The 144,179-nt window shown below is 35.9% G+C and overlaps 1 protein-coding gene across 2 annotated transcripts; it reads right to left on the reverse strand.

Moving 5' to 3' along the window:
- Positions 1-9,175: 9,175 nt before the first annotated feature.
- Positions 9,176-55,810, reverse strand: Calcr (calcitonin receptor). Of its 2 annotated transcripts, XM_027919889.2 has the most exons (13): positions 55,742-55,810; positions 47,924-48,077; positions 45,161-45,271; positions 41,484-41,596; positions 39,374-39,466; positions 30,255-30,304; positions 29,124-29,250; positions 21,439-21,592; positions 19,814-19,874; positions 19,665-19,731; positions 17,632-17,850; positions 16,360-16,401; positions 9,176-9,418 (listed from the first exon to the last, which is right to left on the reverse strand). In XM_027919889.2, the coding sequence occupies exons 1-13, from the start codon at positions 55,790-55,792 to the stop codon at positions 9,176-9,178; spliced, it is 1,485 nt and encodes a 494-aa protein (XP_027775690.1). In that variant the 5' UTR covers positions 55,793-55,810. The 2 variants fall into 2 exon arrangements, with proteins under 2 accessions (XP_027775690.1, XP_027775688.1); XM_027919887.2 differs by lacking the exon at positions 30,255-30,304 and having other exon boundaries at positions 39,375-39,466.
- Between the last annotated feature and the right edge of the window lie 88,369 nt (positions 55,811-144,179).

Below are 144,179 nucleotides of genomic sequence, written 5' to 3' on the forward strand. Positions count from 1 at the left end.
TTTCCCTGTAAATTCTATGATTTTGTCATTTTTTAATGCAGAGTAATACTCCATTGTGTATAAATGCCACATTTTTTTTATCCATTCATCCATTGAAGGGCATCTAGGTTGGTTCCACAGTCTAGCTATTGTGAATTGTGCTGCTATGAACATCGATGTCGCAGTGTCCCTGTAGCATGCTCTTTTTAGGTCTTTAGGGAATAGACCGAGAAGGGGAATAGCTGGGTCAAATGGTGGCTCCATTCCCAGCTTTCCAAGAAATCTCCATACTGCTTTCCAAATTGGCTGCACCAATTTGCAGTCCCACCAGCAATGTACAAGTGTACCCTTTTCCCCACATCCTCGCCAGCACTTGTTGTTGTTTGACTTCATAATGGCTGCCAATCTAACTGGAGTGAGATGGTATCTTAGGGTGGTTTTGATTTGCATTTCTCTGACTGCTAGAGATGGTGAGCATTTTTTCATGTACTTGTTGATTGATTGTATGTCCTCCTCTGAGAAGTGTCTGTTCAGGTCCTTGGCCCATTTGTTGATTGGGTTGTTTGTTCTCTTATTGTCTAATTTTTTGAGTTCTTTGTATACTCTGGATATTAGGGCTCTATCTGAAGTGTGAGGAGTAAAGATTTGTTCCCAGGATGTAGGCTCTCTATTTACCTCTCTTATTGTATCTTTTGCTGAGAAAAAACTTTTTAGTTTGAGTAAGTCCCATTTGTTGATTCTTGTTATTAACTCTTATGCTATGGGTGTCCTATTGAGGAATTTGGAGCCCGACCCCACAGTGTGTAGATCATAGCCAACTTTTTCTTCTATCAGACGGCGTGTCTCTGATTTGATATCAAGCTCCTTGATCCATTTTGAATTCACTTTTGTGCATGGCGAGAGAAAGGGATTCAGTTTCATTTTGTTGCATATGGATTTCCAGTATTCCCAGCACCATTTGTTGAAGATGCTATCCTTCCTCCATTGCATGCTTTTAGCCCCTTTATCAAATATAAGATAGTTGTAGTTTTGTGGATTGGTTTCTGTGTCCTCTATTCTGTACCATTGGTCCACCCGCCTGTTTTGGTACCAGTACCATGCTGTTTTTGTTACTATTGCTCTGTAGTATAGTTTGAAGTCTGGTATCGCTATACCGCCTGATTCACACTTCCTGCTTAGCATTGTTTTTGCTATTCTGGGTCTTTTATTTTTCCATATGAATTTCATGATTGCTTTCTCTATTTCTACAAGAAATGCCGTTGGGATTTTGATTGGCATCGCATTAAACCTATAGAGAACTTTTGGTAATATCGCCATTTTGATGATGTTAGTTCTGCCTATCCATGAACAGGGTATATTTTTCCATCTTCTAAGATCTTCTTCTATTTCTCTCTTTAGGGTTCTGTAGTTTTCATTGTATAAGTCTTTCACCTCTTTTGTTAGGTTGATTCCCAAGTATTTTATTTTTTTTGAAGATATTGTGAATGGAGTGGTTGTCCTCATTTCCATTTCAGAGGATTTGTCGCTGATATACAGGAATGCCTTTGATTTATGCGTGTTGATTTTATATCCTGCCACTTTGCTGAATTCATTTATTAGCTCTAATAGTTTCTTTGTAGACCCTTTTGGGTCTGCTAGGTATAGAATCATGTCATCTGCAAATAGTGATAATTTAAGTTCTTCTTTTCCTATTTTGATGCCTTTAATTTCTTTCGTCTGTCTAATTGCTCTGGCCAGTGTTCGAGAACTATGTTGAACAGAAGTGGTGAGAGAGGGCATCCCTGTCTTGTTCCAGATTTTAGAGGGAATGCCTTCAGTTTTTCTCCATTCAGAATGATGCTAGCCTGAGGCTTAGCATAGATTGTTTTTACAATATTGAGGTATGTTCCTGTTATCCCTAGTTTTTCTAGAGTTTTGAACATAAAGGGATGCTGTACTTTGTCGAATGCTTTTTCTGCATCTATCGAGATGATCATATGGTTCTTATTTTTAAGTCTATTGATGTGGTGAATAACATTTATTGATTTCCGTATATTGAACCAGCCTTGCATCCCAGGGATGAATCCTACTTGATCATGGTGCACAATTTTTTTGATATGTTTTTGTATCTGATTCACCAGAATTTTATTGAGGATTTTTGCATCTAGGTTCATTAGAGATATTGGTCTGTAGTTTTCTTTCTTTGAAGTATCTTTGTCTGGTTTAGGTATCAGGGTGATGTTGGCCTCGTAGAATGAATTTGGAAGTTCTCCCTCTTTTTCTATTTCCCGAAGTAGCTTGAAAAGTATTGGTATTAGTTCCTCTTTAAATGTTTTGTAAAACTCTGCTGTATACCCAACGGTCCTGGGCTTTTCTTAGTTGGTAGTCTTTTGATGGTTTCTTCTATTTCCTCAATTGATATTGGTCTGTTTAGGTTGTCTATATCCTCCTGACTCAATCTGGGCAGATCATATGACTTAAGAAATTTATCTATGCCTTCACTATCTTCTAATTTATTGGAGTATAAGGATTCAAAATAATTTTTGATTATCTTCTGTATTTCTGAAGTGTCTGTTGTGATATTGCCTCTTTCATCCCGTATGTTAGTGATTTGAGTTCTCTCTCTTCTTCTCTTCGCTAGCATGGCTAAGGGTCTGTCGATTTTGTTTATTTTTTCAAAGAACCAACTTTTAGTTTTGTCAATTTTTTCAATTGTTTCTTTTGTTTCGATTTCATTAATTTCAGCTCTGATTTTAATTATTTCTTGCCTTCTACTTCTTTTGCTGTTGTTTTGCTCTTCTTTTTCTAGGATTTTGAGATGAAGTATGAGATCATTTATTTGTTGGTTTTTTCTTTTTTTAAGGAATGAACTCCAAGCAATGAATTTTCCTCTTAGAACTGCTTTCAATGTGTCCCATAGATTCCGATATGTTGTGTCTGTGTTTTCATTAATCTCTAAGAATTTTTTAATTTCCTCCTTGATGTCTTCTATAACCCATTGATCATTCAGTAACCTATTGTTCATTCTCCAAGTGATGTATTCTTTTTCCTTCCTTCTTTTATCGTTGATTTTCAGTTCCATTCCATTATGATCAGATAGGATGCATGGTATTATCTCTACTCCTTTATATTGTCTAAGAGTTTCCCTGTGACATAATATATGATCTATTTTTGAGAAGGATCCATGTGCTGCTGAGAAAAAAGTGTAACTGCTTGATGTTGGGTGGTATATTCTATATATGTCAATTAAGTCTAGGTTATTAATTGTGTTATTGAGTTCTATAGTTTCCTTATTCAACTTTTGTTTGGAAGATCTCTCCAGTGGTGATAGAGGTGTGTTGAAGTCTCCCATGATTATTGTATGGTGGTCTATTAGACTCTTGAACTTGAGAAGAGTTTGTTTGATGAACATAGCTGCACCATTGTTTGGGGCATATATATTTATGATTGTTATGTCTTGTTGGTGTATGGTTCCCTTGAGCAGTATGTAGTGTCCCTCTTTATCCCTTTTGATTAACTTTGGCTTGTTATAGCAGCCTTAATGGCCTAATACATTGTCATTTAAGACTTTTTTATTTTTTATTATTTTTTTTTGTCTAAAGTCATATTTAGTCAGATATTAAGGCAAGGCCCATCTACTTTGGGTCATATTTCTCTAGCATAACTCTTCCCATACCTTTTTTTTTGTCTTATGTTTTCTTTTTGTCTTATGTTTGTCTCTTGTTGCTTTGGGGACTTTGATTTTTTTCCCCCCAAAATCTGTTTTTAATTGGTGGCCATGACTACCTTATTATAATTGATGTCATGTTAAGACTAATATTACATAAATTAAGATTTATACTCATTTATTCACCCTTGTAACTCCCTTAATTGTATAGATATCTATTTTTCCACTAAAAGAGAAAATGTTTAACCTGCTTTCATGTGATTTTGACCTCTTCTTAGTCTAATCTTTTCAATGTTAATAGGATTTTTTGGTGCATTTACTTGGAAATCTTTGAGTTATTCCTATTTTAGGTCTCTTTTGTGTTTAATTATGGAGAGTTTTAAATGTATTTCTGAAAATATGTCCCTTCTTCATTTTTATTTTTGTGTGTGTCCCTATTGTTCTGACACAGGTAGTTCTATCTTTGTTATCTTTTAGGGTTTTTGGTTGTTGTTGTTTTGTTTTTGTTTTCTGGTACTGGGGATTGAACCCAGGGGTGCTTTATCACTCAGCTACATTACCAACGCTTTTTTTATTTTCAGCCAGTGTCTGGCATTGATTGACAACCCTCCTGCCTCAGTTTACCAAGTCACTGGAATCACAATGTGCTACCACACCTAGCATCTTTTAGTTTTTATTTTATGCTTTCTAGCTTTTTATCCTTTCCTCTGAAAGAGCTTATTAGTCTGTTTTTTTTTCTTTTTACCTCCTTAATTCATTTCAAATGTGGGTCTATATTATTAAGTAAATGTTATTTATTTCAACTATTAAGTATAGTGTTATTTTAGCTATTGCATTTCAAGAACCCACTGGGTTCTTGGGTAGGATTTTTTGTTTTTTTCTATGTTTTTAACATCTCCACTTAAGTCCTCCAACATGCATTTCAATCTTTATTTAGATTCTTCATTGGTGTTTCCCGATCACTCTGTAAGTTAGTGTGCTTGGTTGTATTGGCTAGTCCTCTTTTAAATAGTTGTGTCCCTCAGATGTCTAGTTATCTTGTCCTGTGACCTCTCATTCCTGGAGTAATTGGTCTCTAATGTTTTTTAGGAAATGACCTAAGGCCAGGCCTTGACTTTGTGGGGTTCTGGTGGATATAAAGAGAATAAAGGGAGTGAGACCCAGGGTAAAAAACTAGTTACCATAAAAGAATCCTTGATCTTTCCTTTTTTGTTTTCACTATTTTTATAGGAAAACAATATTTAACACTTTTAATCCCTTCAGAGTAAAATCATTAAGATGAGGAAACTTCCCTAGGTCATAACTCATCAGTCCTATGGGAGTACAGCAGAGGAAAACAGAGGATCAAGTGCCCGAGGTGTCTGCTTTCTGCAGAGTTGATGGTTCTTATGAACTCCCCAGTCCTTTAGGACTGTTGGGCTGCCCTGAGAGTATACCAGGAACACAGGGACCAGCAATCAGGCCTGTTGCTACAGCCAGTGTCTCCAAGCGATGGAAACAGAGGTACAAAACAGAGTAAAGCTCTTTCCTTGATTCTGTTCTTTACTGCCTGTGGCCTCTGCCTCTTCTCTGAATCTTTTTCTGGTCCATTAAAATGTGCATTGATTCATGAAGCTTAGAGTTTTCTCTGTGTATTTCTTTTTTCCCTTTTGTTTTCTCTTTTTTTCCATTAATTGCTAATTATTGAAACGCTGTGTCCTCTTTGATTCTGTAGTTTCTGAAGTGGGGCATCTGGGGTGGGAATCGGTGTGCTCTCTACTTGACCATCTCAGCTGGCCCTGCAGCTACTTTTCTTCACTACCTGGTGCATAATTGGGTGGGCAAGTGGATAGTCAAGGTCTTCCCCATCTTATCCATTCATTAGCCAGTACTCTGATTTTATTTAGAGACAGTTTCTCTGAATTAAAATAAGGCAGTCTCTCAAACAAAAGAGACTGTAGTGACAGAAGGTGGCAATGCTGGTTAAATAAAGAAGAGGGACAGCAGAGTTTGAGTCCCAGTGGAAGGATTTCTGAGAAAGTTAGAAAGTATCAAATTTCTGTAAGTACAAAATGGATTTTGATGGGTGACAGAAGAGACTGGCTGGACAATGTTTAGGATAACGGAAATCGTTCAGAGGTACCTGCTAATGTAAATGGAGAAAGGTAAAATATTAGAAAATTAGATGTCAGTGGTTGTGTTTTCTCCAATGCTTCATGTAATTCAGAGATATTAAAAAGATATGAAAGGCCAGAAGAATAAAATTCACTGGAAATATGGTTAGTTCTTAACATTCAAATGTAGCTTCTCTAGCTTCCTCCACCCTCACATGCACACATGATCATTCTTTATGTTTTCAGTTAGTGTTTTCCAACTCCCTTGTTCCATACCAGTTTTGCATGAACTTGAGATAGGAGGAGAAAGTCGCCTTTTTTCTTTTTCAAAATAACAAATGAATATTCCTTCTGAGTTTATCTCATTGCTTTTCTAAATATTGTTTCTGATGTTCATTTTTCATGAATAATCTCATTTTAAACTCGGAAGTGTTAACTCCTATGCTAGGCATTGGACTGTAATGTATTCAATAGAAGAACCACTGTTTTTGATTTTGTTATCGAGAAAATGATAACACTCTTATGAGAGAATGATAACACTCTTACGAGCAGAATTCTTCTGCTCCGGGCTAATGAAGAGGGGAACTCACACGCAGCCACCACCGCCAACCACATGTGCCATTTTGTTTCTCTGCCCCAAAGGTATCAGTGGTTGTGCTTTTCACGTTATAGATTTCCATTTTTACCACTGGCATAGAAAAGAAGCACCCACCACTGCAAAGAAACTTTGCCATGATAACCGTGTTAATGAACCTCAGTTTTATGCAGGATGGAAGGTGCATGGTTGAATCAATGAGTTATGAATGAAGGAAGAAATGAGAAGGGTTGTAGCTCCACAATAATAAGCATATTTCTCAGGACTTCCAACATCTTTCCTTCTCTTCAGGAACCATGATATCCATTTGCACCCAAAGACTTATTTGGGATCCCTTTGTAGGAGGGAATCAAAGCAGGTGGGCAGCCAACCTTTTGAGTGTAAGTAACTCTTTTGAAGAATCAGACTTTATGGCATGATGGAAGATTACTTTCATTCTTGAAGATCACAAGGATAATAATATCTACTTGAATCACTCTCTGGAACATACAGGGAAAGATGTACCGCTTATGTATCCCGCCTAAAAAAGTTCCCCAGATCTATGAAGCAACAATTTTGAATGCTACACATAATGTGAAGTTCCCACAAATTACTCCTGTTCCCATTATTAAGTTCATCACAGTTCCATTTAATCCTCTTTTTTTTTCTATTTCATGCTATCCAGATATATACAGATATAAAAATTTGATTCCTTCCTACAAAGGGATCCCAAATAAGTCTTCCTAAAAATAGATCTGGATAGACTGTCATGTGTGGTTTTTGCATTATCAAGGGCATGAGAACTGCATCATTGAGTCAAACTGGAGACTGAAGGTGTTTACACTAATAAAGATAAAGATCTTGACATCTTTTGCACACTACTTCTAACCAATACTTTTGGATTATTCTTCCCCTTCCTGCAGTACAAACTAGATGAGATATCAGCAGGCCATCTTTGAAATGAAGAAGAAAGCATGGAATGAACAGGAGACAAGATGAATGGATGAAAAAATGAATAATGTATTTTTTAGAAAAATACACAAATATATATCTTTTGCTTTTATTGACTCTATATTAATTTATACATGTACATAGTGCATGCATTTCACACAATTTTGACACTAAATGCAATACTAATAAACTATTTTGATTTCTTCAGTTCCTACTATATTACCATATTACTATATTACTTACTATATTACTACTATATTAGCACAATAACATCTAAAATATTTTAGCAATATATTATCACATTTGTACTAGAGCTGCCAGAAATACTCTGTTTTCCACGTTTGTAAACAAAAATAACACATCACGTAACACTATGATTGGAAAAATACCTTCTTTTCAATTCTTCCCTTACATTCAGTAAAGGAGACTTAATCTACTTCAGTATCCAAAATACATTTTCGTTGGACAAATATAATTTTCTCTGGTTGCACTAAATATGTAACCAGAACAAATCAATTTCTTGTCTTTTCACAACTAAATCACTTCTGAAAGGCAGTGGCATAAGATGACACAGATGAGATTTGAGATTTGGAGGATTTCAGTGTATCTCACTTAGCATACAAATTACACAATGATTACTCTGATTACTATTACAAATTCACCAGTTAACGACACAAGCTTATTCAGAAATTTTTAAAGATCTTATACACAGAAGTGAAGAGAGATGTGGAAATCTACACTACTAGATTTTAATGAGAAACTCTACTTTTATTTTAACATGAATTAATATGCAGTTAAACTTGTAGTATTTACGTTTTTTTTCTTCTTGTTTTGCTAATAGCGGCACACAAGAGGTCAACTATACACTGATTTCTAATTAGCTCTACTGAAAGTTCCTGGAAAAGACTGCGATCTTGTTAAGCTTTGAAGCTGGATGGAAGGCAGCTAATGGACTTACATGGAGTCTTTTAATTACCAGTCCTTAAACACATCTATCTTTTACTGCTAGATAGCACCCAAGGGCAAGAGGTAATCTGCTTTATAAACCTCAGAATGATTTGCTTTATAAATCCTGGAGTTTAGGAAAGTGGAAAACTCTTTAAAGAGTATTCTCTTCCACTAAGAATTATATTTTTGGCAGTTTGTGAAAAATTTAGTGATGGATTTTTTGTGACCTCCCAATTTATAAATGTCAGCCACCAAAGCACAGTCAACATTAAGACCAATTCCTTACAGCACTTAGGGTCTACCCAAGGGACAGAGTTATCCAAAACCAAGCTGGGCGTGTAATAGTTCCAGCAAACTGACTCAAGATTTCTTTTTCATTCAAAGCATTATGTTTTCCTGCCAAATGCAGGTCTTGTCTTCCATATCCTTAGTCATCTTTATATGTGAAACCCATTTTTTCTTGCAGAGGTCATGTAATTTGTGCAGTTTACATTGTATGGATGGTAAAATATGTAACCTCAGGATTGATTGAAATAAAAAAATTAAAAATCAGATCCATAGCCAAATACAGAAATATTCTAATTCAAAATCTAGAGTTAAAAAGAAATATCTTGATAGTGATCTTAATTTTTCAAAGGTAGAAATGGCTCAAGATTAACAAGGAGCACCCTGTATCTGAACTAGGTCAATTTAATTGCCTTTCTCTTGGATACTTCCCTCGCATTACTAAGACATGCTGCATCTCAGTCCTGGATGAATGATGGAGTTCACAAGTTGCAGTGGGAGACTCCATTCCTAGACTGTCTCCCAAAGCAATAGTACCAAGAATCACTTTCTTCAAATTCACTATGGACAAATTCACTTAATAATTCTTCACAAATGATATGCTCAGCTCCTGGGAGGATGGGGATCGTTAAATGCATGATCTATCTTTCTCCCAGGAAATGAAGGCTCAGTGATCACGATGCTGTGTGTGCTTCACATTCAAGCGGATGACTCTTGCTCGATGACATTCATGGGGATGATCTCAGCACCCTCCTCGCCTTGGTTGTTGGCAGGCTCATTCCTAGGCTCCTGGTGGCAGATGTACACCGGGAGGTCGCCCTCCTCAGCAGCGGCTGCGGCGGCGGCAGCGCGAGCGGCAGAGCGGCGGTTGGGGCGCCTTCCCCAGCGCTGGTTCCATTGGATTTTGAACTGCATCCATTGGCGCTTCACGGTGGTTTGGACCTGGAAGACAAGAGGGAGCCTTGTTTTCATATGGTGGTCAGAAAGGACCCAAGCAAAGCTTATGCACGTGACTCTTGGAGTTTATCAGATTTTACAAGACAGCGAATGGTAATTATGATCTAAGAGGCTGAGTTGTATGTTATTCGGTGGTGGAAGAAGTCATCTTAGAAGAACGTGCAAACTGGAGGACTGAGTTACATGCCAACACTGGCTATTTTTGAGCAAAAGTTTCTTCTTTAGCTCTTCAGTGAACGAAACTTGATTTGGTTTCATAATGTGTGCATGTCATATTAAGGAAGAAAGGTTTAGGAAACTTTTAATCTGCTACCATCCATGATAAGGAAAGATTTCATCGAAATCCACACACTGTTGATCGTGAAATACATATGGAATTCATCACACAGTTCTAGCTTTTATGATAATGACCCCATATTGTGAATTTACCCTCATCCAACGTAGCTTGAGATGAGGTCTGCCAGATAAAATTCCTGCTAATGCAGTGACACACTTTTAATAATAAGAAATAATAAGATTTCAATCTCTTTCTATTGAAGACTTCTAACATGTAAATAAACCAAACTTGTTTTATAAATATGACAAACTATATACTGAACACAAGAGGTGGAGAAAATGCTAAAATCAGGGAACTCTAAATATGAAAACTACAAAAACCACAACTGAAAACCACAGTAATTTTGCTTGTTTAGCTCTACTTTTTACAGAACTGAATTCATTTTAGTAGTTAACTTCATCCTTCATGTTGTCTCTGAACTTCTTGATTTTTCTCTATCACTGAACAAAACTTAAAAGAGATTACTGCAACACTATCTATTCCATATTTTAAGCATTTCTATTGCTTAGTACATAAGTCAAGCTTACATACAAAATATTTGCCTTAATTTATTAATAGATCCCTAGTTCTTTCTGTTGCCAAACTTGAATATGGCAGCTACCCACATGCAAGAGAATCTGGGAAAAATACAACATGAGATTAATCATGTATCTAGTCAATCACAGGATGCTATTTTGCCTATTTTACATTGGTATGAATCTGAAAGAAGATGAAAATAACAGCAAAACCAATTGATATTATAAAACATGTATAATGTAAGGCTAAATGTATCTATGGCAAATGCATGCACATTTTTTCTTTATATAATAGAGTAACAATCTCTCCTTATAATTATTAGCTTTGTTATATAATTTTATAGATTTTACTCAGGAGAAGGCAAATTCAAATAATTCATTGAAAAGCCAGTCAAGCAGCCATGAAACTTATAGTGGGAGAGGTTCATCATCACTCAATGGAGCAACCAGAAGGCTCAAGGTGACAAAGAGCTATGAGAATTATTTGGCAATCTGAGATTTAGAATATTAGACTTTTCAAATCACTGAGGTGACCAGCCCTGGTAATAAGTACTTGGTTACAAAGTACTTTATGTCTAATTATGTTCAAAAGAGACAAACAAGACAAGTACTGCAAGTGCTCAGGAGTGAGGTGTGCCTCACAGCTGGACTTTGCATGGATAAAAGCCACATAGGGGGAGAAAGGATGGCATAAAGAATTTTGGCTACTGTTTACTGGGTGCTTTCCCTGTGCAACATCATAAGCACTGGGTTGGTTAGCTTGTTCAACAGGAGGGAACCACTATTAGCCTCATTTTATAGATGGGAGGGCTGTGAATATGCCATATGTCCACAGTAAGAGACCTGGAATGTGGCAGAGCCACAGTCCCAAGTGAAGTGTGGCTGTAGGTCCTTAAATGCCAGCTTTAGAATCTAAAACCCACCACATGTTTTATTGAGAAACTGATAAAGATACAGGCTCAGTGTATTTTCTTTTGAGGATCAAAGTCCACAGAGAATTGATAATTTTTGATGGATTTAGCATCTCTTAAATACCAAGACCGTCCTTCCAGCTAAGCTTACACAGATATTTACAGGTATCTGAGGTAGACTTTTAGCAAGTTTGCAAGTGTCCAGCAGGAAAACAATTCTTTATTTCTGCCTCATCTGTTCTTTTAAAGTAATCCCCATCAGAGTATCCATGTGTATTCATGTGTACCTAGCCCAGGAGAGACAAGGGTTGGGGTCTGTTTTAAGGTTATTATTATAGGAAGCTTACAGCATTCGCTAATTGCATTCCAAAATTATAACTCATCCTTTTGTGTGGAGATGTCAATCTGCTTCAATTTGTAAACCACACATATGAGAACAAGCCCTGAGCAGCACATAAAAGACACTTTAATAATTATAGTTTAATAAGGGCAATATCGCCTGCACTAATATGGGTTGAATCTGATGCGGCTTTGATGACAAGAATAAGGGCATAAAATATGTACCCCTAAAAATAAAAAACAAAAACAAAAAGAAAACAACCACATTAGGAGACTTTTGTTGCTTCTGAAAAATAACCGGAATGTTAGGAGATGTCAATGGGTCACTAAAACACAAAGTTGTGAATTACATAAATGTATCTATCACTCATTTAAAAAGCAATGAACACAAATCACTTTACTTTTTTTCTGATTATATCAATTTAACTTGTTGCTACCTTTGAAAATTAGAGCGTTGTCCTGATGGTTTGGAGACATGGTTATTACACTTGGCTTTATTATTAAGCTATGCAATATTCGTATATTTGGGCCTTAGTTCTTGCATCTATGAAAAAAAGTCAAGGTGGGATCTCTATAGTTGGGTTTGAGTAGTTTTGATTTTCACTTTTCTTTTCCAGTTAAATTAATCCTAAGTGCCTATAGTTATGTAGTGTTGAATGGAAGGTGGGGGTTTTCCTTCAATGAATGAAAAGGTTTTGAGTCCTGGTCCTTCATGTCCTTACTTTCTGTCACCACAATCCAACAGACCTGCTACAATCTTAATCTAAGACTAAAAAAAAATCATGATTTTAAAAAGCACTTTACATTTCTTGGAAATTAAAAAGCAATTGCACACTCTAAATGGTTTTATGTAAGTTTTAGAAACTGGATCCCTGTTGAAGCCCATTAATTAGATGTTTTGGAACACTTCCAAGTTGTTACTGATATTTTTTTCATTCGTTTGGAGTACATATCAGAAACATCTCTAGTGATCTTTGGTTTCATTTACGGAATTTAAATGTTCTGTAATTTGAGGCAATTGGGTACTTGATTATTATAAGATCAGGGCTTTTAATTCCCTTTCATTACCCACTTTCCTATGTTTAAAGGACGATTTCTTGTTCTAAAGAAGAATAAATATCATTTATAATATAGTTTAAAATCTTGAAAATATTTAGCAATTGTATTTCTTAAGTTTTTTTTAACATTCCCCTATATTTCTTTCATTCATTAAGTCAAGGTCATTTATTGTTTGAAGAACAAGCTAGTTTATCTAGAACAGTGGTCCTCAAAGTGTTCTCTGAACCTGTAGCCCAAGTACCACCTGGGAACTTACTAGAAATGCAAATCCGAAAGCCCTGATTAGCAGCCTTTGCTGGTGGGGACTAGCAGTCTGTGTTTTAACAAACTTTCCAGGTGATTCTGACATTCACTCAGGTTTGAGAATGCTGGTCTAGAATAAGGAAATTATCACTTAGCTTTGAGTCCTCAGTAGACTTTCTTGGAGCTCTAGAAAGAAAATAACCTCTTGAAATTTATTCCTCCTATCTAACTGTAATTATATATCCTTGGACCAACATCTTGCCTGCCCCAAATTTTAGAAAATTGAAGGAAAAAAAATAGAAGATAGTTTTGAAAAACATTTTATTTAATGAGAGAATTTATTAATAAAAATTCTTCTTTGCCTATGTAGTAAAAAGTTAATTGGTCTGAAAACAGAGTTTTACTAAAAGCCATAGTGTAGAGAAAAAGTTGGATATGGTTTAGGGAGAGTCTTTTACAGACAGGAAGGGCAAGTGGTGCATGCAGGCCCCTTGCAATTCTGAGAGGAAGAGAAAAGTGGGAAGGATACAGAGACACAAATGACCTTCAATTTCCCCTTCATGGTGGAAGTTCTGGGAAAATGGAGAGAAGAAAGCAAGGGATAACTTGCTTTCTTGGATGTACCCTTATAACAGCAGGCCTTTCTTATTGATTCCAAGAGCATAATCTTGAAAACTGATAACCCTGTAAAGAAGTCCCGCACTTTCCCTGACACCATGTCCAACATGGTGTCCAAGCAGTGGAGTGGCAATGGCTGTGGACTGTCCTGAAGACAGAACCACAGGCTCTAGGAAGTATAAAGAATGGAGCTGAAGTCGCCACCCTCTTCACATGGCTTGGAGGAAAACTACTGAATCCGAGTAGGGCTGTGACTTGATCAAGGAGACTACAGACTGAGAAGACCCCTAGGGTCCTCAGAAGTGAGAGGAGCTGCAAGAAATTTCAACAGCAGGTTCTGGCATTCATACTTGGTAACCAGCTGCCCTTTTGGACAAAAGCTTTTGAACTAACTGCTTTATTTTCCACAATGAGACTTGTGAACCACTAGAGGCTACTGGAATGGGCTCTTGAATGCAAGGAAAGTTACAGCAAATAAGTTTTATTTTTCACACACTCTGATCATGCTTCTTTGATCTACAAACTTTTATCCACAACTCTTGAGCACTAGCCAAAAATATGGAAAAGGGAGAAAATCTAGTGTGTTATTAGTACTATTAATTCTAAGTTACTCTTTAGAAATGAATTGTACATCTTCATAGCTGTAGCCATCTTTTTGAGGTCTCTTAATACCTGATAATTTATTAATATGTTTGGATAATTAATATCCTCACACTTGGAAGAGCTGTGAAAAATGCTTGATACATAAGTATGCTCTTGTGGACATCTCCTGATTTCCATTACTTTAATTCTCCAATTTTTTTCCTGTTTCTCATCTACCAATGGACTCACTATATGATCCACTTCCAGAAGAGCAATCACTGATTACATACTGATAACAGATCAAAATTAAAATTTGCATCTTTCCATTGGACAACTGACTTATTTGCCCCCATCCATCTCTGTTAAAACTCAATATTCAGCCAGTCAGAGTCCCCTCACAGCTCTGTCTCAGAGGCAGCTGGAAAGAACTTCCGGCATGTGTGAGTGCCCTGTCTATGTTCAGTGTTGTAAGGTGATATGTACACAGAATGCCCGACTGAGACCCAGATGCCTGAAATCCATGGGGCTGTGATATTACATTTGGCACAGTACATGATTTCTGTATTATTAGAAATGTCACACTTGCACTTTCTTCCAGTAACAGGATCTTAATGAAAATAGGTATGGTTTCTTTACTTCAGAAAACAGATAGCATACTCAAATGAACTCAGAGACGTTTCAATTGTTAGGTGTGCCCCTGGGATTGCTTCCTATGCCTGACACTCCCAAAGACAGCATCATAGTTAAGACACAATAAATATTGTGGTATTTTTACAAATGCATGCAATCCTCTTGTGCTTTACAAGGCAGTCTCCTCCTGGATATGGTTTTTATATTAGCCCTAGTTTGATATTATTTTAGATTAAAAAATTTTATCTTGCATGTCACCTGAAACAAATCAAAAGGCATAGGTATGCATTCACAGAGTATTCGCTAGTTTAGTACTGTACATAGGACAATGTAAGCTCTACTCATTTATTAGTTTTTGCTATTCTGAAAATGAAAAAAAAAAGAATTGGGGGGATACTCTAATAGTTGGCATCAGAAGGATCTTGATTCTATCTAGCCCCTTGTCAAGCTCCTAGAAACAGTAAGTACACAATATATTTCTGTTGAATGATGCAATGAGCTCTTGGATGAAGGAATGATGGGAGAAAGTAATAAAATCTACCAATGAAAAGATAATAATAAAACATGGCCATGTTGGGACTGGAGATAGGTAAGCAGGAAAATATTTTAGGGGCTCAATAAGTGTCATTTTATGAAAGAAATAGAGAATAAAAAATAAGTATCAACTAATAATGGTTAGAAAATATTTCTAATTAATAACAGGAAAATAATGCTGATATCTTAAAGTATGATTTGTTTTGCATTGAATTGTTCTTGATAGGAATTAATTTAAATGATCAAAAATATGTTTGCATTAAAAGTTTTGTGGTTCTATAAGAAGCATATTCTACTTTTGCAAAGCTCTAGGGAGGAATCATAGACACAGATAACTTACTGAGATTTAGTTAATTTAATTGGGAATCAGAAAATCTGGGGTCCAGTCCTGGTTACCATCACAGCTATGTTTATGCATGGGGCAAATCACTTGATCTTTCTGGAGCTTAGATGTCTCACTTGAAAAATGAGGAATTTTTAAAATCATGTTCTTTGAAAACCCATGAGTTCTTTAGAAGAACTTCTGGGGTTACAGAAGTTCCTTTATTTATATATTTTTTTTTTTTTGCATTTTATTAATGGGAATCCCAGGTAAGTTACTGTTGGAAGAAAGAGTAAAAACCCTGGTGCAAAAACCCTGGCCTAATGGATCTCTAGGTTCTTCTAATACAAATATTCAATACAATAGACTATTTATTTGGAGATCCTTTTAGTTCTAACTGCAAAGTGATTTTTAAATGCTGAGTAGTGGTCCAATAGTAGCATCAAGAAACTGGAAAAACAGGGTAACAGACTGTACAAACTGGCCGGAGGCTGGTTCTGTACCAGCAAGGGCTTGGGGCCTTTAGAGGAATAGGGACTTGCTTCTCTCTCTATGGGAAACCAGAATGGCTTTCACTATTACTACTGGGGGTGCTGACCAGCTCAGGAGGCAACCCCAGAAGATCAGAACTTAGCTGCATGTCTGGATCTTATTGCAACTGTACCCCATTTCTATAGGTAATATCCAGCTAAAGAAGTGGAAAAAACACAGTCCTGCTAATTATGAAAGCCACTGAGGTCAACTGTAGAAACGAGATCAAATGAAATGTGGAGACCATAAAGTACTGGCTTTATATAAATAGCCAATTGTATTATATGAAATGGATGCAGACTTACCTCGTTGTTGCAGAAGCAGTAGATAGTCGCCACGAAGAATCCCTAAAAAGAGAAGGGAAAATAGAGTTGAAGTTATTTTTGTGTGCACTATGTTGTCAATCAATATAAATATATTTATATCAATATAAATAGGTTGCTTTGGGGTGCATTTTACTCTTGCAATAGCATGTCAAACTTGATAATATATAAAGGTAAGAAAAATAATTATCTACCACTCATACTCAGTGCTACATTATAAGAATATTTTATTAGAAAATTTTCTTGTTAGGATTCTATCATTTGGCAACTAGGACAGCTCTAGTAAATCTGGTTAATATACTTCTCTTTTTAACTTGGAGATTTTTAGCATAATATATGGATTAAAGTGGATTTTAAAAGAACTTGGTACTTAAAAATGTAAAAACTGAGATCATCGGGTTCAGTAGAGAAATCTTTTACAAACACCAATACCAGAGTGCATGGCTGTCAACGTGTGTCCTGAAATTGTGATAGTACTCACAACCAAGTTCATCTCTCAAATAAGGACATAGACTAGGTAATCTCTAAGGCCCTGGTAACTGCTCAGAAGATTCCTTGTGCCCAAGCTTTAATCACAGCCCAAACAACAGCTCAGTTTATTAAAACAACCCCTATACTTTCTTTTAACTCAATAAAATTCTGTTGTTTTCACATTAATTCCTGGCAGTAAAAAATAAAACTAATTTAAGTAGAATTTCCTTTGCCTGAGGACCCCTACCCCAACCCCTCCATGCCCTAATTTGTTCTAAAAATACCTAGCAGTACACCTTCAATGGAACTGTGAATCTGGGCAGAGTGAATGGAAATGCAACAGCCATTCCTTTGAGTGTTGCAGACTTTAGATAGCTTAGGACAGTCCCTGAGAGCCACCTCTGTTATCTCCTACAAGAGGAGACCCCTGTACATAACTTTCCTTTACAGCTAGTGAGCTGTCAAGAATGGATTCCTGACATTGTCTCACAAATGGAAGGTGAAAGAGCAGAGGACATGGGCAGTTCTGTACAAATTCATTGCTCCTCATTACCCCTGAGCCAACATTTGTTTATTAAAGGAAGGTCTGACAATTATGTGTGTGATTAGCTGCCTAGGTGGGGCCATTTGTGGATCCTGGAAGTGACAGAAGAGCAGGCATGGAAAGTGGAAACAAATGCCTTAAAAAAAAAAAAAAAAGATTTCCTTCTGAAGTTTGGCAGAGATCAACCAGATGAACAAGTCACCTAGTAAATATGCTACTGGCTGCATAAATATGCTTACCTGGAAGTGGATCAGAGAGTGCATGAGGTAATCGTAGATCTTCCCAAGCACCTTGTTGGAGGGCCTCCACGGAAAGACAACAAACTGGATTCCGAGCAGGGGCACAAGGAACATAGTAGCCTTCACAGCCTTCAAGTACATGCGGGACTCTGCCTCATGGCTCTCCCTCATCTTGGTCACAAGCACCCGGACGATGTTGAGCAGAAAGAAGAAGTTGACCTATAAAGATATGCTATCATGAGCAAACCATGTAGATTCCTCCACTTAAGGACGTCTACTGTCCCCAGTTCTCATGTATCCAGTGTGGAGAGCAGGAGAGATCGCCCGAGATGCCACATAATTAGCTTAGCCTCCTGAAACTCCAAATATGGGTAACCAGACTCTGTTCAGATCTGCATTCATATTCTCTTTTATTTTTTTTCTTAAATGAGAAAATATTTCCCCTGTACATGTAAATAAATGAAGTTCAACTGCAATGTGGCTATCTATTCCTTATTTAGATATTATAAACTGTACACAAGGAGTTGCAGACGACACTTGATGTGTTGCCATCTCATGTGTTGCCATCTCATAGCACATCCTGGGAAGACCTCGCCATCTTGTCCTTTCTTTATCAAGATGTCCCCCTTATCCACCTCTACTTGACTGAAAGCAAAGCGAGGAATGAAAAATGTATCTGTAAAGTCTGTATGTAGCAGAGACCGCTAACCTTGTCTTCTTTTATAAGTAACATTTTAAAGAAAATAACCCCATTTAATTATAATCAGCATTTAAATAAAATGTGGGTTTTAAGCAAACATTGGAGAGGTTTAGACAAATGTATGCACCTGTGTGACCACACTCCAAAGACTGGGAGCATTTCCATAGCCCCAGAAAGTTCTGTCCCAGCTCCACCTCAAGCAACCACTGGTTTATATTATTATGGGATGGAATATCATATGGAGAGTCCTCTTTTGTGTTTGGCCACTGTGGTTTAACATACTACCTGTGAGATTCATCCATGTTGTGCATTTGAGCATTCCACTCATTTTACTCTTTATACAACTACTCTATTATGAGAAGAGTATAGATAATTTGTTTATCTTCCCTGTTGATGGGAATTAGAGTTGTTCCTACTCTTTGTGTATCACAAATAAAGATGCTATGAACATTCAAATTTGAATTACGTGTGTGGGCAGATATTTTCATTTCTTTTGAATAGACACCCAGTAGTAGAATCACCTTTCAAACGGTAAGAGTATGTTTATAAGACACCACTGATGGTTTTATTTTTTATGTTCCCTGCAGTAGTGGTATATTACTGCTCTTCACCCTGGTCTACACTTGGTATGGTAGGCCAGGTGTTAACAGCAGCCATGGTTGCCGTGTAGTGTTACTCCATCCTCATTTTAATCTGCAGTTCTCTGAAGATTAGTGAGTTTGAGCACCTTTTCATAAAATTTCTGGGTTTTATCTGGAATATAGCAACTCTCTCCTTGAACTCTAAGATTTGTCTTTTCGCTCTCTAAATATCGTCTTAGTTAAATATAGTCAACTTCATCAAGATCTTCTTTAAGTAGTCTGTGTATCTGCTTTAGAAATCTTTTCTTACCTCAAGCTCAGGAAGACATTCACCTAAGGTGTCTTCTAAAAGCCATTGTTTTGTTTTTCACATGTAAACCTACAATTTACCTAGAATTTATATTTTGTATTGGGTATGATGGCAAGGATATCCTTTCTTCTTATTCACATATCTAATTACCAAACATATGTTCAATATTTTTTCAGTATTTATCTGCAAATGACCATCTAGCTATAGAATTCTTAGAAAATACGTCAACATTGTTGTTATGGTGTGTATAAACATGAGCTTAGGGTAACCTCTCCCCCATAAATAAAAGACATTTTTTTAAGAACCGAATTGTTTTCCTCATTTTAGAATATAGCTAAATTGTACTTATTATGAAGTACCTGTACTGTACATAGAAGTATGTTCACAAAAATCCCAACAAACAGATAGCACTGTTAATAATGGATTAAAAACCAGTTCTTACCACCAGCGCCACCATCACAGGGCCATGGATGATGTAAAGCAGATGGGTGTCCACACTCAGCCAGCAGCTGAAGAAAAGGAAGGGAACACATCAGCCCAAATGCATTTTATTTATGTGTTTATTGGCTGAAAAACCACCTTAATACTTACTTGTCATTGAAGTACAGAGCCCTGGTAATCGCATGGATAGTGCATGGCACCAGCGGGAACCCTTAAAATGTAAAAAAGTACAAATCACACTTGGTTCCTTGGCCATATGCTATAGCTCCAGTTGCATGGAAAATGGTCACATACTTGCAAAATATAGCAGCAAATTTAGTGTGTCTGTCAAGATACTGCCCTGATGTTTGTGCACAGATTATCTTTGGTCAAGGCAGGTAAAAATTTCCTGGTTAGAACAACATGCGCTTTCAGAGAATTTGGTTAGGAGCTTCCAGATAATTGAAAGCTTTTCACAAATTGCCCTACATAGCAGGAACATTTTAACATACTGTATGATTCTTACTACCATTGTTAGGTCTTTGATGATGATGATTTTTGTTGATGACTGTTAACTGAGTCTAGGCTCTCATATGAACAGGAGCCGGGTCACACTGGAGGGAGGGATGTCACTTGGACAGTGTGTGGGAGCAGTAATCTAATTGCTTCTAAAGTCTTACTTGATAGTCACATTATTTCTCGTAGGTTCTCATTTTTCTATCTGTTTATATTATGTGCCTTGACCCTGTTTCCTTTTAATACAAACACTCCTGAGAAGCCAATGTAGCCCCTGTCCTCTAAGTTCTTACTGTAGGACCTTAATTGGAGACAACTGTGTCACTTCCATCCCTAAAGTCAAAAGTATTAGTAAGAAACACCTTTGAATATAAACAGAACAACGGAGATAGCTACTGGTGACATGGTCTGCCAGATCACAGCTTTTAAAAATAAATTTCTTTCTATAAATGAAATTCAAAGTTGTGATTTTTCTTAAAAATGATTTTCCTTTTACTGAGTTATACCTATGTGCAATAGAAAACAGTTTGACTGATTGAAACATCTGTAGAAAGAGATTTTGTTATTATCATCAGATTAAGAAATTCATCTCTGGAGAGAATTAAACCCACACATTTTTATTTTCTGTGAATTATATGGAAAAAGAGAAGGTCTCAAAAATTGAGTTTTACTTAAGAATAACATCAGATTCTAAACTCATAAAGCATGTATTTTAATATGACCACTAATTAAATGTTTGGCTGGAAATAATTTTAAGTTGGACTGTTCACTCAAAATATGATTGTGCTATTCACAGCAGCCCCAACATACTACTTCCCCATTCGAGTTCAGAAACAAAAACTCATTTTCTGCATTTATTCTGACATACATATTTTAGAATTAGCAAAAGAGGCATATATGCTTTTATGCTCATGTCATAGAAAGGAGAGTGTCTCCACCTTAATCTAGAGGGGTATGGACTCCACATTTCTAACTCCTTGTGTTCTTCAATTTCCTCTAGCCATTGTTCTTTTTTTCATGCAGTTTTTTTTCTTTCCTCTTCCTCTAGGCCCCAAGATCTGTAGCAACCTATTCCTCCCACCAAAGATGATGAGGGTAAGAATAATTCTTTCTTTGGAGGAATCTTCTTTTCAGGGAGATTAATAAATTCGATTTGTTCATTGTAAAAGTACATTCTATTTATAAGTCTATTTATAAGTCTCCAAGACCCAGATTAGAAAACTGTATACATTTAAACACAAGCAAAATTGGTTCAAAATTCAACTGAATGAAATACATACCCCAGCCCAGAAGGTAATACCACCACAGACGTTGCCCCTCAGCGAACACAGACACCACGATGAGAGTATGGAGATAGACCCCTTCGCAGAGCATCCAGAAATAGTTGCAAGCCATCATGTACTGGTGGAAGAAGTGTAGAATCTTGCAGCTCACCTGTTATGAAGAAATGAAGACACTCAGTGGAAGTCGCAGGTAAAGATCTGGCGTGAACAGAGGGTAAATGCGAATGTGAGCCAAAGTGTCTCCATCCAGTTTACAAGGCAGTGTCCCCAAGCATCTACCAACATGTGCCACCTCTATATCAACAAGTCAAAGTGATATTGTACAGATCACAGACGATACATGTAAACAGCAATGTGGGCCAATGAAAGCCAAGTCCTGAAAATGTTCTTTCCCCAGTACATTCTGGGGACCTTGCTAGACAAAACAGGTTCATTTTCCTGCAGTCCGTCTTATATTATAGAAAACATGCAAGGATTTGTCACATGGTTTTTATCACTTTTTTCTCCCCTCTGGTCAATGAGGCAAAATAATCCCAACATTTTTAATGCTGCTCCTGAAGTCTATTAATCTGCTGGTGTTGCTGATATCTCTTTGGCAATAACAAGGATGGGTCTCATGCATGGCCTAGGAGCCAATGTTGAACACAGGTGATGTTCCTGCTTTAGTTTTCATATGGGAGCGTTGTTTTCTACATTGGGATCCAAATGCTTGTCAAACCCTCTCTGGGCACAGAGATTAGAATAGCTTTCTCCCTGGCTACTCAATGCAGATTTGGAAGCCATACTACTGGAGTATCAAATTAAGTACATATTGTTATCTGTATAGAAACATTCATATCTTAATTTACAAAACAGAATATCTTAAATTATTCCCTAGTTACTCTGGAGTAGGGTTTCTCACTTAGACAGCATTGACATTTTGGGTGAGATAATTTTTTTACTTGTGAGGGGCAGCCCCATGCATTGTTGAGGGTTTAGCAGTATTTACCTCAATTCAGTAAATTACGGAAGCATTTTCCACCCAGTCATGACGATGAAAAATATCTCCAGATAGTGCCATGTCCTCCAGGGAGCAAAATGTCCCAGATTGAGAACCACAACCTGCGGGTATCTAGCTGTGCTTAACTCCCAACAACCACAATCACAACAACATCAGTGACAACAAAATTGATCATTCAAGACCTAAGATAATAGGGAGCAGTTATTGGCATTGTTAATTAAATGTTTCCTTTACCCTCTGTTGCTCCTCCTTGAAACATCAGAACACCAAGAACTTTAGTGCTGTTAAATATTCAGATTTTTTTCCTAGGCTATTTTTTACTTTCTCCTCATGGGGCCTCAAACATTTGTATTTTAGATTTTTAAGCACTGCCTCACAAATACCAGAGTCTCTATTTATCTCTCCTGTATTCTCTATTCTTCAAATTAGTAATTTTTATTGATTTATCTTCAGTTTTGCTGACTCCTTTCTTTGTCATCTCCACTCTGCAATTAAGCCAATCTAGTGTAATTTACTTTTAAATTTCAGCTGCTTTATTTTTTGGTTCTAGAATTTTCCAGGTCATTCTTTTTTAGCAATTTCTAATTTTTGGCTAAGGTGTCCTGTCTTTTATTTACAACCTGAGGTATAGCTGAGGTAAGCTACTTTAAAATTTTTGTCTGCTAATTTTAACATCTGGGCCAATTCAGGATCTATCTCAATTGTATTTTCCCTTGTGATGGGTACTGTTTTCTTAAAACAAAATTTTTATGTCTGGTAATTTTGAATTGTATTCTGGATACTGTAAATGTTATGGTATACAATCTAGATTCTGTTATATTCCTTGAAGTTTTCTTCCTATTGTTTGTTTTAGTAGGAACTTACTTTGGATAAATCAATCCAAAGTGCTTATTACCTGTGAGGTTGGTAATGTGAATCTCAGTTCAGGTAGTTTAGACTTAGCTATGATCTGGATTCCTTTGTACACACATGGTTGTGGGGTCAGCCAAATTCTGAACCTAAGTAAAATACACGTATTTGAGATTTATTTTCCTCACATTTATTCTCTTCACTTTTTAGTTCTATCATAGCCCTAAACCTGTGAGAGATTTTGCTAGATAGAAGCTAGTTAGCCATCACCATTTTGTTTTAAATCGTTTTTAGATAATGAGCCACTAGAAAATATATTCTGTAATATTATGTGAAAATTATGATAGTAGGATATTCACATAGCAAATTTTAAGTTTTAATCATAAAGTTGGAGAATCATTATTGGTTTTGACATGTAAGTAAAGTGAAGAATAATAAATGGCAGAGAATACCTTATTCCACTTCCATGTCTTGGCATTATTCTCCCCACCCTGCCCCTAAGTCAATCATACACTCTTAATCCGAATTCAATTTTTCCCTTCACAGGCTACTGAAATAGATAATGCCAATCATGTTTTATGTGCCATTGAGCCTTCATCTCAGAAGCACTGCCATCTTGGTTGCTTCATCTACATTTATCTGGTCTCCCTTCCAGCAGCCTCCCTTGGGGCAGGCAGGAATGTCTAGTTCTCACCCTGGAATTCATCATCTCTAGCGCTTCTCTTCCAGCCACTCTTTCCAACCTGATCTTCCTGTGATGATCTAGGATAAAGCCATGGCCTTGTCGGGTGGTCCAACTATTCTGAACAAATGAGGGCTATAAGAAATTCGTGTTGTTTTTCAGAACTTGGAACTCATTTGGCTTTACTGATATAAGAAGCTGCAGAAAATGTAACTCGATTGTATCAGCTTTTGAGGTACAAAAGTGCTCAGGTTCCTAGGAAAAACTAATCTCCTTATATTGTCCCTCTCATACCCAGATAAAAAGTTCAGAGAGACATTTATTTCTAGAAAATGACAAGTATCCTGCCAGCTTCCTTTAGATGCAGCAAGAACAATGCTTTTAATTCTGCATCCTGACTCTACATAAAGATCATCAAATGAATAGATAGAACAAGAAAATGAAATTTTAGATATTATGGAAATGAAATACTCAAATGACATAAATGACAATGGGCAATTTTCACATCACTCAATAAACTGAGGATCTATTCAGTCCTTATTTATTCCAGAAGTTATTTTGAGTTTAACTTAAAAAAAATAAAATAGAAGAATGTGAGAAATAAGATTCTGATCCTTGGCCAGACAGGAGAGAATATGCCTGACCAAAGGCTTCTGAGAGAAAAAACTGACTACTTTGATGCAGAAGGAACCTCAACCCCGCAGGGATTCCCCACTGAGGGCTGAGGACACTTCTTTTTCTTTCTCTCTCTTTTTTTTCTTCTTATTTTGCCCTCAACAAAATAAAACTCTCATAGAAGAAGTGCAAAAACATTTGGGATGAGGCAGCCTCCCACTTCAAGAAATAGCTTTCTTTTTAATATATTCCCTTTGGTATTGAGTAGAGAAAGCTTTGTGCCTCTTAACTACTGATTCAGTGACCTGAGAATAGGGTCAATATGAAAAAGTAACTCTTTGCTTTTGTTTGCTTAGGAGGGAAAATGACTTCAAAAGTTAAGTGTTTTGTTTTTCTTTAAAGACAATATAGAACTAAATCAGAGATGGTCTGCTCATGAGTGTGCTTTTCTTTAATTTATGCCTATGGTTATATTTTCATGTTAGTTGCAATTTCAATTAATATTTATAAACTGAAAATGTCCAATAACTTTCCTTTTTCCAAAACTTTCTACTGTTTCATTGATTGATTGATTGATTGTCTCTTATGTTTTCTTTCTTGTTTTTATTTTTCTTGGTTAGGGAGGATCTTAATCAAATGTTTTCTGGATTGTTAGTTTTTCAAGAAGAATGTAATATTTTAAACCCTGAATTTAAAGTAATTTTAAACATATGATTCTGCATGTGACTTAATGTTGATGGATGACTGGATTCTCAGTCTTTGGATACTATTACATCTGTCTCTTTACAAGTGAAGAACTTTTCTCCTAAGAGAGATAGGGCTTGAGAAAAACTTAAGTCTTTCCTAGTTCTCATTTCTTCTTCTTCTTTTTTTATAAATATATATGTTGTTGATTGACCTTTATCTATCTATCTATTTATGTATTTATATGTGGTGCTAAGAATCGAACCCAGTGCCTCACGCATGCCAGGCAAGTGAGCTACCACTGAGCCATAGCCCCAACCCCTCTTGTTTATTCTTCATATTCAAGTTTATCACAGCAGGGACATTTCTTCTTTCTTGATACCCAAATTTATTGCTTCAACTACAATCCACTTAAACTTTCAGATGAGAAAAGACTCAAGAAATTGGGCTTCTTTCAATGCCTTTATGATAGAATATGCACAAAATAGGTCTACTTAGGAGGCTTTGCTACCTTTTCTTGAACTAATTTCACTTGCCTAGAGAGAGCTGTCCTATGTTGTTTATATATGGAAGGTTAGGTAAGAGAATCAACAAAATTTTTGATGAAAAATAATGACTGTTCAAATAGAGAAAGTGCTTAAAAAACCCCTAGATTAAAAAAAAAACTAGTTATTTTTTAAAACTAGTTAAATTTCCTCCTAAGTCAAGTGTATGCTTCATAATTCACAAGCATGAACTAATTTTCAACATTTTAGTCAGCTAGTTTTAGCTGACACTATTCACATGTATTTGGTGAAAGCTGTGTGTCTCCGTATTTTGTTTAATGGAAGAAACAAACATTTAAGAATGTGAAATAGGGCACAGTGTGTTCTCACATCATGACATCGCTCCATTTTCCATGTAAGTTGAGTTCTAGCTGGTGACCCATTCTCATTTTGTCTAGCCTCAGTGGAAAGGGATTCCTCTTGTAGGTGCACAGAGAAAACTATCTAGATTTTTGTTCCTTTGTTTTCCATGGGGGTGGGGAGGGGGAACAGCACACTCAAGAATAGGTTAAAATATGTCTGAATCCCACCTGTACGGTTGTAAGACACATTGGATTCATGCTTAGGGATTGTGAATGGGTAAGAGATATCAGTGTGAGGCAGGAGAGGATCTACCTGTGAATTTACAGTACTTCATAATAGACTGAGCACTGCTCCCAGGTCAGTGTGTGATGATTCAATAACTGAAGTGCCATTTCCTGGCCTACTTCCTACAGGTGGTAACTTTCTCAGAGTTTCCAACCTTAGTGGAGAATGGAAAGCCAAATATTTGACTCCTATTTGCTTAGCAAATTGCTTCTACATTATTTTAAATTTGTCGGGGGTCAGCTTCACTAACTGTGGTGTGCCAGTCCAATTGTTGACAATCATTGCTCTGGAATGGCTGAGCCCATTTCTTTTATCACATGTATCTTCCTATGGAAATAAAGAAAGACTGTGGTGTGAAGAGAGACAGTCTTGTGTGAGACAGATCCATATTTGAATTCCATTTCTAAGTACTCACAGTATGGGGGACACTTACCTTCACTGAGCCTCAGTTTCCCAGCTTTAAAAATGGGGATAATATCCTTCTCACTGAGGTCTTGTGAGGATAAAATTAAGTAAGATAAATTTTATTTAAATCAATTAACACTGGAAAAGAAAAACTCATCAAAATAAACCCCATTTGGTCACATTATTCTTCAGGTAAGACAGGACTTTGTCTCTGATAACAGATGTCATGGTTTTAAAAGATGGATCCTAATGCCTTTCTGGATATATTCACAGTGCAAAAATTATTAACACTGAGGATCCATTAGAAGCCAAATTAAGCTGCTTTCCCATGCCATGCCACTGTCAAGCAGGATGCATGCTCTGGGCAGATTTCACGCATTTTTGTCATTGGGTTGGCAGAACTGTCAAATGCCAGTTTTGAAAGATGAGGCTATCTACAGATGCTTGCATAACACAGTTAAGCAGGGAAACAAAAATGAAAATATTCCATGGCCATTCACTGTGTGCTGATAGCTTCAGTTTGAGCTTCCAGATGCATTCTCCTCCCCTCCCACAGCCCTGGGCCCAGAGATGTGGTTCTGGATGCCTCCCCCAGGGCTTCCTTGCTCTCTGTTTTCTGGTTTAGCTCAGTTAATAGAACCCTTAGCAGGGACAGGGAGGTAAGAGTGTTTACTCCCTCGTCCATTTTCAGGGGTTACTATAGGCTGGCTGTGTTTGGAGGCAGAAGTCTTGAGTTTCTGAAGGCCATCCTTCAAACATGCCACTCCTCTGTCTTTAGCTTCCTTCATCTTTCCCTCCATTGTCAACTCAGGCCAAGGCAAGGTAACAGTCCCCAGTGTATTGTCCCCAATTTGTATTGGAATGAAACATAATTTTATACAACAAAAATGATCAAATATTGGCAATTTCATATGCAATGCCAGAAATCATTACATCATTAAATTGTTTTGAATTGATCAATTAAAATGCAGGTCATTAATGAATGAGACAAAGATTTTTGGTTGAAATTTAAAAAAGGCAGGAGATACAGAGAAGCATCTGTAGATTTTTCAAGATGAAAATATTTGCTAAGGATCAAATGATTATTAAATGGTAGAAACAGTGATTATACATTATCTAAACACTGAGCTTATAAATAAAAAAAAAGTTTTGGAAAGTAAATGGTTGTTTGGTATCACAGCACCAAAGTGATTCAATTGCTTTAAAACCAATCTGGTAGATTTGGGAACCTAATCAACTAGTTTGATATTACCAAGCCCTCATCAATTCATAATTAGAGACACATCATTAGGATGCAAAGGAAAGAACAAAACTGAGAGTAAGGAGAGTGGATTTGAGTCCTTGTTCCCCCTGCAATTACTGAATTATATCAGTCATACAATCCAGGGTAAATCACTTGGCCTTTCCATCCTCAGATCTCTAATCTGTAAAATGAGGACTAAAATCTCTTTTAGTTCTAATTTTTGGTGGTTTGTAATATCTGGGGCTGATTGAATGAATTAGCAGAGCCTTCATGTTCCTCCCCCTTTGCCTCCTCTGCCAGCTCATTTTCTTCACCCAGCAATTGGTCAATGATTTCCCAATTTGGCAGCAAGAGAGAAACACCTGGGGTGCTTTCCTGGGCTCCACCCATAGCTACTGAACTCTAGCACCTTGTAGACAGTGGCTGTCTAACACTTATGAAATTCCCCCAGTTGATTCTGAAGCGCAACCATATTTGGAAACCATTTGGAAAAATATTACCTTGGAGATAAAAAGAAAAGATTGAAGACAGATATGAATTATTATTAACAACTCTAAGGACGTTATGAGTGGTTCTCAGTAATGGAGTTAAATGATTTCAATTCTCCTGTTCTCTGTGATACTTTTATAGAAGAAGGACCCTCACTAGATTTTCTTGTTGTGATGGTGTTTATGGGCATGAGTTTCATGGATGTATTCATTACCCCTAAATTCTTTTTCATTTTCTTAGGTCAGAATAGATCTTTTTTCAAAGCATGCAGACATAGAACATATTTATACTCATTTGAGTAAATGCATAGTGTTTATAGCTGAGGTGACTGATCCAAGCCTTTGTACAATAGCCTTGTTGTATGATTCTCATTTGCTTATGACTCAATGATTCTAGTCCTTTATCATAGCATGTAACAATGAATTCCAAGAACTACATAGAACTGATAATGCTTTGCTAATGCAAAGTTCAACTCAAGAAGTACATATGTTTGCACATGTCAATAGCATTAACAGCATGCTCATTATTTACAGGTACTAGGTTCTCCAAATAAAATTGAAAACAAAACCATGCAGAGCTTACGGGGTCCCGGCGCACCAGATCTCCGTTGGGCACGACTTCAACCAGGTGGATGATGATAATCATGGAGTTCAGAATGTAGGTCAGAAACATGTTCTTGTGCAGAGTCACACGTTGGCAGCCAAGGCTCCTGGAAGAAAAAGTAATGTGAAGTATTAACTGGGGCCCAAATGTTAAAGTTCCTGGAAAAAAAATGATGATTTTTTTTCATATTTTCTTTAGCAACAGACATGAGGACATACAGAAGCGAATGAGGTGTGTCCCATCCTCAAGACTGATTACTATGTTTCTGCCTGATTTTTTAAAAAATAGTTTTAAAAGCAATTTTTCTAGTCACAGAAGTTGTAGTTTAGGGTCCTTGCAGTGGCTTCCTACAATAACTGAAAGAGCAAGGAATGACTTTTGATTATGACAATGTTACCAAATAGGTGGTAAGTGGGGTCATAGAGCAAGAAGTCAGAACAAGGGATGCCCGTGACCAGGGACAGGAGCCCTTACATACACGAGCTTCAAGTATTCCACCATTCTTTCCTTCCACTGTGTCTTTTGACATCTTCCTAGATCTGTGGAGTCCCTCCTGTGGTTCCTGCTCTCCACATTCTCCTGCTGGTGGAGCTCGGACACAGGCAGAGAATTCTAAATGGGCTTAAATTTGATCTCCTCATGAGGCATATAGTGCTTCAGATCTGGCGAGACCTATCTAAGTGCTGCTGCTTCCTTGCACAGTTACTTTCCCACCTTATTGGTACTAAGTAATTTGTTGGATTCTTTTATTCCTTCCTCCCCTACTTCATAAACTTGTTACATAAGCACTGATGTGAAAGTTCACATAATAAAACATTACTTTGAATGTCCCTTTTCACTTTGGGGATGTAATGAAGACAGCCTGTGTCATGGTAGAAAGAAAACTGGAATGAGAATTGTAGGTCAATAGACATCCTTTATTTAATATATTTCATCCAGTCAAAAATATTGGTATAATGTATTTACATTGTGAAAGCTTAAAACCTGCAGTTACTCCTCAGAGTAGCTACTCCTAAAACAAGTTCATGGAATAAAGTTAGAAGCCAGGAATTTTGAAAAAAAGAAATCTGGGGGAAAAATGAAATATCTGAATGGTCTGGATTTACTTACAATGCTTTCCTATATTCACAACTCAAAGGAAAGTGAATTGTCAATAATTTGTAGTCAAAAGTAAGAGTAAGTAATAAAGACCTCTGTGAGAGCGCGTTAGGATGACTGCAGATACACTTTTCAACTTCTCAGGAAGCACACATATTAGTAGTTAATGAATAATAGTTTAGAATTTGTCACTTATTGGGCAGTATTAGAATATAGAACTTTATGTCCAGAAGGCAGCCTATGGTAAAGATGGGGCTTAGAGAAGAACTTACCCTCCCAGTCCCCCGCACACTGTGATGGATTACTTTACTTGGCAGCAAAATTAAACCAAATTTGCTTGGTTTTACAATATTGCTAAAGACAGGTTGCAAATTTAAGGCTTTCAAAAGAATAAAAAATTGTGTGAAACATTGCACACATTTATACAACATAAACTCTTCCATCTTGCAACTGTTGGACTCAGTGCTGTTGAACCTGTGACCTGCCACCTTCCATGTAGTCATAATTGTGTTCAATAATTCTTCTAATTAGGAGTAAGTCTCTGTGGTTTCCTCATGGCATTCAGTCTGGTTTAGCCTATGACAACTGACATTGTCTAGAAGGAAAAGCAGGAGGAAGGTCTGCTGCTCTTGGGCCTGGCTTTCTTTAGATTGGGCAGAGTTCAATAATCTGTTGATGCATAGCACTGGCTTAAGGGACTTCATTAGCTGCATTCTCTGTGGAAACCAAAGCCCCCTGAACAAAAGATATTTCCTCTACCTGCTGCTTACTCTTGCCCTTGAGTCCCTGGTTTATTTTTCTTCTTAACACTCATCACCTCCTGATATTGCCTATTATTTTCTCTTTTCCTCCCACTAGCATGGAAGTGTCCAAGGAAATTGTTTCATAATCCTAGAACACTGACACATCACAGGACTTAAGACTCATGGTTTAATTAAAAATATATAACAACAATTTTGCTTGAGCTGTGACCACTAAACAATTTTTCAGTACATCAAAGAATTATATTAAATGCTAGATGATTTCATATCTCATACTTTGTATCATAGTGAACATTTATCAAATTCTTAAGTTGTAAAACTAACTAATATTGGACATCATCTTGTTGTTCAACACTAGCTCATATGTAGTTATGATTTAGATGTGATGTCCCCCAAAAGCTCACGTGTGAGACAATGCAATTGAGTTTGGAGGAGAAACAATTAGTTAATTAATCCCTGATGGGATTAACTGAGTGGTAAATGGAGGCAGGTGGGTGTAACTGGGGGAAGTGGTTCCATTAGAGGCGTGCCTATGGGGTATATATTTTGTATCTGGAGGGTGGAGTCTTTCTCTCTGCTTCCTGTTCACCATGTGAGCTGCTTTCCTCCACCACACTCTTCCACCGTGATGTTCTGCCTCACCTTGAGCCACTCCAAAGTGATGGAGCTGGCTCTCTATGGGCTGAGACTTCTGAAACCGTAAGCCCGCAAACTTTTCCTCCTCCATAGTTTTTCTGGTGGGGTCCTTTAGTTACAGCAGTGAGAAAGGCTGACTAAAACAATATTTTATATATAAATATATATGTATAAATCCGTATATATGTGCATATATCTACATAAGAACACATACACACTTCTCATTGAGAACGTAGAGAAAATGATGGTTTAAAACTAGATAAACTGCTAGCCTCCAAAGGGAGACTATGGCTAATAATGAGTTTCTGTTTCTTAAAAGTTCAAGCATGATTTCTGTTTATTGAGTTTAAAAATTTTTATTACATTACTTGATGACATTTACACTCATCTTTTTGAAGCAGGTTAACGGTACTTTAAATTTATCAAAATTAATTAACAATTGAGTTACTGTGTACTCAATATGATCCAGAACTTCTAGGAGAGGCAGAGGATATATCAATGCACAAATAGAAAACTTCTGACTTCAAGGACCTTATACGCAACATGGCTGCTTATTTACTCTTATTGTGATAAGTGTTCTGAAGAAGAGGCATAGGATGTTGGAGAAGATGAACTGAATTTAGCATAAGAATTGTAATGCAAAAATCCTGTTGCTTGAGTGAATGTAAGAGCAGCTGATAACATTTTCTTGTCAGATCTGAAATGTCTTAAGTAGAAATTGCATAAACCTGATGTTATACTGTATTCCCTTGATAAAAAAAAATAGGCATTTAGATGGACAGAACACTGCTTGTTAATTTGAGTGACAGAGAACCATAAGTACTACAGATTCTCCAATAGTGGGAGGACAAGATACCATTATCTGCTGTCTGGGCTAAACTGTGGTGTCATTTCAAATGTGACAAAGAAATAAGTGTTCTTGACTTTGAATCTCAAAATGCCATATTTTAAGGCTAAATCAAAAAGTCATTTTCATGGTTATAGTTTATCTGGTATAACTCTTTCACAAAGAATTTGTTTCATGTTATTAGTACTCTATCGGCATGCATGTGTACTTTATGAGAGCTTGTGGCTGTATGAGAGGCATTTAATATTTGCCTGGAGTTTTGCAGATTACTTAAATCAGTTTTGGTATCAATCCTACATAAGTCTGTAATTAGAGTCACATTCAAAGCAAACAGGGAATAGCCAATAATGAAACAAGGAAAAGTTTGTATGGATTTACTAGTCCATGGGAAAACATGAGTTAGGAATTTCATTTCTATAATTGCTATAAGCCCAAGTTGCATCTTCCAGTCTGACTTTGTTCCCCTTTACCTAGTTATTGTACCTTCTTCACAATGGGCATGAGAATTAAGGGCAAGAGAAGAGGGCAATAATGCATAATTGCATAACAGATCATATGTATGTCTTTCTTGATAAGGAACTTTCTACTTTTAGATATAGCACAAAATCCTTATCAAGAATTCCCCCTTTTAATTGTAATGCTTGCTTCTTTTCCTATCACTACTGTTCTGTGGGTGCACAATATGTCATGGACTGACCAACAGTTATCTTGACTGTCTCCAGCATGCCAGTGCCTGGGTTGGAAGAAAGTATGCTATCCTTGATGCCTTCAACTGAGTGTTCTCTCTGGAGGAGCAGGAAGGCAGTCAGAGACATATAATGGTGGACACCACACAAGATAAAACCTTGTCTGTCCACCCAGAATGTAGGTGTGAAATGAAATAGCAGGAAATGCTGAGTTGGTGGTAAAGGAACCAACGTTCCTTCTGGATTCCCCAGTGGAAGCTACCATTTTTGACCTATGTTACTCCCTATACTTTTTGACATGCAATAAAGACACTCCCTGTCTTTCAATATATATTTCTAAAGCCTTTTGGGCAAGAGTAGTAAATATTTTAAATATTTAACAACCAGAAGGTATGAGTACTGATCAGTCACAATGGATGCTAATGAATGTTCTATTATGCCTCTCTTGAGAGAGCATATGAGCTGTATAAATATTTAAGTGTGCAAATTGATAAATTGTAAGTAAAACTTGAGAAATAAGTGGATTTATTAAAAACTTGCCAAAAATGGTCAAGAACCAAACTCACATAAATGTGCACTTACATAATTTTCCCAAATCAGTTTTCCCTAAGGGTTTCTACATTTAGTTCTATTGTTGATATGTACTATTGGCATCTAATAGTGAGAGGTCTTGGTGAACTAATTTGATGTTTCTATTTAATTCTTCTCCTTATTATTGTTCTTATTTTCCCTGCAAACATCCTAAACCAAATAGCATCCTAAAGTGGCTGTTTTCTATCTTTAACTGTTGGACTAGAAATAACCTCTATACCATGATGAATGTTATGTAAACTTTCATACAGTTATAAAAGTTTTAGTGCCCTTTTTTATTAATTAAATCACTGAAACTCAGTTTCCTCTAGATTGTAGAAGACACAGAGGTTTTGTTTTCTTCTTTTAAAATAACAAAGCATGATTTTTATTTGTTTCAGGGTTATGTAGCCCCCCTGCCTTTTCCTTTTCCCTGAAGACTAAGAATAAAATCACATTAAGATCTGGGGCATGCTTTAATGGCCTCATTCTGAGTAAGAGCCCAAGATTTTTAGTGAACTATTGGCAGTTCCATGGCCTCCTGTATGGTCAGTAACTTTGAATTCTCCTGCAGGCCTCCTTAGCCTGCTGGTTGGAGGACACCTGCAGGGTTTCTCCTTTTGATAGAACTCTGTAAGGTGCATTTCAAGAGTTCTGAGGACCTCAGAGTGAGATTTCATGGGATGATTATGAATGAACTAGTCCACCAACGGAAGCTGCATAACTTCTCACTTTGGTTTCATAAAAGTTTTATGCAACTAACTGTTCAAATTTTGCAAAATACTGCAAGAATGCAGAATTAAGCAAGAGACAGATAATTGATCATTGATTTTTCACATCAATAATGGTATTTAAGTAAATAAATGATGAACACTTAGATTGTAAAGTATGGTAAACATCTTATGGGTGATGTTAATTGTTTGAAAAAAAAATCCTGGGAAAATTCTGCTAATTAAAAGATAAATTCCAGTGATAGGTCAGAATTACTTTCTACTTCACAATAACTTTTATTATTTTTGAAATACAAATATAAGAAAAAATTAGAAAAGCCAGGAACATACTTCATTTTTAAGAAAACAGACGTATTTAACATTTTTTAGTTTGGGCATTTATAGGAGACCAATGAGAACAAGTATAAAAATTGTATCTCATTATTTTGAATTTGAATATTTGACATCTCCCCATTTGTGAACTACATTTCTCATTCTTCTCCTGTGTGGCTGCCCTGGAGGGTCAGCTATTTCAGTTTATATCTTTGCATTATTAGATTTAGATTATAAATTAGTATACTTGTTAGTACTTGTTTTTCCTCCCCAGATTTAAGTTGTTGACTGATGGCTTCTTGAAACAGAGACAATAGAACAATGTGCCTCACAGATGATCTCTGGTCCTCCCTCTGACCCTCCCCAATAGGGTTAGAGCAATATCATTTTACTCTGGGTTAAATATTCTAATTTACCCATGTGTTTTTCCCCCTGTAATGGGGATTAAACTCAAGGACACCTCACCACTGAACCACAACCTCAGTTCTCTTTATTTTTTGAGACAAGCTCTCACTAAGTTGCTGAGGCTGACCTTGAACTTGCAACCTGCCTGCCTCAGCCTCCCAACCATGTGCCACACTTTTAAACACTCATCTTCTGTGGCTTGATGGGCCAAAGACCTGAACAGACACTTCTCAGAGGAGGACATACAATCAATCAACAAGTACATGAAAAAATGCTCACCATCTCTAGCAGTCAGAGAAATGCAAATCAAAACCACCCTAAGATACCATCTCACTCCAGTAAGATTGGCAGCCATTATGAAGTCAAACAACAACAAGTGCTGGAGAGGATGTGGGGAAAAGGGTACTCTTGTACATTGCTGGTGGGACTGCAAACTGGTGCGGCCAATCTGGAAAGCAGTATGGAGACTCCTGGGAAAGCTGGGAATGGAACCACCATTTGACCCAGCTATTGCCCTTCTTGGACTTTTCCCTGAAGACCTTAAAAGAGCGTACTACAGGGATACTGCTACATCGATGTTCATAGCAGCACAATTCACAATTGCTAGACTGTGGAACCAACCCAGATGCCCTTCAATAGATGAATGGATAAAAAAAATGTGGCATTTATACACCATGGAGTATTACGCAGCACTAAAAATGACAAAATCATAGAATTTGCAGGGAAATGGATGGCACTAGAGCAGATTATGCTTAGTGAAGCTAGCCAATCCCTAAAAAACAAATACCAAATGTCTTCTTTGATATAATGAGAGCAACTAAGAACAGAGCAGGGAGGAAGAGCAGGAAGAAAAGATTAACATTAAACAGATACATGAGGTGGGATGGAAAGGGAGAGAAAAGGGAAATTGCATGGTAATGGAGGGAGACCCTCATTGTTATACAAAATTACATATAAGAGGTTGTGAGGGGAATGGGAAAATAAACAAGGAGAGAGATGAATTACAGTGGATGGGGTAGAGAGAGAAGATGGGAGGGGAGGGAGGGGGGATGGTAGAGGATAGGAAAGGTAGCAGAATACAACAGTTACTAATAGGGCATTATGTAAAAATGTGGATGTGTAACCGATGTGATTCTGCAATCTGTATTTGGGGTAAAATTGGGAGTTCATAACCAACTTGAATCTAATGTATGAAATATGATATGTCAAGAGCTTTATAATGTTTTGAACAACCAATAAAAAAAAATTAAAAAAAATAATTGAAAGAACATTCTCGTTTTCTTTGCTGGTTCTACTCTCAGATCTCATAACTTGTTTAAGTGAATGGAGATATTAAAAAACCTAAGAAACACCCCTTGCCATTACCTTTAAAGTCCTGATCCGCGTATTAGTTGCATAGCTACAAATTTGGGATTTTTCTTTTTGTTATATTTTTAAAAAGCTTTAAAAGTAGGCTTTTAGAAGCAGACTTTTTAATCAAAGTTGTGTGAAAGTCAAGATGATGTATTTATTCACCATGGTGAAGAGCCATTGAAAAATGAGCAGACATTCCAAAATTAATCATGCTATGGTGATTACTTTGCTGTGTTCTGATCATTATAATTGAAAATACTCTTCTAATTCTAGCAATTAATACCTCATGTCTTTCTGCTTTATCAGTCTTCTGTTAAGCCATTTGTGGTAGGAGCTTATTGTCTGTTTACTTTTTCTTTAGTCACTTTTTTTTTGGTGTGTGTGTGCTGGAAATTGAACCCAGGGGCACTTTATCACTGAGCTACATACCCAACCTTTTATGTTTTTTACTTTGAGACACGTTCTCACTAAGTTGCTGAGGCTTGGCTTGAACTTATGATCCTCCTTGCCTCAGAATCCCAAGTTGCTGGGATAACAGGTATGCATGTATCACTGAGCTAGGCAATATAAGAATCTTGACTATGATATGGACAAAGATTTAAAAAATGACCAAGAAAAAAGTAATAGTTGTGCTAAGGATGTGTACAGAGTTGATTATTCTCCCATTTGTTTAATTTTCTTTAGTACTATCATGATAACATTTTAACAAAAATCAAATTAAGCTTTTGTTATTCTATATATAGGTGACTATATTTAATTGTGTGGCACATCTTTTAAGTATAAAGGATTATCTGGAATCTGAGCTTAGGGGTTTGCCATACCACTACAACTATTATTACTACCAATAATAATTATGGTGATAGCAATAATAATGATATCAAACACATATTTCACCCGTGTTTTTTTTTTTTTTGTACCAGGGATTAAACCCAGGGATGCTTAACTACCAAGCCATATCCCCAGCCCTTTTTAAAAATATTTTATTTAGAAACAGTATCACTGAGTTGCTTAGGGACTCACTAAATTGCTGAGACTGGCTTTAAACTCTCAATCCTCCTGCCTCTGCCTCCTGAGCTGATGGATTACAGGTGTGTGCCACTGAACCTAACTCATATTACACTTTTTATGTGTCAGATACTAATCTAGATACTGTATCATTCCATCTAATTTATTTCCATTTCTAAGAGATTTATGAACTGCAATTCATTTACAAAAAAAATATATGGGTGGTCTATTTTAAACCTACATTTGTGAATATAATTCATAAAATCAGCTAAAGGGCTATGTTATGGGAGCCTTATTTTCATGAAGGATTGCTGTGATGCAAACATAGTTAATAGTTTCTAATTGAAATGTCTAGTTATTTGAAAAGCTCCTGTTTATATTCATCTAAAGGCTCCTGTTTATATTCATCTAAAGATGAAGACAAGACACCTTCAAGTATTCAAATTGTTCCTTGTGTATTTTCTCACATTGTGCTTTCTGATATAATTGTTCACACATAAAGACTAAAGAAAAACATATTTGAGCTGGGTTTTGCAAAGACATGCTCTGATGTGTTTTTTTATGCCTTATTCTCACATAGGCTAACATATCTCTGAATTTCATTCTTCTGGGGTTTTAGCTGAAGTGTTCTAGCAGATGGCAATTGCCAGACCATGTCTATAGGTTATTTCATCCAAGTTGCTCCAGGGCTTGCTGGCTATTATCTCAACTAGTGTGACAGCAATAGGAAATTCTGATAAGGGAGTTTTCTGCATGGAAAACATAAGCAGCCCTCCTGCTTGCTGGGAATTCTATAGAATTTTCATGTCAAATAATTTATGCACATTTAGCCCTACCTTATTCATATAATGGAGAATGGAGTATCAAGATTTTTCCTAATCAATCTAATTATCTAAAATACAAGAAAATCCAAAGTTTGCACATAGAAGGGTATATAAGTCTAAGTAGAGGGAATTATTGCTTTAGTGTAAAAATTAGAATTCTCATGAAAGGGCAATGTAGTACCACATGCCTTGAGTTAAAGAAAGGATGCCAAATTTAAGAAACAGCCCAATGTAGTCATGTTACTTTGTCAAACACACGATGAAGAAGGACTCAACACATGCTCCATTATTGTAAAATCTGCATATATATCAACCTAATCACTTTGCCATAGATAATGCAATTAAGTTTAATAGACAAAACCTTAGAATAAAAACCCTCATGAGAATATTATTCCTCACAGTGTCTTAGAAGATGGATGTGGTTGAAAATAGTAGGTTTGTGAGGAGAAAGAATTAACACTGGACAAAGAGCCATCTTCTTCCACCAACTTCAATTCTGGTTGAGTGGGTTAAGGTATAAAGAGAGACTCAAGACTTGCCCTCCTCTGTGATTAACCACTATCATGGCCTCACCAGTCATGGAAAATCCACTTTTGATACAGCTCATAACTAGGCAGGGTGCATTTGAACCTATGGCCATGGCCTCTGTATAGTAGAGCAGGGATTGGAGAAAGTGGAGGAGCCTCTGCTCAGTATTTAATGTAACTGCAGCCAGGGTAAATGGAATCTTTCCATATTACCACAGGGTCCTCCTGGGTTCACAGGCCTGTCTTATTTGGGGAAGGAGGCATATTGCCTTTGAAAATGATAATGAATCCATCTTGTTCTCCCAAAGTTAGAGTTTGAAAGCATTTGATATTTTGGCTACTTCATCACTACCAACGGTGCCTGTCTTTCATGATTTGCAGGAGACCTTCCCCCAGCCCCACTCTTACAGAATTTGCCACTTATTCCAGTAACTTCGAGAAGAAAATAAAAAGCAGATGTTGTAAATATACTCACCTGAAGAACACAAAGATCCCCAGGGAAATCACCAAGGTGAAAATGGACAAAGAGTGACCCACGATAGCCAGGTAGTACAGAGAGTACGCATTCTGGAACAGAGAGATGAACCAATGAGTTCAGGGAGGGTGCAAGAGTTTCTGTTTCTAGATACAAGTCAACATAGTTTTCCTTCTTTAAAACCATCTAAAAACATCAGAACAATACTTCTGCAAATAAAATATTTTTATGTTTATTCATATGATTTTATAGAAATCAACTGACCTATTTTCAAAGAAAGTTCCTTGAGGTGAATTAAATCTCATTCAAAAATATACTGTTGAAGTAATATAAGTGCATGAAAATGATTACTCTCAAGCTGAGGAAGAGATCCTGGTAGGGTTTAACTTCTAGGGTCTTACAGACAGTGGGTATGTCTACCCTACAAAATGGCAGATTAATAATCTACAAATTCTCCTGACTCTTGGCACTAGGAATACACAAAGAAAAAAGAGAGTACGATGGCAGATTTTTCTGTACCTGTATTTAACCCAGGATTAAAGTACATACAATTTAATGTATATCAATTTAAAAAAATAAAATAAATTTGAAAAAAGAAGGGTATCTTTAGTATTTAGTTGGTTGAAGAATATGAAATCTTTTCCTTGATGGTCATTTGTTAATTCTGTTTTTCCATAATCATGGTTCATTTTTATTCTCTCCTAGTGTCATGTTGGTTCAAAAGAATATTAATGAGTTCTTTCATGAAATGCATAGTCTCTCTCTCTCTCTCTCTCTCTCCCCCCCCTCCCTCTCTCTCTCTCCCCCCTCCCTCCCTCCCTCTCTCTCTTACACACACACACACACACACAATTTTGACACTAGCTTTTGAAATTACTTAGTTTTATCCATTATAATTGAAGCAGACCTAGATCTATTGGAACTGGGGGTTTTGTTTTTAATTGCTGTTTTTCTTAATAAGGAAAAATTTGTGTATAATTTTGTATTTGTATTTTAATCTCTTGAATTCTTGTTTGAAGTTCCTTCTGCAGTGTGTTCACCTTGGTATTAATGCAATATAATATAGATAAGAAGGATGATTTCTATGAAGTGTTATGAATTTTGGGAGTAAATGTGACATTTATGTATCTTGAGCATTTTGATTCTTGTTACTTGCCTTGTAAAGGGTCTGAGATTGAAACAGTAATTCTGCTAAAATGTTCTCAATGCATGCAGAGACTTTCATTTAGTTATGGGTATGATTACTGTCCTCAAATAATTATCACCTTTCAAGGCTCCAGGAATTTCAATACAGATTGACCTACTTCTCCTGAATTATATCTGTTGTTCCATTTGACCAGGCATTTACATTGATTGACATTTTTATTGCTGATACAATTATCCTAATGGCACTTCTTATCCTATCCTTACAGGTAATAATGATAAAATTGGAATAGTTGATTTATTGATTGGAGCTGATAAAAACTTTAGAGAACTTACTGGGAGGGACTGAGGAATATTTTTGAGAAAAAAATATTTGGCTCCTGTCTTTTCTCCCAGAAATTAATTTCCTGGCTATTTTTCTAAGAAGGCTTTGTATAACTATTATTATTATTATTATTATTAATTTATTTTTGGTAAAAGAGATTGAACCCAGGGGTATTTAACCACTGAACCACATCCCCAGGTTATACATATATATGGGAGGGGGCTCATTAGATTGTTTGGAGTCTTGCTAAAATTGCTTAGGGCCTTCCTAAGTTGTTGAGGCTGGCCTTGAACTGGCAATTCTCCTGCCTCAGCCTCCTGAGTCTCTGGGATTACAGGAGTGTGCCTAGTTTCTGGCATCAGAGGGGATCCCATCATCTGTTTCATGGATACTATCTGCTTTGTCACAAATGACCGGATTCCATATGTTCTTGGAGGTACCATTGAGATTAAACACTAAGAAAGGAATTGTCATTTTCTCTAATGCTACTTCATAGAAAGCCGAATTTATAGGTCACCACTGATTTCCTTCCATAAAAATCATTTGGCTTCTGAGTAGCAGGTATTTTAAAGTTATAAACCCATTTCCACATATAAATAATGGCATTCTCATCCAGTACTGAAATTTGAAACAGAACCCACCTGCAGCTTCTCAGGAGTGAAAGCGTTACACAGGGTATAGTTGGTCCAGGTTCGATTGTTGTGGGGATGTTTGAACCAAACCCCATTTTCATCACAGTATTTTGTGACCCTTTCTGTTAATGAAACATAACAATCAAAACATTAATACCTCAAAATCCCAAGGGAAAAAGAATAGTAAGTTAAAGCTTACAAGCTATTTCAAAGTGCTAATCATCTGTAGAACTTGAATGTGATCATCAGTCAGTAGAGTTCATATGGATCACGGGTTATATAAAGTATTTTAATATGTGTTGTCTCATTTTATCTTCAGCGGAGCCTTGGGAAGCAGAGGTTGCCATTTCCAATGTACTAACTGGAGGCAGATGGGGAGGGGTTACAGAATTTGAAAAGGTCATTAATCCAGGATTGATCCAAGATTTAAATCCAAGTCTGCTGGCCTCCAAAGTGCTACCCCCATACTCTAATTCATATTTTTTAGCAGACAAATTTCTGCTTATAAATGGGAAATATATGAGAACAGGGAGACCATACCTTTCTTCATTTGTTTGTAATATTTTTATAAGACTGACTATATGAAACTGTGGGTCAAATGGTCAAATATTTACAATTTCATATGGTTAAATCCAACAGAAATCCCAAACTAAGGGGAGTTACAGCAAGAGGTCATTTTTCCACCTCTGAAAAAGATATTTTTTTTTTATTTGTCTCTCTTCACTTTACAATGCATATTGGGATTCATAGCTTTCACCTTTACTATTTGCTTCTTTAAACCTCTTTAGGTACTAGTTAGTGAATTTGTAATTAGCACATTACAAATCTCCACCATTGTTATAAAAATGTATTCATGATTTTGCTAATGCTAATTGTTGATGGGTCATTCCAGGCGTACTTGGAATTTTTAAAAAGTGATTTTAATGGCAATATTTTACCTTTACTATATTGTTAGAAATTAGCTCTGTAGCAATGTTTGTTATGTAGCAAGCAGAGGGGAAACTACTGTGTTCAAAAGGAGGGGTATTCTCCTGAAGAAGTCCATTCCACTCATGGATAGACCTCAAGACCAATTCTAAAGGAATGAGGGTTGAGCAGCCCTGTCCTAAACCACATGTTGACCTTGTTGGCACTGTTGATTGCTTGACTCCAAGTGCAGGGCCTTAAGTGCCTCTGTTGAATTTTGCTTTATTAGCATCTTCCTATACACTGTCATCTTTTTCTGAATTTCAATACTGTTCTTTCCTCTTTCACTATTTATTTGTCTTTCACGAGGCACTTTTTCCAAAATGAAATGACTGACATTTTATTAAATTTTTTGTACATCATTAATATGTAGCTTTTAGAGCAATAATAAAATCCTAAATAATTTGTTTGTTGAATATAGACATTTTTACTAGGTGGCTTGTGAAAATGGATTTATCTCCCAACTGAGAGGGTTCCATCTAAAAACAAGGCTGAAAAGATGGATCTGTGCCTGGAAATCTCTATTTTGCTGATCAAAACCTTGCCTTTTAGTCAATATTTATAGTCACTTTGGCAGGAGCCTGCTGCCACTTTGGAACTGGTCTAGTAGCCTCAATTGCAGAATGGTGCTTTATGCCAATCAAATTACCTCTAATGTAGTTGTCAAATCAAGATTAATGAAGCATCATTTATTGGGAAGACTCAATAAAGAACCAAAGGATTATCATTAAGTAGCATTTACTTAGAGTTTGTAGGAATGTAGCTTTGAGTTAGGGCACTGGACAGAGCCCCTTCTTTTTTCACATCTCAACTCTTCCATCAAAATAGGAATTCCCAGAAGTGGCTGGCCGACACTGGTTTTAAAAGAAGCTCCCTGTAATTCTACTTCTATTACCCCTGCCTTGCTTAGGTGGAACTTTGTGGTTTCAGGAACAAATCAGATATTCCCTTGAAGGAAGATGCAAATAATGTCTTCCAAACCTTGTCCAGGGATGGACTCATTTCTCTGCTCTAATTGGGATTCTAGAGCCACTTAAATGTCCTCTGAACCAGTAAAGTGAACATTTTGCTTTCAGGAAAAGAGTCTCACCCTTTCAAAGGGACTTAACAGATTGCATCTGTAGCTGATCCCATCTAGTTTCAGCATCTGAGTCTCTTTTATAACTAACATTCTCATCCCCCTTCTAGGATCTTTGTTCCAGACTTATTTTAGCAGGACGTATTTCTTTCTAGTTTCTTGGGACAGGATTTTTCTGGCCTTTCAGCCACAGTGCCTGGAGCTGGGTGGCTGCCTTCTCCCACCCTCTGATGCCTCCCTGTTTTCTAGAAATATATCAGCCTCTTCTGAGGTCATACTCTGCCTCCCATGGGCACAGCTACCTGGGCACTTGGATGAGCCTCTCTGGCTCTGACCACCTTCTTACCTGGACTTTAATTGTCCCCCTGGTTTCCCATCTTGGCTCTACATTGAATTTCAGCAGAACTTTTCAAAACTCCTGATGTCCAGGCTGTACTTCTACTCCCAATATCCACTCCCATTAAATCAGAATCTCTGGGTGATACTTAGCATGGAGATCTTTTTCTATTTTATTTTTATTTTTTTTTAATTTCCCAGCTTCTCAGTTAAGCAGAGAATCATTTACTTCCTACTATCATCTACCCAGTCCCAGTTTCTACTTCCATCCATCTGCTTAGTCTCTGGAGTGATGCTGTCAATACTCTTCTACATTCTTCTGTATTGCTCCTGAGCACTAATTCTGGTACACACCTCCAACCTGCTTATGAATACCTGACAATTCAGAAACATGTGACTTCAGCCCTTCAATTTCGCAATATACTTGGAAACTTCTCCCTTGGAATCTTCTCCTCCTAGACCTTCTCCCTGCTTGAGCATCATCCCAGCTTGATTCCTAACCATGCAGGGTGATAAGATTGAAGCCTCAAAAGTTCTGGAAGTATTTTCAATCTGCATGAGTCGATATGAAGACTGAGAAATAACAGTTCTCAACTGATTTTCTAAACTGTTGTGCCTAATTATATAGAGAGGGTTAGGTAAAGGAGATATTTTGAAAATAATGTTGATATTTTTATACTCATTGAATATTTTGGTATTTAACGAAGAGCATTCATATGTAACTTTTACAACTAAAGTGAATTCAGTGGCACTCATTTACTTAACATATCTGTCAGTTGTCATTGTTGGTCCCAAGTTCAGAGTTGGGTTTCCGTTTAATCAATTATTGCACTATCAGTCTTACTTATTGAGCATATTTCAATAATCTGAGGTTGGAACAGAAATTTGATGTCTAGAGCTATTAGACTTTTAGTTAAACATTTTCAAGGTTATTTAGAATTTCCATTGTGTACATCATACCATCCCAGTGTATGCAAACTCTACATCAAGGTTTTGCATAAATTACTGAATGTGACAATTGAAAAAAAAATTTTAAAACCCACATTTAGATAAAACTTTTATAAAGTTTTTGAGAAAATTTTATAAACAAGAATGTAATACCAATATACCTTAATAGCCAGCAATATGATTTAAAAAATAAACACAACTTGCAGTATTTGTACAGCCTGAATAATATTTTAATTAAGGAAACTCTTCAAAATGTAATAAAACTTGGAATATGACTAAATAGATATATTTTACATGTGATTAAAATTTTTGATCTATGTAAACTCCAAAAGCTTCATAACAAAAATATATATTTTACCTGTGGGGTCAAAATCTGGAAAGTAATTGGGGCAGTACTGGGAGGTCAACATTCCAGCCGGAGTGTCATCCCAGCACATCCAGCCATCCCAGGTGCGGTTGCAGTATGGACCTGGGCATTTAGAAAGAAATTAATATTTATTAATTTATTAAATAAAATTAAAATGAAAAGAGATGAGTGGTCTCAGGGCAATCCTACATATAGTTGATCCCACTGCTGTGGTCATGATGACCCACATTTCAAATGAATCAGTCACTGTCATGAAAATAAAGTTTCAAATCGCTTAGAATATCTGTGTCTAAATTATTTCACTGGCTGAAAGGCAGGGTTCTAGTCCTACTTTGTAAGAGTTTCCACAACTGAACTTATCAAAAAAAAAGTGAATGCAAAGACTGCATTTAACTCTGCTCTCCATTTATCTAATGGTAAGTGAGATAAATCTAAGACATAGGTTGGTTGTTAAATCAAATGGTTTTGAGATGTATTAATAAGTTATTCACCTCCTAAAATGTTATTCTCTAAAATATCCAACCAGGAAAGTGGATTTAGGTTTGCAGGCCTTGCAATTCTTGTGCGGTAGGCTGTTTTTCTACCACTATCAACATAAGGATTTGAAGAACAACTCAGTAAGACACCATTACTTGAAAAAAATTCATGACACCAATTAATTTTTAAAAATTTGAAATAAATTTCGATGAATAAATTTTGTAAAGCTTATCAGCATATTGCATCTAATAAATCTTCTCTTTAAATAGTACATTTATTTATTTATAAACATTGAATTCTAGGAATTGACAAGAGATACTGAATTTTATGCATAGTAGTCTGGTTCTCACAACCCAATGTCTTATTTGGGGGGCCGGACTTAAATTAGAAGAGAAACATACAATTGAAAGTTATTAAAAATCCTTAGTAGAATTTTTCTATGCATAGATAATTAAGCATATCTTATTCTGGAATCCACTGGATATGGAAATGTTAAAAACAGTGACAGCAGCAGCAACAACTAAATAAAGATATTCACTTTACGTATTATTAATGGAATTTACATTTTTGTAGGGTTTACTCTATTTGTTCCTTAAAATAAATACGTGTATTATGCATTTAACCTTACCTTCAGAATCTGTCCTTTAAAAAACTTTTAGAAATACTAGGAGGAACTCTTGTGAAAGTATTTGCAAGTTCATACCTGGGTAAAGCTTTGCTTGTAAACATCAATATGGCTTTAGAACATAAAGATTTTACTATTAACCTTCAAAGGGTTACCTTGGGTAGTGATATTCTTAATCCAAGGGTGCTGGAATTGTTCAAAATTCCTGTTGGATTTGCACTTACAGCCAGTTAGTGAATCACATTTTAAAAGTCTTATAATCTTAGAATTACACTTTGTTACTAACTGAAATAATGCTCAGTTTGATCACTTTATGTATTCATCTACATTGGCTCCAAGTGGTTTCTTACAGGAAAATGTGCCTCTATAAAGGTATTCAAAAGAATGAGTCTCAGGCTTTGAAGGCAGTTCTCAAAACAATTTTTTTTTAAAAAATACAATGATCATAGAACAAAAATTCAACCTCCCAAGGTGACTAGGACTAAAGTGAAACAGATTGCACTCAGTTGGTCTCTGAAAATAACAGGGTTTTGGGGTGTGTGTGTGTGTGTGTGTGTGTGTTTGTATGTGTGTTTTGTCTCATTTCTTTCAAAGAAATGATTTTGCCTTTGGATAGAGTTGCATCTAATGCCCTTTCAATTCTTGATAAACACTGAAAATACCACAGACAAAATAACATATACTTGTCTTTAATTGACTTGGATTTTATTTTTCTGTTTAAAGGAAATGCTAAAAATAGGAACCATGAACTTTAACCATTTGGAAGGAAACCATGTGTAGCAGTAGAGTATATTTAACCATTTCCCCCCTTGACAAGTAGGGTTGTCTTAGAATGCATAAGGTTGTACAAGGTCTTGTTGGATTTTTTCAAATGTTTTAGGAGGCATGGGAAAGAATTTAAATGGGTGTTCTAATGCTTGAACAACCTCTCTTTTATTTTCTTCTGGGTCTTCTACAGCAAATTGAATATGCTGAGTCCTGAAAATGTTTCAGCAATCACATAGAACATTCTAGAGAAGGTGATAGAGAAACCATGTTTGCTGAGAAGATGTGGTTTTTCTAATTCTCCTGGGAACTTGGGGTAGAAAGGGAGAAGAAAGAGCATGGATTGCCAACCAATTGACAGGGAAAAAACCCTATGCCTAATTAAGCCAAATAAGAGAGTTCCTTTTAAAAAATATTGTTTTAGTTGTAGTTGGACACAATATTTTATTTATTTTTATGTGGTGCTGAGGATCAAACCCAGGGCCTCGCACTTGCATGTGAGGCAAGTGCTCCACCATTGAGCTACAACCCCAGCCCAAGTAGAGTGTTTGACAGGCTCCACCTCAGGCAAATTCTCTGCCCACCACCTTCCTTCCACTTCCTGTCATTTCCCTCCCCCCCCCCCACTTAATCCTGTATTGTCCTGCTTGCCAGGAGTGAATCCAGAGTTAATGTAGTGATTTCATCCTGCAGGCAGATGCTAACCAAAAAGAAGCCAGATGAAGTTGAGAAGCGATAGGCATATCTCACGTGAAACATATAAAGATACCACAGTGTGGAAACTCCTGGTGTATTAAATTTAAATTATCTACCACATCTCCACCCATGGAAAGAAACAAGTCTTTAATGATATTTCAAACATATGTTCACATATATCTTCTCTTTACCTTCTCCTTCGTATGGTGGCATATTCTGCATGCGGTCATAGCATTTGTACTGGGCATCCATCATCCTCTGGCGGCCTATGATATACAGGTATGGCTCAGTCATAGTTGTCGGATCAGTGAGATTGGAATAGGCAGGAAGAATTGGAGTTGGGTGCTGTATTAAAAGAAAATCAGTTACTTGTAGAGAGAAGAGATGCGTGGACACACAAATGAGATAACCAAAGAGTCTGAAAACACCTTACTATTCCTTCCAAAAGCAACACTTATTCCTGATCTCCTCCAGGTAGAATATTTTTGCTTTATAACTAAAAAGTGTATTTACATTTCCTACACAAATTCTAACTACAAATTCTATATTTGTACCAGTATCTATTCATTGTTGAAAATGGATAGCACCCACACACACGCACACATTTCTCTAGCATCTAGGATTGTTTTAATTCTCTCATCATGGTAAAGTTTAGAAGTAAACAAAGTACATAACATGATTTCAGAAAATTGCCCAAAATAAATCAACTTTGCTTTCTTTGGAATTCTTAAGAATCATGGATCATGTTATTTAAAACTAGACAGTAAAATAAGATGCTTCATTTATTGGACATTTTTTTCAGATGAATTTTTGGTTGTGCTTAGGTTGTGAATGCTGCCAGAAATCTGCCATGTATTCCATAGAACAAAGTTATCCCTTTGATAACTGACTTTAATCTCTTTAAATTGGTTTCATTAGCACATGACCTACACAGGACTATTCAATTTTTTTTGATGAAAATCAATTTAATTTTTAAATATTTATATTTGCATACTTGCATTTTCAATACAGGTTGACATGAGTTTTTGTTCAGTTCTGGTTAATCTCCATCACCATCACAGCTCTCTGGTTATCAAAGTTGATGTGTTTGTATGAAAAGATCACAGTGTGTCATATCACCCCAACTTGTGTTTATATGAAGTTCAATTTCTTTTGTGACAATGACTGATATTCTTTGTGGTGCTTGAATCTGATTTTTTTTAAAAAAATATTTACACCCTGCATATCTATATTTTGTTTTGTTTTTAGAAAACCTAGAAACTTTAGTCTATACTGACTTTCCCTTTCCTGAAGTTCAGAATATTGCTTTCTATCACATACAATATAGCACATGTTTATTTGACCTTATTCTGTCTAAATTATTCCTAGGTTGAAGTTTTCCCATGTGTATTAATGGCAAAAATAGTCTACTGTTCTCTCCTGTATTCCCTAGTCTCTAAAATGAAACCTGTTGCCATTAAGTTGACCTGTGCACCCAGGTTACTCTTGTGAAGCCTCACTCTTTTCCAGTGGGTGTCATCCTGTATCTTCTGTGTGAGCTCATCACTACATGCTAAGCTGTGTGGTACAAAATACAATTGAAATTCTGAACAGGGAGAGATTATGGGGCAAATTAGGGGTGGTCACAGATACATGGCAGAATCTGAACTTGACCTTGAGATATGTAGTGTCTGTTTAGGCAGAGAAAAAAATAGAAGGGCTTAAATATGAAGGGAAGGGAATGTGCAAGAATCCAGAGGCAGGAAACAGCACATGTGAAACACTGGAATAGAGCCACACTGCCTGAAGGGGAACTCATTTAACTTTAAGTAAGAAATGGGATTAAGGAGTCTGATGGTACCAAAAAAAAAAAAAAAAAAAAAGAAAGAACTATCTTGTACTGTCATTTTGAGCAGATTAGCAACCTCTCCAGGTCTAAGTTGCATTTGTAGTAATATTTAACTTCTATGGGTATGGTGAGAATAAACGAGAAAACAAATACAAAATATTTGTATTTGATGGAGATGATGGTGATGGAGATTAACCTGGTACTTGAAAAGCTTAATACTTTTTAGATAATATTATCAAAAACATGATGTAAAATAAAATATATTTTGTAGGTTTTTGATCAGTGAAGGCTGTAAAAGGAGAATTTTAGTGTAATCCACATGGCAGGCATCACTGTCCACAGATTAGAACTGGGAGGGGAACTGGGAAGCTAAAGGCCTGGACTGAGTCCATTGATAGATGGAGAATACAACTCTCAGCATCTCCCGAAATAATAAAGATGTGTGAGTCTAAGTGATGGAAAGTGGCCACAGTCAAAGAGCCTGAATGTTTAGCCTACTATGTAAATGAACAAATGGTAGTTCCTGAGAAAGGAAGGGATCTGAAAAGGAAAACCTTGGTAGAGGGAGGGAGGGAAGAAGGTAAGTCCTATTTTGGAACTGGTTTGTAGATGCCCTCTGGTACTCAGAAGTTGCTTGCAAAGAGAAGAGGATGAACACTTATTACTGTTATAGCTGCTAAGTAGACATTCACTGTGAATTAAGTTGACACTACTCTTTAAATAGGCTATTTCTATTTTTAATGTCTCTTGAATTTATGACAGAAGAGAAATTAATGAACCCACAACATTTTTACATATGTGCAAACCCTTTACTCATGTAGTCGAACCTAATTCTGTTGACCTATGACTTTTCTCACTGGCTTTCAGGTTAACTTGTCAGAAAACACCCACTGAACTTGGTAAGTCAAACATTGAAGATACAGTGCTGAATAAAACAAATGTGGATCCTGCTCTCATGGAGCTTACAATTTAGCAAACAAAGACCAGCACTACAAAATATCGTAACAGAAATTGTGAATATAAAATAATCACCAGTCATAAAACTTTGAAATATTCCATTATGAATTAGAATATGATTTGTGAAACTTTAAAAAAGAGTACACTGAAAATATTCCATGTTATGAGTTCTTTTTGTATTTAATTATCTTACATTTCTGAGTGTTGTGTGTATGTGTTTTAAAAATTCAACTAAATATGATGGAACCATCAAAGAAAGGAAGCATCAGGGTGTCCTTACAATAGAGATATTAATGGCATGTGCATTTATTTTAGATACTTCTTTTGTGCCTCAATTCTTAAATTCTTCAGTTAATATGAAAATTCTCATTTGATATATTATTAAGTTCTGGACTAACTTCTCAGCTTTTTCAAATAAAATTAGAATATGGATCACCAAATATATATGTGTATATGTATGTACATAAACATATATAAACATACATACATATATATCTTGTCCTATATATTATATATTTTAGACATTAGGAACTATTTTCCTTAAGGTTGGCTTTCTTTCCAGAAGTAACATTCTGAATTCTGTCTTTAAATGGCTGACAACCAATTAAAATATGTTCCAGTACTAGCTGCAAATTCACTGAAGCCATGGGAAATTGTCTGTACAAAGATATTAAGTGAAACACTCAATACTTATATTTTCAATTACATCTTTATTTGATTTAATTCATTTTAACATCAGTAACAATGGCCATATGAACATCTGAATAAGAGTAGGTGTAGATCATGTCGATGACAGTAGTTTCAATCTTATCATTCTTGCAATATTGAAACAAACTCCAGTGAACTTGGTTTGGAGCCTGGTTCAGTAGAGATTGTTTCAACACTGAAGGAATGAAAATCAGAATCTTTGTTGTTAGATGAGCCATAGCAATCTCAGTCTGCTTCTGGGCTGGTCCATGTTTGAGCCATGAAGATGGAATGTTCCCAATGGTAGCTGAATGTCTTTATGAGTTCCTAAAATAACATAAAATTGTGGCATTCTATTTATGGATAGATAGATGAATAGATAAATAAAGAGATAGATGGATAGATATATAAGTGGATGGATATATGGATGAACAGATGAATAGATGGATGGTTAGATGAAGGGATATATAAATAAATGGATAGCTAGAGAGTTAGATGGATAGATAAATGGATAGATAGGTAGATGATGAATAGATGGATAGATGGATGGGTAGATGAATAGGTAGATGATGAATAGATGGATATATGGATGGGTAGATGGATATGTAGATGATGGTGGATAGATAAATGAATTGATAGATTGATAGATAAATATATGAATGGATAGGTAGATGAATGGATAGATGGATGGGTAGATAGATGAATTGATAGATGGCTAGATGGATGGTAGATAGATGAATGGATATAAGGATAAATAAATATATGGATGGATAGGTAGATGGATGAATAGATGATGGATGGATAAATATATGGATGGATAGATGATGAATAGATAAAAAGATATAGATGCACAATTATGTATGTGATTATAAAAAGTTGATTTTCTTTCCAGCATTATCTTTTCAATTACAACATATATGTGTATATATATCCATAAAGTAACAAATTTTATAAAATTCTTTAAAAATATTAAGTTTTTTCTGATAACTTCATACAAATAAAAATTGTTAGTGAGGTAGTATTATTTTTAGCAGTAAAGAGTCAAAATAATACCAGTTGTAATTAGAATGATCACGTAATGTGAAAGCTAAAAAAATATTCTTCTTATCACAACTGTTATGTATGTTATGTGTTTGAGAGATTTAAATAAATATATGATTCTATGCCTAAATGAAGATAGAAATGCTACCTTAAGAAATTGCTTGTTTGAGAACAGACTAATGTTCGAATTTTGCCTGTAAACAATCTCACATGATTCTTAAACAAACTAACAATCTCCCTCTTAACTGTTGTCCCCCGTGGCAGTTTAGCTGCTGGATATTTGATGTCACTTCTAAAGGTTCAAGTAAATGACGCCACACATCCAACAGCCAAGCTGCCACCAGCAATCAGCAGCTGACCCTCATTGGTTCTTTTGGTGAATAAATACTTGAAGTGCCTCCCACACTCCAGACCCCATTCTGGGTTCTGGAAATTTAACAGTGAACAAGACTGACAAGGTCCCTGCCCTCATGGAGCTTACATTCTAGGTTTCATTCACACTAATCACAGAGGGGAAAGTAATCTGCTTTGAAATGGCCACATGTGGAGGCAATTCTTACTTATATATCAGACATCAGTCTGTTTGGGGTTAAAGGTAGTTTCTAGGAGTACATAGACAGAATAGTTATAGTGCTATTTAGTCTGGAACTTTGAAAAATGTGCCATCTCTGCAATGGCTCAAGCCCAAGCTATAGTGCTGAAGGGAAAGTTTCCTATTGATTGACATGGGCAGAACTGCTCTAAAAAGCACATGTGGTAATAAATTTTTTAATGTTTAAGGAGATGGAAATGTTAAGTATGCTGATTTGACCATTAAGTACTGTAAACATGTATTGAATTATCATGTGACCTCATACATTTATACAATGCAAATAATATTTAGTAATAAAAAGAACTTGAATCAAGGATCCACAAATTGATGTAAACAACAGTAGATCTATGTCATCATCCTAAATATTTGTAAGGTATGTGTTATAATTATTTGGAGTTTTCAGTTGAACTTTTCAAAATAACAAAGGAGGAAATACAGTGTTGTAAAATATACAATGTTGTACCTGGTTCTTCCAGGTAGGATCAGATGCCTAGTTGGTGTCCTATGTACTTTCTAGGGAAATGCAGCTAAGTAAACAAATAACAAGAACTAAATGCTCCCACCTAGTTTTTCTATGTCCTCATCATTGTTGTTATCCATCCACATTGATAACATTTTTTTGAGTGCTCACAATCTATCAACTCCTATACAAACCCTGTTACATTACCTCAGAGAAGGAAGAGAAAGTGCATGGATTTGGTTAATGGGGAAGACATCACAAAAGGGAAGGTGATGGCCCAGAACGATACTTTAAAAGACCATGTGGAAAACAGTTGGTAGAATTTAATAAATATACTGGCAGTGGTTTTTCACAACAGTGTATTATGTAAAAAGTTACTAGGTGGATTAAGACCACTGCCATTTTTAAGTTACCAATGTGGAACAAAATGAATCTTTGGAACAAAAATATTTTATCTGTATGCTATTTTTTGAGATGCAGTTTATGAACTTATTTTTTATTGATTCTTTTTAGTTAAACATGACAACAGAATTAATTTTGGTATAATTATAAAAGCACAGAATATAATTTGTTCTGATTCAGTCCCCAGTACTTCCCCTTCTCCTCCCTGCCTTTAAATACCATGCTCCTTTCCTTCTATTCTACTGATCTTCCTGATATTCACTTAGTTGTTTTTTAAAATTAGAGTCTTGTAGAATTTTGTTTTATTAAACAAATGACAGATGACATATATAATCCAAATACAGCAAAGAGAGCACAAAGTACTGTGCTCACTTATGTTGCTGGTCAAGAAATGCCTCCAAACCATAAAATATTTCTATCTATAACTCATATAAATACATGCAATTTTTTCATTATTTAAGTTGTAAGATAAGTAAAAATTATGTTTGTTTTTTTAAAAAAATATTTATTTTTTAGTTGTAATTAAACACAATACCTTTATTTTATTTATTTTTATGTGGTGCTGAGGATCAAACCCAGGGCCTCCCATGTTCTAGGCTAGTGCTCTACAGCTGAGCTACAACCCCAGCCCAGTGTTTTAGTTTTGAAATACACTCAAATAATCTATAGTTTAATGTATTTTGTTTAATATTTAGTGATTTCTTTAGTTTTTCTTCTACCATGTCCAATATAATTATACACTTTATGGTACAAATTATTTAGAAATATTCACATATATGCTATGACATAGGATTTCATTTGATATATTAAAAATAACCATAAATTTATGAATAATATATACCATTATTCTGCATCTATACAATAGCACACAGGGCTTGGACATTTATCAACAAAATAAACTATTCTATTAGTTTACAATATTCTTTTGTATTTTTCTTAGATTTCCAATTGCATGAAGTAATGTACACTTCTAGAAACTGGATTACTTTAAGAAAATTATACTGTAATTTATCTAAAGAAATATTTAATAGGGAAAATAATTGGACAGTCTGATATAATAAACTATGCCCATTATCCAAAAAGGCATAAAAGGGTTGCATTAACAATCATCCCTGTAAACCATTCATTTGAAGTATAATGTTACAAAATAAAAATTCTCTTACAAATTAAATTAACATTTATGGAACACTAGTAATATTTTTTTCTTAAATAGTGTAAAGAGAAGCAGTTTAGGTGGACTTGTAAGCCTGCAATCTCGCACTGATGAATAAGGGAAATCCTGGAACCCTGGACAAGTTTAGCTTGCGTCAGTATCATAGTATGAGATCCTAAGTGATCTCTATTGCCAGCTCTAGTTCATTGACACATGTTATTCTGATGTGGTGGAAAGAGTAAGGATTGAGACAACTCCAGATTGATTTACATGGAATTCACCCTTCTCCTTCTCATGTGCTATTGAAACTGATGTGATTGTGGGTTAACAATGTTGACATGAATCAGTTTTCTAAAACAATTATACTTCTAATTAGCTGCATTTTTTTTTAGGAAAAAACAATATAAAATGACACAAATTAAACATGTTTTAAAAGGCTAGAGAAAGTTATGGATTGACAGTGGTATGTAAAGACTTGAAGATTCTTAGTTTTTGATGAGATATATATTTGAAGTGAATAACCAGACTGATAGAGATCAGATGTTTTAAAAGTACTGAACAGCCATGAAACTATGACTCAAATACACATGTCAAACAGGAAAAACATTTTATATGAGAACGTTATCAACCTTCATGCTTATTTCCAAGATAATACAGAGGTGTTTCAAATGAACATGAAATTTTGTAAGTAGACAAAACTCAAATTTCTGGGAAAACAATGGCACTAATCTAAATTAGTGAAAGTTCGGGAAGAAGATTGGTTAATGAAATATTTTTAAATGATAGTTTAGAAGAATGCCTATCCTTGCACATTGCCAATTCGATCACACACAAACATTCTTCCCTATTTGGCATTCTTGATGTCTTAGAATAATTCTGTTTTACTTACATTCAGAAGAACGAACAGTGCCAGGCACCGGCATGTCATTGGCAACTTCATTTTTGGTTTTTGAAGATCCCTCCTTGTCCTATAAAAGTATAAAAGTAACAAAGGTTTAAATTAATATAGCCTCCATAACAACTTATATTTTCCTTTTCTGGCTTCTTGACTCGAAGAGGATCGATATCCCAAGACACCCTAAATAAAATACACACAAATAGGAACAATATTCTTCTGACACAGTTGCAACTGCATGTCCCATTGTCTCTCCTGTCAAACAGATCATTGGACTTGAGGTGCTATTAAAAAGTTCTGGAGCAAGTTTTGCATATTGGGACTGAAATAAAGGAATTCTAAGAAATCAGAGCAATTCAGGTTGATTTTGACAGTGCGTGCCATCAATAGAACTGCTGAACATTGCTATGCAAGCATCCACAAAGAAGTCACCTCACTGGACATAAGCAAATAGAATCTGTGGTTTGTGAAGGATTCATGGTTATGCCCTGTAGATAACATAAAGTCAACTCTAAAAGTAGTTTTATTTAGAGCCTTGATTATTTTTTTCCATAAATACTTCTTCAAGCTTCAAGTTGCTAGTAAGAATGCATTTCTTCCACCTAACAAAGTTGGACTATGTCACCAATTGCTCTCCATTCCCACTCAAGAGCATCACAGTCAGAAAAGGCTACTGTGTCACAAATATCAGTTTCTCAGAGCTCAGCAGATAATGGTACACAAGGAAAGATAATAAGGGGGTAAAAATTTAAATATGTACTGCTTTTCATCAGTGAGATTTGTGTGAAAACTGGATTTCAACCAGGAGAGAGTGATTATGATTTCTCTTAAGTGGTATGATTGCCTCTTACACTATATTCATTGTACGATAGATTTTACCCACTCTTGGTGTTGACAATGTGGGCCTGATGTACTTGCTTCTGAAAGAGTAAATTCTATTCGATTTGCATACTAGCACAATAATAAATGGAGAATGTAAAGTCTAATTTTGAAATGTCATCTTATATTCTTATCATTATTCATTGTTTCTGATTTAATTCAAGTCCATTGAGTAGATTAAAAGCACACACATACATGCATTGAGTGCTGAAGCACTACAAGCATACAAATGTGGGTGAGCTGGATGAGCTATGGCACTGTTATAAGAATCTGAACATCTGGGGCAGGGCAGGGAGTAGGTATAAATGACATGGAATGTGGTAAAATAACCAAAATGCTGCCTTAATACAAAGCTCATTAAAATTATGAAAATACAGGGACTTATAAGAGAGCCAGATAAATTCTTGATTGGGAAGACCAGGGCAGGGTTTATATTTTAAGATAGAATTTGAAAATTAAATAGGCTTTTGAAAAGCAAAAACCTACTAGGCAGAGAAAGCAAATAAGATACAGAGATAGGAAAATTCATTATATCCAAAGAATAATAAATGTGATAGTTTAATTTAGCTAGAGCAGAGAGTCTCTCAGAAAGTGGATATAAGGCTGGATAAGTAGACTTTTGAGTGCACAGGAAATTTATTATTTATTTATTATTAAAACCCACCATTTTGGCACGTTGTATACATGCATATTCGTCTTTATATATACACATTATAACAACCTTATCTGATGCTTGTTACAGCTGAAATAAAATATTTTTTTATAAAATAGTTTTTACTGTTACTGATAATGATGATGGTTTGTGAGCTAATAAATTAAATGAATCATAGAGCTCTGAGTTCTCACAACTGTGTCCTCTCCACACCACCACACTAGCACATTTGAACATGTTAATTTTCTTGCATTGCACAATTATCCATGAATTGTCTGGATGAGAAACTAGGGATCATCCTGATTCCACCCCTTCTTCATCCCCAGTATATTGTCTCCAGTATTCTGACTATTTGCATTTAGGTATCTTTCAAATATATGTCCACCCCTCTTTCCCCTCTGGCTATAGCCTCCAGACTAGTTTCAGTGCTCCACATCTTGATCTCTCCAACTCAATTTCTCTAATAAAATGAATATGATCTTATCCTCTGTCAATAATTCCTTATGCATTTTAGGCAAATGCACAAAACTTTTGGCTAGGAATATAATATATGGTCCTCCTATAGTAACATGCACCAATATGATAATGGAGAGAAATAAAGAGAAAGAAATTAAAGTTGTCTCCTAGGTCTCTAACTTGACAAAAGGACAAATAACTTAGGAGAAAGAAGTAGTAGGAGGAGGAGCTTTTGATCTGTGTCCTCTCCCTTAATTGAGAATAATGCAACAGGAATGTTCTGGGTAAGACTTATTTCCTGGAGTGAAAGGCAGGATTTTGAAATGTATGCGTATATAAGGACATGAGAAACCTTTCTTAATAAGGTTGCTTTTGGAATTCCTACTTATCACAGTCCCACGATTTAGCCTTGAAGAGAAGCAGGATGTGTAGGACCTTATTGGTGTCAGGTGGAAATGTTAATCACTGATAAACAAAGAAAAGTGTATGCATGCATTATAATATCACCCTGTACAAATATTATGTATTAATCAAAAAAATTTTAAAGTATATAGGGAGATGGAAATGTGGACTATCTTGATTAGATCATTACACATTAATTTTAAAAATATTGCTTAAATTCAGGTTTCTTCTTGAAATGAAAGTCCCTCTCATTAAGTTCATATGTGGGACCTAAGCTTGGTGGGGAGATAGCTTCTCAATGAATGTGAATATGGGGTCATTAGTCAGCTAATTGGCTTCTACTATCCATACCATCTGTTTGATATCAATCAATATTTTGTAATGTACAAGTTGCTCTGTTTGACTCAACAATATCATTAAAATGAAGAGCACTGGAGGCCATTGAAGACTCCTCACTTTTAAAAAGGTGAATGGAACTGCACAGCCATCTTGCTGCAGAAAAGGGGAGCCCCATGGTTTCAAAGCCCAATATACTAGTTTTACAATTGTACCAGGACCAACCAAGGTGAATAAAGACAGTATGAAAATAGATCTGAGGATGAACATTTGGAAATGATTGGGGTGGGGGGGGGGTTAAGCAAGACACGAGATCCTTTCTTTCTGATTATTAATTGACGAGGTCTATCATTCTAAAGATTCTTGCATCATTTTCAACTGTAACAAGCATTGAGCTTGCCCTGCAATTGTCCTGATTAAATAGTGCCTTGTAGATATGCCTCTGAAAGATGTGCTTCATTGAGGATTCCTGATAAAGGGACAAAGAAAATAAAGGTATATCTGTGAAGAAAGAGATGGCTTTATCAATTTCAGAGAAAAAAGGCAATGAAAAGTAGCACTAGAATGGAGATAAGATATATAAGGGAAAGAAGGAGTGAAAGGAATGAGGAAAGGCTTAAAGAGAGTGACAGCCATGAAAAATGCAGGATGAATGCTGGAGACTGATGGCTTAACTAAAGAGGTGATTGATTACAAGATAAGTGAAAAAGTGGATGGGTTGCAGGTAGACTCTAGAGAAAGGTGAATGTTGGATTTCAATTAGGCAGGATTCAGGGTGATACTTGTTATATACATTGACCTTGAGGAGAATTGTTTTGATTGGCAGCTTAGAGAGTTTAAACTAGAACCCAAGTAGGATGGACAGCATCAAGCAAATAGCAGTTAGTACAGAGAAAAATGTAGCTTGGAAATTCTGAACCTGAAATGAAAACAAACAAGATAGATGACCCATGACCAGTCATCTGGTATACCTGGAAGATGTCTCAGAAAACCAGAACAAGGTTTTACTTTGACTCGGGATCATTTGCTTACTCACTTCTTGATGAATTACCTTAACCACAGCAAGGGCTTTGATCACTTTCCTAAGCCCAGACTAAAGAAGACAGTCTGGAATGTAGTAAATGCTCAATAAATGCCGGTTGGTTGTTTTAAGGGATAAGTTAGGGACAGAATCCAAGACATGTCAATCAGAATCTGGAAAGATAGCCAGCCTTGGACTTTTCCTAAAGAGCCCTAACTGTGGAGCCCAGAAATTCCAATTTCTGCTTCTGCTTTAATTATTGTTTTAGTTTTGGGAAAAGAGCTTCACTTCTATGCCAGTTTCCCATCTGTTGAATGACTATTACATGGCTGTGCCATCCTTGAACAAAAGAGCACATGACTGTATATGAACCCTATTGATCCCTCTGGATCTGTCTCAATAGTCTAACTAGTAAAGGTCAGTGTTCTGAAGATAGTTTTGAACCATTCTTTGACCTAAGAAAAGCTTTTGTGGAGCTTTTATATAAGCCAGATCAATGTGGAGACTAAAATCCCAAATGTGGAACCTAAGTTTAAACATAAAGATGAGTAGACCATCTTCAGAGGTGCAGTTGCTGGTGGGACAACAGATTCAGCATTGCCCTGCATTCACAAACGGACACTTGTGAATAATCCCCTCTCTAGAAAACTCTCTCTGGGTTGCAAAGATGGGCTGATCTGGGGGAACCATTTTTATGGTGAATAAGGAGAATCTAAATCACTAATTCTTTGATAATTATTGAATCGAGTAATCATCATTAAGGGTAGTAAATTTCCTTGAAAAGCAAAGTTACATGATTTTTACTTATTTACTTTTTATGGGGAGTATGAAACATCAACGTCTGAAAATAATGTCTATTCCCATTGGTCGGTATTTCCAAAAACATGTTTCATAGTAATTCCATGAGGAACAGTATAAAATAAGGTTTCCACGCCCAAATAAGTTTAGGAAATTAAGTTTTGCCTACACTCCTTTTAGAGATTTATCCTAGATGTTAGTAGTTTAAATAAAGACATTATTTTTCCTATACTAAAACATTTATTTGACTTTTCATTCCCCAAGCTTGATTGAACACGAAACACTATTTTTTGTTTGTTTATTTGTGTGGTAACAGCTAATAACACATGTATACATACACTTAGGAAAATACTCTTAGCTCAATGCAATTACTAAACCACCCCAGTCAATAAAGACTGCAAATAATGATAATGATCTCCTTTTAACTTAAAAAGTATTTCTTTCTTTTCCATGCGGTAAAAGAAGAATGTCTGAGGTCTTACATAGCCCCATCCTTGGTTCAAAGTCCAACAACATTAATAAGCATCTAAGAGGCAATTGCTCCTTTGGAGCATTATTTGTTAAGGGGCTGTCCATCAACATTCTGGTTATGAAAACAAGGACTAGAATAAGGTGTGTGAGCAAAGAGCAGGAACCAAGCAGAGGGAAGCACTACTAGTCTAAAAACAGCTGTGGACTTTTGTCACTCACAGCATAGAATCTATTTCAAATTTAAAATCTGTCAACTGTCTTTACTATGTGTCTATAGATATGGTCTGAGCAGGTAAATGAATTTTGTGAAATCACAGGGTGGGCTGATTTTGTTGTCTTAGCAATTTCTTCTGCTCAGTCAACTGATTACCTAACGTATTTGAAAATCATTCTACATTACCACAGGAATTAATGTGCCAAGGCATAATGTGGTCTAACTCAACTTATGTTGCCACATTAAGCAAAACAGAATACTTTTCTGCTCTTCATCATGAGTTTAAAATGCTCATCTAAATCCAGGCTTCAAGCCTAAGTGGAAATGAGGAGCTGTTATTGATAAACAGCATGGCACACGACCTAAGATAAAAGATCCAGATGATTGGTGCAAGAGGATAAAATTGATGTCATATTGAGAGAAATAAGACTTTTTCCTTGAATTACATCAATGACTTGGCTATGTGATTTCTATCAGTCATGATAACTTAGTAGCACATATAATTATTACAGACTTAACCACTTTCTACCTTGTGTTTTACACACACACATACCATTTAACTGGCACTTACTAATTATTATGTTTTCAGTACCATGCTTGACAGTTATATATGTGTTGATTTTGCCTTATCAACATGTGGATTCTCCTTCTACACTCAAATTATTGATGAACAAATAAAAACTAAAGGAGATAGTTTAGTTTCCACTTGTGTAGTCACTGTGTGGGCAAATATATGTTTTGATTCCTAGTCCAATGTCCTTCTCATGCCTTGAAGTTGCTTTACAATTTCCACCTGCTCTTTGAGGTCGTAAACTGGTTCATGGCTGCCCACAACAAGCCTGAGGCCTTTTATATTATACTTATTTAATAAACACTTTTGGGGTATAAGTTTTCCATAACCAGCCTGGGTCTCCAGTCTTGATTTCTACTATACTCTGTTCATTAATTCAATATAAGTAATTCTCATTGTCATAAGAGAATCTCAAAAGCATAAGATGGCATTTTTATTATGACAGCATAAGAGGTCAAAGACAATAATCTATATTTTTCCCCTACATTATTTCTGATGGGAATAATCTGGCATGGATACTTATTTTCAGCTATTAAGGTGTAGAAGGAGTAGAGAGAACACTCAAAGTGCTAGACTAACCTTGGTCAAAACAGTACAAATGACAGTTTGAAAAGTTGCTGGTCTCATTGCTTTAAATCTGTAAGCATTTCTACCTGAAATGAACTAATGAAACCTACCAAAACAATTTCCCTCCAATCTGTTAGAAGTTGATGGAAGAGCTCTGGTTAGAATCTTTATCATATGTTCTAACCTACTGCATGTTCTAAATTACCACCCTGTGTCCCAATTGCCTTTAATACTCTGCATAGAAATCTCTAAAACATGGTCTTGGAATACAAGGATCATAGTTCCTCCTCTTGCCCAATTGGATTTCTCTTAATCACCTTTAGGGATTTTTTTTTTTTCCTGATTTTGAGGATGTCTTAGGATAGAAGGTGCTTAGACCTGATAAATGAGGATAAATAATGAGACATCCAGAAGTGTTGTTTAAAGTATTTAACAACCATTGCTACTAAAATATGCACTAAGCAGAACAATTGCTGGCTGTAACCACAGGCATGCTGTGCCAATGCTCACTAGCTGGAAGCTACATTCCCCCTTTCCCCTATAACCTTGCTATGCATCATTGTGTATCTATCCTCTATATTTGTGTTTGCAGAAATGGAGGTGGGCTGGAATGAGGGAGAGAGCATTTATGGTACTTATAAATTCATTCATCAAATATTTACTGAGTCAGATGCAGACTTGCTCTTGCGGAGTCTTAACGCATTGCAGAGAATGCCCAACTGGGAGCTAACCTTTTGCATACCCTTAACATACACATCTCCCAATCCTCCCATCATGTATGGGATTCTATACAAAGATATTTCATCAAGATCCTTATAAGGGACCAGCTTCTTCCTGCATTTCCAATTCCAGGAGCACATATTTATTAATAGAGAGAAGCACCATCAAATGTAATTTAATCATTACAAACTTAGCCACTTATTCAATTATTTAAGGATCCATTTCCCAGAAATTTGAGTGAATTGGAAGTTATCCATTTTGCATGACTGTGTAAGCAGTTCAAAAGGTGTAAAATTAGCTGGATTCCCTTAAAAAACAGAGATTAAGTGAGATTAATGACATCAGGGATAGCCAGCTAAGTTGCATCTCTAAACATCAGCCATGGGGATGCAAATGGTTTTCATCATATCTGTTCTTTCCTACCATGACCCAAAAGCTAATATTCGGAGTTCTAACATGAATGACTTTTACCTAAATTATGGTGTCAAAATTAATTTCAATATGGTAATTTAAGTTTTCAGGTGAAGTGAATATACTATTTAATTAAAAAGAAGCTTAGTAATTATAAAAACTTGATGCCTCAACTTGTCAGTTCATTTTTTTTTATTTAAAAAAAAACAGGTATATAAAGAAGTTGTAGTACACAAAAGAAGGCTTAGCCAGACAAAATTAAGAATTCCAAGAAAGTAATTTTCATTAATGTAATTTGGTTTGGGAATACGGATGAGCTAATAACTGAGAAGTCAAAACTGCCTCAATTTAGTTGTTTCAGAGTATCTGGAAGCATCTACTTAACTTAGATCCATAGGTAATCCTTAGCCAAATTTTTCCAATATCTGATCCACAGATGCATGTGACATTGTGTATCTCCTTGCTTCCCTCTGGTGGTGGTATTCATTCAATGATAGGAACCAAAGGAAGCAGAAATAAGAGGTGGAATTTACTCAAAGTCAACTGAACCGGATAACTGATTTGACCAAGAGTTAGCCTGAACAGGATTGGACTATCAATAGTTTCTCCAAGTACAGACTGACTTTAACCTAAGTTCAGTACTTCTTTGCTGTGGCTAGTGGGCAGGTTGCTCATGGGCATGTCTTTCTGAGACCAGAGACAACTGCTGGTGGGTTGGTAGCAAGCAACAGAGTTTCCTTCTTAGTTTCTGTTCTCAGTCAAATAAAACACTGATACTAGTGGAACTTAGTGTTTAGTTAGAAAATCTGTCTGTTACCCTCATTGATTAATGCATAAAAATACATGTGGCCAAATTTAAATATATTAAAACGGATTAGAACCTCTCCAGGTGATGGGGTGGCAAGCAATCTTATTTTCTTTTGTTCATCTGCATTTTTACATTCTTACAAAATGCAGGAAGGGGATAAGAGGAAAGGAAGAGGGAACAATAGGAAGAAACAAAATGAACTATCTTGCTCTGTTCTGGCTTTATTCGCCATTGCTGATAGGAATGTTCCCTGTGGGATAGCTGTGGAGTTCAAAATGAGAAAGCTGTAGACAGGAGAAGGGGCAGTTAGAGCTATCACACCTTAATTACTGGTCTTACTTTCTATTTGTTTTTAGGCAACTGAAACTATACTTTAAAAATGTTTGACAATAATCCCTAATAAGGAATAACAAATAACAAATTAAAAGAAGACACTTAAACCAATAGAAATGCCATTTTCTATATTAAAGCTTCATTCATGATACCACTAGCAACATTACAATAAAAAAAAAAACGACTTAGTACTAATTAGCAGTAGATTTAAGACAGAATGTCTGATGGGCTTTCTAATTACATCTCTTAAGAGTGCCCTGATGCTGATTAGGTGTTAAAAATGTATTTCACAAATGTAATTAAAAAACTATAAAGGGAAATGAATCTCTGTGGTCAATGAAGAATAGTCATAATATGTTCATAAAAACAACTCCCAACAAAATACAAAGGCAGAACACTTTCAGTGATAATACAGAAGATTGCTCAAATTTCCCATTTTAATTCTTATCACTGTTTTGCTTCTTTGAAAGTTTGCCCTAACAGGAAATTTCACATTTGTAGCTAAAAATGGTTAAGTTTTGCAAGATCTATGCTTGAAATAAAGAAACCCCTAAATGCAAACTAATAGGCCTTAAAACAGTTACAATATCTAACCTCAGCAATATTGATACTCAAAGAATGCCAGCAGGATTTCTTTTTCTTTTTTAGGGGGGTAACAGGGATTGAACTCAGGGGCACTCTACCCTGAGCCACATCCCTAGCCCCATTTTTAATTTTATTAGGGATAGGGTTTCACTGAGTTGCCTAGCACCTCGCTAAATTACTGAGGCTGGCTTTGATCCTCCTGCCTCTGCCTCCTGAGCCCCTGGGGATTTCTTTAGTCACTTATTTCCTCTGTCGAGCAGAGTCTTCCTTTCTCATACTGGATATAAAATATGCGATCTGCTGATCTATACACTCCAGTGAAAATTTTGACCATCTCCAAGTTCATTTGAAGAGAGAAAGCCATACACCATTGATGCCATGATCCTAGTGGTGCAGTGGTATTTCCATGTGGTTTTCGCCGCCTCATTGGTTGCTGCTGTGGAATGAGCTATGGTGTCAGTAGTGGAGCCCTGATGGCAATAGCTCTGCCACCCCTGTCCTAGGCCCCCCACCCCATGGTTTACTAAAGGGAAGTGTCAAGGAAGGTAACAGTTCTGAGTCATTCCAAGATCACATGGAAAAGGTCTGTATTTTTTGTCAAGTTCAATAGTGTCTAGATGAAGCTGGAAATAAGAAAATGGAAAAGTTCATCATTACACTGGTGTTTGCTTAGTTCCTCCAAAATAGTTTGATCTCCCTTTTCAATTAATTGGTTGGCACATCCAGTTGTGTCTCTTTTAGTCAAAGAGGGAAGAATGTGATGGCACTGGTTATAAAAATAGGTACCCTTCCATTTGGGACAATTGGAGGGATATGAACTTTCCCAGATTTTCTAGAGATGATGTAATCAGATACTCTTATTTGAACATGAAATTAAGGCTCAGAGAGGAGAAAAGGACCTTGTTCAAAGTCAGAAAGTGTATGCCTGGCAATGGGAATCAAGTATGTGCAGGGAGTGGATGGTCTTCCTTGGACATTTCATCTGATCTTACTCCTCTCCTGTCTTCTCCCCACCCCCCTCCTTTCAGGAAGCTGCCAAACTTCCCATCTCCACCATGAGATGTAAAGACCAAATAAAGAAAGAAGTGGATAAACCATGTCTACAAAGTGGGATAACAAGAGAATCCAACTATCTCCTTGAAAAAGAGTAAGTGAAATCACATCCAAATACATTTCTTTATACTGTCCCTCAGTATCTATATAGCATAGTAGATACTTCACATTCTAAAGTGGTTCTTGGCTCATTCTTGTATGAGGAGCAAGTTGAGTCAAATACAGTGCTCATGTTGCTTATTTTTATTAAACTTCTGTACTTGTAGGCAATTCAAGAATATATTTTGAACTGGAAATGATAACAAATAATCAATCTGATTCCTGTCATCTTTCTCAGTGTTGAAATTTTTTAAATTCACTTTTTCTCTCAGGTACTTAGCTGTAATAGTACTACTACTAAAAATTATTTAACTTTTTAAAAAGATATATAAGCCAATAATTCCTCCAAAGTTTTTCATAAATATTCCTCCATTTCTTAAACTGTGATCCAAGTTTCCCAATCTCAATAGATTGGGTATCTCTAAATTCTAAAGATTCTATGTATGGATCTCCACTATTGAATATTGAAATACTCTCATTCAGAGCTCATTTCAATATTTTTCAGCCTAAATTAGAGAATTGTTTCACCCCCCCCCCTTTTATCTAACAAAATAATTTCCATTTGGAAGTTATTTTTAATGTAATTAAAATTGTAAACTTATGTTTGAATTTTCAACTTATGTTGTGGTCTCATCTAATTCAAGTATCAAATGAAATAATTCTCTGCTTAGTTTAAAAGAGAGTTGTAAATGACGTTTACTTGGTTGATGCAACTATCTTTTAAATATTTCAAAAGATAGTCAAAGGGATACAAATATATTACTCTATGAACATATGGGAGCAGGGTTTTTTAGCAAAATAGTTTGAAATTCTATTTCCAAATAGTCTTTTCATTTCTTAAGAGAAGTAGAATTCTTCAGCAAATATAATAAATCTGAATTGCAGATCAATTTTAGCATATATGCCTGTAAGTACATAATACCTGTGTATAAATAAAGTCAATTACTTTAACATTAATTTTAGTATAGTATAGATTCAAAAGCTTCCTTTAAAATTTTATATTAAAGTCCTAATGATAACACCATATAAGTTCATTTTGAAATAAATTGCTAATATTTATTAGCTCATGAATCCTTGTGGACTACTCATAGCTCTAGAAAAAAAGAATAAGTGTTAAGAATGAATTAAATGTACACTAAGAAAACACCTACCATGTCTCAGGTCTTGTGATTTATAATGTATTTTTGACAAACACAAGAGATACTATATTAGCAACTTAATGTGAATTATGTTCAAGTTTTATTGATATGGTACTTTTAGCATGATATTTTATAGAAAATATAGGTGCTATATAAGCTATCAACGAAACAAACAAACAAACAAAAAAACAAATGCTCAACAATTCTTAAAAAATAGAGCAAAACAGAACTCAACCACCACCACTTAAAAAGTGGGGAAAGGACATACATATATATTTCTCCAAAAAAAGTATATAAGTGGCCAGTAAGTATATGGAAAGATGCTCTACATCATGAATTATCAGGGAAATGCAAATGAAAACCACCATGAGATACACTTGTTACTCATCAGAATGGCTACCACATATAAAAACAAAACATAACAAATCTTGGCAAGGTTGTAGAGAAATTAGATTCCTTGCACATGGTTTTTTGAAATATGAAGCAGTGTGGCTTCTATGGAAAAAGAGTATGTTGGTTCTTCAAAAAAATTAAAAACAGAATTACCAAATGATCAATGATTATTACACTTCTGGGTATGTGCCCAGAATAACTGAAAGCAGGGATTCAAAGAGAAATTTGAACATTATGTTATGTGTATGTCACTGCAATTAAAAATACTAATAATAATGAAAAGAAAAAATAATACTAATAATGAAAAGTTCCACATGATTGTCATTATTGAGAATTTATTCCCTGAATCAGGAAGGAAAAAGAAATGTGTGGGGAAGTGGTTAAGAAGGAATGACTTGAACACGAATCTGGAGATCCAGCAACTTTGGGCAAGATGTGGACTATAACTGTGAAATTAAGATTGCACTACAGATTCTCTAACCTTCAGTAACTGTAATACTATGGAGATGGAGAACACAGAGAACTGAGAATCAATCACAACAATGCTCAATTTTAAGGGATGGAGGAAAGAGGGAGCAGAAAGACATTTTTCTTGTGGGGAAAAAATGATGGGCAGAGTAATACTGTGCGCTAAATAGCAGTCAAGATCTTAGGAGCTAGGGGATACATTTTACACTCATTTTCTCCCTGCGGGGGAAAGGTCACTTCCCCCCTCTGGAAGGCAGTGTGCTGAACAAAGAAACTCAATTTAAGGACACTGCTTGGAGAGGGGCCGATTCCTATTTCATTAAAGAATTGCATGAAAAGAATTGTGAGGGTACCCATTACTGGATAGCTCCAGAGTGTGGCCAAGAAATAGAAAACATTGAATCAGGTCTATTATTCATTTTAATAGTTCTTTTCTTTTCCTTTGGACATTGGGACACATCCCTCATGAAAGGACAATAAGAACAGCCTCCTTTAAGTGACCATCAAATAGAGAATGAGATATCATTAAAATGCTTTTGTAAGGTGGTTTTCATGGTTAATAAGCATTTCAATGGGGATTGCTAAAATCATCATAAAAAAGCAAAAAGAAAAAAGCATAAAACAAAGAGACAATAAACCAAGACAAAAGACAAAGATTTTCAACAGAATGGATAAATGGCCAGAGGTTGTGAATGGATGTATTGCCTGTGTGAGAGCCAAACAATGGTGAAAAGAATATCATTATGGGGCAGATATTAGATTTTGTTCAACTGGAGATTGATTGATTTCTTTCTTTCTTATTATAGTACTGGGGGTTGAACCCAAGGACACTCTACCTCTGAGCTACATCCCAGGTCTTTTTATTGTTTATTTTGAGAAAGAGTCTCATTAAGTTGCCAAGGCTGGCCTGGAATTTGTGACCCTCCTGCCTCAGCCTCCTGAGTAGCTGGCATTATAGGGGTGTTCCTATAATGTGCACCCAGCATACAACTAGAGATTTCTATGTGAAATCTTTGTTTGTCTCTTACTTAAGAGGTGGAAACTCCGAAATGAACATCCTTTTCTTATGCTCATTTTATTAGGATATATTTGTTAATGTTTTAAGTAATCTTATGGAATCATCTCATTTACTAAAACAAACAAACAAATTTGTTGAGGTTCTAATTTGTGCCAAAAAGATGTGTTAGACCCTAGAAAAATAATGCTAAAAAAAAGTATATGACATCCCTGCCTACATGGGTTTTAAAGTGAAGTAGAGGAGACATACAAATAACAATACAAAAACTAGAAGATTAAGTAGAAAAATCACAATTATAAGTGCTATCACAGGGTGCATGTCTAATTCCAGCCATTTGGGAGGCTGAGGCAGGAGGATCACAAGTTCAAGGTCAGCCTTGGAAACTTAACAAGACCCTCTGCCACTTAATGAGGCCCTGTCTCAAAATAAATTTCTTTTAAAAAATTAAAGATATGGAGCTGTAGCTCAGTAGTACAGCACCCCTGGGCTCCATCCCCAGTATTAAATGAACAAACCAAAAAAGAGCCCTTGGAATTCTGACAGTCTCTAAGAAGGATATTTACCTAGCAAGGATAGGCATGGAAACTTCCCTGGAATGGTCTGAGTTGTTGGCTGTGGTGAAGGAGTAGGAGCTTATCAAGTACAGGAGGAGAGAACTCCAGGTACTGAAAATGTGTAAAGCCCTCAGTGTGAGGGAATGTGCTAAATCTGAGGATCCTGTGAGCCAAGGTAAGACATGCCTGCAAAGATACAGAGTATCAGACCCCACAGACCATACTTCATGGGCAGAATTGTATTCCTCACTCCCCAAATTCTTAGGTTGATTTTCCAACCCCATGTTCCCTTAAAATGTGACTATATTTGAAACGGGATCTTAAAAAGCTCATTAAATCCAGGTGCAGTGGCACACACCTATAATCCCAGAGGTTCGGGAGGCTGAGGCAGGAGGATCTCGAGTTCAAAGCCAGCCTCAGCAATGGCAAGGCACTAAGCGACTCAGTGAGACCCTGTCCCTAAATAAAATACAAAATACAGCTGGAGATGTGGCTCAGTGGTTGAGTGCTCCTTACCTCTTATTGGAAGAGTGTCCACATCACACTCTAAACAAATCATGTGAGAATGGGATGAATTTTGGAGCTGCCATATTTGGAGAAATAAAATCTGTCACAGATCAGAGCTTATTTATGGGAGCCTGGTACAAGTTGAAAACTGTGCTCAGAAGTTTTGTATGAATGAGGCAAGATAGCATAACTCCACAAGGAAGAGGTAAGGTCTGTATTCCCTCCTCTTGAATATGGGCACACATTAGTAATCAATTTGACCAGGAAAGTGGAACAGAAGTGACTCTGCATGACTTTCTAGTCTTAGCTATAAAAAGTAAGATAATTTCTGCTCGGCTTGCCCTCAGAACCTGGCCACCATGTTGTAGGAAGCCCAGGCCATAACACAAGGAAGGGCCAAGCTCAGGCGTTCTCACTGATAATACAAGCATCATCTGCCACATTTGTGATGAAAGAGCCAGCAGATGATTCTAGCCCTTCTATGTATAAATCTGCCAACTGATGTCCCAGACATCGTGGAACAAAGTCAGGTTGTTCTTGCTGAGCCCTGTCTAAATTCCTGACCTACAGAAACTGAGAGATAAGAAACTATTATTGTCTTAAGCTACTAAAGATTGGGTAGTTTATTACATTAGCCATATAGAACTGTAATAAAATACGGCCTTAAGCCTCAGATAAAAGTTTAAGAAAAAGTAGTTGAGTCTATTTCTCATTCTTCAAAACACTTGATGTGTTAGTCTGGTTATAACTAGTCTTGATTCTGGGTTATTTTTTCATCTTCAAATTAGGAAAACTGGACTAGATCCCTTTCAGCCCTAGAATCCACAATTCTATGATGGAGCATTCTTAAGGGGCTATAATAAGCTATGCCTAATAGATATTTGCTGAATGAATGAATGCAAAAAATTATTTTAAAAAATCATGTAATAGCCATTTACTAAATACCTTGGGAGCTTTAATTACCATAGAGTCAACAGAGTGGATATGATAAGTTTATCTTCCTATCTGCATTGATGCACATTTACAACCCCTTCAAATTTGCTATATGGAAGGTGAACATTTCTGCTTATGATTTTCATGATGAAAAGAAAATGAGGTAGCGACCATGACTTACCACTTTAACTTTACAGATACAAAAACAGTACAGACAACATTAAAAGCCACACAGATAATATGGAGTAGCAAATACAAACTGGGGACATGGGCATATTCAGTACTCCTTTACGGAAGGAAACCTAGGGCTTCACAAGCCTGGGTGCATGAGAATCATCTGGGGAATTTTTATCAGAACACCAGTATGTTGGGCCCACACTTAAGATTCTGTTTCAGTGGGTGCATCCCACGTGTTGCTAAGAAAACATTTCATTTGATTCCTGGGGAATAGTTTGGCTAGATACAGCACTAACTTTTAGTTCTTTGTTTTATTCCTATCCTTTACTTTCCCTGAAAGAAAGAACACATTTGCACACTATTCTATTTTTTAGAAACAATTTGATCCTTAACTGAAATTAAGGAAATAGTTTTTAGAGGAGATAAAATGATGATTCTCATTTTGTTTTATGTATGTATGTATGTATGTATGTATGTATTTATTTATTTATTATTATTATTAATGTTTATTTTGGAATTGGGGATTGAACCCAGGGGCATTTAACCACTGAGCCACATCCCCAGCCCTTTTATTTTTTGAGACAGGGTCTTGCTGAGTTGCTTAGGGCCTTGTTAAACTGCTGAGGCTGGCTTTGGATTTGTAATCCTCTGGCTCAGCCTCCCGAAATGCTGGGATTACAGGTGTGAGCCACCACACCCAGATCATTCTCATTTCTTGATCATTGAAAATTGAACTATGTTAAAAATTCTGTGTGGCAAAAATGGACCATGACATACAGGAAAACAACAAGCCATGAGGCTGTGACTTAATTGAACCACAAGGAAGATCAAGGTCATGGAACTGAGTGCCCATTTGTCTCAATGTCATTCTCAGGGGCACTAGCACATCTGCCCAAGAAAGGTGAAGATGATCCTCAGCAAATTAGATTGAATGTTTTTGTTTGAGAGATGACCTAGTTTTGGTGAGAAAGAATGAAGTTTTGTTTCTAGGGACTGGACTTTGCCTTTGAGAGATTCGTTACTGGGCTGAGGGCAGAGCAAAGCACTGTGGTCCAAATAAAAGAACAGCAGAGAGGGATCCCATAAGATTCTTTTCTCTCCAAGTCTCTTAAATTGTCCTCAACAATATTGGTTTTCAGACAGAAAATGATGAAGTCTTACCTTGCACATTACTGAAAATCTAATTTGGGGAGTCATCCTCTGATAGTCACTAGAAACTCTGAGACTCAAGTATTAGAAATATATTATTACCTGGGAAGGAAAGGATCCTAATAGGGTATTTAAGAGCTAACAGTCTTCCTAACCTTAAGTCATATAAATAAACAGAAGCCTGAAGTTCTTTTGGACACAGGACAAAATTCGAAACAAAATGAAAAAACTTTCAAGACAACTCAGCAAAAAATTCCAATTTAGCATCAATCTAATACTTTAGAGGTCAACTGTTTTCAAAGCAAAAACTAGCTTTATTTTCTCTCTAAAGACTTTGGCCCAAGCAGCATTTTGAATACTCACATTTGGAAGTTAACTTTCTGCCAAATACAGAAGTTTCCAGTTTATTTGTTCAATGAAAAATATTCAAAGGGATTTTATTTATTTCAGGAACAACCAAATAAATGATTCATATAATAATACTGATTTTGAAAGCCTAAGTACGAACTGAAAAGTCTCTGTGGTAAAATTAGTAATATTTCACTCTAATTCCAAAATGTGGATATTTATATATTGAATACTTAAAAATCCAATTTACTTCAATCATTAATTTGACCTAAAGCTTATCTAGAATCATGTTAGTGAGACATTGTTCATAATACGTTTTTTTGGGCAGGAGGTACTTGGTATTGAACCCAGGGGTACTTAACCACTGAGCCACATCCCTAGCCCTTTTTAATATTTTATTTAGAGTCAAGGTCTCAGTGAGTTTCTTAGGGTCTTGCTAAGTTGTTGAGGGCTGGCTTTGAATTTGTGATCCTTCTGCCTCAGCCTCTTGAGTGGCTGGGATTACAGGAGTGCATCACTACACCTGGCCTTAATACTTTTGCTAATATATATTTTTTAATTTTAATTTTGAAGGAATTTTTCAGATATGATTTGGAATGGCATATATATATATTTTTTTCTTTTTCAACAGAAGCAAACAAACTTTACTAAAGATTTTTTTTTTTTAATTTTACTGTAAATTTTCCTATTGTGAGCAAACGTATTTAGTATTTATCATTTCTCTTATCAGGGAGGAGTTTAGAATAGTAGGTGCTCAATAATCATTTATATTGATTACAAAAAAAGGCGTGTTTTCAAGAACAGAGGGGTGACTGTAGTTCAACATAACCTATTACATATTTTATGAATGCTAGAAAAGAGAAGCCTCTAAACACAAAATAATGAGATGCAATTATTAATTACTGTTTTAGTCAGTTTTTTTTTTTTTTTTTTTTTGTCACTGTGACCAAAAGACCTGACAAGAACAATTTTAGAGGACAAAAATTTTATTTGGGGTTCATGGTTTCAGAGGTCTCAGTCCTTAGATGGCTGAATCCATTGCTTTGGACCTGAGGTGAGAAAGAACACCATAGTGGCCTACCTCCTCCAACCACACCCTAGCTACCTGTGGTCACCAGGTTAATCCATTCAACTGGATTAATGCTATACTAGGTTAAGGCTCTCATAGCCTGATCATTTCACCTCTAAATTTCTTGCATTGTCTCACCGTGAACTTTTGGGGTCACCTGATATCTATACCATGACAATTACTCTGATTTGATCATTACACACTCTATACATGGGTAAATATTCACCATGTACCCCATAAATTTGTATAATTAAGATGATAATGAATAAAAAGTTTTGAAAATGTGTCTTTCCCCAAAAACTATTTTTTTTTTAAAGAAATCAGAGTAGGCCAGCATTTTTCTATTCCACATTTTCCTGGTTCATAGTAACATTAGTGCTACTTAAACCTATCCAATATCCATTGGGTGAGGTCCCTGGTAAATATTAAGGCTGGATTCAGCCCTCATTGGGGGCCAGTCCTCACTGTCCCTCCAGCTCCAGGTGTCTTGGTGGCAGCTCAGTGAAGACTGCACCCTGGAATCTAACATGAGTAATAAGGCCTTCCCAAAGAACCATTGGTCACTTGAGAAACATTAGTGAAACTAGGAACAGCACTGTGGCTTCCATATGTGTCAATCAAATTCTGCAAAAGTTAGCCATTATGTTTCATGGTAGTTCTTGAGTGTGTGCATGTGTATGTGTGTGTACTGCTTAGAGATACAGATATATGTAATTAAGAAAATTATGACAACAACTAGAAATTCTCCAATAACAAGTAATTATTGCCCCTGGGAAGGAAAATGGGTGAGACTGGGACAGAATACACAGATACTGTTAAAGATCTTCTTTTTTTTTAAAAAAAAGAGTTTTTTAAACATTTATTTTTTAGTTGTATGTGGACACAATACCTTTATTTTATTTTTATGCGGTGCCAAGGATGGAACTCAGTGCCTCACGCATGCTAGGCAAGCGCTCTGCATCTGAGCTACACCCCAGCCCCAAGATCTTCTTAAACTAGGTAATAAGCATATGAGTGTTTATTATTCAACACTGTTTTTTTTCTTTTTAGAAAAGTCTTATGTGTTAGTGCCACAATATATAGTACAAGTCATCCAGAGCCTTGAAAATATACATAACATGAGGCTTTTGTAAAATTTACATGGAATCAGCAACCATGTGGTGAGTATAAACATGGGGGGGGTACCCTCTTGCTTAATTAAATCCAGCTAGAGATCCTAAAATATTTAAGATAATTATATTTTTGATAAAATGAATTACTATGACTTGTACAGACAATCTGAAAAGTCTAATTAAAAAGCAATTGCTCTTGCAGAGTGGAAGATGCTCTTGAGCAGTTCCTGAAGAGCCTCATGCGGTTTGGCTGCATCTGCCCCATACACATGCAAGGGTATCACATGATTCTAAAAAAAATTATATGGTTCTAAATAGCACTCATCAATTTTTTTCCTTGATAAATGACAAAACTGAAATCACTTATGATCATCATTTTTCTTCCAACAAATAACTGCCATATTTAGTAGCTGGTATCTAATTAATAAGGTGGTGGAGCTTGCTATGTAACAAAACAAAAAGCAAAGCAAACCAGAGACCCCCATTAAGGCTAAGAATGACAATTAACTTTCTCATTATATATCCTTTGTCAAACCCAGACACGGAGCTGCTGCAGACCACTGCATCATGTTCTGCACTCCCTAGGAAACTTGGAAAAGTGATCTTTGCAGATAAATCCCAACTTAACTTCTCAGGGTACTTCTAGGATAAAGTTCTACATGTTGACTTTAAAGGAAACTGGGATCTAAGAAATCCCATGACAGCCATTCCAAATGTTCTACAGAGAATGTAAAATACATTCTTTATTTTCAGGAAGATGAAGCTAATCATTCTTGTGAATAAATGTTTAAATAAACTCTACACATGTCATCATGGAATGACTAAGCTAAGTTTGAATCCCTGCTGTAGTGCTGATAAGTCATGTGACCTTGGGAGAGTCAGTTAATTTTTTCAAGGTTTCATTTTCTCATTTGAAAAATGGGGATCCTATGTGTATTTTGCAGTGTAAATGTGAACTTCAAGAAGTTTAGGTTCATAAAGCACTTGACATGCAATAAGTATATAATGTTTAGACACTTATTTTTATTGTGACTGGGTCTCTCCACTTTGAATGGAAACTATGATTTAAGAATATGGTCTCAAACCAGGCAGGATGGCACATGCCTGTAATCCCAGTGGCTGGAGAGGGTTAGGCAGGAAGATCATGAGTTCAAAGCCAGCCTTAGCAATGGCGAGGCACTGAGCAACTCAGTGAGACCCTGTCTCTAAATAAACTACAAAATAGGGCTCAGTGGTTGACTGACCCTGAGTTCAATCCTTAGCACCAAAAAAAAAAAAAAAAAAAAAAAAAAAAAAGAAAGAAAAAGAAATGGCCTCAAGAAAAACCTAGTATTTCAGGGCAAGACCCCGAAATTGAGAAGTAGCAAGTCTTTAGAAAGCTTATAGAATTAAGATAAGTAAGGCATTAACTTTTATCTCCTATACAAAAAGATTAATACAGAGATTCACATATTTATGGGGTTGTTATGCATATTGCTGTTAAAGATTTTCCTTTCATAATCAATTCTTAAATTCTACATATTAAAAAAGGCTCTGTTCTATACATACTTTCCTTGACACACTATCATTTGTCATAATTACAAGGAATAATTTTCAACAAATACTTAAAATGATTCTGCTCTGAAACTGGTCTTTTGAATAACCTCAAATATTATATTGCATATACTTGGCCAGATTTTTTCATGTTTCCTCTGAATAACCTTAAAAACTGGTATCACACTGACACTGAGGATAGGGTTTGATAAATAACAACAATGCCAATAATAATAGCTAATGTTATTAGCACTTACTATGTATCTTCAATATTCAAAGTGCTTTAGATTGCCATCTCATTTAAACCTCACAGTAATTGGTGGAGTAGGTATTGATGGCACCCTATTTTACAGAGAGAGAAGATGAGGCAGAGAGAGATTAAGAAGAATGGAAGGAGAAATTGACATGGTACATTCTGGAAGCAAAAAGGCATAGATCTTTCAAATTAAAGACATGATAAAAGAGGGAGAATAACAATGAAAAAAATAGAATCAGCATTTCTGACTCTATCTTCTCTGTGGAAAGACTCCTTTGAGAATATAATCCATGAACAAAATGAATTCCTATCTGGGAATATGGGGAAAGTATTTTAGAAAGTGCTGTACATATCTATGAAGCCATATTTACATAAAGAAACTTGAAGACTGTACAGAGACTTGAAGACTAAAATTACAAATAATAATATTCAAGTAATTTTGAACCATACCCTCATCCTGGCTTTACCACTGACTGTACTCATATCATTTTAGGCTGATCAATACACTATTCCAGTTTTCTATATAAAATGGACAGGTTTTATTAGCTGATATCTAAGGTCCCTTAAAACTTGACATTCTCTAGATTTTACAACAGTTCAATAAATTTCATCCTAATCTTTTATATGATGTTCTGATCTTTAATATATTTTGAGACCAAGTTCCTTATCAAACTACACTTGACCTCTACCCACAAGGCCAGTTTCTTTTCCTAGTCATTGAAAATAAGGCATGAGAGATTTCATTTGCCTTGGCAACAGGGAAAATGATACTGACATCCTATAGATCTAATCTGCTCCACTCTGCTGACTGTGTTATTTATTTATGCTACAATACAGGCTTAATAAAAAAGAATTAGTAATTTCAGTTGTGGCCAAGATGAAGAGGACCTACTTTTAGGAGAGTTATGTCCAATTTCCACATAATGAGAATAAACTATTAACTTTTACTATAAAAAAAGAGATGAAAATCTTCTGTTATTATATGTTTGGAGGGAATTTTAATTTTAAAGGCCTGGTCCTTTGGCAGAGACATTAGTATGTTTACATCTGTCTCTTTCATATCAAGGGTAGATGACCCACAGCAAGAGAGAGCCCAGAAAGGTATGAGCAGGATTCACAGGAAGATGAATATCTTTGCAGGTGCACTGTTATAAATCTTTGAATTTTAGACTACATAATTTGAAATTGACTTATTCACATGTGATCTCAGTTGCATCTTACAAGACCCCATCTTGGGACATTAAATACAAATATATTCATTTTATGGATAAGAATCATAAGGCCCAGAAGGGAGAAACTTGCTCATGGTTTACCGTTATGTTTAAAGGCTAGAGGTAAGCCTGGGAGCTCAGGGAATTTTTCATTATATCCAACTGATAAGTGCTAAAGAAAGGAATAAAACTCAAATTTTTCCGGTTGTAGGTCCATTTACTTTGTTTTCTACTGTTTACCCTCTATGATGTTTTCAGATGCCTTGTAGTCTAGTTTTTAAGTCGTTAGGTCTGGTCATATGTCCTTCAACATGTTCTATATTTACCAACAGAGGAAATAAAGATAGAAAATAAGCTTTTCCTTATTTATGGAGTCTTAATTTAGAAGCAAAAGTAGGTCTAGTGGAATCTGTAGTGGGTTCCCCTTTTTTCTTGCCATCTCAAGGGCCCTCTCCTTTCTGGAAACTTTTGACAATTTTCTTTTGCAATCTTCGTCAGAAATAGACTTACACTTTGTGTTACCAGGGCAAACAGGAAGAAGAATGACTTTATTCTCTCTTCCTTTTCCTTAGCGAACATACAGGCTAAGAGCAGGGTAAGACAAAAGGGGAGGCATTCATGAACCCTCAAAACAAAGGGAGTTTTAGAAAGATTTTCACAGAAATTAAAAAGCTCTTGTTCTGTAAAATTTCTGAAGCCTTTCACCTCATGGTTACCACATAGATCGTCCATAGAGAATGTTTCAAATGTTATTCAATGTTCTGCTATTCAATGTGTTTCGGAATGTAATGGTGAGAAACACCCAAGGAGCAGAATTTTCTTTCAAGTCGTAGGCTGGACACAGTGAGTGACATTCTATGTTTAAAAACAATATTTAAAGCTATACTTTAAAGTGGAATTTCATTTACCCCCAGAGCACTTACTGCACTAGACATGAAGTAAAGGCAAGGTTAGCTAACATGGTGAAATTACACCTGAAATGTTCACATACCTGAAGATAACACTGTGCTCAGTGGAGATGTAAATTTAGCATCAAAGAAATAGAAAACTATTCAATTTTGGCCACTATATGCTAGAGCACAAAAGAAAAATATACTGTATAATATATACTGATAGATATCTTTAAAATTGAGGCTCTCTGTCTTAAATGTGTATTCACTTATATATCTCAAAATGATATAATAATTTATTAAAATGATCCCCCAAATTTTAGGTTGGCCATATGTTTATAGCCTTTTTAAAATTTGAAGTTTTTTTTTTTTTGGACTGGGGATTGAACTCAGGGGTGCTTGATTACTGAGCCACACCCCCAGCCCTATTTTGTATTTTATTTAGAGACAGGGTCTCATTGAGTTGCTTAGTGCTTTGTTGTTGCTGAGGCTGGCTTTGAACTTGCAATTCTCCTGTCTCTGCCTCCCGAGCTGCTGGGATTTACTAAAAACTCCAATGGGGTTTTAATGTGAAGAGTATTCCTGCTGAGAAATCTGGCTAAAATGTGTCAGTACTACAAGATGAATAATTATTTATTGATATTGTATGTAATTAATTCTTAGAGGCAAATAAAACTTCAATATAATAAAACATTTATTTTAATTTATTTTTTAGTTGTAGTTGGACACAATATCTTTCTTTATTTATATGTGGTGCTGAGGATCAAAATCAAAAACAAAATTTAGTAAAGATTTCCAATCATTAAATATTACTAACCCAATTTCTAATCCTAATATCTAATATTTTGATAATGAAGTAGGTCTCCTTTTGAAGTAATAAGTTTCTGATAATGAAAATCTAACAAATGGACATATAACTACCTATAAACTTATATAATGGATGCCCATATTTTACAGAAATGTATTCTAGATAACATATATATATATATAACTCTAAAGCTCTGATCATAATACTAGATAATTACATTTCCCACTTCCATAGTTCCATATTTTTACTGTAGAGGTACTAACCACTCACTAAATACAATGGAAAAATATATGTGAGAAGAAGAAGAAAACTGGCTCAAGTCCTACCATTGCAAAACAATCACACCTCAGGTAATTTTTAGTCCATTTTTTCCAATTGTTTTTGTACATTTTTTCTCTTCTCAGTTATAATCAAATTGTTATTGCATTCTTATATCTGATATATATATATATATATATATATATATATATATATATATATATATATATATATATATATATATTTTATTGCTTTTCACCAGAAGGAGAAAAACGCCTTCTGTTACTAGATAAGCAAATGTAAATCCAAATTGTTCCCTAAGTATACTGATTATGTTTCCTCCCACAAGAAGCTCATGTGTAATTGATCTAATAATAAGGATGAAAATAATGTGTGTGTATGTCTGATTTTTACAAATATCCATATCACTAACCCTCTTTGTCCCTAAGTAGATGACAAGACTTCACAATCCTTTCTGGAAAATCATTCTGAAGATACTTAGAGTACATATTAAGTAAATTTTGTTTCCCAGCTGTTTCTCTTGTAAAACTGAAGTCTTTGGGGCAAGTCACATCACATCTGCAATCATCGGACTCTTTATACTTTAAAACAAAAGACATAAATATCTATGGATCTTTTGGGAATATTAAAATATAATATGTTTAATACTCCAAACAAATATGTTTGAAGTATTAAAAGAATTAATTCATGCAGCATGCTTAGAGAAGCACCTAAAACACAAAAAGTGTGTAATAAATGTCCATTATAATTATTATTATTGGGAAAATATCAATGTGTTGAATATTAATCCCAAATATTAATCCCAGGACTTAGCAAAGTAGAAAATGATAATTTTTCTATCATAATATTTTAGAAATCACTTAAACATTACTGTGGTCTACACATTCCTATCTGTCCATTTGAGCAGTGCAAAAAAAAATTGGAAAACATGACCTTTAACATTGATTTCCTGCTATACTTTTCTCCAATTGTTTGAATTTTTTTTCATCCTTCTCCTCTCCTTCTTTGCCTCCCTCCCTTCTTTCCTTCCTTCTTTTCACAAAGTCTGAAGAGTCTTGCAGGCTATCTTGGAAGTGACCTGACTAGATTTCTCAGAACTTTGTTTAGACTAATAGCATGGCATCTAGTTAAAGGAAGAGCACCCTTCAGGTTAAGAGAAATAACAAATGAGGTCGAGGAGGTCACCATATATGCTGAACATCAAGCAAGAGGAACCAGAAACTCAATTTGACAAATATTATAGTTCAACTATTCACTGAAATCAGGGTGGAGATTTTAGTCTAGAGATTTAAGTCAGTAAATTTGTGAATTTAAAAATTTATCAGTCATTTAGAAACTAGATTGGCAGTAACCAACCAGTATTCATCCTTCAATTGTTATTTCTTTAAATAGAAAAGATTTCAGTAATGGCTTCAACTACTTTCATTTGGTTGATGTTCTTTATGTGTATTAGAGACTGTTTTATATTACATTAATTTAAAAGTGACTGAATAGCTTTTTGGCAAAGAATTATTTTGTGGTGTGTGTGTGTGTGCTTATGAGGAATTAGTGCTTACTTCTAGTGGAACATGCAAGTAAATTTGAAATTTCCATTTTTGCTTCTGCTATCACTTGTAAACATCTATTACAAAACATGAGATGCAAAATAAGAAACAGGTACAGATTAGATGCGATTAAAATCATTGAATATTATATGAATTCTCCATGAAATACTCTAATGGGAGATCATTTATTATGAAATGACTCATTGGCAGTAAAATACAGAAAAGGGGCTCTGTATGAATTGAGGGTTTTTTATTATTGCTATTTATTTAAGTGAGGAAACATGTACACTGAACAATAAAATGATTTTCTCTAAGACACTGCCAAACAGTGGCAGGCCATGAATAATACTTCTTTTGGCATTTGTCAGACCGGTTCATCACATGGCTGCTTGTCCTTTGGAGATGAATGGCCAATACCTACTTTAGAACAGTGTAAAGAAGTGTGGGGGCAGGGGAGCTGGGCGTGGTTGTGCACACCTATAATCCGAGTGATTTGGGAGGTTGAGGCAGGAGGATGGTGAGTTCATAGCCAGCCTCAGCAACTTAGCAAGGCCCTGTCTCTAAATAAAACATTAAAAAAGGGCTAGGAATGTGGCTCATGTGGCTCATGTGGCTCTGGTTTAAATCCTGGTACCAAAAAAAAAAAAAAAAAAAAATGTAGCGGGGGCAAAGTATTACCAATACTGATTCATGGATAGGTAAAAGATAAAGGTTAGATTGCAGTGATACATGGTTTATTTATTTATGTAGTCATAAGAAATACTAATAAAGACTTTTGAAATACTCTAGAGAATATGAAATAATGTGAAGTGATAACATGAAATTTTATTTCATTCTACAGTTCATAAATTTAAATAGTGAATTATTGTAAGAGGAAATAAAATACAATTATAGCTACATGAGTTGTAGAAGTTTATTCAACAATGTAGTCTTTTAACTCCAAACATCTTTTAAAAGGAGAGAGATATTCTATGTTTGATAGCATAGAATTATGAGCAAGTATAACATAACAAATTCTAGCTTCATGTCACTACCTTCTCTATATTCCAGGCATTAAGTTAGCTACCTTTTGATATAATGTGAGCTAAATTGTTATAAAGAGCATAAAACTGGATCAGAATAAAGTAGTTTTGGGTAAAAAGTCCATTTTTTCTTCATCCCTGTTCTCTTTCTTCCACCTTTTGATTTGAATTATAAAATACATTCTTATTTATAAGCAGTACCCATATATAAAAACAGCTCTAAAGTTTTAAAACTTCAAATTGACTAAATAATATATCTTCTTCCTTTTTGGTCTTGTCAAGTAGGTATCTTGAAAAATAGGAGGTAAATTTCAAGGAAAATGTATTTGTGTGTGTGTGTGTACACACATAATATACATATATACATATATACATAAAATTATATATACAGGGAAGATACATATATGCATATAATATTTATATGTCTATGTAAAGATATATATTCAAAGTATACATTTTTGCATATGTATATGTGTTATGTAGCATTTTACAAGTTTACGGGTATTATAGACAATGTATTAAAACTGTAAGTTTATATTTAAGTTATATATCTAAATGTTGTCTATCTTTCTATTTACAGGGTAGTCCAAAGCTCTTAGTACAATTTTAAGTTGTAATGACTTTCAAACTTATATAAAGATTACAAACACATAAAAATGTCATTTAAAAATCTAATTAACCTAATTATTTATGTTATTTTTATGCTTATTTTTGAGTAAGCAATTTTTATTTTAATTTTTTAGATCCTCGGATTGACGGTGATGCACAACTGAAGTAGGCAGACAGCTTTGGAAAATGACAAATAGTCCTAGAAAAAAAGCATCCAAAGCAAGCCTTGCCTCCTTCAACAGACTGTCTAGGGTTGTCCCGATATTAAGCTTCTGGGACAAAACATAGCCCGGAGTTATCCTTAGAGACTCGCATAAATGATAGAGAACTTCACTAAACAGAATTCTGCTCTGTTATGTAGGTTTGTTCCAGTGGGAAAGGAAATGCTATCTTTGGGGTTAAAATGATTAAAGCGGAGACATCTGTGGAAAAAATAGACCTGCTCAGTTTTAATTACGGGGATGAGGTTATTGTTATTCATTGCTTCAAAGTATCAAAATTTTAAATTTAATTTAGCAAGCATATTAAAGCATAGTAATCTAATGGTTTATTTGAGGCTCCAGAATATAAGATATCAGTGTCAACAGTCCTGAAATACTAGTATTTTCCTTCAGAGTCTAAGAGTGCTCAGAAGATGCTCTGATGCCTCTAGTGAGCCCAAAAGACATATCTACATTTAAATAAATTCTGTATACCACTAACAAAGATTGACACTAGTCCGAACACTTTCAGGCCTGTCAGGGTCCTGTATTAATTTCTTCATCACCAGAGCCTAACAGTGTCTAGTCAAAAGGATACCCTCAATAAGCATTCCACAAATCTTATAGTATAATATATAAGCTCTGAAACATTATTCTCTATTTAAAAATATAAATTTTCTACCTAATATATAAAAACTGATTATTTTACTTGAAAATATAATGTAATTTTAAAGCACTTAAGTGGGAAAATAATCAGAAATATCTCTGATTCATAGTTAGCCTTTAAAAAATAGGTGAAACAGAAAAGCCACACTGAAATTTCCCGAATATAATATTCTATTTTACCCCCAAATACTTGGTCTGATTAATTCTGATATACCCTCATTCAAATTGCTAACAACCTGATACTGGTAGTGCTTAATCAATCTTATTGAAAAATTTGTAGAACAGGAATATTTGGCTTTATTTCCATAGGAAACCCTGGTCTACAATTTCTCTTGTACTAATGCTGTGCTCTATAGCTACAGGCATATGATTATAAGAAAATTAGATTTTTATAATGCCTGTTGCATGCATGCATGAATGGATGAATGAATGATATATGGACACACAGTAAAGGTACAAGCATTTATTTTATATAGTTGCAAAGTAAGGCAACAATTTGAAGAACCACAAACACTGCATATTTATTATGATGATTTTTAATTAATTTTAAATCACTTTTTCTGTTTTCATGTCTTTATTTCTTCAAATTTCATGTTTGAACAGTGTTTATCTGAGACTTGTATAACTTTGATTAAAATTCAGGTTCAAGGCACTGTTTTAAGCACAATTTAAACAGAGCCCTGGATCTTTAGTATTTACTTGATGAATGAATGGATAAATGTAAAGAGGATGGAGGTTTGGGTGAAGTCAGGGGTTACCATTCTACTTTGAATAGTCATTGGAAAAGCAGCAAAAAAAAAATCAATGTTAATATATATAAAGGCAAAAATGTCATCTGTGCTTAGTACAGCTGTTCAACCTGTCCTCCCCTTATGCTAGTAAAAAGCCTCACAGATGCAGTTATTTCTACATTTCTAGACAGCACACGTGACTCTTGTTTTCACTGCTCTTTATCAGTATTCCTGTTTCATAGCATGATCTCTCATGTAAACTGGTTAACCATATTGAACAAAGATATACTAATAGGTACTTTGAATATTATTAGTATTTTGAAAAGTTATGTCTGCAAAGTGCTCTTTCCATCAATCCTGTTCTCACTTAATTACAGATCAGGTCGACATAACCACCCTTAATATGAAATGAGAAAACACAATGTTTGGGTAGTTAAGAATCCTCACAGGAAGTCATGGCAGACAAAGATTGTGAACTTATAAGTCAGAATATTCAGACTGTTTTTTCTCCCTTTCTGACTGCTAGACTACATGGGAACTCAGCAGGTGAACCTTTTTTTTTTCCCCATTATAGAAGCTACATCAATTATGTGACTATTCCCACCCTTTAATTTAACTTTAATGCTATAGCACACAAAAGTGTTGGCTCAATTTCATTTTAGTGGATTAATATAATATATTAGATAGGAGGTCTATGATTTCCTTAACATAAAGAGTGCCTACAATCATTCACAAATGATACATTTTAGAATACTTTAGAGATCTCTGACATGTTCTCCTATTAGGAGAGCACAGATGGCAATTAGTCACACAGGTGTTGAGGGTTAACTTTTTCATTGATGAAAGCAGCACTGTCCATAGGAAAAAAACCTCTAAATCTATGGAAACAAACAGTAATATTAAATACTATTCAAAGCATTCGTTAAAACTATATAGCCTTCTGAAATTTTTATATAAATTCTTTGCTCATTTTTTAAACTTTCAAAGTGAGGGATTGATGGAAACTCCAATCATGGGAGAATGGGGGTTCTGTTAGGGCAGTGGTTCTTCAACCATGAACTCTGGATGGACCAGCATGGGCATCACTAGGAAACTTGTTAGAAACGTAAATTTTTGGGCCTCTCTACTGACCTATAGAACCATAAACTCTATTAGTAAAACCATAAGTTCTCTGGATGGCTCCATGGAAGAAAAATGTAAGAATCTTTGTTGTAACCTATTAGAAGTGCTTGGAAAGAAGGATCTCTGGAGAGAACAGAGTATAATGTATGAGTTCCGTTTTTATATAGTTTGTTATATTTAAATTATAAACACTATTTGGTAATAGGCAGATGTTTAATTCTTTAATTTTTTTATTTTCAATTCATTAGAATTAATATAGTTGACTTAAGAATTCATCAACACAGCATTATACGGATGCTAAACATGAGTTTACTGTATGAAGAAGAATTTGCTTTAAAGAATGAAGTTCTTAAGAACAGGGATCTGGGCTGAATTGCTGCTAAAGTCTTTATACCATGACAGGGATCTGAGTTGCTAAATCATTATCTTGGGTGTCACTTGTCATCTTTCATGCCCTATGGAATATTGCCTTCAATCATACATTACTTTTAAATATCATACATAAAATGGGGCAGAAAATCACAAACCATCCTGAAAGATGGAGAAATTAGCAAACTGTCAATCTAAAAAGGCAATAGGAAAAATACCCATTTTCTTTGAATTTATTTTTATATAAATCATCAAAGCAATTCTGGAATTCCCTGAGACTATAGATATATGCAATCTTATAATTCTATTAATATTTTTAACCTATATTTCTTTAATTGTTCTCATTTCTCATTCCAGTTTCCATGTCAACGATGCCTGCTAGGAATGTCCCTGACTATGGAATCTTAAAGGCAAACAAAAATCAAGGAATCCTTTAGTTGAGGATAGTTGAAACAACCCAAAGTTTAGCTACCAAGCTCTCCATCAAAATTCTCTGTGTAACTTAGGTTTTAATAATGGTGTAATCAATATCAATGATTTATTACAGAACTTGTTTTAAGTCATTATAGCTGAAATATATTTAGTATATCAAATAATAAAGAAGTGAAGCTAATAAATGAGATCACCATACACCATACACTCTGAATTAAAATTATTCTGTTTGAGATTAAAAAAAAAAAAAAAAACAAACCGCAAGAAGAGTTTTGTTAGTATGAGCAATATTAAAAACTATGAAGTGCTACCCCATTGATAGCTATAATAATTATCATAACCATATGACATCAATTTAAAAACAGTATAAAATATCCATTGATAGCTATAATAATTATCATAACCATAGGACATCAATTTAAAAACAGTGTAAAATAATCAGTTGTCACTGCTTCAAAAGTTCCTTCCTTCTCTATTTTTGGAAAGACACTGCATGATGAAGTCTATCTATAGGGAACTGCAGGTCCTATAATAAAAAGCCATACTCACAAGTCCCAAAGAAATTATATCCAGGGTTGAAAGGGTTTGGCTATAAGAGTGTAGCATTGCTGAAGGCAGGAATGGAACCCTGTGTCCTTCATGACCCCCTCCACTCTGCACCAATCACTGATTCATCTATTCTTCCTTCAGTTATTTGCACTGATATTTGCTGTACCTCCTTTTGCCTAAGGCAGAGCAGAATAACATTCAGGAGGTTATGGTAAAATTGACTCCAACCAGCAGGGAATGCAGTTTATTGACAGGACTTTTTACAGATGGATAATGATAGTAATGAGAAAGCTCTATAATCACTTTGAGCCAAAACCTCAGCCAATGACTGATATACATGTAACAAAATTATTAAAGCACTTTATTTCAGACACTGGAATGATTCCCTAAATTAGAATAGACTTGCTAACGGCCCATCTGGCTAGATTTTGGAAGGGTGGACAGATTGTAATCTATGGATATAATGCTTTGGAATACAAATGGCAGGGTGACTCTTTGCCAAAAGTCCCAAGAGGACTTCCATAGGAAATCAATACAAACTTACAGAGTCTTGATTACTCATATTTAAAGCAGAAAAATCTGAAAAATATGGAGTATTCATGTCCTTAGTGTGAAAGAATTTCCAACATCCTGGTCAATGCAGAAATGCTTGGCAAAGTAGAGTTAGGATCAACATATTTGGCCAATGTGCTTTACAAAAGATCAATATGCTGCCAAACCATTAGGAAAATGTGCTCTGGCTTTCCTTCATTTGACTCTGGTACACACAGAAGCCACAGAATACCAAAAGTTTTTTGTTTTTGTGTTTTTCTGCCCTTAGGAATATTGATCTATTGCAGGCAACGCAGAGGATTCCCCACAGCATGGGCTGGGGCTTCTGAGCTCTGCATTGCGATACAAGTTGGAGGAGCCAAATGTCCCCCACCCTACCTTCCCCAATCAAGGCATTAGAGCAAAGAAAGTTTGTGGTCCCTTTTGTTATGCCACAACAAGGCCAAAAAGAGAGAAAGTTCTACAATAATAGGAAGTACCTAGAGTCTTGGGTAGTAGGGAACCTAGCTCATATTAGATGCTCAGTAAGTAGCCCAGTAATTAGGAAGATCTAACTAGAGTCTCAAGTTCACTGATAGTTGTGCACTCAATTTAACTACTTTTTTTTTATGAGGCTTTCATAAAACAAGGATGATAACAGTGCTTGCCTCCCAGGACTGTGGCAGTGTGAAGTGAGACAGTACTTAGAAACACTTCTTGGGAAGTCTGAGGGATTAAAGATGATACTTCTTTAAAATTAGACTGGGAAGGGTAAAAGTGGTACCAGTTTTCTCACTTTTATTCTTTTTAAATTCAATGAAGTAGGTAATCTAAATTGAAAAATATATCATTTTTCATAAACTCAGTTTATGTGATTTTCATTTTGTGTGAGACCAAAGCCCGTTAGATAGATACTTGTATTTTCCTTCTATTAATTCAAATGTTTCCAAGATGGCCTAGCTTCTGGTCTTTCCTCCAGGAGTCCCATTCTTTTTGAAGGATGTTTTATGCTTTTAATTATTATTGGTCTTTGACCTCTGTTGAAATGCAAAGACCAATGAGAAGGATTAGTCACTCCTTTGCTCATGAGACTTAGTAGTTAAGTAGATTTGAAACCCACAGAGATGAGTGGCTCTCAACATTTGAGAGCCCACCCCCAACCCCTGCACACTTTCTCAGTAAATCAGAAAGTGCTTCTTTCACAAATCCAGAGAGTCTAAAGGGTTAGGAAAGATAGATAATTCCTTATAGAATTATTCAAACAATAAACAAGTTAGGGTTATTGTATACACCTAGAGTTATGCTAGGTGTTTTATGTAGATTGTCTCATTGTCCCATAATTCTTCAAGTGAACACACTGAGAAATTAGTGTCAATCTCACTATCATTAAGTCTCGTGGACATGAATTTTCATTCTATACTTATGTTCTATTTCCAAGTACAATCAACATTTCCTGTAATCAAAAATATTTGGTTTACATGAGACCCAAGTCATTATACAACCAAAACCTACTGGATAGCATCTCCCAAACTGGCTGACATGCAAATTTATTCTTCATGTTAAAAAACAAACAAACAAACAAACAAACAAAAAAAAAAAACGTTCACCTGCTAGGTGCTTCCCTATGTAAGCGTAAATTCCTTAAATGCACGGGCCTGTCCTGTTTAACTTTTTATTCTCCTTAGTACTTAAACCTGGTCTCTGGTACAGTAGAAACCTCGGAAACACCTATCTTTCAGGAGTAAGTAAAAGGATTACATGAATTATACGCTAAAGTTTTGCATCAATTAAAACTGACGTAGAGTATTATAATGCTTCTACTTCTCTCAGTAAACTAAAGTTCTCATATTTGAATGAACGAATGAGTAAATGGATGTTCTCAGAGATCACAGGGCAACTCTCCTTGGCTCAGTAGTTTTCCCTTAGAAATTAGAAAATTACTATAGAATATCAAAATTATAAGAATTTATTATTAAAGTCGGAAGTAAATAATCTTTGCTTATCTGCATAGGACTGTGTATGTTCTTTAAGAACTTGCCTTTGGCCAAGAGGTAGTGGGATGACCAACCTCATGATAAGATAGGAAGAGATCACACAACAGGGTGGGGTGTTTATAACATCAAGCCAGAAGGAACTCTCTCAGCTAGTGCTATAATAACTAAAGTTCTCCTCTGTTTACAAACTGGATTTTCAACTTTCTTTTTAGCCTTTGAAATAGTTTTTTTTTTTTCCAGCATCTCAAATCTCAGCCTTTTTAACCTGTTTTGCATTTGAATAATTTTACCTATTAAACTAGTTGCATGTTTATCTGCATGCGCCAAGGCAGATAATTTATTCAATTTAGTATTGTGCTATATTGTCTTAAAAAGGAATATTTAAATGGTGAGGCTGTTCAGAAGTTCTTTCTTGCTTTTAGTCATTGATTTTAAGTTGCAAATGCATATGGGAAGAACAGGAGCATTTTTAAAGTGCCAAATAAATACTGATAGCTATTTTCTATGCTAAATGCTTCCTGCCCCCAGACAGACACACACTATTTCATGGGAATGAGTGGCACACTTTGTCACCAGGCCTAGGCATTAATTTTGTTCCTGTTCCACTGATCAGCGTAAAGAAATCTGTCTTATGGTGTCTGTGCACTCTGTTTAAGAAATGAGAATGTTTTCTGTTAACTGATTTTGGAAAGAAAATCCAGAGACCTTGCACAAAATCCTGAAATCTTTTGACATTATGTAAAAAAATAAAATCTCTAAAATTATAGAGAATAGTAGATAGCAACATCTTTTATTTATTTTTTATCGAGAAAAGGGTTTTTAAAATATTCTTAGTAACTTCTTAATTTTCTTTATTTGTCATAAAGTTCCTTTTGAATCATTATAGATAAAAGAAATTAGTAGGTAATTTGAATACAGAATGCAAATTAAATAATAGTATTATGTCATTGTTACATTTCCTGATTTTTGAGAACTTATCCATGATTACATAAAAGATATACTTGTTCTTAGAAAATACAAGTATTTCAAGGCAAGGGCTATGATGTTTACAACTTACTCTTAGGTAATTAGAAAAAAGTAAAAAAAATGTATAAAAAATGGACTGGTAAATCTGGATAAGGAACATGTAGAAATTCCTTGTACTATTCTTGTAACTTCTTTAAGCTTGAAATATTATGAAAACAAAAAGTGAAATAGATAAACCAATGTGAAGAAAAAGTTGTAAACCAATTTTCTTCATTTTAGATGAACATTCATAAAAACTTTATTAGACTTTTTAGTGAAGTGATAAAAATCTTTTTCTCTTAAACCATATTCCAGGGATTCAGGTGAAGGTGAAATTCCCCTATTTACACCTAAACTGTTTAGACATGGATCAAGATGTGATTTGTTAGGTCATTCCATGAACCACCAGGGTGTCAGAACAGACCAGGACATGGGTAGTGAAGTGAAAGCAGAACTGAAGCCTCCCAATGTCTTTTCCTTTCACTATGCTGCATCTGAAAACATTGTCAATGGTCTAATTCCACATTATGTGTTCTTCATATTTCAACTTCTTTCTTTGGTATTAATAAAATTAAATATTTTAAATATCAAAAGCAAGGATGTATACTTGCAGATACAATTATATATTTCTTATCCCTTTATTAAATTTCCTAGAACTCCGTAGCTTTGCAACTTAGTGAAAATATTTTCCATAGTCTTTAGTTATTACTTTAAGTTTAGCCCTTAGTGATTTGCTTCTTATTAGATAATATTTTGCAATTTTTAAAATATTAATTAAAAACCATATCAATCATATAATCAGACTGTCACAATTATTTTCATATTTCATCTTTTAAAATCTTTTATTTGCATTTATAATCCTATGCTATGTTTAAAGCCACTTTTGATTATATGTATATATGTATTTATATGTGTATAATAAATATGTGTGTATATCAGTATACCATCTGGATGAAAAGTCAGCATTTTATTTTTCTTATACAAAGTCCAGTTTGATAAGGATGTTTGATAAGCTTTGACTAGTGATATGGGATTGTCTTAGATCACAAGACTATTACATTTAAAAATATAAATTTATTCTGTTTAGAATCTGTAACATAAAATTTTTCACATTTTTTCCAGTAGAAAATTGCTAAGTAATATGTGTTCAAGTTATTCCTTTAAAAAAATCATTAACTGACCCACTGATTGTGGCAGAAATCATTTTGCTAAGAAGGTGGATAATTAATAAAGGATATCGACAATATAATAAGGGACTAACCTAAAATTAATGTTAATATAGTTACACATTCAAAATACTGTATCATAAGGTATCTTCCTTTATTAGGACTATGGTGATTCTTGCAATAATTAAGTAGCCACCAATGCATGACTACATAATCTGCTGAAAAAGCTGATAGACCTGGATAACCTATTTTTTAGTATGTCTGACTTTCTAGATAGGTGATTTTCTAGTTTGTTCCTATCTTCTGGGGTATTCCCAGCATTTTTAGTGTGAAGAAGTGTTTATTAACTGTCTCAATGCTGTCTGCTACAGTTTTAGTATAGTTATTCTTCTTCTGCCTTCAGTAGTGATGCCCAACACGGGGCCAGAGTTACCATCCATTTAACCTCACTGTGTGCTCAGCCACACCCTCAGGTTAGTGCTTTTATCCTGGGCTAGACGGTTCTGATCCCCTAACATTGAAAACATTCTGTTTCTCAACCTTTAAAACACCTCAGCCTTCTTTTCTGTATTCTAGTGATTCGTAACCTTTTCTGGGGTCACAGACTCTCTTAATCAGATGGAAGCTGTGGAGCTCCATTCCAGGAAGGCAGGTGCCCAGCTCAGGACTTTGTGCACCACTGAAGGTGTGCTCTACCTCTAGAGCATGCATATGTACCCTCCAGGATAGAGATTATCAAAATAAAATTAGATGTTTAAATAATGAATTAACTAATTCCTGAGATAGTCATTGACTATAACTGAGGAAGGGTATAGAATCTGTACTGTAAGAAACTCTAGATGACACTAATGTTTAGGGACATCAGATCTACATAATTCACTTAGTATATAAATTGTGTGTTGCAGTACCTCCTTAAGTAACTTTTTTTCCTCTAAATAAAGTTTATTAAAATCCTCAGCATAAGGATTTGTGAAATTCTAGTCACTTAAATCAAAGTCCTATCTTCTCCCTGAAGTGTTTTGTAGATTTTTTTTTAGCCCATACATTTGGTCTACATTTATTGACAACAACACCATTCATTTGGCAAATGTATGCTTTAGGTATCTAAGATCTTGGTTGCCATTTAAGGCAGACATGAGATTTTATTTTTGTCATTTTGATCAAGAACTTTTAGGAAAATTATCTAGTATTTTATATCCAATTACTCAAAGTTCCAGGGAAAATGAGGAACTTAATAAATCTCTGTTGGTTGAGTAATGTATGATTAAGGGAAGAATTATTCCTCTGTAATCCCAGATTCTTATTAAGAGTACATGACAAGGTATGGTTAATGACACCCAAAGAATCATTTCCACATGGCACAGGTCTCTGGAAGGTGACTTATCTGTCCTCACATTACATCCCAGCTCTGACACTTGCTTGTTATGTTCTTGAGCAAGTTACCAAGTGTATCTAAAAGTCTTAGTTTTCCATATGTAAAAAGCAATGCTGGTTGAAAAGAGAGACACTGTATAGTGAAGGTTGTGATGAGGAAAGAGGATGGTATGCTCTGGGATCTGAAAGAAGCCACCCTGTGACACAATGTTAGACAGAAATAAGAGGTTGTCCATGCCTTTGCATGTCCTGAACTGGAGAACCCTTGTCAAAGGTCTATGGGCAGTTGTCTTCATGCCACTGCAGATTGCTCAGGTCTGCAGTGGAATGAAGCCAGCAAGGACAGGGCAGAAGAGGTAGAGCAAGAAAGTACTGTCTGGCTTCCTGCAGGTTTTCAATGACTACTTCCATTCCTTTGAAGGACTGAGGGACTAGGTAGAGAGTAGTTACCTTAAGTTTCTCTATGCAGCCCTAGGGTCTTTCCAATAAATTGGAGTTGCTAACGCAATTGCAAATGAGTTTTTGTTAGGCGTGATCAAAAACAATGATGAATGCAGCAGGATTAGAAGGGCAGGCAGCTCAATTTTGGACTTGGTAAGTTTTCAAAGGCTGTTAAAGAGTTGCATGGGTCTATTAAGTAAGAAGACAGGGGTCAGTGATTAGGACACTATCCTCCTGTGCAGAGAGCAAATCCATTGTCCTGCTTGACTATGGGCACTTTATCTTTGTAAAACTGTAGTTAAAAATACTTTGTACTGATGCTCAAATTTTTCAACAAATGGCACCATGTAATAAAATTTTGAGTTAGGATTCAGTAAAACGTTTATCTTTTTTAAAATAGAAAGCCAATAGCCTTTCTATTTTTATCTTTAGGTAACTCATAGTGTGTTTATTTATAATGACTTACAGCAAATTTGGAGAAAAATTTAGTGACTAATGGTGAACAATTTATTCAAAATGCCTTATAGACTGATTATTTTCAAACAATTTGTTGCCCAGCTGTCCAGTTTTTAAAACACACCCAAACTTTGAGACAGCTTAAAAAAAAGACATGCATCTTCATTATATTTCCATAGTATAATATAGTTATAAGACATAAACAATTTAATTCTAGATCTCTTTTCTTATTTATAGTCAGTCAGGAAGAAGTCAACAGAAACTATTTCAATATTGGTAGCAAAGCTTGAATTTCATTAAGAAAAATGACAAGTGATTTGACATTAAAACTCAGAGTAGCCTCATAAAGAATGCAAAAATTCAGATGTGTTTTCAGTTTAACTTCTAACATATGATTGCCATTCAAATTCACTCCACTGGGATGAACAATAGATACAAATTGGATTATATACTCCAAAGTAACAAAATCAAATTATAGCTTTGTAAATGAAACACTAAACTAAGCATTGATTATTTTTTTAACATCAAAAAGCAACAGAATTGAAATTAAGTGCTGGAAACTTGAGAAAGATACATTTCTAGTTCTTTCTCTAGTCTCACAGTTACATTAACTATTGACTTCAGACAAACTATTGAACCCTTTATTAAAAAAAACTCAGCTGCTGGAGTTTTGCACAATCTATGAGCTAGAGGAAATCACCAAGTTGTGACTTGTATGCCAAAACATGAAAATGGTTTCACAGAAGGCAATTTAAGTTCCATCCTATTTATTTGTCCATCCATAAATTTCTAGAGCTGGAAATAATCACCTTTTTAAAGGGGTTGGCCGTGTGGCCATTCACTGTAAACTAGGTCTCTGGAATTCTAATTAATCTTTATAGTCTGCTCCAAGGTATCAGAAGACTTCCTTGTGGTTTTGCTTTCTGAGAAGCTCATTCGTAAACATTATGCTAAAATTCACATTAGTGATGGGTTTTGGACTATAAAAGAGTATGTGCTCATTACATAAAAATTGGAAAATTACAAAAAAGTCACTAATAATTATAAACAGGTGACAGTCATCCTTGATATTTTGATGTATTCTGGTGTCAAAAATGTAACTAGGGTTTTTTTGACCAAGTTTATATTGTGAGAATTTTTTTCAGGCCACTTTTAAAAAATAGATATTAATAACTATAAAATAATCTATCAAGTTGTTAAAGCCACCATATTTAATGTTTTTATTGTTGATTATTTGTATTTTTTCTTCTGTTAATGGTCCCTTTATAATCAAAATAGTAAGTATTTAGGATATATTTCTATAAGATAATAATTGCTACCAGATTTCTAGCTTTTATATTTCCATAGAAATTAAAAACAAAACATAGACTGCATAACAAACAATATATAGTAGAATGAGTGGAAACTGAAAAACTTGCAGCAAAAAATAGGGCTAATTAATGCCAATTTTAACAATAAATATAGTTGGAATATACTCTCCCACTGACACACCGTAACTTTTAATTTTGTCCAAAAATCTAACTGTATCATGCTTATATTGGTAAGAAACTAAGCCAGAAGACACAGGAATTAATAAATGCAACAAAAAAATTGGATCTGATACCAAATAACATAGAAGAAGAGTTTAAAAATTGAAACCAGAAGGTATAGTTCTCCACACCTGAGCTAAGACTGGGTTTTATGAAATAAAAAATAAACACATACATAAACAAACAATTAATAAATGGACTTCCAGACGATAGGCATACATGTTGTATTTATTATGTTAATTTATATCTCTCATTCAACTTGAATGAATTCAAATATTTTTTATGTATTTTGTTCAGACATTTTTCCCTTTTGGTAAGCTGTTTCCTCCTTGCATCATATTTTCATTAGTTAGAAAAATTTTTTTAAAACACCTTATATAGCTATATGGTTAATAATTTGTCACACAAATTACAATTTGGCTCTTACTTGTGACGATAAATCTTGTTTATAGAGGTGTTTTCAGCACACAGATTTTTAAATGTTTGTGTTCAAACATACCAGCGCAATTTATATATATTATTTTTTTCTTGGAATGGTCTAAGTGTTTACCTACATATTTTTCTAAGTCTGCTTCATGAGTCTTTTAACTGGAAGTCAGGATGAGACTCCCCAGGATCCTTGGCAACTGTGTGGCCTAAATGACCATTTCTTTATAAAGGCTGACTTGGCCAGGCGGAGCCTGTGGCAAATCTTCCCACAGCCGTCCTCCAACTGCTAAACAGCTAAGATATTTATGTCACTGCGAGTCTCTCCACCTGTGGTCAGTGATTTCATGCTTCTCATGGCTCATTTCATGCCGAGCAGCAGGAAAGGCTGCGCGGCCGCTTTCCCAGGCTGAATATGAACTCATCCTTTTACGGGCTGTTCCACACTCTCCTGACTGCAGGAAGGGGGAAGCAAGCAGAGGGCTACTGCTTTGACTTTTCCCTTAGGCTGCTTCATGGACAAGGCTAGATGTACTGCATGTTACATTGGTAGAATGGTGAAAATAAAATACTCCTGAGCTGAGGTCTCAGTCTACTTTGTAAAGCTGGAGGCCCTATATGAACGCTCTTCCTTTTAATATTATTAGGAATAAGGGACCTATTTGGCTCTTCAATAAATTATGACCTCTGTATATGCCGATGGCTTTCAGATTACCTAGATTGAAAGCCCTTTCCTCTTGTGAAGTATAGAGAAGTGGTTTGGTTCAATTTAGACTTAGAAGGGCAAGATGATTTTTATATTTTTTACATTTTTTATTTGTTCTTTTTAGATATACATGACAGTAGAGTATATTTCGACATATTATGCATAAAGTATAACATTCTAACTAGGATTCCATTCTTATGGTTGAACATGATGTGTAGTTTCACTGGTGGTATATTCATATATGAGCATCAGAAAGCTATGTCTGATTTGATGGTATTTTTAAAAAGTATCTGAACTACACCATGTAAATTCGGACTCCAGATACATAAAATCAAACAAAGCGTGTTTTAACTAAAAAAATTGAATTCAGCGGAAACTTAATCTGGTAGATCCTAGCACTGCGATTATATTGAACTGAGAAATCCAGGTCAAAGGACCTTGCCTGCTGGACTTTGATGATGTTTTGCCAGAGAAATGATGGAAGCCCCATCATTGGGGCAGCTGATGCTAAGCTGGCCAGGATTCTGAGAACATGTTTTAAAAAGACCCTATGCTGGCAAGAGGTATAGAGATGACTTCATGGGACTTCTGGGTTTGGAATTTCTTTGCTTCTATTACCAATTATGTTTGCTGGATTTTTGACACAGTGTTTTTAATTCTTAAAAAAATCTAAACAAAAATATCTGTCAATTTCCTGAAGTTAAATTGTAGTCTTGATGCTACCATGGGACTGACCTCATATTACCCCTCTCTCATCATCTGACAAGGGTAGGAACTGGAGCAAAAGCAAGAAACTTCCTTGCTACAGTCTATGTTTTGGTTTATCTTAGACTAAGTGAGCTATCTCCATCTAAACCTCATTAGGGATTGGGATGGTGGCTACACAAATAAAACAACAGTGTGATGCCCTTTTTAATATGTATATTTAAGAGCATCTCCCCTTATTTAAAAATGAAAACCTTGCAAATCAATAAGCTTAGAAAGTACTAACATGGAAGTGAGCACCATATTCTTAGAAACTTTTATCCATAATCCCTTTGGCAATATTAATATTACATAAATAGGATTATATCTTCTTACTAACTCTGACGAGGCCCAGGCATCGATCTTGGTGTCTTATGATAGGGCAATCTCATACATTCTGGATTTCCCAGGAAAGTCCTGGATTACTCCTATTGTCCTGATGTAATTTTTAATAACATCCTTATTTACTTATACAAGTGTACACATAAGGATACCAGTGATCATTCATACAATTATACCATTTATATGACTTATCATCCTTGATCTTCACAGAATTGTGAGAAAGATATTATTTATTATTATTATCCACATTTTGTATATGAGGAACTGATTTACAGAAAGGCTAGATAATTGATCCAAACCCATGAAATTTATAAGTAAATGATAGATGCTGGAAGTTAAACCCAGACAGTCTGCCTGAAATCCCCAAGATCTGACCTAAAGCTGGGCCTCTAACTGACTTGGAGTTCATAGTATATTCTTAGATTAGGGAAAAATCTGAATCCATACTTGGGTTCTTCTCATCAGTATAAACAATTCTGTGTGTTTTCACTCTCACTTCTCTGCTAGTCCTCCAGAGAAAACAGTGTAAAATAGAGATGGGCATTCTTCCTTTCTTTTTCTTTTTTTTTTTTTTTTTTTTTTGATATTAAGGATTGAACTCAGGTACACTTGACCACTGAGTCACAACCCAGCCCTATTTTGTATTTTATTTAGAGACAGGGTCTCACTGAGTTGCTTAGTGCCTTGCTTTTGCTGAGGCTGGCTTTGAACTTGAGATCCTCCAGTCTCAGCCTCCTGAGCTGCTGGGATTACAGGCTACACCACAGTACCCAGTTGAGATGGGCGTTCTTCTACTTAACTCTGGCAGCCTCCAAAAGCCAAGGAAAGAGACCCATAGTCTCATGGACTGGAACTCTCAGGAATGGCTTGTTATGAGACTCATGGAAGCTTTACTCTTGAGGCATTAGCAGGAGGACCTAGATCAAAAGCCGGAGTTTGTATATTTATCCGGTAGTTAGGGTATCCAGTTAGTATGACAGTATGTGCTCACTTATTTTCTACCTGGCAGATAGGGGCAACCAGCTAGAATTATTAGACAGAATGTGTTAATTTATAAAATACATCCTTCTTTAATGCTTATCGTACATAGTGTTATAGCTAGCACTGAATTTTATTGATCTCCAATTCTTGAATACAGAAAATTCTGTATATATAAAGAAATAAATGGAGAGTACTAAATAAATTACATTTAAGACCGCTAGTTGATATTATATTAACAAGTGTATTTTTATATTATATTAATAAGTTATGCTTAAAACTTCTAATACCTTTAAAATGAAACGCATAATCTTTTATTTGAATAATTTTTCGTGGATGGCTTTGCCCACAATAAACACATTTGTACTAATCCTCTTTCAACAAAGAATTTGAAGCAGGGAAAAATTAACTCCTCTGTTTTATGAGCAGGTAAGCAGAGAGGTTTAGTCATCTACTACAGATCACACAGGTTAACTGGGTAAGGTCTGAATTAAAATGGGGGTGTTTCTATCAATAGCTAATACCATGTAGTTGTGTTTCATCATATTTGGAAGGTCACACTTGAGTATTTAAAGAAAATAATTGGTCCCAGTAATTTAAGGTGATGGAGTCAGCCATCTATGGATCCATTTGACTTTTATATCAGGGTTCTCAGACATACCATCTCACCAAAGGCCTCGGGACACAATGTGGGGAAAGTTTTCCTTCCGCAAAAAGGAGTCTGTGGACTCCCTAATGGCTAAGCATGAGAACAAATTGCTAGCTGAAGGCCACACTCCTCAAGCTTCAGCATGTTGCTTTCCTTGGACTTCCCTGACCCAGTTGTCTTCAAATAAGTATAAACATAACCCTGACTTCCCAAATACTTTCTAAGTTGGAGGACATATAAGTAAATTTGAGTATGAATTTCCCAACTGTAGGTCTCAATCTTGAACGGACTTTCTTAAGACTGATCTACCCTAGAACTGGGCTGAGATTTGCCAAGTTCTCTGTTCTCTACGACTTTCATAAACATCCTTTTCCCACTTTACAAAAGAACAAACACAACACCAAAGCCTACCTGCATCTCAAGCAACTTTAGTCTTGAATGCTGTATCCTTTGTTCAGGGTTAGTGTTGTGTTGCTAAATAACTAACTCCAATGACTGACTAACAAACCTGTTTGCAAGCTAGGTGGTTTCTAATTCTTTGCTTGGGAAGATCTAAATAAGTTGTTAAGAAAAAAAAATAATTAGACACACAATTTTTCCTTTAATGACCAATCATCCTATGATTTTTGGTCTATAGCTAAGGAAGAATTCAAAGAACCAAGAGATGTACCTATATTAAAATTCCTCCTATTTCCTCTCCTTTTTGATAATAAACACATTTTCTTAGCACTGTGGTCAGAAAAAACAAAAACATGAATTTTAGGAGTGATGCTGAATTCTATGTATTTGTCCATGACACATGAACTAATTAGAAAAACAAACAAACAAACAAAAATCACAGTAACAAAACACATCATCAGTCTCATTAAGAGAAGCCCTTGTAACAAAGCTTTGTTTCAGATTCTTAGTAATTACTAAAATTCACAATGTATTTATGCTGTCTTGGCCAGTTTTGAATTCATAATAATTATGATAGTTTAATTCAGAACACATTTTTGTGGATGTGTGAATTTAAATGTTAATTCCTAAGATTATTACTAAGATTTAAATTTATGTAATTTTTTTCAAGATTTTTTAATGGTATGATTAAAAAATATTCAAGTAAAAATTATTTTCAAATTACAAAAGTAATATATTATGTTCATTATTTCCTTATTTTCAGGAAGAGAAATGGAAATATGAGTTAAAGCATATGACAAGATAAATTATGTAGAATTTCCAGTTGTTAAATTTCTGTCAGTTATTCAAGGAAGGAATATCTGGCTGGTCACTTAACCTTTCTGTGCCTTCATTTTCTCATGTTGACAATGGAGAGTTGGATGAAAGCCATTTATTATTTGAGCAGTTGAACTCTATTCAGATGGAAAGTTGGAGATGAATGAGTAAGCACTTTTAGACCTCCAGTTTTTTATAATTAAGGACAATATCATATTTTTCAGATGATTCTCAGGATTATTAATTCTATACGACTTTCTCCAGTAAGGAAGGTGGAGAAAAGGGATATCTGTCAGAAAACAGAGAATAAGATCTCTCAACAACTGAATTTTCCAGTTTGTTTCTGAGCATTCTCTATATGTAAAATATTTAAAATACCCAACTTAGGAAGTTGACACTAGATAACAAAATGATAATTACTTCTGAAGGCTAAGAGTAAAGTTATTTATTATTTTCCATAGAAAATTCCCCAAGAGAATAATTTTAGGGTAAGAGTTATGGTTAGGGTAAGTATCAAGATGAAAAATATAAAGATAAACCATTAAGATATTGATCTTAGAATTCATTGAGTCCATCTGACTGCATAAACCCCCTGCAGATTAAAGACAAGATGAAGTCCTTACTAAATAGAGCTAATAGGAAATGCAAAGCCAGCTCTGTATATTTGTAACTCAACTGAGATGTAAAGACCGTGAGCAGTGTTTAAATATTATTACAATGACAAGTACATTCTAGGGGGACTAGTCAGGAGATAACCCATCCTGCACAGCCATATACTGTTGATAGGGCTGTGCTTTATACAATGCAAATAGGCAATTCTGTTTCAATCACTGGAAGTCTTATTTTCGGAAGAGATCAGACTGGCAACATAATTAAAATGCAATGATTTGCTTCAGAACACAATGACAGAGTTCATCATTTGTTGCACTTTTGCTAAATACAACAGTATGTTAAAATGTGAGGTGAAATCCTTATTATTTTTCCTAGCACAGGGTATTTAATCAGAGGTTTTTTTCCTCAAAATAAAGACTTGTTTATACAATGTTTACAATATTGTCTACTATTTGGTTTTATTTTTCCCTTTGCAAATCAGTGGATAAATTTGTCAATATAATCAATGTTGACAGGTTCTAATCCTTTTAGAATGCACAATTACTGTAACCAAGAATTTCCACTTTGATAAACACACACACACATACACACACACACACACACACACACACAATGAGATGTGAGGACCAGGATGACTGGAAAAGAGTGTCAGGCAAGTATGTCTGGATAAATTTAAGATAGCAAAACACCTACTTGACATATTCAAATTACTAGAATGCATTGAGAATTTTGTCTGAACTATCTGCATAATTTGGAGATATGACCTTCCTTCCTGTGGTTGGCTCAGCTAGTGCTACAGCTGCAAAGTAGACACCAGTGATAGTGACATCCAGCAGTCCCATACAAATAATCTTAAGATTTTCTGCAAATTTTCACTCCCAAGAAATTTGCTGAAAAGTGTAAGATTTAAAGATCCACTTTCAATTTATACCTGTCCTTACTTATTTTTGAGGAAGAAAAAAAATGAATTGTAGTATATAATATAAATACTTGAAAGAAGAAGACACAATGAGGTATAATGATGAACTGTTCTAAAATTAACAAAACCAAAAAAAGGATAAAAAAACTAAAAAACTATTTAAACCCCAAATACATTTCCAAAAACGAAATTCACATGCTGAGTGTAGGTTTAAACATTATGCATATAAAGCAAATCCATCCTGAGATTTTTCAACCAAGTTTTAAGAAAATTCCTTTTAACCCAGAAAGCCATTAACAGAGTGTTAGCACTGTGCCACCTACTGGACAAGTTGTCAAATCCTAAGAAATGCACTCAAGAACCTGAAATGTGCATTTCAGCTTTGAGGCTTCAAAAAGCCTTTAGCAGGGATGAAGCTCTGAATGTAAGTAGGCAAAAGTTTTCCAATTTGTTTGACAATGAGCTATGCCCCTATTCATTATTGAAGGTTTTTTCCAATGTGATTCACATGCTCTGAATCAATCCCTTAATGTTCAACAACAAGAACAACAATACAACTACTTCCTTCCATGGGTTTTCTTAGCACAGACTGCTTTAAAGTCTATCACAAATATGATAACAACTTTATTTTCAGGCAGCAGATAAGGAGTGAAGAGGGTTTTGGCAAAAGGTTATAGAAGTTTCTTATCTGTGACCTTTTGGGAAAACAAATTTAGTACTGTAGGTGGGAGGTAGTGTTTCTTGGATGAAGGGGACAGAAGGTACCAGCACTTCTACTGTCAATAAAGGGTACCTATAGTTTTGGACTGCAAGAGTCAAATTCTGTAAAGTCTGACTTTACATTACTGATACATATAAATGTAAATTTATATCATGATGATGTGACATATTGAGCCAACCCAAGATGGGGCTTTATAAGTGGGTAAATATACCAAAATAAATGCTCAATATAGATAACACATTAAGGAAAAGACCTGCTAGAAGTCAGTGAAACAACTACTAAAGATGGTAATAAAAAGAATGGGACACTATATTTAAATATTTACAGTGAAATCAAAGAACATTGGAGCTACAAAGGAGGTAGAGGGCACACAGATGTCATTTTTACCAAGATGTAAGATAAGACTAAATGATCTTGGCCATTGTTAATTTGCCTTTCAGGCAAATTTCATTGTCCTTGTTTCTATGACAGGAATGTGTGTCTAACTTACAAAGTGGCCATAAGACTAAATAAAATAAAATAATCCATCTCTGCTCCTCAAAGCCCAACAGGAGCTCCATAAAGATATTCCATGTATGAAGATGTGAATTTGGTGTTAACATACCATATATACAAACAGAGATTTGATAAATTGTGGTATAAAGATGTATTAAGAATTGTAATGCAAAAAAATTATGAATGTAATGCACTCCACTATTGTCATGTATGTAAGAAATAATAAAAAAAGAAAAAAAAAAGATTTTACAAAAAAAAAAAAAAAGGTTAAGAGCATTGTAAAGTCACAAAGATGTTGACAGAACTGGAACTAGAACTTGGGTGTCCTGACTGTAGATGGCATGCCCTTTCCAAACCATACTGTTTCAGGACTTATATTTAGTAATTTAAAACTAAGGACTATGTCCATGGGTAAGCAGATTAACAGGCATATATATGCACATGATTTCAACTAAACCAAGGTTAAGGCCTGAACTTTATGGATCAATTGATTGACTGAATTTCCTTCATTTCCATCTTTACAGAGCCACTTGTACAGGCTGGGATATGGGTGCATCAGATTTTATTTTAAAACTTTACATTAAATCAGTTCTGCAATCATTTCTCTTTGGCCTTCTATCTTTTTTGGAGAACATAACTAGAAGGCTAATTTATTTGGCAATTAGCATTATCTTCATACATGAAATATAGTTCATTAATAGAATTTAATATTAAAGACTGTGAATCTCAAATAACAAGTAATTGAGGGAGATGATTAGAAGAAATGCTCACTCAGAGTTCTCCTTTTCCCAATGTAGGGCTTTGTTGTCCCCCCTTCCCCCAAAAAATGATTTCTATTGGCTCCTTATACATGGTGGACTGTTTTTGGTGTAGCGTGTCTGAAAATTTTCAGGGGAAAAAAACAAAGAAGTCCTTCCTTGTTGGAGGGCATAAGCAGACCATCTGTTTCTATGGCAATGGCAAAATAAGAGAATCCATCTATCTATCTACTTAATGGAAATCTGAACCTTAACCATCTTCTTCTTTTGAAATGTGCTGTGTTATTTTAGAGGGAGAAAGTTTTAAAGCAGAATGCCATTTCACTCAATTATGGGTTATTTTTTAAAAATCTGCTGCCTCCTTTCTCAACAAATTTTGCTTGTGGTATAGAGACGAGACTTCACCTACAAAATGTTTACAGTAGATTGTTTGTGTTGCTCCATAGAGGACCAATAGGGCTAAAGGTGTGAGTGAGAGGGATATAGATTTTGGCTTAATAAATCAAAGAGCTTTGAAGGCTCTTCAACAAAGGAGAAGAGCCTGGGTACCAGGTATTCAATCCTTCAACTGGTGGAAGTTTGGCCCCGATTACCAGCAAGATCCTTCCTACACTTACATTTTACGGGGTTAAGTTTACAAATTTATTCTTGTAGAAAAATATTCATGAAAATTTACTCTCTATTATTATTTTGCACAAAGTTTTGAAGGCATATTAGTACAGTGGTAGACACAGAAAGTGGAGTTAGAACTTCCTGATAGCTGTAAGTGACCTCTCTGCTCGTTATTAGATGAATAAGGTACTGACATTATCTGGGGCTTAACATCTCCATTTGTAAAATGGGGTTAATAATAGAAAGTGTGTTGTAGTGTAGCTGTGATGATTCAAGAGTTAGTACATGCAAAGTTCTTTGAATAGTGCTTGATTCAGAGTAATTCTCTCTGCTCACCCCCACTTTACTGGATGTTAGCATGTTCTCCCTCTCTACAGAATGCACACAGCATATGACCATACAGGGGGATTTGTGTGTGATACAAGAGCAGGTGGGGATGGCAGCTATGTGATGTTCATCTCATCACGTTCTGCTCCATTGCCATGATAGATCTGAATTTTCTAGCGTGGCACTCGATCTCACTGTGCTTGGATGTGATATCAGCAACCTTCTCAAGATAGAGCTCTAAAGTGGTCATGCAAAAAGAAATATTCTGCCATTTCTGTTTTTGTCAATTTGTTTAAGAAATTTGGACTTGAACTTAACTGTGAAACTTGTCAGGATCAAAAGATAAACCTTACATTGATAAATCTACTTTTTGCTTTAGTGTGTGACATTTTCATGGGGATTTGGTTAATTACAGGGCTTTGCTTTTATGTCTTATTTGTTTTTTTTTCCACATGAGAAGTTGCACATTTTAATAAGCCATCATGAAATGTGCTTTATTGGAAAAATCACTATTACAGTTATTTACTTGACAATGTATTTACTTCTTGTGAAATTGTATTTCTTAGAAACCTATGAGAAAGGTTTTCAACCCTTAGTAGAAGCGAGGTTTAATATTTTTATTTTGTATTTTATTTAGAGACAGGGTCTCACTGAGTTGCTTAGTGCCCCACTTTTGCTTAGACTGGCTTTGAACTCATGATCCTCTTGTCTCAGCCTCCTGAGCCACTGGGATTACAGGCATGTGCCACTGTGCCCAGCACAAACTTTCTTTAAAGAAAGTAAATCCATATGGAAATAGATCAAAGAAGACAGACATTAGATGGCACAAGAAACCCAAATTATTAAAGATGACTCTAATCATAACTCATTTCCAACAAGCAATTGATATTTATCATCTTCCATTTCTGGGTGGAAGAACAAGGTACCTAAACCTGTAGGTGGGAGGGAGGGAAGGATATAGGAGAGTTATAGGGAAACAGAGTCCAGCAATAGTCCCTTGGGAAGAGAAAATGTTTAATACCAATTAGCAGGATTACTTTTAGCAATTAGAAGTATTACTTTTAGTTTAAGCTAAACACTGTGTTCCAAAGGGAACTGACTTCAGGGACAGGTCAAACACAGAACTCTGAAAGAAGAGATGGTGGATGTTCCACTTGCCAGGGCATGTGTATAATATATGCTCATGTCATTTTATATATTGCATAGCATCACTAATGTTTGAGCACTTAATTCTGCACTAATTGTGCATTCCACTTTTACTACCTAATGATTCTGAGTAGTAGTTAACTATTGAATGAATAAGAACACTGAAGCATGGGCAGGTTGAATTGCTTATCCCAGGCCATGTTGCCAGTAACCAGCAAGGCACAGCTTGACCTTACAATCTCTGATTTTAGAATCTCTGTACTTAACTACCATACTAAGGAGCTTCGTGGTGCTAGTTATAGGGAATTTCAAGGATCCATCTCCCTAGGACTCGAGGGATCACAGAAATTTCTGTACAAGCATGTCCTTGTCAGATGATGGTGGAAGTCAAACAGAACTACTACTCATGGGTCAGTACTCTGCATGGGGCTGGAGAACCAACCCCTCAGATGAACAGTAGGTGGTCAGGAGCTTGAGAGTCAGAAGGGGATTTTGATATGATCAAACTCCAGTCATGCCCATCATCTCCGTGCTTCCAAGCCATGTAGGCATAGTTAACTCCAGGAGGGACTGAGTCCCCTGAGGAAGTGTGGGTGGGCTGGAAGAAGATGAATTCATTACCTTCCAACTGGTTGTGAGGAAGAATAACAGGTCCTTTATATTCCCGGGGTCATGTGGAATAGTTACAAGAGGACTAGGGATGGTAGGCCAAAATAAATTTGATAATGATTTAAACTGCAAAAAGTCACTTAGGATAAAAAAAAACAACTATTTTGTATGATGTCTGCCTTCGAGTTGTTTTGGAAGGATTTATCCTGCCAAACATTCATCAAGGGGTAGACACTGAATTCCAAACTTGGTACATAGTTTATTGAGGCAGGCCAGGAACTATATAAAAGTAGGTTCAATTAAGCACAGCATTAAGTTTATCATAAACTTTTTAAAAATAGGAACATATAGTTAACCTATAATCTGAAATCATAGCTTTAAAAACAAGTCTTGATAAACAAGAACTTGATGACAACAAAACTAGACTTGGACTGATTGGTGGACAGAGGAAGTTTACCATATTTATGAATGGGATAAATTTATGCTCAATTTTAAATTTAATTAAAACATTCTTTGACCATTAAGGTCTTTTTTCAACAAAAGTGAAAAGGATAAAAATTTACCTGTAACACAGAGGTGACTCAGAGGGCCAAGTATTTAACAGATATTGCACCCTGCATGGCTTATTTTATGCAAATACTGCATTCTGCAAAGAGGTCAAAGATGAACATGGGTGTGAAATTCTTTCTGAATCCATTAATTTTATCCTTAAGTTACCAAGATACTTGAGGACATTTGCCTTTGTTTCTCTAGGGCAAGTATTAGCTTTGAAATAGCAGAGTAGGAATGGTGCATGAAAACAGAAGTAGAATTTGGATAGATCTTATTATCCTTAGTGGTTTAATGTCTATAGGAAGGCAAAGCCTAGAACTCAAAGGCACTGATGTGCTCCAGTCAGACATAAGTGGGAAGCATGTTCCCTGAATTCAGAGATCCTGCTCTATGTCCTTCACATTCTACATAAAATTTATTTAAAAAATATTTACTGGGCTGGGACTGTAGCTCAGTGGTAGAGCACTTTCCTAGCATGTGTGAGGCACTGGGTTTGAGACTTAGCACCAAATATAAATAAATAAAATAAATGTCCATTTACAACTAAAAAAAAATTAAAAATATTACATTTTTCTTATTGCCTTTAACAAAATTTAAAAACTTTACCTTTTAAATTATGAAATCTAGAGAGAGCTTTTATATTTTATTTTATATAAGTTCTCATACCCACACCACTATTTCAATATAACCCCTCAGAAGTAGATACAGATAAAAATGTAAGGTTTACCACTTTAGATATTTCTTTGTTCACGTAGATGTGTGTAGAATGTACAATTTTATTTAAAAAGGGTCTGTCCATTTAGAAGTATTCTCTGGAGACTTCCATTTTTCTTATGATGAGTATTAGTCCGTGTTGATATGTATAGATCTGTCTCATTCTTTGCTAATGGCTCTGTTGTATAGCACAGTATAAGTATGCCATAAATCTTTATCTATTCCCTCACTGATTGGTATTTAGATGATATTCATCTTTTACATATTACAAATAATATTACAAGAAACATCCTAGATGTACCAAAAGACTTAAAGGTAGACTTGCATTTCTGTTGGATGGTTAATAAGTAGAAATATTAGGCAAGAGCACACGCAAATTGTAATTTTGACAATACTACATTTTCTACATTCCCTTGATTATTAAGCTAAATCTCTTTTATCAAAATGATCTTAACCACTTGGTTTTTCCTTCATAACTTTCTGACTTATAATTTTTTCTCATTTAAAAAAATTGGGTTATTATTGATATTTTTTATTTTTATTTTTATTTTTTTGGTACTGGGTATTGAACCTAGGGGAGCATAACCACTGAGCCACATCCCAAGCACTTTTTTATATTTTATTTAGAGACAGGGTCTCACTGAATTGTTTAAGTCCTTACTAAGTTGCTAAGGCTGGCTTTGAACTCACAATCCTCTTGCCTCAGTCTCTGACCTACTGGGATTACAGGCATGAGCCATGTCACCTGGTGCTTAAAAAATTTTTATTTACAGGAACTCTTTGTACCTCAGTACAAAGTTTAATAACTTAAATTCTAGATTCAGGGAGATCAGAGTTTAAATCTTAGTCTTGCCTCTTTTTTGCTAGGTGATTTTGGCACTTTATCTAATGTTTCTAATTCTCTGAGTGGTTATATACAGAAAGAGGATAATAAGAGCATGTGCTGGTAGTTTTCTTTAAATTTTTTAATTGACAAAGACAAATTACATATTCTTATGATATACAATTTGATGTTTGGAAATAAGTTTATATTGTAGAAGGCTAAGTCAAGCTACTTAAAATATTCAAGAAAAATGGTAGTTTCTTTTTTGAGTCTTAAAAATAATGCAATAATTGTAAGCTTTAGAAGGGCGCTTGTTATAGAATGTGGGCTCAATAAATATTATTTGTTTTATGTGTTGTGAATGCTCTTTCCATGCTGTTGTTGTCTTAGAATTTTAAGAAATTATCACTATGTAGAAATTTTACATTAATAGTGGTCTTGTGGTAGTTGCCTTGAAGCCCCACTATAGAAGGATGGGAGTAGAGTAAACTGAAAGGCATAGCTAAGTGGTGCTAGTGAGCTCCAGAGCTTGCCCAACAGTATCAAAATCATCTGGGAACTTCCTAGATACTAGAAGTGCAAATTATTGGGCCCCACCTTAGACTAAATCAGAATCTCGAGATGGGACCTGTGATTGTGTTTTTACAAGCCCACCAGTTTTTTTCTGGTGTAGAATGAAGTTTGAGAACCACTGCAGTATAGAGAAGGGAATGTTGGAATGAGCTGGGAGATTAAAAACTTCTGATTTGGCAAGTAATAAAATCCTTGTCCCTATTGTCTATGTCAATGAGAGGAGGATAAAGCAGTTGAGAGCTAGGAATGTAGCTCAGTGGTAGAGTGCTTGCCTAGCATGTGTGAGGTGCTGGGTTTGATCCCTAGCACTGCAAAAGGAAGAAAAAAAAGTTTAGAAAATTTGTTAAGACCGGCAGCAAACTTTTAAAAACTTTAAAAATTGTCAGGCAAGTTTCAACAGATTTCTCCTTCTTCCCAAGATTCACACATACAAACCAGACTATCCCAAGGACAGACCTTCTTAATTGGGTATTGACAAGCCAAAACTTTCCTATTTCTCCCTCTCAGTCCCTAAGACCCAACAAATGGGTTACCACAATTTCTCTCCAACGAAATGGGCTGATCTGGTTTTTCTGAAGCTGGCCTATGAAGAAGACCCTTTCACAATGTGGGGGTTATGCACCAAGTCCTTTGCCCTCTTGTGGCTTATCAAAATGACTTAGTTATATTATAAATCAAATCTGTTATCTCATCCAAAATGTTTCCATTACTTGAAATAAACCTGCAGGCCCAAAGATAAATGATGTGTCTCCTCTTCTCACCTTTAATGGTGGTGGTGAGGCTCTGACAAGATACACGGTACTTAAAAAACACTTTGAATATTCCTACAGTGACCGTTAATGGACCAAAATCAATCTTGGAAGCAATATTTTGGTCTTTGAAACATAAATATTTTAAAGCCATTTTCACGAATTGGTGTAGCAAAGAGATTGTCAAAATTGTCTTCCACTGGCTCTCTCCCACTTCTCACTGGTGTCTCTGTCTCTTGTGTAGCTCTGAACTTCCCTTTGGAGATCTAGCCTTGTTATCATCCCTGTCTGGCTGACACACCATGTGACAATTTCTCTGCTGCAAATGTGCACCCTAAATCACATGAAGATATAAAACTTAATTAATAAGTGCTACATCCTTTAAGTTCAAAATACTCACTTTCACAATACAGTGTACATTCAGCATATACTTGTCTCTGAATATATTAGAAACAGCTGTTCTAATCCAGGTCTCTTAGTAGCTCCAAAGGAGAGATGAAAGGCTTAAGAGTATGCTACATTAGGGGAAAAACAAACCCTTCTAAAAGAAAGGAAAAGGAATTGTTTTTCCTTCCCCATTTGCTCGTTCTGAGGACTGAACTATGGCATACTTCTGCTTTCTCTTTAAAAAGACAGAACCTTTTATTCTTTAGGATTATGACCAAAATAAAGCTTTGACTAAGGAATCGGTGAGTGCCCACATTTTATATTCTCCTGCTGTCAAAGTCCCGCTTTACCCTACAAAGAGTAAGTCACTCTCCAGGTAACTTAAACTAAAAATAAAAGAAACTGAAACAAACAACACACTATCAGTGTATCTGTAATTTAGGTAAATATGCCTGCTGTTATACCCCTGTCAATGAAGCTTCTTTAATAGATATAAAGATTGTTGGTTCTCTTTTAAATTTTATCATCCCATTAAACTAGTGGCCTTCAGTTACTGCTTTCTTTATGCACTACAGGACCTTACTTGTCAAAGCATCTGGAAATCTTTTACAATTTCTATACCTATTTGTATTTGTTTTAATGTTCCTCTATTGGTTTGATTCGTACAATAAATCATTTTACATTTCATCTGATGTTCCTACTGAGAAGTTTATGGGCTGTGCTTATGTGGACAAGGACATCTAAGACACACACTTACAGAATGATGGAGAAACATTTAAATCAATGGGATTTCTCAGGTGCTTACCTGAATTGTGGCATAGGACAATAAAACACACAGTTTGGGATTTGTAGAAAATTTTGGGTGAGGGATAACCAAAAGAAGGATTGGGATGTGGGTAGAGTTGGGTTCAAGCCCTAACTCTGTCGCTTAACTAGATGAGCTTATATCTGAGTGATCATTTTCTCATCTGTAAAATGAGGATCATAATAATTATAAAAAAAATATATACAAGGGCTGTGGGTGTAGCTCAGTGGTGGAGTGCTTTTTTAGTATGTGTGAGGCTGATCCTCAGTACCATTAAAAGGAGAGTAAAAAGAAAACCTTCAAATAGATAGCAGTTATTGATGGCTGTCTGCCTTATGCTGTGCTTGGTGCTTTTCTTACATTATTTTAAATCCACAAAATAATTTATTTATTTATTTTCTTCTTCTTCTTCTTCTTTATTTTTTTTTCCCCAGTGTTGGGAATTGAACACAGGGCAAGTGCTCGGCTGCTAAATTATGCTCCTTACCCTGGAATAATCCTTTGAGAAACAAATGATTCTTTCCGTAAAGGAGACAGAAGCTAAGAGAGGCCAAATAATACTATTATACTACTAATGAGGAGTGGATCCTAAAGACTACCCCCTTACTGAGCACTGCCTCATGCCAGAGGAGAGAGAAGATCCATGACCCTGAACGTGAACGTTCTTAGGCACAATGCACATCACTCAACCAGAACATAGGCGTTTTGTACATGGAGCATGAGACTCTGTAAAAGTCTATATATACGTGATAGTGCCATTCTCTAAACATAACCAGCTTCCTTAAAAATGCTTTAAAGTGGTACTATAAAGTGGTACTCACCAGCATAAGGGCAAATGAGTGGATATACTTTGGATACTGCCCTTTATTACAGCCTTCTTTTGCTTTTTCAGAAGCATTCAGATTTTTAAATTTTATAAATAAATACAACTTCTCCCTCATTTTCCCCAGTGGGAGGCAGAAGCAATCAGGTTGAAAACTTTTTAGTTTTTAATAAAAAATATTTTAAAAACAACTCTCATCTACTATCACTAACATTAGAGAAAAAGAAGGGACATTTGTGTGTTAGAGCAAAGTGCCATCCTTTAAATTGAACACACTTTGTGGTAAGAGAAACTCTTGGCTTTGGCTTTGACTTTTTCATTTTTGCTGCCAGACACTGTAACTCTGGTATGGGATCAGCACAGGGCATCAGACTGCTTAACAACAACCATTTTAGGTTAAAAGTCATGTGGGATACTGAGCAGCAAACAAACCTGGGTGAGAATGCATGCTCTGCCTCCAGGAGGAGTGCGGGACACTGATTCAGAGGGTGGCTGTGTGTTTGGTTTCAGTCCTACCTCTGCTTCTAGGTACTTATCTTTCAGGATGGTTTCTAAGCCTCACTATTGCCTGAAAGTAAAATGGGTATAATAATAATACTTGTGAGTATCATGAGCATTAAATGGGACAAACTTTCAGAATAAACCCTTAATAAAGGTTAGTTTTAAAATAGTCTCATGATTAACATATTACTGTTAATAATTATTAAAATTACTATTATATTCTTCTTCCCTTTTTTTTTTTTTTGATAACTGGAATTAACCCAAGAAGTTAATCATTTAACCACTAAGCCACATCCCCAATCATTTTTTTTTAATTATTTTTATTTTTATTTTGAGACAGGGTTTCTCTAACTTGCTGAGGCTGGTCTTGAACTTGTGATTCTCTGGCCTCAGCCTCCTGAGTGCTAGAATTATAGGCATGCGCCACCACGCCTGGCTTCTTATTTCTTATAATTAATTAATTTAGCTTCTTTGATTCTGTAAAATGGAGACAAAAGTATACCTCACTCTCAAGATTACTGTGCAACCTAAATAAGATAATTTGTACAAAGTTGGGCATATATTTATCCGAACCCCAATAACAATATGTGCTATCTACTCTAAAACTCTATTTACAAATGTTGTGAAGGAGAAAGAACAAAATGAAAAAAAAGTCACAATATACAAACAAACACAATTTCTAGCTTGGACACAATGGATAATGGATAACATCAATTCAACTTAATTTCTCTCCTTCCTGACTCTACATTTCCAGGTGTCCATCAGTGTAGGCAACTCGGGGTGGGGAGCACTCGAGGTGCATTCATTTCCCACACCTACTGCCTGCTAGTCATCATTATGTTATGTCTGGAAACTTACTCCTTCTTTGATTTAATGTGGGGTGACATCTGGCCAGCTGGAAGATTCTGGACAGTGATAAAGTGAAATGGGTAAAATCAGCCTAACTTACTGAATCTTGGCTGTTCAGTAATGTCCTAGTAATTTTCTAATTCCTGGGAATTAGATAATTTAATGTAAAGCAGTTAGTTTCCAAATCAGTGTTCTTTTACTCCTTCACTATTCTTAGGCTGAGCCGTAGTGGGGCAGGGGGGAAGCCTTTGACCAAAACACATTACACAATGGAATGTAAAAACACTTACACAGTAAATAAAAGAGTTTAAAAAGTAAATTAAAAAAAAAAAACTACATATGAGATGAGAAAGTAACTGCAAATATGGTAAATAAATTTAAATATAGTAATAGTAAACAGAAATCACTTTTAAAAGGCTGAGTAGCCTCAACATTCTTGAAGGACAGTTTCCTTTGGGTATTGGGCAGACCCCTCCCTGTCTCTGGTGCCTGAGTACAAGGAGTGCCAATGTAGTCACCCCACAGGGAAATGAGACCATTCGGAGCACATGGAAAAGACTTGCCATGCTCCAAAATAGATCTTGGAAAGTTTATCATCTCCAAATGAGTGAACAGGAAACTTGACCATTTTTAGACTAATTAAAATTCAATGTATTTTTACTTGCCATTTTGGGGTCACATTTTTTTTTCTTCCACATCATTGAAACCACATATACCATGGGTTTCTGACTAATTTTCATGTAAGTAATCAAAATATAGTTTTGAAATTCTATTTAAAGCCATGTTTTCTTAAGTGTTGCATTTTGCATTTTTCAGTAGAAATTGGACCTTTGAAGTAATAAATCAGATTGTTTGCATGAACCAGGCATTTTATGAATGAGCTTGTCAGCTTGGCAAAACATGATTTCCCCTTCTGATAAACCACAATGCAGAGTGGAATACTATAAGCATGGTATTATAGTCCCATGATAGCTGCAGAGATAATATTTAGAATAAACAAAAAAGGCTAGTATTTGATTCCCTTAATTTTCTAAGAACAATAGAGAAATCCAGGGACCTGCTGGATTTTGCTGTTCAAAGACAAAAATAAATAAATAAATAAATTCAGGAGTGAAAGACATTTTACATTATAATCACAAGATTATGACTGTCATAAATCATAACAATCACATTTCCCTTTTCTGATTTACTTACATTATAGAACCAGATCTCCTTGGTTTCATTTCTGAATCCATTGTGTATTAGCTGTGCATTCTTCTGTAGACTACTTACCTCTCTGTGCTTCATTTTCTTCTTTTATAAAAAAAGGATAATAATATTACTTACCTTAGAGGCTTGCTGTGAATATTAAACACATTAAAGTCCAAAAAAGGCATAGAATATGACTGGCTCATAGTAAGTGCTATGTAAGTGTTAGTTATCACTATTATTATTATTATTATTGAAATATTTCAATAAATCTACTTTGTATCTAATATTTCTTGTAATTTTTAAAACAGGCTTTTCTTAAAGATCAAAAAAATATAGAGGGATGAGGCTGTGACTCAGTGGTAGAGCGCTTGCCTCGCATGTGTGAGGCACTGTGTTCGATCCTCAGCACCACATAAAATAAATAAACAAAATAAAGATATTGTGTCCATCTACAACTAAAATAATTTTTTTAAATGGGGAAAAAACCTTGTTGAGATTCAGATATTGATTGAATCTTGACACTTGATTCTGTTTAACTATGATCCATTTAAGTCCCAACACCATCATTGAATTTCTGAGACTCTCAGGCACAAGTCAGTATAATGACAGGGCACATTTCTTCTTTCAGGTAATTTTCCCAGTGCATGGTATCTTGCAGGTACTGGATATTAAGTTTTTAATTATACTCCAGTATAAAGATTCAAATTTGGTAATAAAGACACAAACTCATTTGAGCAAAGAACATATAATTATCATTGATGATGCATTTTTTTTTTCCTGAAGGGAGTCAGGGTTTATTGTACTATGACATTATCTGCAGAAAACAGTATTTGTGAAATAGAGTAAAAGAAAAGTAATTGATTTGGGGTGGGGCAGTAACAAAAGGGGGCTGAGGGAGATATTGTGGAAAGACTCACCCCACGATGGGGCTTTTCCTTAGGAAGGCATGCTTGGGAATAAGGGGGATTTGACAGGAGTTTCAGGTACTGGACAAACTTCAGGTGAAGGAATGTCAGAGGCTGGCTCTGACTCTTATACAGTGTAGTCCAGAGCCACTCTTATTCATGTTCCGTTCTTCTTAAGTTCAGCTAAAGTGCATGAGGCATGTACTTTTCTAAATGCTTATAGCTGGAGAGCCTGGATGTGCAGCAGAAGGCTGGAGTTCTCACGGTATAGAAATACCACCTACTGGTGGGGAATTATGTCAACTCTGTTTCCCCTCTTTAATGAAAGTGTCAGATCCCTTATCTTTAATAAAGGTAAAATATTAGTTATCAAGAGAATAAATGGCATCGCTCCAAAGGTAAAAATGCCTCTTTAACAAATTAAAATGCAGCTCACCAGGACCATAACTTTCAATTTTGATATTTGTTGACATCAAGCTCCTACTCCTCAAATATGCCCAGGTATTAATATTTCAGTAGCTGGGAAGAAAAGCCAAGTTTCTCATTGACCTTCTAATCACTAAAATAATACATCTAATTTGCAGCAATATATATTTTCCTCATGGGATGCTTTAAAATCACTTTCATTTTGAATGGGAAAAGAAGCAACCCAGTAAATTCTTATTTTTTTCTGAACTGGCCCCGGAGCAACAATGATCCTTCACCTTGCTGGGGTTTTGCCTTAATGTTATCTTTGCAGTCTATGTGATATTAGGAATGAAAAAGTGTTCTAATATTGTCCTGACCTTTTGGCCCTGTAGTAGGCCCAGGAAAGAAAGTGCTTAAGCGATTTGCATTATTGCGTGCTCCGTGCCAGGAACTTCTTTGAATCTTGGGCTAAAGAGATCCCATTTTAATAGCCATAAACATCGACCTTATTCACGATACCTTCTCACACTTGCCAGAATTCTACCTGTCCCACTTAAGGTTAGAAACAAATAATTATGCTGAAGGTTGGGTTAATTAATGTGTGAGTCAAGTCAATTTAAAATTTAGATTTGGCCGCCGTACAAATTGCCTTCCCTTTCCCCTTATTGCCTGAGTTGATTTGATGAACACCACCCAAGGGAGGAAACCTCAAACAGCAAACTATATTTTTTTAACAAATTATTATTATTTGTTATTAAAAATATATTCTACCTCACAGTCATGGGATAAATTTTGTTACTTTGGAGCTCCATGGAAGGAGAAATAAGAGTTTTTGTATTTGGCTGGTACCAAACATATGTCTATTTATAATTAATGAATAATAACTACCTAATAGATATAGATTTGGTCAGACAACAGAAACCTAAAATTCTAGAACTGCATCACATTTTGCAATTTTTATTGCTGTGCAGGAATATCCTGGATGCATTTAGCTATCTCAAATGTCCATTTAAGATAGGTGTGAGCCTGGAAATATCAGGCTCTTCCAAAGGGCTGGAAATTGGTTATTGGTACAGTCAAAGCTCCTGCAGCCCCGTCGGGTTGAAGAGGTTGAAAGCCTCCAAAGAGACTGGTTGAAATGCCAGTGAGGAGGAGCTCCTAATCCCATCCGTTAGTAAAGGCTCCAACCATACAAGACAATAAAATAGATCTTTAAGTCACCGTCAAATGCCATTTAACTGTGGTGACAGAGTGAGCACAGGCTTTTGATCTTAGGTAAACTTAGATTTTAGTCCTAGCTCTTCCACCTTGTGAATTTTGGAAAGTTCTGTGGAGTGGGCTTGATAATGTCCCATATGAAGTGACTGAATATCTCTGTATCCAACCATAGCAGGGTCTCAATGAATTGTAGGTGCTTTTGTTACTATTTTGTTATAAAGTCTAAACTTTTGTCCTTAAGTCTGTGAGGTGTTAGCTCACAGAGGTTCATTTTTTTTTTTTACACAATTTAGAATTAATTGCTGCTAGGTCTCTTGTTTATATAGGGAAATATGAAGGAAAATTTTGGCATTTTCCCCAGATATATATGGAGGTATAAATATCACCCAAGCAAGTTCAGTCTAGTGAAAAAGGTAGAGGAGAAGTAGAGGTAGAATGTCTTTCGGCGTCCATGGCGGACTGGTTCCAGGACTCCCTATGGATGCCAACATCTGCGGACACTAAAGTATCATAAAGTGGCATAGTATTTGCATGCATATCCTCCTATATACTTTAATATATTTAGATTGCTTATAATACCTGATAAAATGTGAATGCTACGTAACTAGTTGCTTTACCACATTATTTAGGTAATAATGACAGAAAGAACAGTCTGTACATACTCCGTATAAATGCATTTTTTCCAAATATTTTCAATCTGTGAGTGTAATTTTTTTTCCAAATATTTTTGATCTATATCAGGTAGAATTCACAGATATGGAGGTTCCACTGTAGGTACTTTGTGACTATGAAGCATAAAAGGGATGCTGGGGAGAGTTCTGCATGCTTAAATTGAATGCTATATTGTAAATATGTGAGCTATGTTTTAAATGCTCTTTAAAGAAAACAGGCTTGTCTCCTTAGGTTCATACCAACTCAAGCCTGAAATAGGAGAATGGGTAGAATAAGGCTCAAAATATAAATGAATTATTGATTCGAAGGAAGTATCAAAGCTCTGGGCAACAGCTAGTTAATACCTTAAAAGCAGAAAACTCTTAAGCTTCAACGTGTCAAAAATCACTTCAGGGGAAAAAGATGCACCATCATTATGATCAAATTTAGATAAGTTTTATTTAACTTATTTCACTTGAGAGAAAGAGTCTCTGGTGTGTGTTGGAAAGATCGGATAAACAGATGATTCTGTCCTTTGTAACCTAGTTAGAAAATGAGAAAAATCAACAGATATCTGTAACAAAGAGGCATAATTTGTGATCCAAAAATTAGCATATTTGACTTAAAAAATTTACCTGTACAACTTTCAAGTACTCAAACATTCTGGGAAATATTTTGTGTATGTGAAATACTAGGATTTCTAGATGATCATCTTTGAGGGCTGGGTTTTATAAAACCTGCAATTTTTTTTTGTCACAATATGCTATTATAATAAAGAGATTGAGAAAGTTTATTTCAGTAAACAAGTAGCAAAAGGAAGAATACATGAAGGTAAATATGGTATATATTTTATATGTGCACATACACACACACACACACACTTGCACACACACACAGAAGCTCCCATATATGGGACTCTGGGAACTGTTAAGGACATCCGAATGTAACATCACATTTTGTTTGAGGGGTCACTGGCTGTCCAGAAAAGGATAAAAGAAGGAAGCAACATTTCAGATAAACTTTACGAGACCATACAATTTCAAGAAAGAATAAGAGGTGCATCTCAAACTGTCTGAAATTATTGTGCACGGCATCTCCATTTCCTCATTTCCATTTATTCCTCAACCACACCCAACCACTTCTGAATTAAGTCCAGCTGTGATCTCTTCTCATCCCACCTTGTCTACTGGTTACTCCCCGGAGAGGTGCTCCTGTTCTGTCTCTGGCTTCCATAAAGCTACTCACCCCCTCCCTTCCTCTCATCTTTTTTTTTTGCCTGCTTGTTTTCCATTTTTCCCTTTTAAAAATTGGCATTCTGCAGAGTTCTCTTAGATGTCTTTCTTTTCTTTTGAATTTTCTGCCTGATTTTTTTCTGTCCTTTTTTTCTCTTTCTTCCTTTCTTATGCTTCTCCATTTGTGATACACTCCATTCCTGGGCCGTGGGCTGTTACAGACATACATTGCCCAAGCCTATGTCTCTAGTATTGAGTTCTCTCTTGAGGTACAAATTTCTATATCTACTTCTATTAAATATATGGATAAGCCAAATCATTTTTTTTTCTCAAATTCAACTTTTTTTCTTCTCTCTCTAGAATATTCCTTGTCAGGACATGATGAATGACTTATCTATTTAGTTATCTATGAGAGAAACATGGAATTCATCATACGATCGGCCGTTTCCCTCATTCATCCACCTTCAAATCCTACAAAGGCTACCTTTAAAATCATCTGTTTTCTTTACCCAACAAGGTGGCCTTAATTGTTGCTTATCTTATCTTGCAATAAGGCTCTGGGCTTCCCATTAATTTGTAAACACCCAGCTTTTGCCCCTTTTGTTCTAATATTTCTCCTGTTTTTTGTTTTTAAATTTTTTTCCATAAGAATGATCTACCAGAATGGTAAATCTGATTATTTCAGTCCCCTACATGAGATCCTTCAAGGACCTCCCTGTCTTTGGGATAAAATGTAATCCCGTTAGTGCAGCAGGCATGCAAGCCCCTTAGCATGATCTGGGCTCTGCAAACCCCAGTGAGCAACCAAAACACCTGCGGTTTCCCAAATCACCATGTTGCTTCCAGGGCTTTTTTACAACTTGGTGTCCAGCCCGTAGCATACCTCATGTCTTCCCCTCTTTATTCATCTTATTGTGTGTCCTTGTTTCAGTCTCGAATCATGTCCCCTTTAGGGTCAGCTCCCTAGAAAGCTTTCCCGAGGCCCCGGGTAGGTGCCTTTTCTCTCTGTATCCCGGGCACCAGCTACATTTCTCTGTTGCTTTACATACCAGCCGGTTGTATAATTGTTGGTTTGTCTGTCTCTTCCAGTCCCTGCGAAGCCAGTAACTATAATTTGTCATCATATCCTCTGACTAGGACATAATAGGCATTTAGTAAGTATTTATTGAGTTTTAAAATATGAGCAAAGCTGTCAGGATGGAAATTTGTTAGATGTGTTAGGGGGAATGATTAATACATTCTAAAGGATGGTGGCCGGTAAAATTTGAAATGCTGAATTCCGAACCACCCAGACAAATAAAGGACAGGGACTGGACTGGAGCTGCAGAGCAAAATGAAAACTAAAATAAAACAGCTTGGTAAACGAGCCACTGATGTAAAGGGCTTCATACACGCACACACACATACACACATACCCCAATTGTGAGGCAAGAGAATATAAACTGAGGCTAACAGGAGGCAGGGGCACAGGGTTCAAGGCGAAGTACGGACCCCAAGTCTGGAGTTAATTATTTAAGCATAACTACAGCTCCAGAACCAGAATTAGGGAGCTATTGAGGTCTTCTACCTGTCATGTATAGAAAAGATACAATGTAATTATATATATATATATATATATATATATATATATATATATATATATATTTTTTTTTTTTTTTTTTTTTCCATTTTCTTTTTTTTTTTTTTAATTTTTTATTGTGGGTTGTTCAAAACATTACAAATTTCTTGAGAAGAACATTTTAAATACTAGGCTGAAGAGGGGCTCTAAGTCCTTGGACAATCACTGAATGTTTATGAATAGAAGATGACAAAATCCGAGCTCAGGAAACAAGTCTGACCATGTTGTAGAATGATGAATTCAGCACACAGAGTAAATGTGACTGAATATTAGGAACATAGTTAAGTATTTTACTAATGGAAATAAAAACTTAGAGGGATGGCAGTGAAACTGTGAGGACAAAAAAAAAATATAGCATCTGCCAGAAAATTTGGAATGTCCTTGACGAGAAGGAAGAGAGGTATTTATTCATTTGCAAATAGGAATTTTAGTGCAATAAAATTGTTAAATACTGATTAGAGAAACAGGAAGTATATCACAAACCAGGTACTTTATTTCTCTAAGAATTAACTCTTTAGGTTTAGAGTACCTGTGTTACTCTTGTACAAAGAATACTAATTCATATGCCATTTTTAATAGAGATTTTATTTGAACAATGCAGAGTCTTATACCTCAGGCATCCACAGGTAGCAGGTATGGGGCAGCTGTGGAGTTGAAGGCAGACAGAAGGAAGCTCAGCCGGCACCAGTTGGGTATATCTTGCTGAGTCAGCGCCCTGTATTAAAGACTTTTACCTGTATTCCTGGATCCACTCTTCCTTCTATAAAAACTATTTTTTTTTCTTTAAAAACAAAAGAAAAACTCTATCCCAAGCAGATTAAAAAAAAAAAACAATTCTAGAAAATTGGACTCAGATGCATTGAGAATTAGGTTCTGATGACATTTTCTACTGATTCTTTCTCAATATCCCATTCTCATGATTCACTTATAAAATAAAAATCTAAAGATCTGAAATATCTTAATATTATGGGATTTCTGACCTCAAAAATCAAAGCCAGAAATATATGGGAATATGTTTCTGTATTTTGATAAAATTGGAAACAAATAAATATCATTGTGACAACATAAAACATTATCACTTGAAAAGCATATAGCTGTCATACAAAATCATGCTCTTAAGTATGGATTCTCATCCATTTTAATTATAATTGAATGGAATATTCTATGTATGCATTGGTCATTTTCTACTGAACACAAAATCCTTGAAGACGGGGATATAACTTATTTATTTGTATATTATCAGACTTAGTATGATGCTTGGCATATGATAAACAACCAAAATGTATTTTCTGAAAAATGACATTTTAAAAAATATAACACTTACAAAGAACAGACTATGAACCAGGCACCTACCCAGGTGCTTTACAAATATTAACTCATTAAATCCTCACTAAAAGAAAATCCTCACTTTACAAAGGAAATTAAGGGAGAAAAGACTAAATTAGTTTCCCGAATCACGCAAGTAGAAAGAGATAGAGCCAGCAGTCAAACCCAACAGAGCCATGCCAGAATCTGTGCTCTTAACCTATACTGCTTTAAAATAAATGTTGCCCTTAAAATTTTTAAAAAATATAAATATGCAATATAATTGCCCTTAAAACAAAATGCAAACATACAAAAATGCCATGTTTTGTTACATCACTGAACTCAGAATAAGAAGGCTTGGGTTCAAATACATCTTCAACTTACTTGGTTTGTGGCTTTGAACAAATTCATTAACCTAATGGGTCCTCAGTTTTCTCATATAAAATCTGAGTAATAGCTTGTCCTTATAAGCCTCATAAGTGCAGTCGGAGCTTATACCTCTTCATTTTTGTGACAATACTAGAATATAATCGGCACCCAGAATAGGTTAATTGGCATGCCAAGAAGAATAATACCATTTCCTCTTTCCTTCTTTTCAAAAAAGGTACATATGTACACATTATACATCAGGTATGCCTTATTAAAATGAGATCAAATTTTGTTTGCATTATTTTTAAGATCTCTTAGAGATAGAGTTCCTAGAGCTAAAACATTTTCTAGATAGCCAAATAAGCTTCAAATTCAATAGCTAGTTTTCTGGGGGGGGGGGGGGAAGTATTTCCTAGAAGCTGTTATGGTTTAAATAGCTGACATCAAATAAGATCTCTTTCTTCTAATTAGGAAGTCAAGTTATATATACTTATGGAAAAACCACAAGCAACATTTATTTTTATCAGCACGCTCTGACATTAAGTGGCTCTATCAAAACCAAAGATTAGATCAGCAAAACAACAAACATGATTTTTTTTTTTATTTTATGTCAATCAAGACCCCCCAACTTTAACGGGCTATATCAAATCTATTGGAAACCATCTTGGTCAGTGGCTCTCGGTCCTGGGTACATATTACAATCACCTAGAGAAATACATCAAAATGCAGACCCCTTTCTTGGATATTCTGACTTAATTGGCTTGGGGTAGAGTCGGCATCCATATTTTTGTGAAAATTTTCCAATTGATTCTAATTTGTAGCCCCAGTTGAGAACACTGGTTTAGGCTGTTATTGCAAACATCACCGGTCTCCTATTCCCATTTCACTTATATTTAATAAAAACAACAGGAGATAATATTTTAATTCATGTTAAAGTATTATAAAAAAGAGTCCGAGAGGTTCACCAAGAATAAAGCTGCCACGGCACAACCACACTAATATTTAGCTCTCTTCCTTCAACTGATTAAAGCAAAGGCAATCTTTATCCATCTATCACCCTTCATCATCCAAGTTTACAAAATATAAGAAAATGGGAAAGAGAAGACATATTTATATCAGCTAATTTTTTTTTCAACTCCAAACATCATGAAACAATACAACTCTAAGATTATATATTTTTGTGAATCAATTAAAGTGAGGATTTCATGCTTATTATCCTAGAACATTTTACAATATGACTGAATATTATTCTTGTGGCTTTAGTTCCCCATAACAACTATAGATTAGAAACATTGTTTTTGAATCAAAACAAATGCTAGCCGAAGATGTTTTGAGCTGTTAATATATTGAGTAGAAATGAGTGACTGACTTAAACTTAATCAGTGGCAAATCTAATCATATTACTCTTTTTTCATATTTAATATTAGTATATAAAACCAACAATTTCAACTAAAGTTGAGTTCTTTAACTAGTACGTGTTAAGCTAATGACATCCTATTATAAATTGTACTTTATAAACCCCACAGGACAAAAAGCATTCCGACTTTGCCCTTAATGGTAAGCCGGTCAACCCTAATGCATAAAATATTTATTTTTTATGATCATTTAAGATACACTCAAACTTGGATATTCTGCTATTGAAAGACTAATTTCAGGAAAGACACTGTCAAACTGGTTTATTTTGAACATTTTCACTTTCAATTATCCAATAATTTCAATAAATAACCTTGATTAGATGACTTTGCTCAGGTTAACTACAGCAACAAATGGTCATGGTCTCCTGAAGGTCATGGCATCTTAAGAGTCTGGCATATAGCACATAAAATTAAAGCTAGATAATTTTATATAGAACTTTTCTTAGGTCTATTTGTTAAATAAAGTCAGCATGATAGGTTAAAAAATGAAATTGGATTGTTGACGTTTTTACTTTGACTGGATATCCTTGAACCTCAGGGAAAATGAATGTTTCGTGGAGAGAAATTAATTTGTTAGAGATTTTCTTGATGTCTTTCACCCCGGCTTGGAAAGAGCATCATGAAAAAGAGTACTCTTTTGGAAACTATGCACACAACATATTTTTCCTAATAGGTGTGAAGAATGGCTGCTATGCATAAATGATTGTTGGAAAATAATTCTCTGTAAAACATGACTAAACAAGCAACTCCATTCACTACTGTACTCATTTCCAATTTCAGAACAACACGACACATCTTATAGATGCTGATGTTATCTTTTTGTTAGTTAATAAATACATTTTGAGAAAAATCTACAACTTTAAGCGCCATCATTATTATATCCAATAAACCAGAAAATACAACTTTTGAGAGAAAATTGATATTAACAACACTGTAAAAGTCACGAAATAGTAAGTTTGTAACACCTTCCCAGGATGCCTATTTTTAATTTAATCAAGGTAAAGTGAACCTTTAACATCACAAGCCAACAGAAGTTTTGCAATAAAAAACGCAAAGTGCACTATTAGCCATCCCTGGGACCCCCCAAAGCTTTAAGTCCCCGACATTCCCAGACCCTCCTTACCAGGAATTCTCTCACTGGGCGGCAGGGCACAGCTCAGGTGGTGGCTCTCAGGAACTCAAGCTTCAACGCCCATCTCCCGGACAGGAGATGCCAGCCTCCGGGCGAGGTGCGCGGATGGGCGCACCTCTCCAACCTGGGAAGGTTGGCGACCCGCGAGGCGCAGCCCACCCGGCGTCTGGGGGGCTGGCTTTCCTAGTTGGACATAAAAGCAAACTGCGTTAGTCTTGAGCTCTCCCTCTCCAACCTCCCTCCCGATTTCCTTGCACTTTAATTCTGCCTTAAGTGATGGTTTAAGCCCAGCCTCAGGTTGTACTGTAGCCTAAGAGGCAACAGTCCTTTCCCCAAGCTTGCTGTCTATCTCCCCAAAGTCTGGAAGGCTCACCTTCGCGGCGCCTGCCTCCTCTGGCCCCGCAGTGAAGCTGAGCGCAAACTTCTCCGACTTAAGAGTCTTAATCCGCCCGCGCTCCCGCCCCACCCCCGCCTGCCCGCCTGCCCGCCTGCCCGCCTCCCCACAGGCAGCAGGGAGGTGGCAGCGGAATTGATGAGAGCCAACCCCCCCTCCTTCAAACCCTCCCTCCCGTCAGTCCCCTCCGGTCCCAGGAGAGGGAGGGGCGAGCCGGTGAGCTCTGTGCGCTTCCGAGCCAGCCCCCCTCAGCCTGGCCCGCTAGAGGGGCTGCGCTGGCTGCCCGGCTCCAGCCCAAGCTGGGGCTCACCCTACAAGTCCCCCAGACTCAGGCGCAGCGTAAACACGGAAAGCAGGCGAGGGACTCGAGTTAGACCTTGTGTGGGGAGGTATTAGGGGGCGACAGATTGGGCTGGGAGATTCGTAACCTGTTTTCCCAAGGAGACAGCTTTCTGGGACCCCTGACCCCTCCCCGGAGGATGCAAATTCCAGAGGGAGATGAGCTTCCAAAAGAGATGAGCTACCCCAGAGAACCCTACCCCTGGCTCCTACAGCGGCCACTCAGGGGACAGCACCCACCCGGGAGCCCGTGGAGAGAAGGTTGGTAGTGGGGCGAGGTGGGACGAGGTGGGGTGGGCTTGAGAAGCTAGCCAAGAGCTAGAGTGTAGAAAAAGGGAGCTGGGAGGCAAGGATAAGAAAAGACACCGTGGAGGTCCGGAAAGCCCTGGGAAATCAGAGTTGGAAGGCTGGAGGATCAGGTTGAATTTGGGGGAATAGTGCTCTCCCAATAGAGGGGATGCAGGTGGGCACAGTATCTTAGGGTGAGTGAAAGCAGTGAGGACGGAAAGGAGAGGCAGAGGATGTCTGACTTGATGTTGAAAACTGCGACTCCTCTTCCCCCTCTAAGTCCTCAATGCCAGCAGGAGCCCGGGACAATCTGATTCCAGGCAGGGCGCAGCCGGGGCTGGCAGGCGCACCCTGGGAGGCAGACAAGTTGGTTCCAAGGACAGCCTGCCCTCAACCTCTTTTAGCCCACAGTTGGGTGCAGCAAGGCAGCAGTCAGACACTTTTTCCCTAAGTCTGTTCAAGCGGTGTAGGGCTATGAAAATAGCAGCCCGGGCGTCCCGGGACCGCAAGGTGACTGTGCACCATGGAGGTTACCAACGCTGTCTCCTCCGCGAAAGAAATAAAAAATTACAATAGAACAGGAAGAAAGCCAGACAACAGACAACACAGTACACTTTTCCTGGGCAGTCTGAGGGACTCTTAAGTGCACGGGGCAGTTTCAGGTGACCCAGATGGAGATGGCTAATGCCCTCACTCACCCATCCTGGGAACCCTTGCCTGGAAGATCAATGACTCTAGGCAAAAGATGTGTGTGTCCCTATCCTATTGTGAGCTCTCCTTCCCCAAACCAGAGGGACTACAGGAATTACTAATATGTGTGGTTGGGGACTTTCAGGGTCCCAATAGAAACAGAGTTCAGGGACAGATCATTTCTCCCAGCAGACATTCCAGGGTTTTTTGTCTTTCCAGACTCCCTCCTGTATATGACCCCCCTTCCCTGCCACCTTCAGTCTGGTGACCAAGAGGGCTGTATGTGACTCACCATGCATTCAAGCTCTCAGACACTGCCCCACTGCAGGGGAAGATTCAATTCCTTCACATTCCCTGGATCTAAGTGGGAATGATGTTGTGAGCAATAAGAAATGTGACAAGGAAAAGAGGCTGGACATTTGGGAGAGAAGGGGCTTGCCACACACATTCTCTCTCTCTCTCTCTCTCTCTCTCTCTCTCTCTCTCTCACACACACACACACACACACACACACACAAACACACAGGCAGTAACATAAACAAAACCCATACAAGTAACCCTCCCAATTCAGGATGTAGATACAAATCTTCAGTCTATGTCTTAACATCTGTCCTGGGTTAAATAGCTCCCTGCTTCCGAGTCTCTGTTAACCAGCTAACACCTGACCCTGCCCTCCTTTAAAAATTCTCTTTTGGAATATTAATTACCTTCTTTGGATTCAAACAGCAAAGGATTATTAAAGTTGTTTAAGTATTTTTTTAGTCAACTGCCGGGAGGCCAAACATTGAGAATTTCTCTCTGTTGTATCCCATATTTCTGAAATAACAATGAATTGGGGAGATTATCACCTAGCAAAAGGTCCTGCTGCCCTCAGCACAGGGTGTAGAACAGGCATATAGAGATTTTTCTGCTGGGGGTTAATTTTAGGGCATACTACCTTGCAGTATAATGAGAGCAGCCCGAGATTGTATCTGTAAAGCCACTGACGATATGTGGGTAATAGCCCTTAATTGTAACTCCACAAAACAAAGTCTAAAAATTAGTGAGAAAAACAGCATGGATGTATTATGAAACATTAAATGGTGTGTGGTATATGCATAAGCAACCTAGATTAATTAAAGTGCTAATTGTGTTAGTAATAATTTTGAAGAGAACAAGGAGAATTCTCTGTAGGCAGAAGATTTCAGAAAGGTGACAGCAGAAGCGGGGATCAGGGATGCGACTCTGGTCTCTCAGGAGGACCACATTGACTTTGTATGCAACAGAAATTCACTGAATACTACATTGATTGTGCACCTGTTGGAAACACTTAGAATTACAGAAATATAGCTCTGTTTCTGTCTTAATACTTTCCATTATTTTCTATGTAGACACAGTAAGTCCTTGGAGAGCAGATGTTAACATGGGGATGGTCTAGTAAGAGGAATTGGCATTGTTTTTGGAACTGTTGGGAGATCTGTTACTGAGACCTGAAATCAACCTAGTGGGCACAAGCAACATTGTAAAAAGGAAGTGAAGTAAAATACAAAATAGCAAAGTTACTCATATTTAACAAGCCTGAATATGGTTTCCAGAAACTGGTTTCTCATTTCTATATATGTATGTATACAGTGAGTGGCAAGTGAAGTATATTTCTTGCTGTGAGGCATAATAAAAAATATCCTAAGATATTTTATTAGAGTAAGCCACTCTTCAAACAGAATGCCTTATATTTGCAAATAAGCCTTCAAATAAAATTGGTGCACCAAAGAGACATTCAGGAAATAAGCATCTTAAAATTTGGTAATCATACATTCCTGGTATTTCCATTGATTATTTAAGACCAAAATTCTCTGTCTTTTTAAGACTTGGCTGCTTTCCTTCTGTTTTAAAATTTTCACCTTTGGGCAAATTTACAGAAAAGAACTCTGTTGTCCAATCTTGTTTTCCACATTTGGATCCTGAATAACAGCCTTCAGAGGCCAAGTCCTTTTCTCTCTCCAAGCCCTCTACCCTGATGGCTAAGAAAGTGAAGTCTTGCCACTCACTGTTGTGACCTCCCAACTCTATCTCTTCAGAACAAGTTTTATTCATCTGCAAAACTAGGGTTTGGACCATATCACTTTAATACCTTTATGCTTCTAGAATCTAGTGGCTTTTCCATAAAAATCACTGATAATTTTTAATTGCAGTAAATGGAAGATTGCCTTTCATTAAAGATTAAGTCCACTAAACCCCATTCTTGTTCAAAATGGTAATGTAAAGGAAAATCACCCTGTAGTGACTGAAAAAAGTCACTTAGTTTTATTTTTGGGGAAAAAATGCCTGTTAAATGGATCAGAGTTCTCGGTTTAAAAAGAATTTAGAGGGAAAAAAATCTGACCTCTTTCAGAAATCCAATTCCTAGCTTTAGAAACTCTCAGCAAAGCTTTCCTTACTTTGAAATACAACCCTCATGTGTATGCATCAACAATTTAATGCATACTTAATATACCTATGTCACAACACACTGGGCTCGGCACCCCTGGGGTGCTCAAAGGTTTAATACACAGCCCCTGCCCTCAAGAAGCCCACAATCTAAATGAGGACCATTGCTTCTTCCTCTGGTAGCTGCCGTCAAAACAGACAGTAGTTGGTAATTATCCTTTATGTAATTACCTTTCACAGATTTATAGACCTCACTGTGACAGGGAGAATGATAATTCACTTGGTGAAAAATACATGTTTTCCTTTTGAAACCATTTGAACTCTGGCTTGATAGATCATGCTTTTTGGAAGGAAGTTCCTTGTTTTGATTTTTCACCTCTTTTTCTGAAATAGGGGCTGGTGCATTTGTAGGTTTCTCTTCTCTTTTTGTCTCTTATAGGGGGGCAACATGGTTGTGTATCTCCTGGCAGGGAAAAAAAACAACAAATTCCATTGAACTAGGAAGTGTCTTTCCAGGTTGTACTTACATAAACTTTACCTGGGTTAACTGTTAACTTGATGAATAAATAACTCAGACTAGGAGGGGGGGGGGCATACATCATTAAGTAGCAATGGAAACTAGTTATTACATCTTTGATGAAGTTGGGAAATATCCATTTATTTCCTGTCTTCTGAATATAATGTTAGAGAGAAATGAGGAATCAGGAGAAAAACAGTAGAAACAAATGTATGCATGCATGCATGTATCCGTTCATTGATTCATTCAATAAAAAATGAATAGTTGAACACAAAAAGCTTATATTGTAGTGGGAGGAGAGAGATGATAATAAGAAAAATAAATAAATTGTTGATTTCAGATTCTAACAATGCTAGGAAGATCAGAACTGAGAGGCATGGGGTCATGCTGCCCGAGGATGGATAGAGAACGTTCTCCCTGAGCTGAGATGCAGTTGAAATGGAGATAGATACTCTGAGTTTTCCAGGAAAATTCCCATACAGTGCTGCTTCACTACCTTCCCCTCCTCATTTAAAAAATTTTAAAATGTGATTTGGGTCAGAAATCTAGTCATCGTGTGATAGTGCCTGTGTATGCCATGGGTGTCTTTGTAAAAGGCTCTCTGTAATTTAGATGTATTTAGTCAGTGCTCAGGAATCTGGGAGACAGGCAAGAGATAAGTAACCATAATTTTCTGTACTTCTAGAGCTAGTTCATATTAAATTGTGTTAGGAGAGAAAAACCTTACACGATAGTAACATTTCAGCTTAAATAATTTTAGGGTATGTTGGCAGAGTGCTGAAATGCAAGAGCATATACGACTTTCCTAAAACTAAAGCAAAACTAGTCTTAAATATCTGAAATTCTTCATCTTCCTCTTTCTAATAAAAAACTAAGTTTTATTGGCTTGGACTTATTGAACACCTACTATGTGCCAGGCATTTTATTAGGGGGTGTTAATGCATTGTCTCATTTTAGCTCTGTGAGGTAGGCATAATTATTATTATGATTATTCCCATAATTATTATTCCCAGATGCAGAGATAGATGTTTAATGGGTTAAATGTTTTGACAAAGTAGCCAAGATTCTGACACAGGCAGTCTAGCACAAATAGCCACACACCAGAGAATGACATTTCTGTCGTGGTTGAACTGCATATATGATGGTTGGTCCCATAAGACTGTATCACCTAGTGATGTTGTAGCCACCTTAGTGAGTTTAAGTATATGCTATGACATTCACACAACAATGAAATCAACTCACCACATGTTTCTCAGAAAGTGTCCCTGTCGCTAAGTGGCGCGTGACTGTGTACTAATATATATGCAACCAGCCCTTGTTCAGTAATTACTCAGCACAGATAGAAGCTCGCTTACAGATAAAAAAAAAATAGTGAGGCATAAAATTACATTCAGGGACAATTCTATATGTATGCGTATATTTTAAAATGCCTAACAAACAAAAATCTTTCAAAGAAAAATCATTTGATTCAACGAACCACAAACTGAACCCCTAGCTATCTGAGAAAGAAGGGTTTTGCCTTCCCAGCCGAGTAGGCTAATGGAGGAGGCAGACCATTTAAACAATTAGTAATAATAATTCAAACATCTGCAGCAGAAGTATATTCCAGTGCCCTGGGAGCTCAGAAGAGAAGGGATTAATTCTGCCTGGGAAGAGATTTGTTTTTACTAGTTATCGTGTCTCTGAAATCTAATACTCTGGCACTAACAGACTCTGCTGAGGGTGGGTGAGTGTTAAAAACACAGAGCCGTACATGCCCTAGAAATAGAATTTCCCCTTTTTCACTATAAAATAAGAGGTGACATTTTAAATTACATGGTAAATATGTATGAATGAAATTGCATAACAGTGGAATATATTGTCCATACAACTTTTCTTTGGATATTGTGTTTAAATGTTTATAACAGATTCTTTACAGTCCATGGTTTAAATGGAAATGTAATTTTGGTGATAACTTGCATGGCTGGGGCATTTTAGAGTACAGTAGTATAAAAAAAACTGAGAAAGGGTATTTTTTTTAAAAGGTGAAATAAAAACAGGGAGGTAAACAATGAAATCAACTGCTAAAATGGAAACATAAAACATATGCAAATGTTTTTGTGGAATTTGGAATCTGCTGCTCCATTAGGACCAGTTCTGGCTGATGGGAGCAGAGAGGTAGCAAATAGAGATAACAAGTTTACAAGGGCCACAGACTGAGAAGCCCCTCTACTTCTTGCAGTTTTCCCTAGTGTTTTAAAATCCTGTGATTCTAAATGATGGAAGAATAGGCTGAAGGTGGGCATCTATAAATACCTCGGAAATTGATTTTAATTATATATGTTACTCAGAGAGGAAGGTGACTGACGAGGGTGCACAAATGTTTCAAAGGTATAAACTGAAAAGAGAGAAGAAACATTCATCAAAAAGGGAGAGAACCTGTCCAGGGATGAGGGGAGAATTACAGGAGGAAGGGACAAGGAGCAAGTGGATATTTTGTCCTTGGGGTGATTCTTACACTACCCTCATCACCCAGGTTGTCCTTCTTAAAAATTGATTACGTAGTATAAATTTGATTACAGATGACTGTATATATTGGGGAGAAGGGAGTGAAATCACATCCTCAGAACCTCATTAACGGCCTCAGCCACTTTAGCATCAGCATTTACCAGCTTTCCCTTCTCTACTTCAAAGGGGGGCAGTATTTTCCCATGTCCTCTTCGTTCCTGCTCTATTTAAAGAATGTTTTCTTCAAATCTCTCTCTCTATTTTACCTTGTTGTTTAACCCTTTTCTGATACTCTTTTCCCACGCACTCAAAAAATTTCTCCTCCTATTTGATGCAGCCGGCCTTTCCTTTTGTAAAGAATACCTGTTTTCATTTCTGTCACTCAGTGAGGATTCAGATAGGTTCCCAGCATCTTCAAAACTGCTCTATTCTAAAATAGAAGGAAATGTTTTTCATGTTTCTTGTGAGTTTGAGTTGAGGTCTTTGTAAAAATAACCACAGACACGTCACCCCCTGTTGTATGCAGAAAAATAGAAGAAGGAATTTAGTGAAGGGTTTAGACTTAAGGCTTAAGGGATTCAGAGTGGTACTTGTCAACTTTTAATGTGCTGTGAATCACCCAAGGATCTTGTTAGAACGCAGATTCTGTTTGTCAGGTTCAGAGATGGTCCCCGATATTTTGTATTTGTAATGAACTCACTCACTGACAATATTGGGGTTTTGGTTTATAGATCATTTTTAAGTATCAAGGCTTTTGAACATTCCCTTCAAATATGCACTTCATCTTGTAAACTCTATTCTTTAAAAAATTTGGAAATATGCTTTAGTTTATTTATAAAATGTATTAATGCATGACCACAGAAAATGGGACCAATTCTGATTTTCTTGATATTAAAAATACCCTAGCCACTCTCTATAGGTGGAAATATTCAGGACTGTTGCTCTGGGGTGGGGGGTGGGATGTATAATCCTTGTGTTGTAGGAAGCTGGGAAAGAAATTTATTCTTGGAGGTTTGATGAACATGATTTATTTTTTCCTGGAAGGAGATTTGGCTATAAAGAAACTAGTCTTTCGGGGAGGCAGAAAGGAGAGTTGGTGCTAGAGATGATGGCATCAGTGATGATGCTGTTGAATGTGATGGAGGTGGAGGTGGTGTCAGTGTTTGTGGGATTTGATGGTGGTGGTGGTAGTGGTGGTAGTGATAATCATTGTAGCAGTAACAGCATTGGAGACTGAGAGTGTGCTGGTCCTATGGTGATGGTGGTTGTGCTAGTGGTTGTGATGATGGTGGTTGTTCTGGAGATGTGGATAGAGGTGGTAGTTGTGGCAGTAGTAGGACTGGTAGTAGGTGGCGTTATCAGTCTACCCTAAGCAGTCGAGCAGCAGAGATGAGTTTTTAATCCTGGTTTCATCCGGGATTCTCTGTGTACTTTGACAGATTACTTCATGCCTCTGAACCTCAATTTTCTCATCTAAAAAATGTGATAAAATAATACTTAGCTATGAGTATACTATAGACATGGTATTAGATAATTATGTAAATTCTTAGCAAAATGTAAAGCATGTATCCCATATTAAATAGACATTGGTTATTATTTGGTGAAATTGCCTGACTCCATGCTCATTCTTAACTTGTAACTGTCCCAAAGGGTTGAATTCAGACTTTAAACATTTATGTAGCTTATACTGTCTGTGTTTTTCTTTTCTGGACTTTGTGAGGGCACCTCATTGCCAAACCATAAGTAGCCTTTTAGACACTGACACTTTTGAATTTAAAAATATATCTTTATATGCAGAAATTTTAGCAACCCAGTAATCTGGGTGGTTAGAAACAGTATCTTGTAAATGGATGTGTGTTGTTTTTCATACCTTTTTGTATTTTAGCTTGTGATTCTCTGACAGAACTATCTTCCTTCTGACCACCAAGTGAGTGTTTGAGAAGCTCAAATTAGTTTAATATTGTCTATAGCTTTACAAAATGTTATCCTCAAAAATTTGTAATGACTCTGTAAAAAAAAATCCAAACTTCCTGGCCAGGCATTAAAGATCTCCCCAAGTTGTTTTCTAATCACCTTTGTAGCCACTATTATCCCATTTTCACCTTATTCTGGATTATGATTAGGTCAATCTAGGCTATTTACCCATTAGTAGTAAAATAGCTTCAATTTATTAAGTACCCACCATGTGCCAGATTTTGTTGAGCACCTTACACGTATTATCTTATTTCATACTATATCAGTCCTATAAAGACCATGTTATTATTCTTGCTTTGTAGATAATCATGGATTAGCATACTTAAGGAATTTTATCAGGGCCACAAAATGAATAAGGATTCCCACTCATGTATTTAGAGTTTATTCTTTCTGGGGTGTTGGGTGGCTGCTTGCTTAAAACTCTATGGCTTGCCTACTTCTATGCCTTTTCTCATGAGCTTCCATTCTAGAAAGTATTCCTTCCTTTATAAGTTTGATGAAAAATCCTAAAAACTGTTTAGAGATTCACTCAAATGTAACCTACTTCCTGGCTTTGAATCCTTAGTTGTGTGACTTCAGGTAATCTACTTTATCTCTATGTGCCTCAATTCCTCAGCCGGGAAATGGAAATAATAGTAATTGTATTTATATCACAGAATTGATATGAGAGTTAAATATGCATATTTCACACCAGACACACGTGAGCCCAGGCAGGCACGCAAGCAATCTTTATCTGATCTGCAGCTATGATGAAGTCAGATCAGTTCTTGCACAAGGTATTTTATTAGTGTTTATTATAAAAGCAGCTGTTGTCTTAGGAGGCATTTGGAGAAATCCTCCTAATTGGAAAAATAATCTAAAATTCAGAGGAAGTTTGTAACTCTATCATGGGTCCCACAATTGGTGGCACAGCCAGCTCTGGAATTTAGAATTTTCACTTTCTTTACCAAATTGCTCTTTACTTCTTTGCATAGGAAAACTCTGCCCTGTGAAACCTTTATTAATTTGCCTTGGTACCTCATCATACTTTGTTCCTCTCTTATGAGTAATATTGCATTATAACTATTTGGACATGTGTCTTATCCCTCCGACTCGATTGTGCTGTCCACAGATTCATGGTGGCTTTCTCATTCACCTTGGTTTCTTGCACAGCATTGATGCTCACAGTGTGCACTCAGAGCAATTCATGAATTGATTGAACATCTGCTATTACAATGATGTGAACTGAGTATTTATCTGCTAGAGATTGAAGTCCAGGCTTTTTCACACACACACACACACAAAAAAAAAAAAAAAAAAAAAAAAAAATCTCAGTTTTCTCAGCAGCTCTGAGAGCTAGGTTCAGTTTCACAGAGGAGGAAACTGAGGTTGAAATGCTCAAAGAAGTGTCCAGAAGGTTAATTGCACAGGTGTTCCAAAACCAACCAAAGTGAAATGGACCATTTGCTTATTTGCTCCTTGAAGCAGCTATATGCCTTGTCGCCTTCCTGTGATGCAGATAAATGAGAGTTGTTGGTTTAGTATTTGCTCTTAGTTTCTATGCCATGACGATTTTTCTAATATTTTTCATTCTCATGGGTTTTCTTCATTTAATCAAGTATTTCAGGAACTTGAGTTATCATTATTTTTTTTCCTGTTTTCAAAAGTAGCAAAGGTTTGTGGAGGATATTTGGAAAATAAAAAGCAATGAGTCATTTATAACTTTACCAGTCAGAGATAAGCACCATTAACATTCTGGATTGTTTGTCCCCGGTAGTTCCATGTTAGAAATATTAATTATATCAGCTTTTCTTTCTCTCTTTCTTAAAAAACTTACATTTAAATTGGGATTGTAATTCCCTCTACAACTCGACTCTTACAGTCATCTTGCTAGATCTCATGAATAAAGTGCTTTACATAAAAACAGATATGAAATGAATTACTCTAAACCCAGAATGTTATATCCAAGGGTTTTTTTTTTATAAGAAATTAAAGAAGGATGGAAATATGGTTTCCACGCATTAAGGTAGCTCTTTTCAGATTTGCTTGCTCTGGAATCTCTTCTTCCATCTGCAACCATAGCAGCACAAATAACAACTGCAGCCACCATTGCAGAGACACCTGTGTGGAGGCGACATTTGGCAGTGCAGCAAAAGGGTCTATTCTCCAGGGGCACAGGCACCAGCACTGAGCAAAACACAAACATTTTCAGTATTTGCATGAATCTGCTTGTAGGTATAATTATTAGTTGGAATCAGGGAAATACAAGCAATGAAATCTCTCTGTAGCACTTTAGGACTTTGCTTTGAACTGTTATAGACAGGACATTGTTTTTTCTTTCCATTTTATATAAATTCCTAACTTAAATAAATAATGGTTAGTTTTCCAGAAAGTTCCATCATGAAGAGGAGTAAGAATGCAGAATTGGGGATGAGGAAGTAGGAAACTCTGTTAGACCAGAATGCTTGTGTTGGTTGGGCCTGAGGGTTTTGCCTATTGTCCACTGAGTAACACCTGAAAGATACATCAACATGAGTCAAGTCTGACTGCAAATAACAGAAGAACTCCAAATGACCATGGATTAAGATTATTAAAGTTTATTTTTCCCTTCAAAAAGCATATGGTGATGGGCAGGCACTTGAGGAATAATATTGCCAAGAGGGCCTGACTATATTAAATTCCCATAATCTGAGCTCCTTTCAGCTCACTGCTCCTTCATTCCTAGGGTGAGGGCCATGTCCTTAAGAGCTGAAATAGAGTTCTAGTGAATTGAACCACATTTCAAGCTGCAGGATATAGGAAGCAAAGGAAAAACATTAGAGAGTGTGCCTATTAGCACTTTTTTTAAAAAAATATATATTTTTAGGAAGGTTCCCAGTGACCATATGACTATTGTAGCTGTTGAAGTTACAGCTCACTGGCCAAAACTCAGTTATCTGGTCTTATCTACCTGCAAAGGAGTATGGGGAAATTATTCTTTATTCCATACCACCATGTGTTTTAAATTATACAATTATAAAAGAAGGAGACAGTGGATACTGGGGACAATTTTGATCTCTTCCAGAGAGTTACCATAAAAAAACACGATGCCTATTATTTATAGCTTTTTCTATATGTACCTTTGTTTTAGGTAACTGGTCAGTGAAATTAAATAGTTCAATGAAAACTGTCTACTGCAGGAGTCAGTAGACTACAGCCTGCTGGCCAAATCAGCCTGCCATCAGTTTTATAAATAAGGCAATATGGGGACTTGGCCACGCTCATTTATTTGTGTATTGTCTGTTGTTATCACACTCAAAAGCAGAGTTGCAACAGAGAACTCAAATATTTGCTATCTCACCCTTCACAGTAAAAGTTTGCCAACTCCTGCTCTATACTCTCTAGTTTCACAAATTTTGAATTAATCCATTCTTTTTGTAATTGTAAAATCCCTAAAGTTCTTTATACATTTTTATTACATTTAGATGCCTCCATAAATAAGACATACTATTTTGTGTATTATTACTTAGAGGAGAGAGAGGAAGCAAGGATTAGAAGCAAGATTTAAAATATGTTAATACACTTTTATATCTTAAAATCTGAAGTAAATTGAGACAAAGCATTAGCACCTGTCAAATCTAGGTGATGGGTGTATGAAAACTTGTTATTTTTTTTTTTTTGCTATTTCTTTGGTATGTTTAAAATAATTTTTTTAAGTTCAAAAAGAAAAGTCATGGATTCCCTTTTTAAAAAGTTGTAATCAAGTTCCAAGGCCATTTTAATTTGCATGTCCAGAGGAAGCTCCTGACTGAAGGGTGTGTTGGGCGGGTTGACTCCTATTGGAGTGTGATATTTTTGTGATTGAACATCCAGAATCATATCAGAAGTTCCAGAGACTCTGAACATATATAAAATGTGACTGCCTCTGCTTTCGTACTCCAAAAATAGCACTTGTGTCCAAAAACAGAGAGGAAGGCAAATGTTTCCTGAAATTGGTACATTTCTGAGATGGCAATGTCTGAAGTCCTATGGATGATGTGTTTTTGTTGTTGTTGGAATAATTTCAGATCACTAACTCATAGTAGGATAAATTATTTAGGAAGAGCACAAACCATGTGGTAGATTCTTTTAATATTTAAATTTTTGTTTTTTTAAAGGGTACTTGTAATCTATAAGTGTGTAGCTATAAAAAGGGAAAAAATGACAACTTTCTATTTAAGATTTTCCATTTAAATGACAATAGATTAGGTCTCATTGCTTATTTGGGAGAGCATTCTTATTTTAGAGAAGTAATGTTGCTATGCATTTAAGTAAAGAGAGAAACTGACAAAACTCTATGGCTATAAAAATTGTATCCAATCAGCCTTCAACAACACACATGCGCATTAAAAAGCTGCTTCTCTGCCAAAATTGGATCACTTTACCAAAGACAAGTTTAATTAACTGGAAAATAATTAAATTTTAATAAATAATTAGGGCAATTATTAAGCACTATGGCACACTTAAAATGTGCTGTGTAAACACAGTCTTGGGACTAGTATCTCCTAGGTTAGATTCCTTACTCATTTCAAGTCATTACCTTTTGAAGATAAAATTAAAGATATGAGTAATTTTTTTCCAAGGAAAAAGAAAAATCTATAATACAAAAATCATTATTTTAGTAACATGTCAGTATGTTTTATATTACTTCCAACGATTCAAGCAGCTACTCTATATAAGGCAGTGAGTTTGTTGTATATGCAGATATAAAAACAGAGGAAACATGGTCTCTCAAATAACTCATAGACTAGTAGTGCTAGAATGAGAAGTAAAATATTAAGTGCACAAGAGGTAAGTGTTTTAATAGAGGTGTGTGTCAAATGTTTTGAGAATACAAGGGAGAGACAGGACAACTCATATTGACAGGACAGGCCACTGAAAGTGCCACAGAGGTACACATGTGGCTCATATGAACAGGCAGACAGGGAGAGTAAAGAGCGCATCTCATCACAGCACCAGGCTAGTCATAAAGCCCCAAGTGCATATCTTATTTGAAGAAATGTGAATTGCTTCATGTCACCAGGGTGTAAGGTCATGGGAAAGTAATGACAGGAGATGAAAATATAAAGGTGGTTAGGGACTGATTGTTATTGAAGAATTATAAAGAGGGAAAGGTCAAGTACGATCCAATCTGAGTTACATAAAATAAATCATCTTCAGTTCAAAGGAAAAGAGAAAGGAAAGATGGAGACCAGTTAAAAGGATGTCCAATGGACAGGGGGAGGTGGGAGTGGCAATCGCTAATTTACTGGTAAAGACAACAGAAAGGAGGAGATGCATTTTTATTTATCTTGCAGAAGTAAGACTAAGGTTGTTGGAGAGAATGGGAGGTCAAGAGGATGGTAGTGACATTACCAAGACAGAGAGCATGTTGGTTGGGAGCAGGGCAGGGGATGATATTTCTTTCTTATATTGAAAGCCTTTGTTATGTTTAACTGATACCTATTTGACATCCATATGAGGATAATGGCATTCTGGTCTAGAATTCAGGGCAGAATTGAGGCCAGAAGATGGACATTTGTGGTTCATTTGTAAATACATATATGATCAAAGTTGTGGGATTAGATAAATTAACCAATTATAAAATTTAAATAAGATAAAATTTGTGTAAATGATACTTTTGGATTTATGTGGCACTTCATATGAATTTGTTCTTTTTTGAAGCCAAAAAAGTTGCTACTTGGCATTCCCTTTTCTGCAACCTGATAGAAACAGGAATTATCTATATTTTATCACTGTTTAAAATTTTCTTTTCATTTTCTCAATTACCCAGAAGATTTTTTAAAGTATATAATGTATATAACATTACTTAATAATGTTCCATGCCCCTTCTTTCCTCCTCTCCTTCCATTGAAAAGCATCTTGTCCTTTGATCAGTCTCCTAATATCTTTTCTGGACTTACCCATGTAGGTGAGGAAGCCAAATAATAGCAAAATATTAGAAAGGTTTTCAAGTAAGCATATATGCATGACCTTTCTATGATCTATTTCTTCTTTTATTATTAATTTTATACATAACAGATTATTATGAGATAGATACTTAAGACTTGTATAACTTTTAGAAATCACACATTTTTTCTTAAGATTATAATTTAATAGAAAAGTACAGGGGCTTAAGTGAAAAATGGGGGATTAAAATGAATTCCTATATTTCCGGTGCATTTGAACATTTCTATTTTTAACACAGAACACTAGTTATTTATAGAAGTTATCTGATCACTTTATTGTTGTCTTTCTATGAAGTCCTGGAAATCTGAGAGAAATTCAAGATACTTTTTATCTATTCACTTAATCCTGATTCATTCTTCCTAGATCAGTTTTCAAATACATGGGCCAAATTTAGCCATAAACTCCACATATAAATTTTAAATTATCTCTTTATCACTGTTCAATTTAATTCAAGATTATCTAGCATTTAATAACATCCTAAGACAATGTTACTCAATATAATTCATCCTGTATTGGTTAGATCAGATTTGGTCACATACACTGGGAACACCCCAAAGTAATAGGTCAATATGTAAGGAGAGGGTTATCCCACTCCTGGAGGTGCCTAGAGGTAGACAGACTTTGGTGTTGTGGTGATTGCAGGACCATCAGGTATCAGTCTCTTCTCATCTTGCCTTCCTTAGATCTTGGAGGCAACCTACCCCTTCGCATAAGTCTCACATGAGTCTTCTGCTGACATCTCATTCACTGGAGCTTTCTACCTTTTCACAGGAAAATCTGTAATATGTGTTCTCTTGGCTAGTATCCTTCACCTAAAGAAAACTGTGTTCTGTTACTCATGGCAAATTGAGATAACAGATTTGTGGGGAAGACAATCACCAGTCCTGTCGCAGTCAGTACACTACCTCACTGTTATTTTAATATCTAATATTTAAAATTTGCCAAGTCAATTTCCAAGTCAGTGATAGGAAGTTCCAACATCTTATTCTCCAACTTCATAGTTTTAGTTTTAAATTTATAAGATCAAATAGATTCTGGTTTCCCAAGGGCAGAAATTTGGTGTAGTATAATCTGTAAATTCATTTAGTTCAGTATCAATTAATTGTAATATGGCAAGAAAATCTTAACACTTTAGGAAGCCTATTACCTTGACATAAAAAAAAAAAATTGCTCTCTCCACTTGCATTATCCACTCCTGAAACTCACTTCCAATTGTGTTGTCTTTATTGATTCTTTCTGGTTGTGGGCCCCTTCCCTTTCTCACACAGACATTTCCTTGTGTTTTCAATAACCAGTTCTTATTTGTCCCAGCTCATCAGACTTCCACTTCTGACTTTGTCTTCTGGATATTCATCGTTTACTTTTTAATCTCCTATTTCATCAGTTTTTAGTCCCTTCAATTCTAAAGTTCTCATCTTTACCCACAGTGATCTCTATTCATCTGAATGCATTTTTAGAGATTTTGATCTCCTGAAACAATCACAACTGTAAAATCTCAAACTCTGAAAAAGTATAAGGTTTAAAATCAGAGAGATCTAGGCCCAAACCTCAGCTTTAGCTTCTTTTTACTTCTGTGACTGTGTATAGCCTAGGTTTCTTCATCTGAAAATTTATGAACATGTCTACTTCTTTGGATTACTGAGATACATCAAGAAAGTAGGTGTCCAACATCCCCCAACCCTGCCATCACTGTGATGAGCTTCAGAGCAGGTGCAATGTCTTGTATAATTGTCCTCTGGAGACTTGCTGGTAATAGAGTAGGCTCTTCATAAATGGTTAAAGCATAAAGGAAATTTCAGTTTTCATATCTCTTTGCATGTGTGCATGCTCAGGTCTAGGTACAAATCTGGGTTAGTGGATCAAGACTTGACACTAGAGTCAAGAGGTCCTGGTTCAAATCTTGGAGGACGTTTCTGCCAGCAGGCCATAGAGAGGACAACTCTATTCTGCAGCAGCAGGCTTTCTTAATTTAAAGCCTTAAAGAGCAGAGGTTGCCTTCTCAAGCTTTTACCCAAAAGGTGTTAAGTTTCTTATGCTTGTCCAGTCTTCATTGATAAACTTTGCATAATAAGGAGGTCAGAAAACAGAATCTCAATTGATTCACAAAAGGTTATTTTTACATCCTTCTCCTTCAAACTCCAGGAGCAAGTGTATACCCGATTAGTATTTTAATTTACATAACAAAGGTGTATTTTAGTGGCTTTTTTTCTGAACCTAGATCTTACCAAGCTGCCTCTGTGGGTAGACATGTCCTCAACTAGTATGGTATATAGAACAATTGGCTCACAAATTCATTGATCATATTATATGATTTATATTTCTCTAGTTCCTTGAAATTGGAAAATTTACTAAATAGCAGAATTACAAATTATACATAATCACTGAGTTTTTAGTTTAACTTTAGAGAAAATACTTAACTATGTTATCAGAAACTATTTGATGCCCAGCAAATGCATGAATTTCAAAAATACTTACATGAGTGGTTTATAATATGTTGACCATCCTTAGGCTAACTGATCATGGGTTTCTGACCCTGTACAGGAATACTAAAAGGATCCCCTAGCTCTGTTTCTTGCAGATTCAGATTCCTCTGGATATTTCTCAGGGTTAGCTAGTGGACCTACCAGGGACTGTTTTCATGGAGAACCATGGAGCCTGGTGGGGAGAAAACAAAAACCCTTTCTGGGGACTGACAGTAGTACTCAACTCCCCTGATAAACAAAGGCCTGGGGGAAGAAAGGTCTTCATGGCATTTCATTCAAGACAAGAGGAGAACAAACTTTCATTTTCTCAAGGCGAAGTGCTACTCAGATTGTCTGGTTGAGATCCCTCAGGCTCAAAGCAAATTCAAAAATTAGGGAGAAGATTATACAATAGAGTCCAAACAGCAGATGTCGCTGATATTCCTGTGCAGAGTTGGGGGCTCAGAGCAGTGCTCTTTGTGAATTCAGCACCAGAATAGTTGAAATGGATGGAAAAACCATCTGTTCAGTGATGCAGGCAAGAGGAGAGCATTTTCAGTTGGCAATGGTAGTGGCCGCAGTGTATAGATCATCATTAGGATGCTGGGCACTGTTGGTCTGGGGCAATTGACCACAGTGACCTGAGGCTGATTTAGTCTGTTTTGAATGAGGAAGAAAGTGGCAATTTTCAGCTACACAAAGACTATCACATAGGTACCCAGATTTGAGTCAGAGAGAGAACTGAAAATTCCTATAATATCAGAATAAGGGAGAGAGAGAAAGAGGGGGGGGGGAGAGAGAGAGAGAGAGAGAGAGAGACAGAGACAGAGAGAGAGAGAGAGAGAGAGAGAGAGAGAGAGATACAGACTAACTATAATGTTACCAGTCTGATAGTAGCCAGGAAAAGACAAGTAAATAAATAAATAAATATTTCTTGTTTTTCTCCTTTGAAATGATTAAAGCTTACATATTTCTGTGAGTGAAATCTTATAACCTTTTAGCAAAAACTTTGATGGTGGTATTTAATAGTGCTTCAGTATTTTCAAGGTTCTTGCTAGATGTACTACTATAGGAAAGTGGTTAGGAGTGAGCATTCTGGAAACAACTCTACACAGGAATATCAAATAAGGAAACTGAGGCAGGATCAACAAATTTAGATTGTTGAACCTCAGTTTTCTTATTTGTATTAGGGATGACAATAGCACTGCCTTTGGAGATATTTTTAATGAAAATTAAATGACATAATTATGTAACAAACTTAGCATACATCAGACACTCATTGTCCATTTTTCATATATAATAGTCACTTTAGACTGACTAGAGTTTTGCTTTTTAAAGTCAATTTCGCACCAAACAGAAGACTTTTTAAAGCTGTCATGACAATGATAACTCTGGGGGCCTTAAAAAAAATTCTTCCTTTTCCAAGTGGTTAAATTATTTCACAGCTTATCAGCTGTGATCCAATTCCGCAGTTCATACTCAGGCAAAAC

Source organism: Marmota flaviventris, chromosome 1 (assembly GCF_047511675.1).
Source record: "Marmota flaviventris isolate mMarFla1 chromosome 1, mMarFla1.hap1, whole genome shotgun sequence".
In the NCBI taxonomy this organism is placed as follows: domain Eukaryota; kingdom Metazoa; phylum Chordata; class Mammalia; order Rodentia; family Sciuridae; genus Marmota; species Marmota flaviventris.

Excerpts from the sequence above, each read along its gene's own strand:
- Calcr (XM_027919889.2), bottom strand. The coding sequence starts at position 55,792 with ATGAAGTTGCCAATGACATGCCGGTGCCTGGCACTGTTCGTTCTTCTG. Across the intron at positions 48,078-55,741 it reads CACTGTTCGTTCTTCTGAAT|CACCCAACTCCAATTCTTCC; the intron begins GTAAGTAAAACA and ends CTTTTAATACAG. Across the intron at positions 19,875-21,438 it reads GTATTACCTTCTGGGCTGGG|GGTTCCCGCTGGTGCCATGC; the intron begins GTATGTATTTCA and ends TTACATTTTAAG.